The 139,558-nt window shown below is 41.2% G+C and overlaps 2 protein-coding genes and 2 long non-coding RNA genes across 11 annotated transcripts; 3 read left to right on the top strand and 1 right to left on the bottom strand.

Annotated features, from left to right (window-relative positions):
* Positions 1-317: 317 nt before the first annotated feature.
* On the top strand, positions 318-52,870 carry LOC121272763. Of its 4 annotated transcripts, XR_005941911.1 has the most exons (6): positions 318-454; positions 577-649; positions 19,986-20,125; positions 21,273-21,351; positions 48,063-48,110; positions 52,116-52,870. It is a non-coding gene; the product is annotated as an uncharacterized LOC121272763 (long non-coding RNA). The 4 variants fall into 4 exon arrangements; XR_005941910.1 differs by lacking the exon at positions 48,063-48,110; XR_005941909.1 differs by lacking the exons at positions 48,063-48,110; positions 52,116-52,870 and adding an exon at positions 14,568-14,748 and having other exon boundaries at positions 21,273-21,865.
* Positions 14,965-97,403, bottom strand: pccb (propionyl-CoA carboxylase subunit beta). 5 transcript variants are annotated; one of them, XM_041179536.1, is made up of 15 exons: positions 97,274-97,403; positions 73,952-74,071; positions 71,370-71,438; positions 61,953-62,009; positions 61,111-61,224; positions 56,941-57,051; positions 51,404-51,512; positions 47,574-47,694; positions 42,517-42,598; positions 36,623-36,746; positions 22,123-22,230; positions 20,306-20,406; positions 17,879-17,977; positions 16,696-16,795; positions 14,965-15,270 (listed from the first exon to the last, which is right to left on the bottom strand). In XM_041179536.1, the coding sequence occupies exons 2-15, from the start codon at positions 73,970-73,972 to the stop codon at positions 15,149-15,151; spliced, it is 1,338 nt and encodes a 445-aa protein (XP_041035470.1). In that variant the 5' UTR covers positions 73,973-74,071; positions 97,274-97,403; the 3' UTR covers positions 14,965-15,148. The 5 variants fall into 5 exon arrangements, with proteins under 5 accessions (XP_041035470.1, XP_041035447.1, XP_041035459.1 ...); XM_041179513.1 differs by lacking the exon at positions 97,274-97,403 and adding an exon at positions 96,421-97,205; XM_041179525.1 differs by lacking the exons at positions 16,696-16,795; positions 97,274-97,403 and adding an exon at positions 96,421-97,216.
* Positions 81,628-94,560, top strand: LOC121272781. Its single transcript, XR_005941912.1, has 2 exons — positions 81,628-81,737; positions 93,061-94,560. It is a non-coding gene; the product is annotated as an uncharacterized LOC121272781 (long non-coding RNA).
* A 564-nt stretch (positions 97,404-97,967) lies between the features above and the next one.
* On the top strand, positions 97,968-108,652 carry LOC121272724 (E3 ubiquitin-protein ligase MSL2-like). Its single transcript, XM_041179501.1, has 2 exons — positions 97,968-98,232; positions 105,250-108,652. Exons 1-2 carry the CDS (start codon positions 97,968-97,970, stop codon positions 106,878-106,880), a joined length of 1,896 nt encoding a protein of 631 aa, XP_041035435.1. The 3' UTR covers positions 106,881-108,652.
* Positions 108,653-139,558: the final 30,906 nt, after the last annotated feature.

Genomic DNA, 139,558 nt, shown 5'->3' on the forward strand with positions numbered 1-139,558 from the left:
CCGATGATCTATATGTAGGCAATGTAACAAAAAGTGTTTTTAATGTGCTAATTCCCACTCCTATCCAGAGTAGCCCTCGTATCTAATGATTACAGTTATTGTTATGCAGCATTATAAATATGGATTGGAATGGGGTTCCACAACTGGGTGATAATTTGAATGTTATAGCAGTTGGGAGCAGGTTGATGATCTGTCCTTCGGTGATAGTTGCATATATTTCTGGTCATCTGTTTACAAGCAAGCTGTCGAATTTGATAAGCTTCTTGAGTCAAGTTTTTGGGAAACTTGGTGTCATTTATTTTTGCCACCCTGTTAATATTTGTCAGCCTGACAGAATCAAGAGAAATTCATGTTTGAATAACTTTGTTCCGTTCTGAATGAAACTTCATAAGAGGTGAGGTTGGGGCACCAAGTTCCATGGATGGCGAGCAGCAAACCTTGACAGAAAATACATGTGAGGACCTTGTTTCAAGTGGAGAATACTTGACTGTTGTTTTCTATATTAGCTGTGTTTTGTGAATTAATATAAATCTGTTTTTGCTATGATTTGCTTATGTACCTGTTAATCTATTCTAGAGGTATGAAGGCACACTCCGGACCAATCCATAGGGCGGGGACTGCCATTGGTGCTGAGAAGGAGAAAAATGAGGTAAAAGTGAAAAAGCTTAACAGTCAAAGAAATTCGAACATTTTTGTCAGCTGAGGTGTTCCTCATGCAATACGCGACATCATTCCTGAACAGAAATAAATTTGCTCGTTGGGAGCCCCAGTTATGCCGGTCTTTTTGTGGGGGTATGTGGAAAGTTCTTTGTTCCAGTCCTACTCAGGCCCCCTCCCACAACTCTCTTTCCAGTACATGGGTGCCACTTGTTCTCATCTGGACCTCGAAAAATGTATTGATTTTGCTTCCAATTTCCACCTCTCTCACCTTCACATGGTCCCTCTCTGACACTTCCTTCCCCTTCATTGACTTCTCTGTGTCCTACCAATATTCATTTCAAGCTCACTAACTTCCACAGCTATGTCAACTATACCTTCTCACACCCTGCTTCCTGTAAGGACTCCATCCCATTCTTTCAGTTTCTCGGCTTCTGTTGCATCTGTTCTGATGATGCTACCTTCAACAATGGTGCATCTGACGTCTTCCTTTTTCCTGAGTTGAGGTTTCCCCCCTACTGTGATTGAAAGGGCCCTCAAATGTACCCAACCCACCTGCACTTCTGCCCTGACACCGCCCCCCCCCCCCCCCCCCCCCCCCAGAACTATGGTAGGGTTCCCCTCCTCCTCACTTTTCACCCCACCAGCCCCCATATTCAAAAGATCATCCTCTGTCATTTCCACCAACTCCAGCATAAAGCCACCACCAAATACATTTCCCCCTCACCTCCCTGTCAGCACTCTGTAGGGACCGTGACACCCTTGTCCACTTCTTTGTCACCCCAACACCTCATTCCCTGCCCACAGCACCTTCCCATGCAATGGCAGCTGTAACAACTGCCCCTTTCCTCCCTCTTCACCATCCAAGGCCCCAAACACTCCTTCCAGGTGAAGCAGCGATTCATTTGTCCTTATTTCAATTTAGCCTACTGCATTTGCTGCTCACTATGCGGTCTCCTCTACATTGGGGAGACTAAACGCAGACTGGGTGGCCGCTTTGCGGAACAGCCCCACTCAATTTTCAAGCATGACCCCGACCTTCCTGTCAATTGCTGTTTCAATTCACCATCCTGCTCTCATGCGCACATTTCTGTCATTGGCCTGCTACAATGTTCCAGTGAAGCCCAACGCAAGCTGGAGGAACAGCACCTCATCTTCCAATTAGACACTTTACAGCCTTCTGGACTCAACATTGAGTTCAACAACTTCAAACTATGAACTCTGTCCCCCATTTTGATTTTTTTCTCAACCCCTTCCCCCCGCAGGGCCACTCAGTAACTTGTTCTTGTGTTCTGCTTTCAGAGAGCACTAACCCTTGTCCTGCTATTAACACATTCTGCTTTCTGACCATTATGCCATTATTAACATCTGCCTTAGTCTTTAACGCCATCATTACCACTCCCTTTGCCTTGTGTCCATGACATCTTTGCCAAATCTCTCCTGAGCTCCCATCTATCCCTGACCCATTTTTGCTCCACCCCCTCTCTTCAACAGTATAAAACCCATCGCATTCCTACCTCTCTTCAGCTCTGAAGAAGAATCATATGGACTCGATGTTAAATCTGTTTCTCTGTCCACAGTGGAGCTTTTCCAGCATTTTCTGTTTTTATTTCAGATTTCCAGCATCTGCAGTATTTTGCTTTTACGTTTTATTTTTGACTCTCCAGCTTTGAAAGATTTCCACCCCTAATTTAAACGTAACAAGCTAACCCTACTGTGGATAATATTGTTCGTACCTGTAGATACTGCTGTATTCTCTCACTCAATCAGCCCTTTCCTAATTTTTGACACCAATTGGCTACTTTTTTTACACTCATATATGGGAGACACCAGTTAATTACATTGGGTGAACAAGAGAAATATTTTGAACTTTCATACTTAGTTTTTATAGTCACTGATGTGGAAAAATTGGAAAATAATCAAAGAAAGCTGGTGAGTGTTTTCTTTGTTGTTAATGCCTAATCAGTGTGACCAGACTGGGACCAGAGTGTCTAACTAACACACATTTTGTATTTCATTAGGTGCTTTACAGCTTAACATGGTTCTAATGACTGGACATAAGTTACCACACTACTTAAATGGTTTATGAACAATTTCTAGTGATCATCACCAGGCTGTGATTATATCTCTCAAACTTATCAGCATGCTAACCAAGGTATCTGTGTCTTTCCTTAATCTCTGCACCAACTGAGTTCTTGCCATTTGATTTCAACATACACTTAAACCCCTTTTAACCCTTTCACATCTGCCTTGTGGCCTTTTCTGCACTTCTATCTTCATTAGCTTTTCCTTTGCATATAAACCCCGCTACCTAAATTCACAGCCAAGTCCTTGATCCTTTTGTGGCCCAACCTTGTGAGTTCTTGATCACTGAGGCTACCTCTGACAATTTTGTCATCTCGCGGCCAGATCCCTTTACCTGCCCTATGACTACTTCTATGTTGTCAGATTGCCTGTGCCGACATTGTCACGATGAGTCAAAATTCTCACCATTGAGAGAGAGAGAGATAGTGGCTAGTTCAGCTAGCCTTTGGGAAATTGGAAGTCATATTGACTATTATTTTATTTTTTCATGGCATGCGAGTAATGTTGGCTAAGCCAGCATTTGTTGCCCATCCCCAATTGCCCTTGGGAAGGTGGTGGTGAGTTGCTGCCTTGAAACGCAGTAATCCATCTGGTGCAGGTACACCCACCGTGCTGTTAGGGAATTGAATTTCAAGATTTTGATATGGTGATAGAGTTCCATGTCAGGATCAATGTTCCCTTTAATTTTCCTTTGTACCAGGCAGATTACTTACTAAGATAAAAGCAAAAAGACTGCAGATGCTGGAAATCCAAAACAAAAACAAAAATACCTGGAAAAACTCAGCAGGTCTGGCAGCATCTGCAGAGAGGAGCACAGTTAATGTTTCGAGTCCGCATGACTCTTCAACGGAACTAAGGAAAAATAGAAAAGGGGTTAAATATAAGCTGGTTTAAGAGGGGGGGCGGCGGTGTTGGGACAAGAGGAGCTGGATAGAGGGCCAGTGATAGGTGGAGATAACCAAAAGATGTCACAGACAAAAGGACAAAGAGGTGTTGATCACCACCTTCATCTCTACTCTCACATCTCTCCTTGGTTGCATTCTCCCTCTCTTCACACATCTCATTCTATTCCTTCTCATTTTACCTGCCCCCTCACATCCCACATCTGGATTTGTTAGCTTGCCTTTCCCAACACAAGTGTTTGCACTTTCAGGAACGCAAATGAAATGCAAAAGGAACAAGAAGGATGCATAAATCTTGGAAGTCTGGGCTTAGATCATGATGAATTTTAAAAATCCATTAACCTTGCTGAAGTGAAATAAATCTCAGTCAAATGATCTCTCATCCATTAACTTAGAAACCTTGAATTAACCTGTGGTTTCCAGACTGGATGTGGCTCAGTCATTGCTAAAGGTAGATCTTCATTGGCCATGTTCCCTAGACATGATCAGTAGTTAAATCTGCATCCTAAATCTACCCATCAGAAAGCATTAGCTACTCGGTTGTACAGAACTTGAGTGTTGTTGAAAAAGAGACATGTCTAAGCTTTTTGCCTTGCACTCATCAGGACGCTTGCAAGAATACCAATATAAGGGGAAACAACTGTTTATATTGTATGTGAAGGAAATGCTGATTGGTTGGCAAGTGACATTGCCATGGAGAATGCACCACTGATGATCCCTGACAGTTAACTGCCAAGCATTGTTTGAAATTTAACCCAGGTAGCTTGACCCTGAATGGTCAAGGCATTGCCCTGAGGAATGAGCCAGCGAATAGCTGTCACTTATTTTGTTTAGCTGAAATAGGCGCAACGTATGTACATGTTCTTTCTGTCTGCAAAGAACAAGGCCCTGTATATCAATATATGTAGTTTTCACTACACGCAAATGCAATACATTGCGAGCCCAACTGCCAATCTTAAATTGGTAGTCAGCATATTCTTAGCACACTGAGGATTATTTAGCAAATGTTGTCCAATCACAGAATCACATCTAATGTTGGACACTGTGTTTTGAGTTTTGCAAGCATGAGCTGGTTGGGTACGGTCTGTACCCTGCCCATTGCGAACAGCGGCTGAGACAAAAGTCAATTGATCAACTTCAATCCTGGCTCTTATTTTTAATCCGGCCATGATAGGCTGTACTGACTGGCTTTGTTTCCTTAAGTTGCTGTGAGCCTTTCTGCCCCTCCTCACCCTGCCATTCAGCTCCAGCTTGAGCTTTAGGTCATTGAGAGCTGCTGAATGGTGAGCACTCTAGAATCGGAGCATACAAACTTAAGAGTGTACCCTGCAGATTAGGCCAGAGTTTGCAATAATGGTAAAAATACAGAATTAAAAGCCCCGTAACTGAATGCTCGCAGCATTCATCATAAGACAGATGAATTGATAGCACAAATAGAAATAACCTGATAGCCATTTCGGAGAGTGGGTGCAAAGTGACCAAGCCTGGGACCTAAATATTCAAGGGTATTTGACATTTCATAAGGACAGGAAGCTAGGAAAACATAGTGGGGTAGTTCTTTTAATTAAGAATGACACTAGTGAGAGATGACTTTACTTCAGAAGATCAAGATGTAAAATCAAGTAGAGATAAGAACTGGCAAAGATAAGAAGTCACTTGTGGCAGAAGTTTATAGTTCCCTTAACAGGAGCTGCACTGTTGGATGGGGTATATAAGAATAAATAATGGGGTCTTGAAGGAAAGGTACTGAAATAATCATGGGTGATTTTAATCTTCATATAGATTGGACAAATCAGCTTAGCAAAGGTAGCCTGAAAAATGAGTTCATAATGTGTGTTCAGAACAGTTTCTTGGAACAGTGTGTTCCAGTGCCAACCAGGAAGCAGACTATTTTAGACCTTGGAATGTGCAATGAAACAGGTTAATTAAAGACCTCATAGCAAAAAGCCTTGAGGCAGCAGTGATCATAAAATAGAATTTCACATTTTAAGGGTGAGAAGTGTAGGTCTAAGAATAGTGTCTTAAATTTAAATAAACACAATGAAAACCGAGTTGGGTAAAGTAAACTGGAAAAATAGGTGAAAAGTAGAGGGACAGTGGCAGATGTTTAAGGAAAAATTCAGTAACTCAGCAAAGATATATTCCATCAAGAAATGAAGATTCTATAAGAAGGATGTACCATCTGTGGCTAACTAAGAAAGTTAAGGATAGTATCAAATTGAAAGAAAAAGCATACAGTACTGCGAAGATTCGTGGTAGGTCAGAAGATTGGACAGATTGTAGAAATCAGCAAAGAATGACTAAAGAATAACGAGGAAGAAATTATAGTATGAGAGAATGCCAGCTAGGAATATAAAAACAGATAAATATTTCTACAAGTATTTAAAAAAGGAAGATTAACTAAAAAGATTATTGGTTTCTTAGAGGGGTGAGACTGGGGATTGAATAATGAGAAACAAGGAAATGGCAGAAGCGTTGAACAGATATTTTGTGTCTGCCTTCATTGTAGAACAGGGATTCCTAAACTATGGGTATGCCCCCAGTGGGCTTGCAGGACAAGCAATTGAGGTTGCTTGTTCTGAGGCAGCAATGATGGCTGTGGAGCAAAGATTCAGATTTGACGTTCCTGGGATCAGCTTCAAGGTTCCTTTAAATGTACGAGACTTTCTGCCTGTAGGCATGGCTTAATCCAATGAGCTCTGAGACCTGATCACTGACACCAGTAGAGCCTGCAAAATGGTAGATGCCTTTGCTGTTTATGTGCCTGTATCCATGCTGTTTGTACCCCAGCCTCGCTCAGCACCTCTCCTCCTGGCCCCTCCTCCCATGCCACCCATCCCGCCCAATTTTCATTCTGGGGTCACAACTAGTGTGAAACATTAAAATGGAGTCACAGCAGAAAATAGTTTGGGAAGCACTGTTGTAGAAGGCACAAAATATTCCATGAGTACTTGAAAATCAAAAGGTGAAAGGGACGGATGAACTTAAAACAATCACAATCATATGGGAAAAGCTACTAAAAACTATATGAAGTATAGTCTGACAAGTCCCCTGCTCCTGATGGCCTGTGTCCTAAGGTCTTAAAAGAAGTGGCTGCAGAGTTAGTAAGTGCATTGGTCGTGATCTTCCTAAATTCCCTAGATTCTGGAAACGTCCCAGCAGATTGCAAAATCATAAATGTAACACCTCTATTCTATAAAGGGATACAGAAGGGAGTAAACTATAAGCCAGTTAATCTAACATCTGTCATAGAGAAAATGCTAGAACCCATTAATAAGGAGGTAATAACCGGTTATTTGGAAAATTATAATACAATCGGGCACAGTCAGCATGGTTTTGTGAAAGGGAAATTATGTTTGATTTATTAGAGGTTTTTTGAAGACATAATAAGCAAGGTGGATAAAAGGGAACCTGTAGATATGGTGTACTTGGATTTCCAAAAGGCATTCGATAAGGGGAAGGTCATGGTGTAGTGGTATTGTCGCTGGACTAGTAATCCAGACACCAAAGTAATGCTCAGGAGTGCTGGGTTCAAACCCAAGGCAGATGGTGGAATTTGAATTTGAATCCTATAAAATATCTGGAATTAAAAGTCTAATGACGACCATGAAACCATGTAAATTGTCATAAAAACCCCTCTGGTTCACTGATGACCTTTAGAGAAGGAAATCTGCTGGCCTACATGTGGCTCCAAGCCTACAGCAATATGGTTGACTCTTAAATGCCCTCTGAAATTGTCTAGCAAGCCACTCAGTTGCTGCTATGAAGTCTATAACTATGATTTGGACTATTGACTTAGGCACCGGAAGTGATAATGGCAAACTCAGTCCTGTCAACCCTGCAAAGTTCTCCTTACTAACATATGGGGGTTATTGCTAAAATTGGGAGAGCTGTCCCACAGACTAGACACATAACAGCCTGTCATAATCATACTCATGAAATCATAACCTTACAGATAATGTTCCAGACGTCACCATCCCTGAATATGTCCTGTCCCACTGGGGGCGGGGGGAGAGTTGTTCTGGGAGTTATCCGTGGACCCTGTGAAGTCTGACCTCCTACTGATTACTACGTACCGCCCCTGCCCCTGCCCCCTCTCAGCTGATGAATCAGTGCTCCTCCATGTTGAACACCACTTGGAGGAAACACTGAGGGTGGCAAGGGCACAGAATGTACTCTGGGTGAGAGACTTCAATGTCCAACACCAAGAATGGCTCAGTAACACCATTACTGACCAAGCTAGCTGAGTCCTAAAGGACATAGCTGCTAGACTGGATATGCGGCAGGTGGTGAGGGAACCAGCAAGAGGGAAAAACATACTTGACCTCATCCTCACCAATTTGCATGTTGCAGATACATCTGTCCACAACAGTAGCAGTAAGAGTGACTACCGCACAGTCCTTGGGGAGAGGATACCATATTGAGGATATCTTCCATCATGTTGAGTGGCATTATCATCATGCTAAATGGGATAGATTTTGAACGGATCTAGCAACTCAAGACTGGGCATCCATGAAGCACTGAGGGCCATCAGCAGCAACAGGATTGTATTTAACCACAATTTGTCACCTCATGGCCCGGCATATCCCCACTCTGTCATTACCACCAAGCCAGGGGTTCAACCCTGGTTGAATGAAGAGTGCAGGAGGACATTCCAGGAGCAGCACCAGGCATACCTAAAAAATGAGGTGACAAACCTGGTGAAGCTATAACACAGGACTACTTGTGTGCTAAGCAGTATAAGCAGCAAGCGAGAGACAGAGCTAAGCAATCACACAAACAACAGATCAGATCTAAGCCCTGCAGTCCTGCAACATCCAGTTGTGAGTGGTGGTGGACAATTAAACAACTCACTGGAGGAGGAGGCTCCACAAATGTCCTCATCCTCTCTGATGGAGAAGCCCAGCACATACGTACAAAAGATAAGGCTGATGCATTTGCAACAACTTTGAGCCAGAGGGGTGAGTGGATGATCCATCTCGGCCTCCTCCTCCGGAGGACCTCAGCATCACAAATTCCAGCCTTCAGCAAACTTGATTCACTCCACGTGATATGAAGAAATGGCTGAAGGCACTGGATACTGCAAAAGCTATGGCTCCGGAAAATTTTCTGACAGTAGTACTGAAGACTTGTGCTCCAGAAAGTGCTGCACCTCTAGCCCAGTTGTTCCAGTACAGCTACAACACTGGCATCTACTTGGTAATGTGGAAATTGCATGTCCTGCACACAAAAAGCAGGATAAATCCAACCCGGCCAATTACAGCCCCATCAGTCTACTCTCAATCATCAGTAAAGTAATGGAAGGGGTCATCAGCAGTGCTATCAAGCAGTACTTGCTTAGCAATAACCTGCTCACTGACACCAAGTTTGGGTTCTGCCAGGATTACTCAGCTTCTGACCTCATTATAGCCTTGGTTCAAACATGGACAAATGAGCTGAACTCCAAAGGTGAGCTGAGAGTGACTGCCTTTGACATCAAGGCAGCATTTGACAGAGTGTGGCTTCGAGGAGCCCTAGCAAAACTGGAGTCAATGGGAATCGGGGAAAACTCTCCACTGGTTGGAGTCATACCTAGCACAAAGGAAGATAGTTGTGGTTGTTGGAAGTCAATCATCTCAGTCCCAAGACATCACTGCAGGAGTTCCTCAGGGTAGTGTTCTACCCCAACCATCTTCAGCTGCTTCTTCAATGACCTTCCTTCCATCATAAGGTGGGGATGTTTGCTGATAATTGCACAATGTTCAGCATTTGTGACTCCTCAGATACTGAACCAGTCCATGTCCAAATGCAGCAAGACCTGGACAATATCCAAGCTTGTGCTGACAAGTGGCAAGTAACATTCGTGCCACACAAGTGCCAGACAATGACCATCTCCAACAAGAGAGAATCTAACCATCGCCCCTTGATGTTCAATGGCATTACCATCACTGAATCCCCCTCTATCAACCTCCTGGGGGTTATCATTGACCAGAAACTGAACTGGACCAGCCAGATAAATACTGTGGCTACAAGAGCAAGGCAGAGGCTAGGAACGCTGAATCAAGTAACTCACCTCATGACTCCCCAAAGCCTGTCCAGCATCTACAGGGCACAAGCCAGAAGTATGATGGAATCCTCTCCTCTTGCCTGGCTGAGTCCAGCTCCAACAACACTCAAGAAGCTTGACACCATCCAGGACAAAGAAGTCCGCTTGATTGGCAGCCCATCCACAAACATCCACTTCCTCTATCACTGATGCACAGTAGCAGCAAGTGTGTACCATCTACAAGACGCATTGCAGGAACTCACCAAGGCTCCTTAGGCGGCACCTTAGGCAGCACCTTCCAAATCCATGACTGCTACCATCTAGAAGGTCAAGGGCAGCAGATGCATTGGAGCAGCACAATTTGGAAGTTCCCCTCCAAGTCACTCACCATCCTGACGTGGAAATATATTGCTGTTCCTTCACTGCCACTGGGTCAAAATCCTGGAACTTCCTCCCTAACAACACTGTGGATGCTCCTACACCACGTGGACTGCAGCGGTTCAAGAAGGGAGCTCACCACTACCTTCTCAAGGGCAATTAGGGATGGGCAATAAATGCTGGCCTAGCCAGCGATACCTAGATCCCTTGAATGAATTTTTAAAAAGTGCTCCATCAAAGGTTACTACACAAACTAAGTGCTCATGGAAAGAAGATTGGTTAGCTAATAGGAAGCAGAGTGTAGGGTTAAATGAGTCATTTTTGGGTTGACAGTCTATAACTAGTGGAGTGCAACAGGGATCGTGCTGGGACCTCAACTATTTACAATCTATATCAATGACTTGGATAAAGGGACTGACTGTATGGTTGCTAAATTTGCTGATGACAAAATAAGTAGAAAAGTAATTGTCAAATGGATATAAAGAGTCTAAAAAAGGGTATAGATAGGTTAAGTGAGTGGGTAAAAAAAATTTGGCGGATGTCGTATAATATGGGAAAATGTGAACTTGTCAACTTTGGCAAGAAAATAGAAAAGCAGTATATTATTTAAATGGACAGAAACTGCAGAACTCTATGGTACAGAGGGACCTGCTTATCCTGGTAGCTGAATCACAATAAGATGGCTTTCGGTGCAGCAAGTGATTAGGAAGGCAATGGGAGTACTTGCGTTTATTGCAAGGGGAATCGAGTATAAACGTAAGGAAGTGTTTGTTCAGCTAGACAGGGCCTTAGTGAGACCGCATCTAGAGTACTGTGTACAGTTTTGGTTTCCTTACTTAAGAAAGGCTACAATTGCAGTGGAAGTAGTTCAGAGGAGGTTCACTTGACTGATTCCTGGGATGAAGATGTTAGCTTATGAGGAAATATCGGGCAGGTTGGGCCTATCCCACTGGTGTTTGGAAGTAAAAGTGGTTTTAGTGAAACATATAAGATCCTGAGGGGACTTGACAGAACTAGGGTACACGGTTTAAAAATTAGAGATCTCCCATTTAAATCAGACGAGAATTATTTTCTTTCAGACAGCGGTTTGTGGAATTCTCTTCCCCAGAGAGCATTGGAGTCATCAGAGATCATTGAATGTATTCAAGGCTGAGTTAGATAGATTCTTGATCAACAAGCAAGTTAAGGCTTAATGGGAGCAGACAGGAACGTGATTTTGAAGCCACAATCAGATCAGCCATGATCTTATTGAATGGCAGAGTAGACTCGAGGGGCCAAATGGCCTACTCCTGCTCCTAATTCTTGTGTTCTTGTAATCTCTGTGGGTGTACTCCCATTATCATCATTTGGTTCAAGCCTGTCCTTCCCTGTCTCCTTATAGGCTGACCTGGGTATTTTCCTGTCTCCACGCTTCCTACAACCTTTGACCTGTGAATGTGGAGCGCTCTCACCTTATGAAGTTCAGTCCATCGTGAGGGTTCTGAGACCTTGCCTGCCCCCTCACTTTGCAGCCTTCTCACTTCAGGACACACCTAATCCTCCCTTCAGTTCGACCTTGTGGCTCATCCAATCAAAGCTACACTTTTGCACTCTTACTTTTCCTCCTATCAAATACCCTCCCGTACTCGAAGATCCTCATCTGCACTTTTTCCACATCTCTCTCCAGCTTCTTGCGCTTTTGCTCTGCCTCTCCCCTCTTCTCAATCTTGCTGTTGTGCACAGCCTGTTTATTAGAATGCACAGGGCATTCCAGATAGCTGTGCAGCCACACACATGCACACCTTAGAGGGAACAATGGTAGGATGGTGTGTGCATTAGAGGGTAACTTATAGGTGGTGGTGTTCCTATGCATCTGCTGCCTTTGTCCTTCTCAGTGGTAGAGGCTGGGGGTTTGGAAGGCGCTGTCAAAGGAGACTTGGTAAGTTGCTGCAATGCATCTTGTATATGGTACAAATTGCCACTATACGTCGGGTTGGAGGGAGTAAATGTTTTAGATGGTGGATGGGGTGCCAATCAAGTGCGCTGCCTTGTCCTTGATGGTGTCAAACTTCTTGAGTGTTATTGGAGCTGAACAAATGGAGTATTCCACCACACTCCTGACATATGCCTTGAAGATGGTGGACGTGGTTAGTAAACAGAATTAGGGCGCATGGGATTGGGCAGGATATACTGACATGGATTGAGAACTGGTTAATGGAAGAAAACAGAGAATAGGAATTAATGGGTGATTTTCAGGTTAGCAGGCTGTGCCTTGTGGGGTACCACCCCAAGGATCAGTGCTTAGGCCCCAGCTGTTCACAATCTATATCAACGACTTGGATGTGGGGACCAAATGTAATATTTCTAAGTTTGCAGATGACACAAAGCTAGGCGGAAGTGTGAGTTGTGAGGATGCACGCTTTGAGGAGATTTGGTGAGGCTAAGTGAATGGGCAAAAATTTGGCAGATGGGATACAAATGTAGAGAAATGTGAGGTTATCCACTTTGGTAGGAAAAACAGAAGATAGAGTATTTCTTAAATGGTGAAAGGCAGGAAGTGTTGAACTTCGAAGGGACTTGGGTGTCCTTGTTCATGAGGCACTGAAAACTAACATGCAGGTGCATTAAGGAGGCAAATGGCATGTTGGCCTTTATTACAAGAGCATTTGAGCACAAGAATAAAGATGACTTACTGTAATTACATAGAGCCTTAGTGAGGCCACACCTGGAGTATTGTGTGTGGTTTTGGTCTCCTTTCTTAAGGAAATATATACTGCCATAGAGAAAGTTTGGTGAACCTTATCGCACTAATTCCTGGGATTGTCCTATGAGGAAAGATTAAATAGACTGGATTTTTATTCTCTGGAGTTTAGAAGAATGAGAGGTGATCTAATTCAAACATACAAAATTCTTACAGGAAGGGTAGATGCAGGAAGGACGTTACCTGTGGCTGGGTTGGGATGCAAAAACAGGGACCCAGGCTCAGAATAAGAGGCAGTCCATTTAGGACTGCAATGAGGAGGAATTCCTTCACGTAGGAGTGGTGAATCTTTGGAATTCTCACCCCAGAGGGCTGTGGAGGCTCAGTGGTTAAATATGTTCAAGACTGAGATTGATAGATTTCTACATACTTAAAACTTCAAGGAACACAGGATGGTATTGATGAGCTGAATGGCCTATTCCTCCTATTTCTTGATAATCTTTAATGATTAGCATGAAATTATAAGATACTAGCTTTTGTCATGAATGATAGGCTTTACATTATGGTTATGTTTTAAAATGTCCCCTTTAACTTAAGGTGAAACAGAACATTTTGAAGTAGTCATGATAAACACCTTGGTTTGAAGAAATGCTCACGTGATCCTGCTGCTACAGGGAGAAAGAAACTCGAACAGAAACCCATTGCAGGTTCAGGTGCCTGTTTTAACACCTTTTCACAGTATCTCTCAGTAAAAGGACAGCTGCTGCTTTAAACACAGAAGCAAAAAAGCTACTGCTGCGTGGAAGCAGGTGGGCTGCTTTGTGCTGCCGACCAAGCAGGATGCTGGTGAGAGTTTGGTTTCTGTACTGCAATAAAGGGAACAGAACAGACAGGGCTCTAGGAGATTTAAGGAAGGGAGAGTGTGCCTTGCTGGGGATAATCAGATCTGGAAAACTCTAATAGTGAGCGGAATCATTGTCAAAGGATACTAGAAGTTACAACTGGCCTGGCAGGGAGAAGTGGACCTGCTGGGGAACCTGGCATGACTATAGGGTGCTACATATCTGCCAGAGGCAAGACATTGCATCAAAGTGTTTCATAAGTACCACCTCGGTTGCAAGAGTTAATGTACAAATATTTTTTCTTTAGTTCGATGCATTAGTTGCCTGGTAAGTAATGTTTAATCTATGTTGATTTTAGTTTGTTGCAGTAAAATGTGAAATCTTGTCCTTCGGTTCTTTCCTTCACAGGGAAATTTATTTTATTTTTTAAATTATCAGTCCCTACGGGGATTGTAACAATTAACTAATTAACTTAAATCCCTCAGCTGTCGTGGTGGGATTTGAACTCATGCCTCTGCATGTTTACTCCAGGCTTCTGGATTACTCGTCCAGTAACATGATCACTATATCACCGTTATGTCACTGTATCGGAGCACCTTTTGTGAACTCAGGATGTCCCAAAGTGCTTTACAACCAAAGTAGGGAAATGCAACAGCTAAAGTGCACACGAGATCAGATAATCTGTTTTAGTGATGTTGATTAAGGGATAAATATTGGCCAGGAGAATTCCACTGCTCTTTGAATAGTGGTGTGGGGATCTTTTACATCCATGAGGACAAACAGGACCTGGGTTTGACGTCTCATCCTAAGGACGTCACTTCTGTAAGTAAAGCAGTTTCTTGAAGGGTCAGCCTGGATTATGTGCTCAAGTCTTTGAAGTGGGACTTGAACCTAATGACACAAATTTTCAACCATTTAAACAAGTTTATTAAAGAAAACGGTCAAATTCCCATTAACTGCATATTCATAGTGATAAAACTGATGCATGGATCTTTCAGGATGTTATGGTGTGCTGCTCTCAAAGACTTGAAATTTAACCTAGCCCACCCAACAGAATTCAGGTTAGGCATCCAATTTGCATCATGAGTGAAGCATTAAAACGGACGTATGACGTGCATCTACCTGGTTCCCGTCAGAGGAGTTAGGGTACAGTTGGAGCTCAACAATATCTGCATTCAGGTATCTATTCAAATTTACTAAAGTCTGTCCTTTTCACCATTCTTGGTATTTTTCTGTCTATCTGTCTGTTGATCCTGATTTATTTCCTGAAGGTAAAATGCTACCACTGAACTAAAATGGCTTTGACAATGATGAAATCAAATTCTTAATCTTGCAGATTATTTCAATACTGATTTAACACATAAATGCATTACCCACCAATTAAGACAAAGAAAATAAAGACTCACAAAAATAATTTATTTCCCAGTAATTCACAAATACAGCATTTATTTTCTAGTTAATTCTTGCTGAATGATGTGGGGATTCCAGACAGCATTATTTGTTAACAGTGAATCGACACTTTTTGTGGGTATAAAGAAAGTTCTATTTTTTAGCTTGTCATCTTTATAAGCTTTGTATTTTACAGGGGAATATTGCCATGTTTTTTCCAAGGGTTAGTCTGTTTCTTGTTTGCCAGCATCTCTAGGTCTCGACAAATACGCTTTCTAGTGGTTGCCGGTTCGATTATGTCATCAACAAAACCTGCATGGAACACACGAGCAGATTAGAGCAGTTTTTGCAGGCTGAATCCACCTCACTCAAGTATAAAAACAGCTGCCTGATGTATTAACTGTCCTAAACCTGGAGAAATGGTGAAATAGCAAAAACAAACCATAGTAATTCCTTAAGGTTCTAGTGGCATTCCTGAAAACTGTAACTTCAAATAAAACTGTCAAACAAATCAGATTTTCCCATTACAACCAATGTAAAAGTTATAGTTAGGTACAGGACCTTTCTTGTCAGAAAAAAACATTACAAGTTAAAATATTGTACATTCCTAAATTTGTAAATGAAATAACTAAACAAATTTTAAAGTATAAAAAATATGCTAACTCTTTCTATTTACCTCCTGAATCCTTACTGTGAGCAAGGACTCAGGAGAAGGGCAATGAGGGAGAGACCATTTCAAAGTGACGCTAATTGGCTCATGCATTCCTGATGCTAAAGCAGAAGTCCCAATGCTAACTGTGCATACCAGCCTCATTATATCCATAAGGTTAAAGCTAATAACTTAAAATGGGGAGTTACTGTATGGTAAATGTAATTAATGACAAAGATATAATGTGCTCAGATCAGTACTTTTTTCCTATAACCAAGAAACCAAATTCGAATTCAAAGCATTTATTTTTTCTTCGAAGCTGTGAAGCAGCACTAGATACAGCATCTTACCATTAAACAGAATGCCTGAAGAAAACGGAAACTTTTTCAAATGGAAGTTATTTATTTTGCACTAGCCAGACGTAAATGGCTTTTAATATTTTGACTCCTATTGGGCAGTGCTCAAGAAACGGGCTGGGTTCAGGCCAATGCTCGAATTCCCATTTACCTTGCCTTGAATTAGCTTTTTGGTTTTGTTCTACAGCAGGGCAAAGCTTATCTAAGTGCTCATGCATTGAGAAAAGTACTCTGATTCATTGTAGCACTCTAAGGATAATTGAACATTTTCTACCATTAAGGTAAAAGCAAAAAAGTACTGAGGATGCTGGAAATACTCAGCATCTACAGAGAGAAAAACAGAGTTAATGTTTCAATTTGAATATGGCTCTTTGAAACTGAAGACTCTCCAGACCTGCTGAGTATTACCAACACTTTTTGTTTTTAATTTCCTATCATTATTGGATTTCAAAAATCTCCCCCAATCAATGGAGCTCTGCCTCTGCTGTAAAAGGTGAAGGTGGGATGGACACACCAGTACTGCCTTCTTTGCCCCATGTCTTGTAACGTGGCTGAGCTTTGTTAACATATCCTATCTCACTGTATTGTGGCACATTACTGTGCTGCTTCTCACTATCTATTATGTTGGTTTTAAATCTTGAATTTTAAATAAAATTGGCAGCTTTGCAGCACTCAACAGAATATTTAAAATATTTTAGAAAGTGCACTACATATCCTTCTTCTGGCACTTGCCTCTTATAGCTGCTGGGAATGGATTTGCAAATGTCTCCACATATTCCGCCTCTGCCTTGACCTCATTCCCTTTCCCTTTAAAAATAATCTGCACAGCACCCTTTAAAAGAAAAATGTCAAACAATGAAAGACCCAAATTTACAATAACATTATTATCCTGTATGGTTGAATCTGATTTCACAGAGCAAACAAAATTAAATATAAATAACTTTTTTTTTTCCTGGGTAGCCATCCGGTTTTAATTTTAAAAGTCCCTTTATAACTCATTAATTCAGCTTGTTTGATCCCTCATTTTTGTGAAATCCTTTGGTATTCCCACTTTTTCCAATCAACTGTCAGCAGCTTTAAGACAGATGTAATCACTCCCATAACCCTTGCTGCAATACAGTAACTCCTAATTCTAGGAAAGTCACAGTAAAGATTTCTAGTTTCCTGGGATAAAAATTGCAAACTTCCTATCTTCCCTAGTGTAAAATGCACAAAGTATCTAAACAATTCATCCTTCTAAATATATTCTTTTATTTAACCCATGTTCCCTGGCTGATAATATATATGGTCACGTTGGCACTGCATGAGTCAAATCAGGCTCATGATGCCTTTAATAGAATTTAATAAAAGTAATCCAGAGAGCCAGCCATGCTGGGGATCAGACCTAGGCCTGCTGCACCACTGATAAGTCTCAAGAGACAGACAGAAGAAAAGGCAGGAGGGCAAGCTTTGAGCCGGGAGAGGCATCTTTTCCTACCCTTTCTTCAATGGCAAACTTATAGCTGCTTAGGCTGCAATAGAACTGATCAAACTAGCTGGAACTTCCACAAACCTTGCTCCATCTTGACTTTCACAGATTTTGGAGAAGGGACCTGAATTCATATTTAAATTGATCAAATACTGATTTACCTTCCAGAGAAGGATTATAGGGGAGGAAATCTACAATCTTGATTAAGTGGTTCATTTGACTATCATGATTGTCCTAAATTCAATAAATTTAAATTTTGTGCCATTAAACTGCAGTCTCTGCAAATTGCCCCAACCCTCATCTCTCAACAGAGGCTTGTTTGTAAGTATTAGTGAACTGGCTAACCTCATGTAGAGAAAGGCCAGCCAGTCATATGACTTCCAGGACACACAATCTATCTACAGCTGCAAGTATGAATATGATCAGAAATACAGAAGTGTCACTTGCCTTAGCGCCCATAACTGCAACTTCAGCTGTTGGCCAAGCATAATTCAAATCACCTCTTAAGTGTTTGGAGCTCATTACATCATATGCACCACCATAGGCCTACCAAGAAAAGTACATTACGGCATTTCATACGCAACAATGAAAGAGTCAGAAATTTTCTTCATTATGTAATAGGACCATTTTGGATGGTCTACTCAATTATGTGCAGAGCTTAGTGCTTTGTTAATGTGTTACTTCACCACTGGCTTCAAAAGGACCAGGTGACAGAAAAACCAAATAGGTTCATCATGAATATTATCCACAAGTTTCAGTTGCAATCTCCAGCTGAGATAGTCAGACAATAACTCATCTGATATACAATATATGTTAGAGATAATGAGTTAGATTATTTACACCATTTGTTTGGAGTTTTACATATTTTCAGGTTGAGGATAATGCTGATGAAGGCAAGTTATAGGTTAAATCTACACCTACTCTGTTTCAGCAATGTGGATTAGCCAAAAGCAGAGTTAAACGACATACTAAACAAGGGTTCGAGTAGAACATTTTTTACACTTATTGGAGGAGCCTTTTCTTGCAATAGCGAAACTATCTTCTCACAATCCATTTTTGCAACCAGCATACAGTTAAGAAATCCTCGATCATGGCAATTAAAATGTAAAATTATAACATGGAACCAATCTTTCTCCTCTCTCATCAAGGCCCCAAGCATTCCTTCCAGGTGAAACAGCAATTTTGGTATCTTTCAATTTGGTATTTTGTATTCGCTACTCACAATGTGGGGAGAGTAACTAACTAATGAGAGACTAAAGGCAGATTGGGTGACAGCTGTGCGGAATACCTCCGTTCAGTCCGCAAGCATGACTCTGAGCTTCCTATTGCTTGCCATTTTAATTCTCCACTTTGTGCTCACGCTGGCATCTGTCTTTGGCCTGTTGCACTGTTTCAGTGAAGCTTAATGCAAGCTTGAGGAACAATACATCTTTCCATTCGGCATGGACAGCCTTACGGAATCATTGAGTTCAACAATTTCAGACCATAAACTCTGTTCCCACCCACCACCGCCACCCTTACTAATTTTGTTTCCTTTTCTTGGCATGTTTTGGGTTTTTTCTTTTTGCTTTCAGACAGCAGCACACTTGCTTCTTGTATATCTTCTGTTTCTTTTCTTGCCCTTTCAAAATTCCTTTTGGCTCTGTAAGACCTAGGCCTGTCATTCAATCTTTCCTGTCTTCCTTCCTTTGCCCTTGTCCCATCCACCCCTTGCTCAAAACTTAACCCTAGGTTTTAAAACAACAATTTAGGTTACTCATCTCTAACTTATCCCAGTTCTGATGAAAGATCATGAACCTGAAATGTTAACTCTTTTCTCTCTCCACAGATGTTGCCTGACTTGCTGAGTATTTCTAGCATTTTCTGTTTTAATTTCATAAAATCACAGACTTGTATAGAAAACTAGGCGACTATATTCGCATTACCTAATAAATTCAGTGTTACTTTAGTCGTTAAAGTTTTTCCAGCCAATGTGGGTGCATGCAGCATACCCCAATTTGATCCATTCCATGCACTCACTCCAGTTAAATATACCACATTTTAAATTACTTATAAAGTTAGTTTGCCATAATCTCTGAAAGCAGTAATGGAACCATAGCCTTAAGCTGCTTTGGTTTTTCTCCCCATGGAAAGTACAAACTGTTCATCGGTGAGTAAACATCTCAAAGGACAAGGGAACACCACCACTTGCAAGTTCCACTCTAAGCCAAACATCATCCTGACTTGAAACTGTTTACCCATTCCTTCACTGTTGCTGGGTCAAAATCCTGGAATTCCCTTCCTAACAGCAGTATGGGTAGTACCTACATCACATGGTTCAAGGTGGTGGTTCACCACCACCTTCAAGAGCAACTAGGGATGGATAATAAATGGTGGCCTAGCCAGCAACACCCACATTCCATGAAAGAATAAAAAAGAGGGTGTAGAACTAATAAAACCAGAAGTTGCTCTTTAGATCATATACCATAAAGGCATTGAGGACCGAATAAAATTGAGATACAGGCATCCCAGATCTACTAAACCAATGTGAACTTCTTCCTTTTCTTCCAAATAGGCTAGTTTGTGTTTGGGGACCTTTGTGTACTAAGATGACACCCATTACATTCACCAGAGTTTCATCTCATCAGTCAGGACAAGGCTTGAACCTCCGTCCCTGACGCAAGGAGGGCAAGGTTTAACTCACTGCGCCATCAGGTACATCTTACTGCATTCCTGTACATATTAAGTTAGTATGCATAATAAAGTCATAGGTTCAGAAACGGCATTCTTTTAGACTTCACTTAAAACTTGTGGGCTTGGAGTAGCAACTGCAGCCTAGACTGATCAGGCAGAGTTTATTTCAGATAGAAGTTCAGCAGTCACATCTCCTCTTACCTTTCGTGTGATCACTGTAATTTTGGGCACTGTAGCCTCAGCGAATGCATAGAGCAACTTTGCACCATGTCTAATGATTCCACCGTATTCCTGGCTAGTTCCTGTGTAGTCACATGAAATACATCAGAATAAGGAACTATAATGGTTATAAATCCAGAAGAAATAAGACAATTTCAGTCAGTATCATGAAGAAAAAGGATAATGGCCCAAATTTTGTACTCAGTGACAAATGAACGGTATTCTGCTAACTCACAATTTATTTTACATTGGCACCTGTGGTTATTAGGGAGCCATTTCAGTGCATCAGCCGCTATAGGGAATTCAGGACCTGTGTAAACAGCAAATACAGCTGGGCAACTCCCTAACCAATAAGATTGAAGGATTCCTACTGAGGCACAGATAGTCTCAACCAGGAACTGTAAGTTAGAATGTGTAATATATATATAAAAATAAATAATGCACATACAGTAAAGAGAGAAAGAAAGATAGGACTAAGAGAGATGAGAGAGAAAGACATTTTTTTTCAAATCTCCAATAATAATAAAAATTTGAAGGAATGAAACTCAACACCTACAAAAATAATTTTCAATCCGAGAGGTTGTCAGTAATCAAGACTTGTCACAGCACTAAAATGCACAAGCCTTAACATTTTCTTGTGAATTTAACGTGTACCTAGTGGGTAAGTACAGCAACTTTGCGCATTCCATGTGTTTCAATGGTGTGACTCTCAGCAAGATACTGTTATACTGAAGATTCTGGAGGAGTAGTGCAACACAGACAGGAACTTCCTGATTTCCATATTTAACTGTGCATGTGTGGTCACTAGGTGTTGCTGTGCGATTTACTATTTAATGAGCATCAATAGCCTTACTGTTATTTTTAGTGCAAAATCCAGGCCAATGTTTCATTTGGAGAACCTTATTTAGAATTGCTCAAAAGTGTTCATTCTTAACTCTCTTGCATTCAGGTGCTAATGATGTGGCTGTACATTTCCACTTTATTATGACAAAATGCGCCAGGCAAGTGGGGGAAGAAAAATTCCAAAGGTAAGCACTTCTCCATGTGAATCAGCTACAAAGTGGATCTCTGTACGTAGACTGGCTGCTACATTTTGGACAGCAGTGTGCACCAAGTACTGACGTCATGACAGGGACTAAGCTGCCATGTGAACAGCAGAGGCACAGCATCCAAGAAGACCCAGTTTACAAAAAGAGCGTTCCTGGTCAATAGTCGAAAAAAAACATCCAAGCTGTTTAGTTTGCAGGTGCCAATGGCAGAGAAGACCTGGCACAATTTCAGCTCATCTAGTACAATGGAATAGTAATGTAGTTCTTTACTGGTATTTTGGGTCATGAGTTCACATATTCATTCTACAGATATTGAGTTATGCCTGGCTGTTGCGACACTTCAGGTAAGCAACCTATGGTTAGTACAATACTGGTTAGCCTGGAGCCTAGGAAGAAAGTTATCTTTGAATAAAAATGCATTGAACAAGCTGTCCACAATTCTTCAAGACTATATGTCAATAAGCAGAATAAAATAATTATTATTGAAACAACACTCAAAGTAAAAGTTACTTGGCGTCCAAATTCTCTCTAACTTTCTGAAAAGTAAAGCATTTGTTACCTACTCAAGTACTACAAGCAAGGGAGTTGCTGTCAAATTTGTACATTACAACTAGTGCATGCATGTGAACAAATTAGAATTTAAATAGTGTAACATATTATGACTTTGGCACTAACAAAATGGAGTGTGATTATTTGGAATCATTGTCGAACATGGACATTGTTCGTGCTGGCATTGTTCTTAGGTCCTACCTGGCAAGAATCCAGGTACATCCACAAATGTAATGATGGGGATGTTGAATGCATCACAGAATCTGACAAAACGAGCTCCTTTTACTGAAGCATTGATGTCCAGACAACCTAAAAACGAAATGAAGTTACAACTCAGTCTTAAGTGAATCAGATTAATCTCATTACTCCCAATCCTTGTTAAAATTAAAAATCTTGATGAGGGGCAGGATACCAGAAAGGAGTTAAGTAAAAATAAAAGTAGAAGAAAGAGACTTCAGAGACACAGCGGGGCATAAAGGAGCGAGAGAGAGCGCAAGAGACTTCGGAGATACAGTGAGGCTGTTGCCATCAGAAGCCTATCAGAGTTCCAAAGCAAAGATCAAGATGTGACACATAAGGAAGCAGATAGGTGACTGGCTGGTGAGTATTTTCTATTTATCTAATCTAAACTAGGGAATTTCAATTGGGATAATTAGAAAATTTATTGAATTAAGAAGAATAGAAGCACAAACGAGACTTGATGGATTAATTAAAATAAATAATTAGTTAAACAAAACACAATAAAGATGGCAGGGCAAGTGATATGCTGCAGCTGCAGTACATAGAAGCTTGTAGACACTAGTGTAATCCAAGGCAACCACATCTGTAGTGTCTGCAGCTCAAGGAACTTTGGTTCAGAGACATTGAGCTTGAGGCAAGCTACAGATACTGCGATGCATTAGGAAGTGGGAAAGTTACCTGGATACTTTGTTCCAAAAAGCAGTCACACCCCTGAGACTTGGGTCACCTGAGTTGTTCCATGGTCAGGGATTTGATGATATGACTGCAAGTGAGGCAGTTACTGGGACCCAGAAAATAGAAGTGGAGGAGCCTTAGCTTTTGCAATTGTCCAACAGGATTGAGGTTCTTGCAGCTTATATGGATGAGAGTTGGAGCTGCAGGGTGGATGAGCAAACTGACTCTATAGCACCATAGTACGGGAAGTCATTCAAGCAGGGGCAAGTTAAGAGGTAGTAGTAGACAGTATAACAAGAGGGATAGACATGGTTCTCTGCAGCTGAGAGCGAGACTCCAGACAGCAGTGTTGCTTGCCCAGTGCCAGGATTTGGCACATCTGCTCAGCTGGAGAGGAAATTGCCAGGAGGAGGGGAGGGGGAGATCCAATTATTGTGGTCCACTGATGTACCAAAGATATTGATAGGACTGGGAAAGAGGTTCTGCATGAGGAGTAAGAGCAGCTCTAGGGGCTAAATTAAAAAGTAGAACCTCAAAGGTAATAATTGCTGGATTATTACCTGAGCCACATGCAAATTGGCAAAGGGTAAATAAGATTAGGGAATTGAATATATGGCTCAAAGATTGGTGTGGGAGGAATGGGTTTTAATTCATGGGAGACTGGCGCCAGTACTGGGGAAAGTGGGAGCCATACTGTTGGGACAGTCTTCACTTAAACCATGCTGGGACCAGTGTTCTGGCGAGTTTTATAACAAGGACAGTACAAAGGACTTTAAACTAAATAGGTGGGGCGAGGGATCACATGAGGGAGGATGTGGAAAATTAAAAGAAAAGGACAAGGCAATACAGCAAGGTAGCAATAAGTGTAACGATAATCAGAGCATGGCAGGAAGGGACAGAGCACACAAACTTAAGACAGTAGATAAGGCCAGAGTTTGCAAATAGTAAAAAGACAGAACTACAGGCTCTATATCTGAATGCCCATAGCATTCATAACAAAACAGATGAATCATCAGCTCAAATAGAAACAAATATGTTTAACCTGATAGCCATTACAGAGATGTAGCTACAAGGTGACCAGTGCTGCTACCTGAACATTCAAGAATATATGACATGAATGCATGACATTTCAGAAGGACAAAATGCTAGGAAAGAGTAGTGGAGTTGCTCTGTTAATTAAGGATGACACTAATACAATAGTGAGAGATGACCTCAGTTCTAAACATTCAAGATGTAGGATCAGTTTGTGTAGAGATAAGAAATTGCAAAGGGAAGAAGTCAATTGTGGGAGTAGTTTATAGGCCCCCAAACAGTAACAACACTGGAATTTGCATTTTTTAGATAAATGAAGGAATATTTGGATTTCAAAGGGATCTTACTCTGTTTACAACTAGCCAGCTAAGCAAGGTTAAGGAAAGTGTTTATTTTTCCCAAACGTTAGATAATATTGGCAATATTATAAGGAGGACACAATTTCACAGACATATGGAACAATAGAATTTATATTTTAAAAAGAGGGAAACATATATAAAGGAGAATGAAAGGTTGTGTGTCAGAAGGCCACGTAAGGCCTAATAGGAATGTGTGATATAGCCTTAATGAAGCCTCCGGCATTTGTGCATAAGTCAGCTATCTTACAAAATTGAAGTCGGAGAAAAGCCATTTGGAATGCCACAGACCTGGGTATTGTGTTAACTTGTTGAGTTTGTAAAATCTAAAATCTATTTTTGGACCGTTGCCTTAAAGGGGGTGTAGCTGGGGGTTACATTAATTAGGAATTTTAGGAGTTATTATAGTAGCAATTGCAGTCTTATGTATGTGTTTGAAACCTTTTATTTTGATAACTATTTTAATTTAATTTTTAAAATCCCTAAAGGTCTTGGTGGACTTATTACTTCTGAATTCAGTGCACACCTCTCGGAATAAATACAAATTGCAAAACCATTGTGATAGCATGACCAAGTTTCCCTCATGGATTTGGTCTGCCTGGCACGCATCATTTGCCATGTCATAACACACTGTAGGACAGGGTATACAGGAAGAGAAATAAGGGAGGCTTCTAAGAAAGGCACTGCATTTATCATGGATGATTTTAATCTACTTGTAGATTGGGCATATCAGGTCAGCAAAGGTAGCCTGAAAGATGAGTTTAAAGAATGTTTTCAGCACAGTTCTTAGAGCAGCACATTCTACAGCCAACTAGTGAGTAGGTTATTTGGGACTTGGTTGTGTACAATGAGGTAGGAAGATTGGGTCTAATATTAGTGTTTTAAACTTGAATAAACACAATTACAAGATGGAGCTGGCTAAAGTGAACTGGGAAAAGGGAAGGTTAAAGGGTAGGTCAGGAGAAATACAGTGGCAGATTTTAAAGGAGATATTTCATAATGTTCAGCAAACTTAAATTTCAGTGGGAAAGAAAGAGCTAGGAGATAAATGTACCATTCATGGCTAATTAAGGAAGTTAAAAAAAATAGTATCAAATTGAAAGAAAAAGCATACAATTCTGTGAAGTTAGTGCTAGGTCAAAAGTTTGGACAGAATTTTTAAAAAACAAGGAATAACTAAAGTATTAAGGAGGCAGAAATTAGAGTATGAGAGAAAGCTAGCTAGAAATATAAAAACAGATAGTAAGTATTTCTACAAGTATTTAAAAAGGATAAGGGTAACTCTAGAGAGTCTGGGGAATTAATAGTTGAACAGATATTTTGTTTGGAAGACACATCCCAGAAATACTTGTACATCAAGAGGTGATAGGGCGGGAGGAACTTAAAATAATTACAATCACCAGGGAAAGGATACTGAGAAAACTAAATAGAACTAAAAGCTGAAAAGTCACCAGAACCTGGTGGACTTCATCTCACATCAGTTCCACAACATATACTGGTGTCCTTTCTGCCGAAGTTAGCAGAAAGATATTTTAAAACAAATCCATTTTTAAAGAATAAAAACAAAAAACTGCGGATGCTGGAAATCCAAAACAAAAACAGAAATACCTGGAAAAACTCAGTAGGTCTGGCAGCATCAGCGGAGAAGAACAAAGTTGACCTTTCGAGTCCTCATGACCCTTCAACAGAACTGTTGAAGGGTCATGAGGACTCGAAACGTCAACTTTGTTCCTCTCCACCGATGCTGCCAGACCTGCTGAGTTTTTTCAGGTATTTCTGTTTTTGTTTTCCATTTTTAAAGAACTGGTATCATACTGCAAAAAACAACAAAACAGCCAAAGCTCATTAGAAAAGGTGGAGATAGCTACAGTAGCAATTGTAAAATTCTTGTTAGCTATGTTTAGAGTCAGAGGCGATGATGAACTTAATTGATCCATTGAAGGATTCCTTAGGACAAATTCAGGTCTACTCCCAGGACCAAGTTGAAGTTTTCAGTGGCTATTTTGCATCAGTCTTCATTGAAGTAGATTATGCTTACTTATCATTAATACAATATAAAATTAACACTAAAGTTTCAAATGTCAAAGTAAATGCGGATGTAATCTTGGAAAGAATGAGGCTGAAAATCAGATCTGGTTCTGATGACATTCAACTGAGAGTTACTTAAGAATTGGGGGCTGTGCTAAGTGCTTATATATTTAACAGCTTGTTAGAGTCAGGGATTGTTGCCATGGACTGTGCCAATATTTAAAACAAGCTAAAAATGGGAATTTCAGGGTCTGTTAGTTTAAACATCAAAATTTAGTCAAGCTGCTAGAATGGATCATTAGAAATACTCTGTATGACCACAAAGGCAGAGAAGATATTAGAGCCTCTCAGCATTGTTTCCGAAAAAGGTCATGTCTTGCTGCATTTTATGTACAGTAGGAGCTTTGTCTTAATGTACTTGAATTTTCAGAAGATGCAACATAATAGGCTGCCTTTTCCTGAGACTGGAGTGTAGATTGTGGGTAAGAAAAGGAATTGGTTGCATTCTCACAGGCATAGGGCTGTTATTAATGTTAGTGGTTCTGAGTAGAGACGAGCTACTAATTCAGTCTCACAGGGATGAGTGTTAGCGCAGTTGCTGTTCATGATCTACAAAGATGGTGGTGGGGAAACTGTCTACAAGTTTTGCGGAAGACAGGTTTATGCCAACATTAGAATTTTTAAATAATTACTATATCAGATCTAGATGCAATGGGGGAATAGGCCTGCATTTGGTAAATGGCATTCAATGTAAATAAATGTAGTGTATTACGCACATGTAGGGATAATGCCAACCATATGTGTATCATGCAGGACTCCAAACTAAAGGGTGTTGGGTGGGAGAAACATACTGGTGTTACAGTATACAATTCTCCAAAGATCCATGTTCAGTGTCACAAGGCTACAACAAAAACAGAGTATTAGAATGTAGACAATGCAAAATAAAAAAGCACTATAATTTCTTGAAGTTTAACCACTGTCTTGCATAATCAAGAATTCTGTGTCCAGCTTTGGTTCCTCCCCCCACATGGTGGGTGATATAGGCCTTGGAAGAGGTTCAGAGAAGAACCAACAACAATATTCCTTCTAACCATTAGGGTGTGCATCCATACTGGAATCTGGATTGTGCCGCACAGGAATCAAACAGGCTGTGCACAAGCAACACTCCCTTTAAGATGCATGCACGCACTTCAATCTTAGGGACCACAGAGTGCAACAAGCTAGCCACGCACAGCAAACAGAAATTAGAAGGAACATTAGCTACTAGATGGATACTTGTTTTAAAAGATATTTATTACCACAAAAGGCTTAAGAGAGCTGGTCTTTTTACTCTGGAAACATTGACTTCAAGGAGATTTTTTTGATAAGGAAAGTGCAAGAAGGGGGCGAGACTGAGAGCAGAGCTGGAGAGTTTAAAAGAGTGCAAGAAGGAGTGAGACTGAGATAAACACAATTGTAGTATACATAGGAATTATTCTAAATTAAGATAATTAAAATAAGTTAGTAAATACTGTAGTAAACGCTTCATATAAAGTATAATGTATGTCAGTGCAGCTCGGCCATGTAAAATGTGCATCTTGCGTGATGTGGGAAGTTGTGCAGGCACAAAGTGCCCTTGATAGCTACTTCTGCAGGAATTATCATCAGCTGCAGAAATTTGAGCTCAGAGTTTCAGAGCTTGAGTGGCTGCTGGAGTCACTGGTGCATCCACAAGGCTGAGGATTACGTGGATAGCATGTTTAGAGAGGTGATCACACCTCATCTAAGAAGTACACAGGCAGAGTGGGAATGGGTGACTGCCAGAGTATCTAAGAGAAACAGATAGGTACTGCAGAAATCCCCTGAGGCTCTCTCGCTCTCTAACCACTTTTCCATTTTGGAGTCTGGTGAGAAAGATGGTCAGAGGACTGTGGCAAAAGCCAAGTCCGTGGCACCACAGGTGGCTCAGCTACACAATAGGGGTGCAAGTACATTGGAAGTGCTATAGCAGTAGGGGATTCCATAGTTCAGGGAGTAGACAGCTATTTCTGTGGCTGTAGACATGACTCCAGGATGGTATAAAAGCAAAATACTGCGGATGCTGGAAATCTGAAACAAAAACAGAAAACGCTGGAAAAACTCAGCAGGTCTGGCAGCATTTGTGGAGAGAGAAACAGAGTTAATGTTTTGAATCCGTATGACCCCTCTTCAGAGCTGAAGGGAAGTGGGAATGTGATGAAGTTTATACTGTTTAAGGGGAGCAGGTGAAGCTGGATAGAAGGCCAGCAATAGGTAGGGACAAAGGAGAGATTGACAAAGATGCCATGAGGACAAAAGGAGTGTTAATGGTGGTGGTAAGGGCTAAAAAAGGTGCTGATAGTGGTGTAAAGGTAAGAAGGCAGAATGTGATAACAGCAGAACAACATGGAATAATTAACAGATGGCCCTTTTGGGGATGGGGTGGGGGCAGTGGTGGGGAAAAAAGATAGAAAACAGGATAGAAGGGGATACAAAGGGAATAAAACCACAAATAAATGAAAAAAAATAAATGGATAAAAAATAAAAATGAATGTAGAAAAAAAAGTGGATTAAAAAAGGGGTGAGGATAGAGGAAAGGATTCAAGGTCTGAAGTTGTTGAACTAAATGTTAAGTCCAGAAGGCTTTAAAGTGCATAATCAGATGATGAGGTGCTGTTCCTCCAGTTTGCGCTGGGCTTCACTGGAACAGTGCAGCAGGCCAAGGACGGACATGTGGGCATGAGAGCAGGATGGTCTTTCAGACAGACCGGTGTTGTTCCGCAAAGTGGTCACACAGTCTGCATTTGGTCTCCACAAATTAGAGGAGACCGTATTGGGAGCGGTGAATGCAACAGACCAAATTGAAGGAGGTGCAAATGAAGCCCTGCTTCACCTGAAAGAAGTGTTTGGGTCCTTGGACGGTGAGGGGGGAGGAGATAAAGGAGCAGGCATTGCATCTTCTGTGATTGCATGGGAAAATGCCGTGGAAAGGGGATAAGATGTTGGGGGTGATGGAAGAGTGGACCAGGGTGTCCTGGAAGGAATGTCCCCACGGAATGCTGATTGGGGGAGGAGGTGAGGGGGAGATGTGTTTGGTGGTGGCGGAAATGGCAGAAGATGATCCTTTCAATGTGGAGGCTGGTGAGGTGAAAAGTGAGGACGAGGGGGACCCTATCATGGTTCTGGGAGGGAGGAGAAGGTGTGAGAGCATAGGCATGGGAGCTGGGTTGGACACAGTTGAGGGCCTTGTCAACCACAGTGGGTAGGGGGGGATCCTTGGTTAAGGAAGAAGGGAGACGTCAGAAGTGCCGTTTTGGAAAGTGACATCATCAGAACAAATGCGACGGAGGCGAAGGAACTGAGAGAATGGGATGGAGTCCTCACAGGAAGCAGCATATAAGGAGCTGTAGTTGAGTTATGGGAGTCTGTGGGCTTGTAATGAATATTGGTGGACAGTCTTATCACCAGAAATGGAGGCAGAGAGGTCAAAGAAGGGAAGGGAAGTGTCAGAGATGGACCAGGTGATGGTGATAGAGGGAGAGAGGTCAAAGAAGGGAAGGGAAGTGTCAGAGATGGACCAGGTGATGGTGATAGAGGGGTGGAAATTGGAAGCAAAATTAATAAATTTTTCCAGGTCCAGATGAGAGCATGAAGTGGCACCGAAACAGTCATCAGAATGGTATGTTGCCTCCATGGTGCCAGGGAGGAGCTGCAGGACATTCTTCTGGGGGAGGGTGAACAGCCAGAGGTTGCAGTACACATCGGGACCAAGACATCCCTTTTCCTACCTATGAGGTCCTGAAAGCAGATTTTAGGAAATTAGGTAGGGAATTAAAAAGAAGTACCTCAGAAACAGTAATCTCAGGATTACTCCCAGTGCCACATGCTAGTGTATATAAGCATAGGAAGATTGAGCAGTTCAACAAGTGGCTGAAGAAATGGAGTAGGAGGGAGGGCTTTAGATTTCTGAGGCATAGGGATCGGCTCTGGGACAGGTGGGACCTGGACAAGAAGGACGGGTTACACCTTTACAGGACTGGGACTAGTGTCCTCACAGGGAGGTTTGCTAGTGCTGTTGGGGAGGTCTTAAATTAGATTGGCTGGGGGGTGGGAACCTGGGGGGAAATTCAGAGTGCAGAGTAGAAAAACTACCAGTGGGAAGTAGTAAAGTATCAACTGATAACGAGGATATATCAGAGTTGCATCAAGGTAGATAGAATACTTGGAGATAAAAACAAAAAACTGCGGATGCTGGAAATCCAAAACAAAAACAGAATTACCTGGAAAGACTCAGCAGGTCTGGCAGCATCGGCGGAGAAGAAAAGAGTTGACGTTTTGAGTCCTCATGACCCTTCGACAAAACTAGGTGAATCTAAGGAAGGGGTGAAATATAAGCTGGTCTAAGGTGTGTGTGTGTGTGTGTGTCGGGGGGGGGGGGGGGGGGGGGGGGGGGGGGGGGAAGGTGGGTTGGGGGGGCGTAGAGAAGTGGAGGGGGGGGTGTGTGGTTGTAGGGACAAACAAGCAGTGATAGAAGCAGATCATCAAAAGATGTCACAGACAACAGAACAAAAGAACACATAGGTGTTGAAGTTGGTGATATTATCTAAACAAATATGCTAATTAAGAATGGATGGTAGGGCATTCAAGGTATAGCTCTAGTGGGGGTGGGGGAGCATAAAAGATTTAAAAATATTTAAAAATAATGGAAATAGGTGGGAAAAAGAAAAGGAAGAGGGAAGAAACAGAAAGGGGGTGGGGATGGAGGAGGGAGGTCAAGACCTAAAGTTGTTGAATTCAATATTCAGTCTGGAAGGCTGTAAAGTGCCTAGTCGGAAGATGAGGTGTTGTTCCTCCAGTTTGCGTTGGGCTTCACTGGAACAATGCAGCAAGCCAAGGACAGACATGTGAGCAAGAGAGCAGGGTGGAGTGTTAAAATGGCAAGCGACAGGGAGGTTTGGGTCATTCTTGCGGACAGACCGCAGGTGTTCTGCAAAGCGGTCGCCCAGTTTACGTTTGGTCTCTCCAATGTAGAGGAGACCACATTGGGAGCAACGAATGCTGTAGGCTAAATTGGGGGAAATGCAAGTGAAATGTTGCTTCACTTGAAAGGAGTGTTTGGGCCCTGGGACGGTGAGGAGAGAGGAAGTGATGGGGCAGGTGTTACATCTTTTGCATGGGCATGGGGTGGTGCCATAGGTGGGGGTTGAGGAGAAGGGGGTGATGGAGGAGTGGACCAAGGTGTCCCGGAGGGAACGATCCCTACGGAATGCCAACGGGGGGGGCGGGGGTGAAGGGAAGATGTGTTTGGTAGTGGCATCATGCTGGAGTTGGCGGAAATGGCGGAGGATGATCCTTTGAATGCGGAGGCTGGTGGGGTGATAAGTGAGGACAAGGGGGACCCTATCATGTTTCTGGGAGGGAGGAAAAGGCGTGAGGGCATATGCGCGGGAGATGGGCCGGACACGGTTGAGGGCCCTGTCAACGACCATGGGTGGAAAACCTCGGTTAAGGAAGAAGGAGGACATTTCAGAGGAACTGTTTTTGAAGGTAGCATCATCGGAACAGATGCGACGGAGGCGAAGGAACTGAGAGAATGGGATGGAGTCCTTACAGGAAGCAGGGTGTGAGGAGCTGTAGTCAAGGTAGCTGTGGCAGTCGGTAGGCTTGTAATGGATATTGGTGGATAGTCTATCTCCAGAGATTGAGACAGCGAGGTCAAGGAAGGGAAGGGAAGGGAAGTGTCAGAGATGGACCACGTGAAAATGATAGAGGGGTGGAGATTGGAAGCAAAATTAATAAATTTTTCCAAGTCCCGACGAGAGCGTGAAGCAGCACCGAAGTAATCATCAATGTACCGGAGAAAGAGTTGTGGGAGGGGGCCAGAGTAGGACTGGAACAAGGAATGTTCCACATACCCAATGAAGAGACAGGCATAGCTGGGGCCCATGCGGGAATACTTGGAGAGTTTGATTGAATTAGAGTAGGCAATAGTAAGTCATTAGATGGGGTCAGAATAATAGGTTCAGTAAAAAAGCCTAAATCAAGGCTAATGTGCATGTATATGAATGCATGGAATGTTATTAATAAGATTGGTGAACTGCAGGCACAGGTTGACAAATGTAATCATGATATCATTGCTATAACAGAGACCTGGCTCAAAGAGCAGGAATGGACGTTCAATATTCCTGGGTACAAGGTGTTTAGGAGAGACAGGAAATGAAGAAAGTGGGGTGGGGTGGGGTAGGGAGTGGCAATATTGGTTAAAGATGGTCTTACTGTACTGGAGAGAGAGAGGATGTTCCAGAGGGGTCCAAGGGCAGAATTGCTCTGGCTAGAGGTAAGGAATGGGAAAGATGCAATAACATTGACTGGTGTAGTTTATACAGCACCAACTAGTGGAAGGGATGTGGAGAAACAAATTTGCAAAGAAATTACAGAGAGGTGCAAGGGTTATAGAGTAATCATAATGGGGCACTTCAGTTATCCAAATATAGACTGGGATAGGAATAGTACAAAAGATCAAGTGGGTTCCTGAAATATGTTCAAGATAATTTTCTACAGCAGTATGTTTCTGGTCCAACAAGAGGACATGCGCTTTTGGACCTGTTTCTGGGGAATGGGTTGGCCCAAGTGGATCAAATATCAGTGGGAGAGCCTCTAAGGGACAGTGACCATTGTATCATAAGGTTTAGGTTAATCATGGAAAAGGGCAGAGAACAATCTAGAACAGGGATAATTAACTAGGGGAAAGCCAACTTCGATGGGATGAGAATGCATGAGTCGAGTGAGTTGGAATCAAATGTTGGCAGAAAAGTGGGCCACCTTCAAAGAAAAAGTATTGCAGGCAATGTCAAGACATATTCCCTTGAAGGGAATAGGTAGGACAAATAAATCCAGAGCATGCTGGATGACAAGAGCGATAGAGGCAAAGATGAAAAAGAAGAACTGCATATATGGCAGTCAATGGAAAATCAAGCTGAATATAGAAGGACCAGAGGGTAAATGATAAAACTAATGAGAAAAGCAAAGAGAGAGCAAGAAATGAGGCTCGCAGTGAAGATAAAAGGGAATCCCAAGGAATTCTCTAAGAATGTAAACAATAAAACGGTGGTAAAAGGTAGAGTAGGACTGATTAGGGACAAAAAAGAGGACTTGCATGTGGAGGCTGGAGAAATAGCGGAGGTATTAAACGAGTACTTTGCATGTCTTTACAAAGGAAGAACTTGCTACCCAGGCTGAGGTGAAAGAGGAGGTAACTGGTACATCAGAAGAACTTACAATCGAGAGGAAGGTGTTGGAAAGGCCATCTTTACTTAAAATAAATAAGGAACCAGGACCGGATAAGATGCATGCAAGGGTACTGAAGGAAGTGACAGTGGAAATTGCAAAGATACAAGTGATAATCTTCCAGTCTTCGTTAGACATAGTGGTGGTGCCAGAGGACTGGAGAACTGTGAATGTTAGACCCTTGTTCAAAAAGGGGTGCCAGAATGAAGCTCACAACTACAGGCCAGTCAGTTTGACCTCAATGGTAGGGAAACTTCTGGAAACTTTAGTATGGGATAAAATCAATAATCACTTAGACAAGTGCAGGATAATTAAGGAAAGCCAGCATGGGTTCATCAAGAGAAAATCATGTTTAACTAACTTGCTGGAGTTTTTTAAGGAGGTAACAGAAGAGGTTGATGTGGTGCATATGGATTTTCAAAAGGCATTTGATACAGTGCCATACAACAGACTTGTGAACAAAATTCTAGGTCATGGAATAAAATGGAAAGTAGGTACTTGGATAAGAAAGTGGCAGGCTGACGGGAAAAAAATGGTTGATTTTCAGATTGGAGGGAGGTTTGTAGTGGAGTTCCTCAGGGATCAGTGTTGAGACCCTTGCTCTTCCTGATATATATTAATGACCTAAACTGTGGTGTGCCAGAGGACTGGAGAACTGTGAATGTTAGACCCTTGTTCAAAAAGGGGTGCCAGAATGAAGCTCACAACTACAGGCCAGTCAGTTTGACCTCAATGGTAGGGAAACTTCTGGAAACTTTAGTATGGGATAAAATCAATAATCACTTAGACAAGTGCAGGATAATTAAGGAAAGCCAGCATGGGTTCATCAAGAGAAAATCATGTTTAACTAACTTGCTGGAGTTTTTTAAGGAGGTAACAGAAGAGGTTGATGTGGTGCATATGGATTTTCAAAAGGCATTTGATACAGTGCCATACAACAGACTTGTGAACAAAATTCTAGGTCATGGAATAAAATGGAAAGTAGGTACTTGGATAAGAAAGTGGCAGGCTGACGGGAAAAAAATGGTTGATTTTCAGATTGGAGGGAGGTTTGTAGTGGAGTTCCTCAGGGATCAGTGTTGAGACCCTTGCTCTTCCTGATATATATTAATGACCTAAACTGTGGTGTGCCAGAGGACTGGAGAACTGTGAATGTTAGACCCTTGTTCAAAAAGGGGTGCCAGAATGAAGCTCACAACTACAGGCCAGTCAGTTTGACCTCAATGGTAGGGAAACTTCTGGAAACTTTAGTATGGGATAAAATCAATAATCACTTAGACAAGTGCAGGATAATTAAGGAAAGCCAGCATGGGTTCATCAAGAGAAAATCATGTTTAACTAACTTGCTGGAGTTTTTTAAGGAGTGACTTCAAAATTTGTAGATGATATGACAATCAGAAATGTTGTCAGCTGGGATGGGGATAGTCCTGAAGTTCAAAAGGACATAGATAGGTGGATTGGGCAGACAAGTGGCAGATGAAGTTCAATGTAGCGAAGTGTGAGATGATTTGTTTTGGTAGGAACAATATGGTGAGACAGTATAAAACAAAGGGAGAGCCTCTAAAGGAGGTGCAAGAACAGAGGGACCTCGGTGTATACGTACATAAGTCATTGAAGATGGCAGGGCATGTTGAGAGAGCAGTTAATAAAGCATACAGAAACTTGGGCTTAATTACTAGGGGCATTGAATACAGGAGTAAGGAGGTCATGTTGAACTTATGTAAGACACTAGTCAGGCCTCATCTGGAGTGTTGTGTCCAGTACTGGCTGCCATACTTGAGGAAGGGTGTGAAGGCATTGAAAGTGTACAGAGGAGATTGGCAAGAAAGATTCCCGGGATGAAGAACTATAGCTATGAGGGTGGATTGGAGAAGTTGGGACTATTTTCCTTGGAGAAAAGTAGGCTGAGGGGGGACTTGGTAGAGATATTCAAGATTCTGAGGGGTATGGGCAGGGTAAATAGTGAGAAACTGTTCCACTCAAGAGAACATCAAGAACTAGAGGGCACAGATTCTAAATAATTGGCAAAAGGAGTAAATGTGATGTGAGGAAAAAAAAATTTCATCCAGGGGGTGGTTGGAGTCTGGAACAAACTTCCTGAAAGGGTGGTGGAGGCAGGTTTGATCAAGCTATTCAAAAGGGAATTGGACTGCTATATGAAAAGAGAGCATATGCAAGGTTATGGGGATAAGGCAGGGGAATGGTACTAGGTGGAATGCCCTTTCAGAGAGCCAGTGCAGATGAGATGGGTCGAATGGCCTCCTTCTGCACTACAAAGATACTGTGATATGTTTAAAATAATGATGGGACATATAGACTGTCTCCATTTGGATAGATTATTTGAATTAGTTGAAGAGAATCACGGAACACACATACAAGAAAAGAACTAAGTTAGACATGGGGGTGGTTTCTTGGCAGAGAGGATCAACAACCGTTGGAAGTTCATGCCGTAAATCTGGATTCACAACAATCATGTAAAGGGAACAAGATAATTTGCTGACTGTGACAGATATCTGTGTACAAAAGCTAGGTGAGATGTTGGGTCATGTGCCCCATGGTCATCGGTCTCTTGGAAATTATTTTGATCAGAGAAGAGTTTTCCTGAATGGTTTAGTTTCTTTTCAAACTACTCCGATTATAAAAGGACTGGTGGTGGGTAGGGAATATTGGATTCATGATACTTAGTTGGAACATGACTTTATGGGACAGGCTCGGTGGACCAGCTGATTTTGCCACCATCATTTTGTTACTTTCATGCATCTGTGGAAAGAGTCACTGAAATGGCTTTCTTTCTAAGATTACTCCCATTGCTGTGATTTGGTCAAATTTGGTGGGGTTGGATTAAGATGAAATGGGATTCTTCATATATTAGTAACAATAAAAAAAAACACGGCCATAAATGATATAGAGAGACAAGGGCAAGAAGCATATCACAACATAGATGGCAATGAACTTAATCAATGGAGGGTGTTACGGGGGTGGGGCAGAGGTGAGGACAGGGGGAAGTTGAACAACTCTCATCAAGTCTCTTTAACATTGCTCTGACTAAGATAGGGGATTTTTTGGAACACAAATTAAACACTCACCCGAAGCAACTTTAGGTTGATTACCAACAATTCCCACTGTGTATCCATTCATCCTGGCAAATCCGATAATGATGTTCTTTGCATAATTAGGCATGAGCTCAAAAAATTCCCTTTCATCTGCAATCTAAACCAGAGGTTCGTTAGGTTTTTGAAATTTGCTGTATAAATGTTGAATAGTTGGTGCTGTGGAAAGAGCCTCAAACTACAACTGAATCCTAAAACAAGGCCATGTGTTCAGAACAGAATGGCTCAACATGGGGATCACTAATCACACTAGGGATAATTCCACAAGAGTGGCAGCCTGGAAATCATTGACCCATAGAGCCTGATTACAAGACCATTTAAATTAATGTCCTATGTTCAGCCAAAATTCTAAAAGGACTACCCAATGTGAAGAAAACATTATATACTTCTAATTAACCATTGTCTGAAAAATAATGATTTAGAAATATTTATTTTCTAAATGGCAAGAAGGCAGGAACAATGGATGAATTGAAAGATTTAGGGATATATGTGCTAAAATCAGTAAAAGCTAGTGGACAGACACAAGAAATAAGTACAAAACCTTATGTAATGTTGACCTTTATCTCAAGAGGGCCGGAAGTTATATTACAATTGCACAGAGCTCCGGTTAGAGTGCATCTGGAGTACTGCTTGCAGTTCTGGGTATCATACCTTAGGAAGGATACATTGGCTTTGGAAAGGACACAGGAGATTGACCAGAATGATAGGTAGGTTTAATGAGTTCGCACAATGATGCATCACAGAAGGAGGCCATTCAGCCCATCATGTTGGCTCTATGAAAGAGCTATCCAATTAGTGCCATTCCTATGCTCTTTTCCTATAGCCCTGCAATTTTTTTCAAAGTATTTATACGATGCCTTCTTGAAAATTATTATTGATCTGCTTCCACCACTGTCAGTGTATTCCAGGTCACCATAACTCACTGCACAATTCAAAAATCTCATGCTGTCTCATTCTTTTGTCAATTACCTTTAATCTATGCTCTCTGGTTACTGACCTTTTGCCACTGGAAACATTTTCACCTTATTTACTCTACCAAAATCTCATGATTTGGAGCACCTCTAGCAAATTTCCCCTAACCGTTACCTCCCTTGTAGATCAAAAATCTGTCTCAGTGTAGAATACCTCATCCTTGATGCCATTCTAGTATTTCTTCAACATTCGGTCTCAGGCCTCAACTTCTTCCTAATCAATGGTGCCCAGAATTGGACAGAATACTCCAGCTAGGCCTAACCAAGATTTAATGTGATTTCTTGCTTTTATATTCAACGTCTTTTTAACAGCCTTCTCAACTTGGCCTGCCACATTCAAAGACTTGTTGTGTACGTCCACACCCAGGTCCTCTATTCCTTCCCCTGCTTTAACGTTGCACCATTTAGCTTATCCTGCCTCTTCTCATTCATCCTACCAAATGAATCACCTCACATTTCTCTGCTAACTTTCATCTGCCACGTGTTTGCCTTTTTCACTGGTATGCATATGCCTGTATGTGAGGTGAGAAATTTTTTTTCACACAGCGAGTAGTTAGGGTTTGGAATGCACTGCCTGGAATATGATAGAGGCAGGTTCAATTGAGGCATTCAAGAGGGCATCGGATGATTATTTAAATAGAAACAATGTGCAGGGTTACAGGGAAAAGGCAGGAGATTGGCACTAAGTTAAAATGCTCAGAGAGCTGGTGCAGACATGATGGGCCGAATGGTCTCCTTCTACACCAAAACAGTTCTGTGATTCTGTCTTCCTGAAAGCTGTTACTATCCTCCTCATGGTTTACTACATTTCTGGATTTCATGTTATCTGAAAACTTCCTAAAATTATGCCCAGGTCTTTAATAAACATCAAAATGAGCAGAGGTCCCAATACTGACCCTGAGGTAACACAAGTGCACACACACTTCCCTTCAGTCTGAAAAACAACCATTCACCACTACTCTGCTTTCTGTCCCTTGGCCAATTTCATTTCCACTCAGCAACTGCTCCTTTAATCCAATTGGCTTCAATTTTGTCAACAAGTCTATTATGTGGTACTTTGTCAAAATTTTTGGAAGTTTGCACGTCGCCAATCGCATGACAGTTAATCAAGTCATTAAAAAATTAAATATGATTTGCCTTTAACAAACCTGTGATAGCGTTCACTTATACTTTTCCAAGTGTCAAGTAATTTTCTCCCACATAATTGCCTCTAAAAGCTTCCCCATTTTAGGCTGACTGGCCTGTAGTTGTTAAGTTTATCTCTCCCTTTTTTGAACAGAGGTGTAGATTCCCCAATCCTTCAAACTTCTGGCACCACTCCCATATCCAAGGTGGACTGGAAGATGATGACCAGTGCTCCTGCAATTGAACAACCTCAGATGCATCCTAAGCAACTTTTATACTTGAGCTCTGCCAACCTTTTAAGTACTTCCTCTATCAATTTTTATCCAATTCAATTTCCCTACTTACCATGACATTGGCAGAATCCTCTTCTCTAGTGAAGACAGGTGCAAAGTACTTCGTACTTCAGCTGCATTCTCTGCCTTCACAAGATGATCTTTTTGGCCCCATTCTTTTAATTATCCTTTTACTATCTATAGGTTTGTAATTTATTTCGCTAAACTATTCTTACACCCATTGTCCCTTTCATTTCTTTTTTTCAATTTTCCCCTATACTTTTTGTTATTAGCTTGGTTCTCTGGTGAATTACAAATTCCATACTTATCATAAGCTTCCTTTTTCCATCTCATTTTAATCTTTATATCTTCAGTCATCGAAGGAACTCTATCTTTGGATGCCCTTCCTTTGCTCATCTAGTCTGTGCCTGAACTATCTCCTCTTTGAAGACTGCCCATTGTTCATTTACTGTTCTACTTACCAATTTTTGATTCCAATCTACCTGGGCAGATTCCTTTTGAACTCATTGAAATTAGCCTTCCTCTCTTTAAGTATTTTCATATTGAATTTTCCTGGTCCTTATCCACACTTACTCGAAATCTAGTGATATTGCCCGGAATTTGTTATAACGGTGAGGGTATCAGAATTCACTGATATTCCAGGGTAAAAATGACAACAACCTTTGCTGTCTGCACATGCAGAGTTAAACTGGGAAACTTGGAAGTTCCTGTCAGTGATACTCTGCTCTTCCACAGGCTGCACTGTTGCAGTCTGGAAGAGTGCAGCTCCGACAATACTCAAGAAGCTCGACACCATCCGGGACAAAGCAACCTGCTTGATCGGCACCCCACATTATTGACATTAAACATTCATTCCCTTCACCACCAACATACAGTGGCAGCAATGTATATTATCCATAGGATTCACAGCAGCAACTCACTAATGCTCCTTAGAGGTTGCTGGCATGGAAGGTGCTGTCAATCTTCCAGAAGGACAAGGGCAGCAGATGGATGGCAATGCCACCACCTACAAGTTCCCATCCAGGTCTCACAGCATCCTAACTTAGAACCATATCACCATTCCTTTACGGTACCCAATCAAAACCCTGAAACACCCTTCCTAACAGCACTGGGTACACCTACACTACATGAAAGGCAGCAGTTCAAGAAGTTAGCTCCACCACCACCCTCTCAAGAGCAATTAGGGTTGGGCAATAAATGCTGGGTTTGCCAGTGGTATCCATATTCCATGAAAGAGTTAAAAAAGGTATTTGCCAATGGAATCTACACATAAATAACTGTAACAGCATAAACTCAGGGCAATTACCCACAAGTCTCATCTTAATAATGGATGAAAAAGTTAGGGCTAGTGCATTCAGCAATAATTGAGTTTTTAACAATGTAATAGGTGATAATTGCTGCTTAAGAACCTCTCCCTTGCCCTGAAAAATTTAAGTGTGGAGTCTCATTCTCTCAGTAGAAAACCAATGTTGCAGATTTCATTTTTTGAACTTTTTCTCTTAAGTCTTTCCTCTAATCCCATATGTATTTGCCAATTTTTATTCTGCTTCCTCTACAATGATTTAAACGTAATTTATAATTCATGTTTTTTTTAAATTCCTGATTTGCAATGTGTCTCAGCGAAGATTATTCCATCTGATTGGTTGAAGTGTCCTTGCTACTTCTTTTCTCAAATACCACAGATGCCCTGTAGAGTGTGTTGCATCAGATCGGACAGCAGATTGCTGGAAAGCCCACTGACAAGCCCACAAAACGTCTCGGGACAACTACACTAGTCAAACGGAGAAAACTATACCTTCGCCACTCACAGCAAAATTTAGGCTGTTGCAATGACCAAATGCTCTTCGAGCTCCGCTTGTCCTTCATTCTCACTGGGCTGGAAACACACTGATCAAAAGGTTCTCCTGTACAAATTTCAGGGATTCCTCCCTCTCTTTGCCCTTTCCACTGCTATTTTCTCAGTCTATATTAGGAATAACAAAGTCCCCATTATCACTATAATAAAGTTATTGCATTTTCTGCAGTTTGTCTGCAATTTGTCCCTATCTCCTTCCTATTACCTGGTGGCCGATAATATACACCTAGCAGCATAACAGCTCCTCTATTGTTCATTAATTATAACCAAATCGAGTCTTTGAACCATCAAATACACAATACCTTTCTACCGCTGTATTTTTGATCAAAAGCCACTCCCGCCCCACCCCAGCTCTTCTTTTAACCTTTCCCTGTATTGCCAGAATACATTGTTGCCAGGAATTTAAGTGTCCATTCCTCTCTTTGCTTGAGTCACTATATCTTAGCTCCATATGATAACTTGTGCCTGCAGCCCACCAATATTATTTACTGCGCTTTGTGCATTTACACGTGAGGTTAAATTATGAGGACAGGTTGCTCAGTCTAGGATTGTATTTTCTTGAATATAGAAGATTAAAGGTTTAATCAAATTGATGTGCTTAAAATGACTAAAGAATTTAAAAATTTGATCTTGGGATGTGAGCATCGCAGCAAGGCCAGCATTTATTGCCCAATCCTTAATGCCTTTCAGAAGGTGATGGTGAGATACTTTATTGAACTGCTACAATCCATCTGGTATAGGTGTGCCTACAGTGCTATTAGGGAGTTCTAGAATTTTGACCCAGTGACAGTGAAGGAACAGCGATATAGTTCTAAGTCAGGATGATGTATGACTTGGAGGGGAACTTGCAAGTACTGGTGTTCCCTGCACTTGCTGCCCTTGATCTTCTAGGTGGTAGAGGTAGTGGGTTTGGAAGGTACTGTCAAAGGAACCTTTGAATTACTGCAGTGCATCTTGTAGATGACACACACATTGCTGCCATTGTGCACCATTGGTAGAGGGAACAAATGTTTACGGTGGTGGATGGGATACTGATCAGGTGGTACTGATCAAGTGGGCTGCTTTGAAAGATTATCTCTATTTAACCTATTTCCTCCGGTGGGGGACTCCAGAACTAGGGGCATTATCTTAAAATCAAAGCTAGGCTGTTCAGGAATGATGTCAGGAAGCACATCTTCACATTAAGGGTAGTAGAAAAACTGTCCCTCAAAAATCTGTTGAGGCTAGATCATTGAAAATTTCAGAAATGAGTGTGACATATTTTCATTAGGCTAAAAGTGATTAAGGTTTACGCAACCAAGGCAGGTAGATGGAGTTAAGATACAGGTCAGCCATGATCCATGAATAGCAGAACAGGCTTGAGGGGCCGACCGGCCCACAGCTGTTATAGATCAAATCTGCACCTGTTCTACAAAGTGCATCCTCTATAATACCAAATTTGAAAGTTTTCTGTAATAAGTTAGAATTTGCTAATGTGCAGAAAAGGTAATAATATGGAACTCCTCTCCCTTGGTATGGAGACTATCTGACAACACATAATCCCTTCACCAAACAACCCTGCATACTGTTTTTTAGGTGTAGATTTTATGTCCGGGAATACTGAGAAATTAAAATCAAACATCTTACCGCACTGACGATTTCTGACATATCATATGCTTTTGTAGATTCCAAAGGAACCACTGTATCCAGGCTCGGCACCAACCGGTCACTTTATGAACAGCAGAAGGACAGAATTTTACTTTCTTACTATTTGTCAACCATCTATGTACACAGTGAAATATTAATTACTCGTGCTTCAACGATTCACCTTCCCAATTATCCACCATGATCTTCACAAGGACAAAATATTGCACAAGGGTTTTCCTCAATGCACAGCATGCCAACAGCAATTTTGTCTAAGAGTCAAAGAATTACAGCATGGGAGGCCATTCAACCATCATGGCAGTTCTAGCTCTTTGCTACTAAAATCCAAAATTAATCACACTGCCCACTTAGCCTCCCACCAACCTTGCCACCCCACCCCCATCCAAACAGTATCATCTGTTTCAAATATTTTTGCAATTTTCCCTCAAAAGGTACACTGGTCACTGATTCAATTACTCCCTGTGCAATCGCATTCCATTTTCCAACAATCCTGTAAATAGCTCTTTTCTAATTCCTCTTCTCACCTCTCAGGGGCCATTTTGTTCATAACTTTTTTTTTTATAAAGTCTACAGAGTTTCCTCATTAACTTTACTGCTTCAATGGAAATAGTCCCAGTGTCTCTTTTTGTAATTAGTTTCCCATCCTGGTGGATTTACTTTGTACACTCTATAGCATTAATTTCCTTTTGAGAAGGAGACAGGCAAAACTGCACACAGTGCTCTTACTGTGGCCTAGCCAATGTTTTGTACAAATTTGGCATTACATTTGTACTTTTTAAAAAAAAAATATCATTTTGGGTTTTATATTAAGGCTTCATCTAAATGTACTTCCATTTCAGAGAATTAAATACTTCAACCCTAGGTCTTTCACGTCCATTCCCAGCCTTGTTTTGCCTTGCACTTAACTACATTAAATACATTATTAAATTCCTTCTGAACATCCAAAATCTTTATCAAATTGGTTGCTGCTTTGGAAAATTCTATTAAAGTTGCTAATACAACTTACCTTTAACATTTCCATGTTGGCTGTCCTTGATTTGACTCACGCATTTCTAAGTATTCACTATTGTGATTTACATTGAATTATAGATTCAAGAGATTGCAAACAACTGGCCTCTCCTTTCAACAACAATCTTTAACAAGAAAATTCAGGTCTTTAAAAAGTGATCCAAGATAATGAATTTTTTGCTAATTCCGTTTTAATTTGTTACTCGATCTTCCCTTCCTAATCAACTTATTAGACTTAACTTTAAAAGAGAATGTTCCAATTTGACACTCTTCAGTTCATTAAAAAGCAAGGGAAGCACTGCCACCTGAGAAGCACAGCATGAGCAAACAGTGGTTTGTGTATCACCCTGAATGAATGCTTTTGGATTACAATTTAGAATGATTCTGGACCACATCATGGTTAGTGCTGACAATACATTTGAACATACGAATTAGGAGCAGGAATAGCCCATTCAACTCCTCTAGCCTGCTCCCATTTGATAAGATCATGGCTGATCTAATTGTGGCCCCTACTTTCCTGTCTACCCCCTATAACCTTGTCAGTCAAGAATCTATCTAACTCAGCCTTAAAAATATTCAATGACCCTGCTTTCGCTGCTCTCTGGGGAAGAGAATTCCGCAGACTACCCTCACAGAAAAATAAAAATTCTCATCTCCACCTTAAATGGGAGATACCTTATTTTTAAACTGTGTCCCTAGTTCTAGTTTCTCCCACAAGGGGAAACATCCTTTCAGCATCCACCCTGTTAAGTCCACTCAGGATCTACACGTTTCAATAAGATCACCACTCATTCTTCTAAACTCGATGAATACAGCCCAACTCGTCTAACCTTTTCATATCTTGTAGATGGTATGCACTGATGTCACTGTGCATCGGTGATGGAGGGAGCAACTGTGATATTTGTTATTTGCACAAGAACATATTTAAAAGAATACAATAAGTTACATTTATATAGCACCTTCAATATAATAAAACATCCCACGCAAGGCACTTTACAGGGGCATTACAAAACAAAGCGTGACACCAAACCACATAAGGAGGTATTCGGTCAAATGACTAAAAAATTGGCCAAAGAGTTAGGTTTTAAGGTGAGTCTTAAGGGAGGAAAGCCAAGTGGAGAGATACAGGGAGGGTATCCCTGAGCTTGGGAACCAAGCAACTGAAGGCACGGTCATCAATGTGGGAAAAGTATCATTACCCCTCGGCCAAGTTTCCATTAAGGGCATGATGTCGATGCAATCGTCCAGAATAAGTTCATAGATGATAAGGGCCTTGCTCACAAGTGAACAGACACACTGGAGGAAGATACGTAGAGGAATGCTGAGAGCTGATCTGCTGGCAGATGCCACAGGGTCAGCAGTGGGAGAGGTGAGTTAGACAGGAAGAAGATTGGCAAGGTTAGTCCTCAGCAGGCACACAGGACAGGAATATCAATGAGAGAGTGCTTAATGGGAATTTGGGTTGCTGTTCACAACGTGGCACTGCCAAATGCCTTGGTGAGCCCGCAGAGAACGCTTAGAAAGGCAAAGGGAAGCTGCAACTCTTTTGTCTTCATTACAATGCCACCATCTTAGTTGCTTGGCACTTTAGTACCACAACATTTGCAGTAATGGAAAAAAGAATAAAGCAGGTTATGGGCTTTGCAAATTTTTTTTCAAAGTGACTGTTACTCTGTGGGATGAATTTCATATTCTCCATTCGGTGGATTTGAAACGGGGGCGGCATGCGAAGTTCGGTGGGTGGCCATCCTGCATCCTACCCAATCTGTTTAAAATTTTACAGGAGTGGGCAGGCATTGGGCGATCCACCAATCCTTAAGCCAATTACTGGCCACTTCTGGGCCACATTTTGCCCGCATCAGTATTTTACCTGTAGCAGGGGTAGACCCACAACACGGAGGAAGCCTGGCAGCTTTAGCTGTACAGCGGGGCAGGGCGGGTGGGGTGGAGGGAGGAAGAGAACTTCCTTTGTTAATCCTCTGAGCCCACCAGAGGCACTCTGCTCCACCACCCCCCAACAACCAAAGTTATCCCTCCATTTAACCCACACCCTGGTCTCTTGAATCCAGGCCCCCTCCCTCTTATCTCCCATCACTAAGAACCCCTATCCCTGACTTACCTGGGCTTCTTGGCAGGGTGGGACTGCCTGTATTCCCAACCATAGCCACTGCTAATAGCTGGCACTGCCTGGACTACAAAGCTGCTGGTCATCTGAAAGGCTGGCAGCTCTCTAAGGCAGGGCTTCCTCCTGAATTAGAGGGCAGAAATCTTGCCTTCAAGCAATTAACGCTGCTCCCAGCTTTAAATTGCTGCAGGTCAACCACTGGAATCATAGGCAGGTTCCACCTGTGAGCAATAGCAAATTTCCACCAAGATATTTATTCCTTTCCTGTGAACAATCAGTATGCATCCATAGAAATTCAAGGTTACAAAAAAATTTCTTTGTGTTTCAAAGACAATTAAAAAGGGTCGTCTCTACAAAAATTCCAGCCACAACCTGGTGAAAGTGTACAACTCAAATGACCACTAGATGACATCCTTTCCCTTGTAACTGGTGGGAAAGCACCATGCCTTCAGACACCAGAGAAATATTTTTCCCAGCAGCCACTAGAGGGCAACCTTTTACCATGGGCCAGTCAGTTCCTAAAAAAAAAGCTACCCGTGAACTCAATTACAAGGCTTTCAACATGTTAATATGAGTAAACAGCAAACCCTCCATGTTCTAGACAGATCAATTTCTTAATGTGCTATAAATAATCAAAATGAAATGAATTAAAAATAAAAGCTAGCACTTAAGACATTTTACTTGTAGCTGACAGTGGAACTTAAAAACTTAAGTACAGGCTACATTTAACAAGCTGCCTTCCTAAAAGCACAGGTGTAGTAACTTTAATAGTTTTCAAAATATTAACATTTTTCATACACCATCAGCAACATACTGCTTCAAAATTCAATTCTTTTAGTTGCAGCACTGTTTAGCATTCAGGAATTAAAAGCTTGCACACACACCACAATGAGGAGGCAAAACTAAAAGTATATGAAAGGTGACTATGAGTAAAGCAAAATGTATTGACATATCGTCAAATGAGAAATGTAGAACACTTGGCCAGATGTGGAATGATTAGAACCATTGAGGCAGGTTTGTCCAAGGGCTCAGCAGGTAAACTATACAGACCAGAAATTCCCCCTGGGCAGAGTTAGTAATCCCAGCCAGCGCAGTAGAAAGGCAGCTAAAATGTGTCTCAGGTGTCCCTGGCTAAAAGTCAGGGGACAGAATCAGACAACTAGCCTCAGTTCCCAGTTTTACTCGAATCATACAATTACATAGAACAGGAGTAGACCGCTCAGCCCTTCAGGCCTGTTTTGCCATTCTATTAGATCATGGCTAATCTGTACTTCAACACCATTTACCTGACATTCCTTGGTGAGTGAATATTAAAGTCCTGGCAGAATTGCTGTGCATTTAGTGATCTCTGGAAGCAGCCAAGCCAACTCAGCATTTTTATTTTCCGTAACTTACTAGAAATCTATTTTCTCTTTGGTTAGTCACATAATTTACACCCTGGGTAAAATGCGACATATCTGGCATTTCAAACCATATTTGCCAGACCACTATTGATGCTCCCTTGCATCATCTTGTGCATCTCTGAACATTTATATAGTGGCATATTTTCCCATGGCTCACAGAGGAATTGAACAATATGCAATTTTATAAGGATATGAGCATTATACAATGCAATGAACTATTTCACTGCTAAAGGGTCACAGCTCCACCTTAAGGCCAATTGTTGTTTATATGTGGAATGTGGCAGCTGTAATCTAGGTGCAAAACTATTTAACTTATGCAAATCATACATATTCTCCATCAGGAAATTAATCATAATTCATATTCAAGATATCAGAGGATTGTGTGTGGGATCACAGTAATTAAATGCTGGGAAATCAGTTTGACAAACCAATGTTGTGTACTAAATCTTCCATGACGTTATACTGAAGTGTAGGGTCGTGTGAAACTTGATTCTTTTACTTACCATGGATCCTGACATTCCCTGATGGGAGCAGGATCTTTATTATTCAGAGGTATAAAATTAAAAAACTCCCTCAAATTCAATAAGGCATCAACATCATTTTCAAAAGCCTTGTGTGCAACACCTGCAGCAAAAACACACTAATATTACTAAAAACCTGGTGCTTAAATCTTAATAAAGAAAGTTACTATTACTAAAAAGACAATTGCTACATTGCTACGTAAGTAAAATTGTATGTCATTGTCTTTGTAATACTTCATAAGGGTTATTATTGCACTATCAAGACATTGTAGCATAAAGGCAATAATGCCATCACTTTATCTGTAACTGATCATTTTATCTATTAATAATAGGACCAACCTAATCAATGACATCAAACCAGAATAAAATTGATGCTACATCAATCCCATTGATCAAGATTCTTTGGGAACTAGCATCTGTTAATATTGAGAGCCACATGGATGTCCATTCTATATTGTTTCTCTATTACAGAATGAGCTATGATCAGCACATGTGATTTTTAAAAGAATGATTCATCAGGTTAGTGCACCTTCTGGCTTAGCTGGTAGCAATCTCAAGTGCAGGTGTTTATGATCATTATTAAGTTTTCTTAATCCCAAAAAAATACCAAAGAACCACAGGAATGGTCCTGGGTCCAATTGGAAACTGTCTTAAAGTGAGGTGAGGAAGCATCAGAAAAAGCAATAAAAGTGCTGGAACATCTCCACAATGTTTCATCAATTTTATGGTATATGTATTATTTAGAGGAAGGTTTTCATACGCAATAACAGAATAAGAGACATCAATCGAGTGGTCCGATCTGAACTCAGCCCTGGGTGCCTCAGCTTTATGACAATAATTTAACATTTTATGCTCAAACATCCAGACAACTGATTTAAAATTAACAAAATAATCAAAATCTCGTCATTCTGCAGTGTCTTTGTGATTGATTATGAGGCGATAATTAAACCAATTTTAATGTAAGGAACTCTGAAAGTAAAGCTATTTTCAATTTTTAATGCCTTGTGCAATCTCACATTAAAGGTTTTCTTTCCAAGAAAACAAAGTTTACATAAAATCATACACCTCTCGCCCAGGTTTTTTCTTCCCTCTCTTTAGAATAGTGCTGCTTGATAGATTAGACATGAGCCACATGTGACTAACTTGAATCCAAATTGCATTTTGATTAGTAAACAGATGGATCATGTACAGAGACAGATGTGACTTAAACAATAATATTTTCATCACCGATAATTCCCAAATAAACAAGGACATGCACCATGTGCAATGATAGGAAACAAAAGAGAATGGTGGACAATTCTGGTAGCAGTGGGAAAAGCCTTTTTCTCTATCTTAGAAGTCAATACCTTCAAAGACTTTTGGTCCATTGAAAGATTACCCAGCACAGATTAGAAAGGACTGTCAAGAGTATGACAGAGATACTGAACAAGCACTGCACATCAAGTCTTTACTCATGAAAATGATACTCAATTGACAGCAGTTAACAGTACAACTGTTAATATGAAAATAGATGAGAATGCCTTCTTAGATAGAATAAGGAACATTAAATAGATCCGACTACCAGCCTAGGTGAAAAATACAAATGGATGTGTTATGTACCTTGCCCATACCTTTAACAGCTTCGTGGAATCAGGAACTGGTTCCCTGGCTGGGAGGATATCAATATAGAGTTCCAATTTTGAATAAGTGTGATAAGGCAGTACCAGGTAACTACAGGTCATTAGTTTGACTTCAGTAATAGCTAAGGTGCTCAAAGACATCATAAGAAATAACCTATATGGCCACTTAGAGAGGGCATAAATAGAGGCAGCTAATTTGGTTTCTGGAAAAGGTCTAATGCTAAATAATGTATCCTACAGGGAACGGAATTGAAAGTGGTGAAATATATACGAATTGATATAAAATTATACAGTTATTGACCACCGCTGAGAAGCTAAATCTCTGTCAAACAAGGTTGCATTCAGAGAACAATTCATCACTAAATAAACATGCCATTTTGTTCTTGTACAAGAGCTTGCTTAGGCCTTATTTAGAATAGTGTCCAGTCTTGGTGCCCCCACGAGGTAGGGGGCTCAGAGGCTTTGAAAATGGCATAGAAGAGGGCCACAAGATTCCCAGTTTAAACCATCTTAGCTACCCAGATAGGCTTAAAGAGCTGGTACTCTATATTTTAGACCTAAGACTTGGGTGATCTGAAAGAGGTTCATGAAACAATGGACGAATTAGGCTGCATCAGTGTGGAAAAATTATTTCAACTGGATAGGTTGTTTCCAAGTTAGACAAGGGCAGCAATAGGTTGGATGTTAATCAAACATTTTCCCAGAGAATAGTACTGTAGACCTTTGGAACAGGTTGTCTGCTCATGCATTGTATATGTTCAAGAGAGCTACACATATTTCTGGCTGGAGTGGAGCTGATATCAAGGAACAGGCAGTTATGAGTCAGGGTCAATGGAGTTTCAAAGAATTTTGATCGCTTGAGAGAGAGGAATTATCCAGATTTTTTCCCTCAGAAATTTTTCATTTTGGTTTTTTCCCTTTCTCTAGAGGTTATACAGCTCCTGGTAGGTCAGAAATGACTGAATTGAGTTGCATTAGGCATTATGACTGTATGATATAGGTCTAACAGACATGTTTGTAAATCAATAATGAGTAACAGACGCAGTCATTGGGCATGCGATCTCAAAACTCAGATCAGGAATCTGTACAAATGCTGGCACGCTCCTGTGGATCCTCACCCTAAGTTTCAAAAGACAATAACAGCTAATCACGTGAAAACTGTGCTTTTAGTGTAGAAAAGATTACTAGCTTACAGCACCATGCTAATAAGACAACAAAGGATAGAAACCTGACATTCTTGTGAATCTCCATAACCTCCTCATGAGTGCCAGGTTATATTATCTCAAAGTGCAGGTTATATTATCTCAAAGTGCAAGGTCTCTGAGAATAGGAGAATCCCTGTCTAAAAACCTATTACATGTTGCAATCAGCAGCTGAGTTTCCCCTTTTCTACCTCCCTGAAATTCAGTGACTAAGGGTGATTGTTTCATTGCCACCATCATCTCCGGAGACCAATGTGACCTGCTTGTTCTGTATCTCTGCCATACCCTGACTGTCATTTCTAATCTGTCACTGATACAGTGGTATGACATAGCTTCCCAAACTGTGGGTTGCAACCCCCAGTGAGATTGCAATACGAGATTTTGGAGTCGCAAGCTCAGAGGCAACAATGCCCTGGTGCTTAGACTGATTTCTGACAGCTGAGAGGCCCCTTTAAATTCTCATGATTTTTTTCTATTGGTGGGCATGGGCTTATGGACTACTCTGAGGCCAAATTGCTGCTGCAAAAGGAAGATTTCTGAAAAGGTAGGTGTTTTTTTGGAGAAACCCTCATTAACTGAAGCCTTCTCTCTCCCCCACCCCAAAGTAACTGAAGCCTTTCTCCCTGCTCAACAGCTCTCGTACACCTTACCAAATTTTCACTCTGGTGTCATGGAAGTCTGAGGCATTAATTGGGGTCATACCAGGGAAAAATTTAGGAAACACTGTCGTATGGTATTGAGTCACACAAATCACAGCTCATTATCCACTGAACAAATTTATATTATATAAAATTAAAACCAGAATCTATATCCAACTGAAATAAGATTTGAATTTAAGAGAATGAGATAACCCCAATACCCGAGTAAAGTAAATGGCAACCAAAAATTCTGTTTTTTTCAGGCCCAAAATACAGATCACCCAATGTCAGGTTGACACTTTAAAGTATATGCCTAGTAAAAAGATTTCCTCTATAAATGAATGCAATCTAACCTGAGACTGCAGTGTGTGTTTTAGCACCACCGAGATCTTCCTGAGTCACATCCTCATTTGTAACAGATTTCACCACATCAGGGCCAGTGATGAACAAGTAAGAGGTATCCTGCAACATGAAACAAAACTAAAATACTAATCTAATTATTGTCAACTCTTGATAAAAAGAAAATGCTGTATAAATATACTAAGTGTCTTTAAAATAGAGGCTAGGGAATAACAGCATCTTCCACTCATACTGTATTATCACACATCTTACTTTGTTTAAAAAAAAATGTACTTCTGGTTCAGCATCACAGAGCAATCCTGGACAATGGACTCAAAATTGTAAAGTAAAAACTTGCACCACAGACAGTCATTGCAGTGGTCCCATGTTAACATTTATGAGCAAGTCAGCATCGCAAGTCTGGAGTGTAAAAATAAAGAGCTGGAGAAGAACTTCAATAATGCACGTCAGTGGAACCAGGAATAATCCCAGATACTGCTTTTGCAATCAAATGTTAAGCTAATGCTCAAATGCAGATTGCAATTTACCCTGCATTTTCACAAAGCACTGCTGGTTCCTAAATCTCTCGACCTGACCTGTCATTTAAATTAAATTCCTGCTATTTTGCGCAGTAATTAGATTATGCAAAAGTAGTAAAACCAGTACATTACGCAAGAATGTTTTGCAAACGAAATCAGACACTTGCTTTCCTTCTACGCTCTACAGAATCTCAAGAATCCAAGGACTAACAGAACATAAAGGCAAAATACTGCAGATGCTGGAAATCTGAAACAAGAACAAAGAATGCTGGAAAAACTCAGCAGGTCTGACAGCATCTGTGAAGAGAAAGACAGAGTTAACGTTTCGAGTCTGTATGACTCTGAAGAGTCAGCATTTTTTGTTTCTGTTTGTGACTAACACAGCACATTTGTTATGCATAAGTAACCAATGTTGACGAATTGCAATGCTCGAAAAGATACAGGGCCAATGACTAGTATGAAAGAGCTTCCATCCATGCTAACCCATATTCCAACACCCAGAAATAGAAGGTGTCGGCCATTTGGAACTTTGATCTTGCTCCATCATTCACTAAGATCATGGCTGATCTTCTACCTCAAAACCATCTTCTTGTATTATTTGATTGCACTTGATTCCCTTCATATCCAAGAGTCTATCAATCTTTATCTTGAATAAACTGAACATCCACAGAACTCTGGGATAGAGAATCCCAAATATACACACCCTTTAAGTGAAAGCAATTCTCATCTCAGGCCTAAATGGTTGACGCCTTATTCTGAGACTGGAATCCTTAATTTTGACTCCCGAGCCAGGGAAAACAGTCTCCCAGCATCTACTAAAGATTTTTTGTTTTAATGAGATCACTTCTCATTCTTCTACACTTTTTAAAATTCATTTTCAGGATGTGGGTGTCGCTGGCTAGGCCATCCTTAATTGCCCTTGAGAAAGTTGTGGTGAGCTGCCTTCTTGAACTGCTGCAGTCCATGTGGTGTAGGTTCACACACAGTGCTGTTAGGAAGGGCCATCCAGGATTTTGATCCAGTGGCAGTGAAGGAACTGGGATATATTTCCAAGTCAGGATGGTGAGTGTCTTGGAGGGGAACTTCCATGTGGTAGTGTTCCCATGTGTCTGCTACTCTTATCCTTCTAGATGGTAGCGGTCGTGGGTTTGGTAGGTACGGTCTAAGGAGGCTTGGTGAATTCCTGCAGTGCATCTTGTAGATGGTAAACATTGCTGCTACTGTTTGTCGCTGGTGGAGGGAGTGAACGTTTGTGGGTGGGGTGCCAATCAAGCGGGCAGCATTATCCTGGATGGTGTCAAGCTTCTTGAGTGCTTTTGGAGCTGCACTCATCCAGGCATGTGGGCAGTATTCCATCACACTCCTGACTTGTGCCTTGTAGATGGTGGACAGGCTTTAGGGAGTCACTCTCTGCAGGATTCCTAGCCTCTGACCTGCTCTTGTCGTCACAGTATTTATATGGCTAGTCCAGTTCAGTTTCCAGTCAATGGTAACCCCCAAAATGTTGACAGTGGGGGATTTAGTGATGGTAATGCCACTGTATGTCATGAGGTGATGGTTAGATTCTCCCACTTGTGTGGCATGAATATTAATTGCCACTTGTCAGCCCAAGCCTGGATATTGTCAAGGTCTTGCTGCATTTGGACATGGACTGTTTCAGTATCTGAGGAGTCATGAATGGTGCTGAACATTATGCAATCATCAGTGAACATCCCCGCTTCTCACCTTATGATGGAAGGAAGGTCATTGGTAAAGCAGCTGAAGATGGTTGGGCCTAGGACACTGCCCTGAGGAACTCTGCAGTGATGTCCTGGAACTGAAAGGATTGACCTCCAACAACCACAACCATCTTCCTTTGTGCTAGGTATGACTCCAACAAGTGGAGAGTTTTCCCCCTGATTTCCACTGACTCCAGTTTTGCTACAGTTCCTTAATGCCACACTTGGCCACCTGCTGCATCGTTGTCAAGGTCAGTCACTCTCACCTCACCTAGGAAATACAGGGCTAGGCTACTCAACTTCTTCTCATAGAGAGTCCCCTCACCCCAGGAATCAGTCTAGTGAATGCTTTTTTGCATTCCCTCCAAGGCAAGTATACCCTTCCTTAGCTGAGGAGACCAAAACTGTAGTATTCCTGGTCTCACACAGTTTCTATATAATGGCACTGATGCTTCTTTATTCTTGTACTCAATTTTTTTTAAATAAAGAACATAGCACTCACTTCCATAATTGCTTGCTGTATGTGGATGTTAATTTTCTATGATTTGTGTACAAGGATATGGAGGTCCCTCCCAATAACAACATTTCCAAGTTTCCCACCTTTTACACATTATTCTGCTTCTCTTTTTCCTTCCAAAGTGGATAAATTCACAATTCTTCACAGTATTTTTAACCTGCCACGTTCTTGCACACTCACTTAAGCCATCTATATCCCTTTGTATCCTCCTCACAGCTATTTTTCCTCCTAGCTTTGTGCTATCAGCAAACGTGGATTGGTTACACTCAGTTCCTCATCTTAGTCATTGATATAACTGACTTCCAAGTAGTAATCCTATATAACCCAACTAATTACAGCCCTTAAACCCGAAAATAACCAGTTCATTCCTATTCACTGTTTTCAATTCTCAATCCGTGGTCTTGTATCATCTCCAATCCCATGAGACCTAATTTTGTGTAATAACTCTTATTGAAGGCCTTTTGAAAATCCAAATACACTATATTCATTGGTTCCCGCTCATCTAACCAGCTAGTTACAACCTCAAAAAACTCCAATAGATTTAACAAGCTAGATTTTATTTTCATAAATCCGTAATCACATCGCTAACAATGAATTCTAGCATTTTCCCTACTATTGATGTTTCCCATTTTTTCTTCTCCCTTTTTTGGAAGGGTTACATTTGCTACCTGCCAATGCGCAGGGTCCATCTAGAGAATTTTGGAAGATCAAAACCAGTGTATTGACCATTTCTGTAGTCATCTCCTTTAAAACCTTACAATGCAGACTGTTGGGATTAAAGTATTTGTTGGCATTTAGTCCCATTAATTTCTCCAGTATTAAATCCTTACCAATACTAATTTCTCTAAGTCCTTCCATCTCAATACTCCTGGGTCCCCAATATTTCTGGAATGTTTTCTGTGTATCTGTCTTCACGGTAGAAGTATTTGTTTCATTTCTCTGATATTCCATATTCACCATTATAATTTTGCCAAACGCTGTCTCTATGGGAACAACGCTTGCTTTCACCAATCTCCTTTTTACATACCAATAGAAGCTTGCTAGTTTGCTTTCATGTTCTTTTTCCTTTTTTAAATTTCTTGGTCTATTGGTACTGTCAAAATCATTAAAAAGCTATTTATAAATCTCAGGCTGGGAAAATGCAAGTGATTTATTTATATTAGCATTTGATGCTCTTATTTCATAAGAGTTGAGGTTGGAGCTGAGGCAATTTTATCTATGACCCTTAATTTCCCACTTTTCCAATTTTCATCCCTTTTCAACTGAAGACAGTGATTCTTGCTGGGGTACAGCAGCATGGGCATCAGCAGCTTGTCACCTAGCCCCATAGTAACTATTCTTCATGTGTTAATGTGGATGGTGTCTAAGGTTGTGCTTGCTGATTTAATTCAGCTCCTTCACCAACATACCCTGCACAGACCCAACCTTGTGAAAAGTTGGTACAAATAAATTATTTGTATTTTCTCAGGTATCAAAGATTGGCAAATGAGTTTTGAGTTTTAACAAATACAAACAATACTGTTTAAAATAAGTCGTTCACCCATCTGAAAGCAGGAGTTTTTGGGCGGTGGGGGGGGGGCGGCAAGGGCAGGAAAAATGGAGAAGTCAACCGAAATGCTGAAATTTTCTTCAAATTGGCTCTTTTTGACTTTTCATTAATTCTTTTCTCTCCTGCTCCTACATTAGCATCCACCAATTCAAACAACTTAGACACCCTAGCAAAACCATGGTTGCCTTTCAAAAGGGAACGGGCCAGGATTTCCCAGTCAGTGAGCGGGGGGGGGCGGGGTCTGCTCACCGATGCGTTAAATGACACGGGATGACGTCAGGCCGAACTCCCGATGTCACCCCGCCCCATTTAAATTTTCAGGTAGGCGGGGGTTCAGCAGGATCAGCTCCCAGAATCATTAAACTAACTAACGGACCTGCCCATCCAGCCTTAATGTTGGTGGGCAGGCCAGGAGCCCTGGCAGGCAATAGAAAAAGCATGAAACCTCATCCACGGGTGGGGTGAGGTTTCATGTAGGTTTTTAAAAATGTAATTAAAGTGTATTTGAAAGTGATGGATGTGTCCCAACTCATGTGACAGTGTCACATGAGGGGACATGTCAGGGAAATTTCTTTTTTCTATTTTTCCAATTTTTTATTGTACAGCTGATCTCCGAGGCAGCACTTAGCCTCAGGGAGATGAATGGGCTCTTTCAGGCACATGCCCGAAAGAGCGCTCTCTTGACTCAAGGAATACCACCGCCCCCCCCCCCCCAAAACCCTGCCTGCACAGGGAGCGCATAGCGCTTCCTGGTAGATGTCACGCTGGACATCCACGCGCCCGCTCTTAAGCTTCCCCAATGGGGGGAAAATTCTGCCCATGAAATTGTGGGCTACTTCATTTCAAAAGAAAAACTTACAAATCTTCAGATAATTACTTGCTCTAAAGCACATTTATTCAATGATCCTTCTTTTGAACCGCTTAGCACATTCTAATATTCACAAAGGAGCCAGAACAGTTTACAGGAAAATAAAATCAGTGACTACCCCAGATAACACAATTTCCTGTCAGAATGCTAAGCTGCTATGCCAGTACCACTATGTTGTGCATAAAATGGCACAGAAAACAAATTTGTTTCACAAACCCCAAAATGACTTTATGTAATCATCTTGGTATTCCAAGAAAAAATATTGCATCTAGAAACATTTGATATGATGTCCTAGCTACTAAAGGCACAAAAAACAGCAAAGGGATTTTTTTTGTTGAATCACGAACTAACGTACATTACCTTCACCATAAATGTAAAGTCTGTTAAAGCAGGCGAGTAGACAGCACCACCAGCACAAGGGCCCATAATAAGGGATATCTGAGGAATGACTCCCGAGGTCAGTACGTTTCTCTGTAACATATTAAAAACATCTCCTTTACTATTGTGTTGGCAAAGCTGTCCAAAAATAAGCCAAGTCATCTATCCTGCAGGAAGATAAATTAAGCACAATCCATGCAACAGTCTAACACTCTGGAAAGATTATTTCATTATGGTAGTTGATAAAATCAGTTTTATCTATCCATAAATTGAGTGCATCACCAGGACATGAAAGTTAGCTAATCAGAATTTCTGTAATTTTTATATATTTAAAAATGGTTGCAAGTTTTGAAGTGACTTTTTTAATATATAAATTGCATAACAAAACCAAAAAGTATATTCATTTCATAGACACAGCTATGATGAGGTGAGCAGGGATGAAATGACTCTCCTATTCTCCCACTCCTCCTTTGATGGTAACAGGGTTTGTTTTCTTGAGAGGACGTACTTTTCCAATTCTGCAAGTGTCCCGCTATTTGCGTGTCAAGATTGTACAGAATTACTCAGACAGGTTTTCTTAGGTTAAACAAAGAAAGAGCTAAGTTTATTGAAACTATTCCCAAGCTTAAAAAAAAACGCTACACCATTCATGCAGTCACACACATTCATGTGGGCCCATGCACAAACAGGTACAGATGGCAGATTAAGAGGATAGGCTTATAAGGATTTTACAGTCCATGAAAGAAAAAAATAAAGTATACGGTTAGCTGTTCCTTGATTGATCTCAATGCAGTGATTTAAAAGTTGTGGCTGTTTAACTTAGCTGTTCTCCTGGAGCAGATTTCTACATTTTAAAAGATCTTGGTTTGCAGCCATTTTCTTCTCAGGGTGGTCATTTACAAACTAGTGCAGTACTTCCAGAGAGTGAAAGAGAGAGAAGGCACAAATAGCCTGTTTCAGTACACCATTGTCCTTTTCACTCCTTCTCTCCTGCTTGACAGGGATTCCCTTGAAATACCTTGCTGGTTGTATATTCCAGAGGGGCTTGATTAGTTCATGTATGCTGCAGTTATTGTTTCAGAACGGGTAACTGAATGTTGATGTCTCATCTCAGAAAGGTTTGCAGAGTCTCAATGTGGTGTGAATTGTCAGGAGATGGGGTCTTTCGTGCTCCCTTGGGGGTTGATTGTCTGTCTTCATTCCACCTTTGTGGAATATGAAATTGTGCTTTGTATCAGCTCAGCTTATTTGGGCTATTTCTTTCAAGAAAACATAATTGTCTATACAGGGTTCCAGTTTAAAATCCAGCCAGTGAAGAAAACAGAAATCATACCTTCAAAAAGCACATTCACATGACAACACCAAAGATGTTTTGATGTAGGTCAAAGCTCATCAAAACAAAAACGTGGTCAAAACATTATTCTAAATGGTTGGTTTGCCAGGCTGTCACTTGGCAGATGGAAAGAGAACAGTTACAAAGAAAATTCCTTCCTGCAAAAGCGAACCATACAGCAGCACTGACAATAGCCTCCACAGGCAGACTGCACCAACCCACTCTTAGAAATTTTGCTTTTTTTGGAAAGGGAAATTATTTATTAGCATTTATTCATTTTTGAAAGTGCTATGTCAACACACGTAGGCATCACATGATGTTTAAGGAAGACAATCCTGAAACACATTGCACTTCTCAAATGGAGCCTTTAAGTGACCAACACGTTTCAATGTTTTTTTCCCATTCATGAATGGATGTGGGTATCGCTGACAAAGTCAGCATTCATTGCCCATCCCTTGTTGCCCTTGAGAAGGTGGTGGTGAGCTGCCTCCTTGAATCGCTGCAGCTTTTGTTAGAGTTTGCAAAGTTCCTTGACCTATTAGACTGAATCACCCAAGGCTCTGCATTCAATTTGCAAAATTTCCCAACCAAATAATTAAATTCTAAAATCACCTGAAGCTCTGTTTATTTAACAAATGTATTTTGTAGCCGAAACAACACAACCACATTACTAGCAGAATACGTTCTATAGTACATTATGTAACATGTCTGTCCTTATTGAACCATGTATCATCTGACTAGGACAAACAATGCCATGGGACATCCGCTAGTATGTGCTAAATTTCATGCCTCAAAATAACTTTATTCTGGTAGCAGAGTATACATCATTACACTATTTGCAAAAAGGTTCTGATATTTTTGCATTTGTCATATTTTAAAAGTGGTAGTATTTCCACATCGCGATTCACAGTATGAGTGTGGTAATATAGTGATTATATTACTGGACTGGTAATCTAGAGATAACGTCAGAAGTAGGAATGTTCGCTGTTAATTGCACAATGTTCAACAGCATTCATGACTCCTCAGATACTGAAGCAGTCCATGTCCAAATGCAACAGACCTGGATGATCTCCAGGCTTGGACTGACAAGTGACAACTAACATTTGTGCCACATAAGTGTCAGGCAATGACCATCTCCAACAAGAGAGAATCTAACCATCGCCCCTTGATGTTCAATGGCATTACCATCACTGAAACCCCCACTATCAACATCCTGGGCGTTACCATTGACCAGAAACTGAACTGGACTAGCCATATAAATATTGTGGCTACAAGAGCAGATCAGGGGCTAGAAATCCTGTGACAAGTAACTCACCTTCTGAATCCCCAAAGCCTGTCCACCATCTACAAGGCACAAGTCAGGAGTGTGATGGAACTCCCCCCACTTGCCTGGATGAGTACAGCTCCCACATCACTCAAGTAGCTTGACACCATCCAGAACAAAACAGCCCACTTGACTGGCACCACATCCACAAACATTCAATCCCTCCACCACTGACACGCAGTAGCAGCAGTGTGTACCATCTACAAGTTGCACTGCAGGAATTCACCAAGGGTCCTTAGACAGCACCTTCCAAACCCACGACCACTACCATCTAGAAGGACAAGGACAGCAGCTAGGTGGGACACCATCACCTGGAAGTTCCCTTCCAAATCACACCATCCTGACTTGGAAAAATATCGCCGCTCCTCCACTATTGCTGGGTCAAAATCCTGAAACTCCCTTCCTAACAGCACTGTGGGTGTACCTACACCACATGGACTGCAGCGGTTCAAGAAGGCAGCTCACCACAACCTTCTCAAGGGCAATTAGGGATCGACATTAAATGCTGGCCCAGCCAGCAAAGCCCACCTCCTGTGAATGAATAAAGAAAAGAGCTAATAACCTGGAGAACAAGTTCAAATCCCACTACAGTAGTTAGGAATTTAAATTCAGTTAATTAAACAAATCTCGAATACAAAGCTGGTACTGGCTGTGGTGATCATGAAACTACCAGATTGTTGCATCCAACCAGTTCACTGATGTCCTTTAGGAAAATGATCTATCGCCCATACCCAGTTTGGTCTGTTTGTTATTTGTGACTCCACACCCTCTGCAATGTGGTTGTCTTTTAACTGCACTCTGAAATGACCTAGCAAGCCACTCAGTTGTTGTAATGAATAAAAAATGTTGGCCTTGTCAGCTACACCAACATCCCACGACTGAATAATAAATTTAAAAAAGGACAAAAAACTTTCCTCCTGTATTTCGTAAGTTTTAGCCTAGACCATTCAGGGTTGATTTGGTGTTAATTCAGAGGAACAAAAATGAAAGGTTACCCAGACCACTCGAGTGAGTGGTTGCAGAGCAGCACTAGCAGAAACCTGCAAGTACATCACCTAAATATCCCTAGAAGGAGCTTGAAGAAATGAGCAACAACATTTAAAAATGTCCACCACGACCTTCTCAAGGGAAACTAAGGTGGGTAAAAAGAACAGTCTTGCCAGTGACACTCAAATCCTGGGAATAAATATTTTAAAAATCTGAGCTCAGAGAATGGGTGAAAATAGGTAATTAGTTCTAAATAGAAGATAATATGACAATAATTTTTGTCTTTACAATTGACGAATCTGTCAGAACAGCAGGTAAGCAGAACCTGCATGCATATGCCTTCGATTGTACACTTAATATTGTTCAAAGTGTACTTTTGAAGGCGGAATAAAAATATAAATACAAGTTACTGTTTTCTTTCCCCCCCCCCACTCGAAATATAATCTAAAACCAAATTTAAAAACCCCTAAAAGTACTTTAGTAGTGTGAAAAATCCTTTCAGTCTTACCAAGAAAATGTCGGCATAACCAGCTAAGGACTCTACACCTTCCTGAATACGTGCTCCTCCGGAGTCATTCAGTCCTATGACAGGAGCTCCCACCAACAAAGCCTGGTCCATAATCTAGAAAGACACACAAGTAACATTTATTAAATCGATGCATTTAAAATTGGTAGCCAAAAATATTCCCATCCTCTTGTATTCAGTGGTTATACTAGGGCAATATATTTATTAAGTTAGACAAATAATGTCAGTGGTTCCGTCATACTGTATGGGACAACTTAACTACATTAAGCCTTTTAAAAACAAACCACAGAAACGTGCAGCAAATATATTAAGCAAGTGGGTGTGGGCTATCTTAGTAAATGGTGATTGGGAAGAGGAAGGAACTGTAAATAGGGCAACTAAAGAATGTGGCCCAAAAGATCATGTGTGATACACCACCCTTAATTTAAGGAGACTAAGTTCCGACTTCTGTGGAGAGAGAAACATTGTTAACTTTTCTGTTCAATGACCTTTCATCACTTCTGAAGGTAATTGGTCTGAAATGTTAACTGTTTTGCTTTCCACAAATGCTGCCAGATCTGCTGAGTATTTCCAGCATTTCTATTTTTATTTCAGATTTCCAGCATCTACATTATTTTGCTGTCACTATCCTAGTAAACCTATAAAAGAATTAAAATATTTTATTTTGACATGTCTAATATATCAGTTTAAAAGATAACCATCCTGTATGTCTTCTCTGAAGTTGAAGTCAGCCCTAAACATCTCCACCAACAAGGGCCCACTCAGGCATTATTGAATGACCTGCCCTCAAATTGAGTGTCGCTTCCATTCATTTATTCCTTTACCTTACAGATCTTCTGAGCATGAGCTCCTGACAAACTTCCTCCAAACACTGTAAAATCCTACCAAAAGAAAGAAAACAAAGATTATACTATGAGTAACACGCAATCTACATTTGTACAATAATGAAAAGTTGCTTTGTTCTTCCCACTGTATAACTAGCAAGTCTGGATACTGAAATACTCACTCAACATTTAAAAGAAAATCACTATTTAAAATAATCTCACCCTTATGCAGTAGTCTCAATAGCATACAAAATTTACCAAGGCACGTCATAAGTGCGGCTACACCCCAACAGGACACAGAAGAAAATAGGGCAAGGAGAAGTTACAGATAGATCAGTAAGACAGAGGGATTTAAAAGGCAAAACTTATCCATACAGGGGAAAAATGGGTATATGCATTTTGAAATAAACTGATTATCCTGGTAATATTTATTTTGGTTGGAAGCTGGCAACAGAAAAAATTCACTAGTGGAATAACTGAACAATTTTCAAGAATTCAGCAAAATGTACATTCAGTAATTTTGCATATCCTCTACTCTTATAACAACATCTCCTCATGCATTAGGTAATTTAATGAATTCTCAGAGAAGAATTTTCATTTATTTAGTATCTACGAGGTCCAGGATGTCAAAAAGGTCAAGCTCTATATCATTCAGGTCCAGGTTAGAGAAATTATCCTAAAATACTGGAAGACTATTCAGATTTTAACACCAAATGGACAGAATGTTTTCAATATCTCAATTCAAAGGGAATGGAGTCAGACAAAATGGAGAAATAGTGAGTTCATGCCCACATTGATTGTAAAAGGAAGCTCCCAACAACAAAGCCTGGTCCATAATCTAGAAAGACATACAAGTAACATTTTGCTTGCTAAGCTTTCCAATTGAGATACAATGGTAACACTGAGATTATTCATTTTAGATCTTCCTGTTGTCATTCTTCAAATTAAGTTACATGCCACACTTCATGTCACTGATGCAACCAAAAAAAACACCATAATTCCTTGCTTTGAGATTTAAAGCAAAACCTGTGGAGGTTCTCCATCTTGAACAGGTGTATGAAAAGAAAGACTCCTATGATGCCTTTCACGACCACTGAATGTCTCAAAATGCTTTACAGCCAATGAAATACATTTGAAGTGTAGTCGCTTTTCTAATGTAGGAAGTGCAGCAGTCAATTTGCGTACTGCAAGCTCCCACAAACAGCAACATGATATTGACCAGATAATATGTTTGTGTGTTGTTGATTGAGGGATAAATAATTGGCCAGGACACCAGGAATAAATTCCCTGCCCTTCTTCAATACAGTGCCATACGATCTGTTAAATTTACCCAAGACAGCAGAGTGGACTTTGGTTTAACTTCTCATTCAAAAGATGGCACCTCCAACACTGCAGCACTCCCTCATGGAAGAAATATGGGTTTTTATATATTTTCCTTGTACTATGAATTTTAGGTACTGTACTTAATAAATGTTTGCATGGCTTTTGGTAAGCAAAGAGTTAACAGCTAATGTGCAAAATGCTGTTTGCACATTAAGTTAAGCATAAATAAAGGAAGTCATACAATGATTAGGGATAACATTTTACATGAAACTAGACATTTATGGATACAAAGAGTCAGAAGTTAGAACACTTCAGAACGATTGAATGGAAATTAAAACAGTTTAGCATGATTGAGTCTCTCAGTGGAATGTTCAGTTCAACAATAAGAGACAAGAAAAGGGCAATCCGAAATGACTAATTTTTGACTGTATTGCTAAATTCTGATCGTAATTGGGCTGGATCTTCCAGGGAATGGCAATAATCGCCAGATTGCAGCTGCATCTACAAATTTACCTTACCCGATGCTGCTCCACATTTCTACCGGGGTTTTCTCAACCTGATTGTCGCAGATATGTAGATCACAGCGTTCCTTGGGGAACGCCACTGGATTGCAGTAGTATTGGGGGAAGATGAAATCAAGTCCCTTTGAAGGCGTTAGCTGCCATACCGTAAGTTTGAATGCGATTGAGAGTGAACGAATATGTGTGAGAATGAGAATGAGTGAGTTAAGGCAAATGAGAGTGAGTGAATGAATGTGAGTGAATAGGCGAGGGGAGGTGCGACTGGCCAAAGAGGGTGTGGTAGGGAGGTAAGGTGGGTTGGGTGGGGTTAGGTGGGCGAGTGGACAGTGAGATCAGGGGTGTGGTTGGGTGGGGGGGAACATGGGTTGTAGATGGGTGGTCAGGTGAGCATGCAGTCAGGCTGTCAGGGAAGGGTGTCCCGGGGGGTGGGGGGGCAGTTGGGTGGTTGCAGAATGGGGGGGTGGTGGGGTTGCAGTTGGGGTGGGTGGAGTTCCCCGGGAACTTGAGTGGCATGATTGGGAAATTTTCAGACGACACAAAGCTGTGTAGTTGATAGCAAAGAGGAAAGCTGTTACCTCCAAGATGATAACAATGGCTTGGTTTAGTGGGCGGAAAAGTGGCAGACGAAATTCAATCCAGAGAATTCTAAGGTAATGCATTTGGGGAAGGCAAACAAAGCTAGGGAATACACAATAAATGGGAAGATATTGGGAAGGGAGGAGGAAGTGAGAGACCTTGGAGTGCGTGTCCACAGGTCCCTGAAGGTGCCAGGACAGCTGGACAAGGTAGTAAAGAAAGCATATGGAATGCTTTCCTTTATTGGCCGAGGTATTGGATACAAAAGCAGGGATGTAATGATGAAAATGTATAAAACGCTGGTTAGGTCACAGCTGGAATTTTGTTTACAGTCTGGTTGCCACATTACAGGAAGGACATAGTTGCTCTGGAGAGAGTACAGGGGAGATTTACGAGAACATTGCCAGGGCTTGAAAGGTGCAGCTATGAGGAAAGATTGGATAGGCTGGGGTTGTTTCCTTGGAACTGAGGAGGCTGAGGGATGGACCTAATTGAGGTGTACAAGATTATAAGGGGCCTAGGTTGAGTAGACGGTGATGCCCTGTTTCCCCTAGTGGGGAGGCCAATTACCAGGGGCACAGATTTAAGGTGATTGGTAAAAGATCAGAGGGCACTTGAGGAAAGACTTCTTCACCCAGAGGGTGGTGGGTGTTTGGAATTCACTATCTGGTTTTGTGATGGAGGCAGAAATCTTCAACTCATTTAAAAGGTACCTGGATCTACACCTGAAGTGCTGTGACCTGTAAGGCTATGGGTGTAGGAAGGTGAAATCAGAACGGGCGGCTGGTTTTTAAAGTTTTTCTTTTTTGGCCAGTGCAGACACGGTCAGCTGAATGATCTCTTTCTATGCCTAACTTTTCTATGGTTCTTTGGGAAGGGACGGGGGTTAGTCGGGGGGCTGCTGTTTAGTTTGTGGTTCCTGGAAGGCAGGGGGGGGGGTAGTCAGGGGAGGTAGTCAGAAGGTCACTGTGAGTGATTCAGGGTTAGTTTTGTAGTTACCAAGGAGTTACACTAGGTTTTAATCTGTCTGACATTTCCTGGGTAACTATTCAGATAAATACATCGAATCTGTCCCAACTCTCCAGCTCTAACTCAAAATCAGAGACATTCATGAAGGCTCCAGGGTAGCAGGGGAGTTGCCCATCTGAAGTTGAAACTTCCCAGGCAATTCCCATGGAGTTCTACACTTCAGAACTGCCACAGGGTCCCAACATGCATCTCAGTCATACATCTATCTCCAACAATCTGGAGACTGGACGATTTGGCCCATTGTTTTATCAAAGGCATTACCAAAGAACAATTCAAACTCCAAATCGTTTGCATGCCTTAGAATTCTTGAACTGTAGGTCAGGGTGTAGCTATTGATTGTGTATCGATGGTTTATTGCTGCAACTGCAAATGGTGTATTGGTCTTATTGATTGTCCTGAGTCAATTGCTTTTACCAAATACGGTGGGAGAAATCCTGAATTCCAGAGCTAGTAGGATAAAAAAAGGCTCTCCTAAACAATCCAGTACACAGGTGTACAAGTTCACAGAAGAAGAGAGAAGAAAAGAAACAGAAGAGTCAGACCAAGCCAGAACTAGCACGACAGAATTACCTGGAAAAACTCAGGTCTGGCAGCATCGGGGGAGAAGAAAAGAGTTGACGTTTCGAGTCCTCATGACCCTTCAGCAGAACTAGGTGAATCCAAGGAGAGGGGTGAAATATAAGCTGGTTTAAGGTGGGTGGGTGGGGGGGGCGTAGAGAAGTGGAGGGGGGTGGTGTGGTTGTAGGGACAAGCAAGCAGTGATAGGAGCTGATAATCAAAAGATGTCACAGACAAAAGAACACAGAGTTGGTGATATTATCTAAACGAATGTGCTAATTAAGAATGGATGGTAGGGCACTCAAGGTATAGCTCTAGTGGGGGTGGGGGGGCATAAAAGATTTAAAAATAATGGAAATAGGTGGGAAAAGAAAATCTATATAAACTATTGGAAAAAACAAAAGGAAGGGGGAAGAAACTGAAAGGGGGTGGGGATGGAGGAGGAAGTTCAAGACCTAAAGTTGTTGAATTCAATATTCAGTCCGGAAGGCTGTAAAGTGCCTAGTCGGAAGATGAGGTGCTGTTCCTCCAGTTTGCGTTGGGCTTCACTGGAACAATGCAGCAAGCCAAGGACAGACATGTGAGCAAGAGAGCAGGGTGGAGTGTTAAAATGGCAAGCGACAGGGAGGTTTGGGTCATTCTTGCGGACAGACCGCAGGTGTTCTGCAAAGCGGTCGCCCAGTTTACGTTTGGTCTCTCCAATGTAGAGGAGACCGCGTTGGGAGCGACGAATGCAGTAGACTAAGTTGGTCCACTCCTCCATCACCCCCTACTCCTCAACCCCCACCTATGGCACCACCCCATGCCCACGCAAAAGATGTAACACCTGCCCCTTCATTTCCTCTCTCCTCACCGTCCAAGGGCCCAAACACTCCTTTCAAGTGAAGCAGCATTTCACTTGCATTTCCCCCAACTTAGTCTACTGCATTCGTTGCCCCCAATGCGGTCTCCTCTACATTGGAGAGACCAAGCGTAAACTGGGTGACCGCTTTGCAGAACACCTGCGGTCTGTCCACAAGAATGACCCAAACCTCCCTGTCGCTTGCCATTTTAACACTCCACCCTGCTCTCTTGCTCACATGTCTGTCCTTGGCTTGCTGCATTGTTCCAGTGAAGCCCAACGCAAACTGGAGGAACAGCACCTCATCTTCCGACTAGGCACTTTACAGCTTTCCGGACTGAATATTGAATTCAACAACTTTAGGTCTTGAACTTCCTCCTCCATCCCCACCCCCTTTCCGTTTCTTCCCCCTTCCTTTTGTTTTTTCCAATAATTTATATAGATTTTTCTTTTCCCACCTATTTCCATTATTTTTAAATTTTTTATGCCCCCCCCCCACCCCCACTAGAGCTATACCTTGAGTGCCCTACCATCCATTCTTAATTAGCACATTCGTTTAGATAATATCACAAACTTCAACACCTCTGTGTTCTTTTGTCTGTGACATCTTTTGATTATCAGCTCCTATCACTGCTTGCTTGTCCCTACAACCACACCAACCCCCTCCACTTCTCTCCCCCACCCTCCCCAACCCCCCACCTTAAACCAGCTTATATATCACCCCTCTCCTTGGATTCACCTAGTTCTGTTGAAGGGTCATGAGGACTCGAAACGTCAACTCTTTTCTTCTCCGCCGATGCTGCCAGACCTGCTGAGTTTTTCCAGGCAATTCTGTTTTTGTTTTGGATTTCCAGCATCTGCAGTTTTTTGTTTTTATTAGAACTAGCATCAACTTGTGTCTGAGCTGCTCCAGAGAGTAAAGGCTGTGTGACAAAACAAAACCTAATCCTGTATATTTTTTATAAAATATACCCTTATTGCTATTTCTTATTTTTAAACTGGACTTTTCAGCTGAACAAAGATCTTTGTGGTGTCTCCCAAACAGCTGTCAACACTTGTGTCAAGCAGGTTACAGACACTCTGTTCAGCCGTGCTTTGACCTTCATCCGCTTCCGCTGGGACCAGGCAAGCCAGACATAGTGAGCCAGAGGTTTCAGAGCCATTGCTGGCTTCCCCTATGCCCAGGGTGCTATAGACTGTACACATGTGGCCATCAAGGCGCCAGCAGGTGAGCATGGTGCCTTCGTCAGCAGGAAAGGGCTTCCACTCCATGAACGTGCAGATAGTGTGTAATCACAGGATGCTGATTTTACAAGTCTGTACAAGGTACCCAGGCAGCTCCCACGATGCCTACATCCTCAGGCACTCCCAGGTGCCGGGGTTTTCAGTGCTCCAGCCTGGCTTGATGGGTGGCTGCTGGGTGACAAGGGCTATCCCCCTCAGAAGGTGGCTCATGACGCCTCTCCGCTGTCCAAGAACAGAAGCTGAGCAGCGGTACAATAGGAGCCTGCATCCACAAGGGCTGTGGTGGAGAGAACCATCGGTCTTCTCAAGATGTGCTTTCGATGCCTGGACCGCTCAGGGTATGCACTCCGGTACCCCCCAGATCTTGGTGAAAGTGGTTGCATGCTGCACTCTCCAAAATTTTGCGCTGGAAAGTGGGGGGGACACAGTGGACGCTGAAGACGTTGATGCAGTGGCTGCAGCTGCACATGATGAGTCCAGCAGTGAGTCCGAGGATGAGCATGCACAGGGAAATTCTGAGGGGGTAGACACTCACCCAGGCATACTGTAGGGAGGCAGGGACACCCGGGAGGCTTTAATCCAATGAACCTTCAGCTAGCACATCACAGATGGACCTCCAGGGCAAAATCCAGGGTAGGCTCGATACTCAACACCTAAGTGCAAAATCTGCCAGGCTGGGAACAGTAACTAAGGGCCTTGTTAATAAAGCTGAATGTCCAACAAAGCACTCATTACATTTTTGGAAACCATCCACATGCAGAAGGAAAGAGACACCCTCAGCCATGGTGACATATCTGAATTTAATATGTCAAGCAAACAAAGTTATGCGAAAAAGACAGTAGTGCTACAAATCAGAACAAATCATAAGGACCGCATCTCGGGCCAACACAAAAGCACCAGTGAAAAACCCGTGGTGTGCCTAAGGTGTCTTATGTTTTCATTTCCGGTTGCTGCGTCTTGATGCCGCCCCTTGGTGCTGCCCCATCGCTCAGTGTGGCATCTGAGACAGCCTGCTGACACTGCTGTCCTGTTGGCCTCGATGACCTTGGTGGTCGTCCTCTGGCCCGTGGAGCCTGTGCTGGCCCTGCCTGAGAGGGAGCTGCCAGTTCCACAGCTGCCATCTCCCCAGTTGTCCCAGCCTCACTGGATCCTACAGTCACTGGATCCTACAGTCACTGGAAGAGAGGCAGAGGAGCTCCCATCCTCATCCGGAGTGCCTTGAAGGGTTCCCAAAGAGATGACAGGCAGCTGCTGCGCCAATGTGAGGTTGCTTCGGAACTCCCTGCTCACCCTGGATAGAAGGGCATCGAGCTGGGAAACTTGATGCCTAGACCATCTCCCACACTAGCAATGACCAGCTCAGGTCAATGCCGATGTGAGGGCTTGCTGGTCAGAGCGCATCCCCGGGAAGCCCCCGGCAGGTCTCCTAGAGGAGTCTCTTCACGAGAGTCGCCACTTTCTCCATGGAGGACACATGGCGCTCGGACATGTGGCTCATTGCTTCAGCGATTGTCCGCATTGACTCCTCCACCTCGGAGACCAAGCCAAGCATAGCCTTGTGTATCTCCCCCAGACGCTCCCGCACACTGATCGCATTTCCTGCCCCTGCTGCGTCGTGGATGACTCCAGAAGGCACAACATCAGGTACCTCGTCCCCTGACGTCCTCCGACTGCTGGCGCCATGGGCACACTCTGTCTCTGCCAGTTCCTCCAGCAACTGTGAAGTGCCCTCACCACTGTGCCTCGGGATGTCAGCCGATGTTCTAATTCCCACCGAGGTGCTAGTATCTGCGCTGGTGTCTGCCTGGCAGAGATGGTATGATGCTGGTGAGACTTCAGGCCCCTCAGGTGTGAGAAGGGGCCTCTGCTGCTCCCCCTCCCGGCCCACCCCAACCAGAGTGGGACATATAGGGCTCCAGTGGCTCCTCACCCCTTGGCTGCCGAGCACTCACATGAAGATGTTAGGCCTGTTCCCCACCCCCCCAAGCCCCACCTTGGACACAAGCTGCCTACGCCACATTAGGTACCACACGGTATATCCCTCAATAGCAAGGAGGCTCAAGCACGTGTTACGGTCTTTCTTCTCCAGAAAATGAGAGACAAGCACTGATTAGTGCAAAGAGCATGCGAGGACTGGAGGCAGGAAGGCGCAGATCACCACTCATAGCCGGTTCAAGCAGGAGGCCCTGGATTTGGAGAGGTGTCATGTGCCCAGGTCCACTGGTGTTGGTGAGGCTGGGGTGCCACAGCCAGGTATTTACGCCCAACAACGAGGTCAGCATTGTTCTCCCAATAGCCATAGCAATGCTGAATGTTAATTGGTTTAATTTTGCAACATGGCTTGACCATTGCTTATGGAAGGACGAGCGCATAATGATCCAGGTGACAGGGACACACTTTGTCATTGTCTCCACATTAACTGATCCACTGTCCTTGTTCTTCCTTTCAGCTGGGGGTAAGCTGACCTGCTGGGTTAAATGACCAATGCCAACATGATACTCACGCTGCCGGAGCGCAACAAATCGTTGAAGCGCTTGCGACACTGGGTCCAGGTGCGCCACACCACGTCGTGGGAGCTCACCACCTACGCCACCTCCTCCCAGGCACGTTTTGTCATGTAGGGGGGCCTCCTCCCCCCATCCTGGGGAACAAGCACCCCCCGCCGTGCTGCCACCTCCCCGAGGAGAGTAGCAAGGCAGTCATCTGAAAAACGAAGCGCACACTGCCCCCCGCGCGCGCGCACCCCCCCCACCACCACCACCACCATGCCCTCCGGCCTGGCCTGCCCCGAAGGGCTACCCTCCAGCCTGGCCTGCTCGATGGCCTACCCTCCGGACTTGCAGTAACTTCACTGCCCCTCTGCAGAGCCCTTCTTCCAGCCATTGAGAGCAGCCTTTCCAAGGCTGCCAGGGCCTTCCTTTATGCAATGGACCTGGCGGCCTGAGCATACCCACCGCTGCCGGCCCAAGCCCACTATGCACAGGAGCCGTGAAGTACGCTGGGCGGGCCATAATTGGCCTGCCCACATAAAATGGTGGCACAGACTGGATTGCGGGTGGCGATTGGGCCCGTGCCTGCTTCGTGCCCCCCCCCCACCCCAACCAGAAAATTCAGCCCCCCGTTTCCAGCCACAACACACAAACCCAATGCAAATGAGGCCCAATCCTTAAAACTGGAGCAGGCCGACCTTATAGGGCAGCTAAGAACCTGCTGATCTGGGGTGAAATCTATCCCACAGCATTTTGGCCCATAAAGGAGTAGTAACCCCTGTAATTCCTAACCTTTTCAAGAAGGGAAACTAAATTAAAACATGAAGCTTATTACCTGGCTGAAGACATAAACGAGTCGTCCATTAATTCGGCCCTGACCAGTCACCACGCTGTCACCAGGAAACTAAGAAATGGTTTAAAAACAAAGAAGGAACTAATAAAGAGTGAAGTGACATTCAAAACATTGTCATAACAGATGTAATGAAGTTAGAAGTTTGACAATAAGGCTACCTTGTAAAGGGTCATATGAATTTAGGATTGAGATAGTACCTGCTCTGATTATCATATCCTCCAGGACATGTTTCAGAACCTGGTTGAACATGGTAAAGAAGTATGAAAAACAAGTACACTTCATAAAGGTTTTTTGCAGAGTGATGGATTTATTAATCATTATGCGCTATACTACACCTCTCTGCACAGCAAGGTGAGGGAAATCATGGCTGTGAATGGAATGTTAACATGCTGACATCAGCAATAAGCAATCTGATTTCAGGAAAAGTTCTATTGGGTGCAGGAATAAAGCTTCCTCCTACATTACCCCAACAATGTGTCTTCAGCTCAGCTTAGGAGAGTACCCCGAGCAATGTCATTTTTTTCTTTTAAATATCTCACGCCAGCGATACATCTCAATGTTAATTTGTGGGCAAATTTGTACTTGAGGCCCCTGACGTTCAGATGCTGGATTGATCATGCCCAAATTGATTCCCCAGAAAAATCTAAAACACCAGCCACAGTTTGACAGGAATGAAACTATCAAAGAGAGGGCAGTATATAAACATACTATAACCTCTCCCCACCAAATTTTTACATATAAAATGCAGGTCTTCCTTCAAAGATACTGGCAGTTGGGAACACACTTAAGAAAGCTCTTTTATCAACTCAGTTGACAGAACTGAACAGCACTTTAAAATTTCCTACATTTACATAGAACAAATATTCTATTTTAATGATGGATATGTCAAAATATATTAATGTGTTGAGCCAGCATTAAATGATGATTTTAAACTTAAACTTTTGAAAATATTCAAACAAAGTTTCCACTTACTGGTGTGCAAGGAGAACCGTCAATGTAACCTTTAAATAACTGCTTTGAGTTATAATGTCTAGATGTGATAATTAAAATTAATTCATGTTGAATGTAGTTTTTCAGAATAGTCAAAAAATTTTGCAAATAATTACCCAAAGCACTAGATCTGAGAAAGCAAGATATTATGCAAGAATAAAAAAGATAAAGAATGGGGCTTTTAATTAAATGGCAAGATTACCACAGTATCATACACTGCTCTTGGTTTCTTTCCAAAATGATAAACCATAAATCTTGATAGAATTATTTTTGCATAGCTCTAAAATGCAGCTTTACAGAAGTTTAGTGAATTATTCAGTACTTGTAGTTTTTAGCAATTGATCCTTTATTTTCATTGATGATAAAGGAAATCAATGCAAATGTGATGAGAATTTCAAGAACCAATGCACCATACTTCTGAAAGGAACATCCAGCCATTCTGTTCTCAAATACTGCTTTGCACCAGTAGTGATAGCTTAAACTAACAGTGGTTTTACGAAAGGAAAAGGAAACAAGGAAGAACAAAAGATGTATTCTGTATCTTAAAGAAAACTTCTGCAAGCCTTTCAAGTATTTAAACTCTGAAGTTTGTTCCCAAATAAGCCACGGCTTAAAAACAAAAATGACATTAAGAATTAGCTACAATGTGAAATTGGGATCACTGGATAGGGAGCCAGGGGATAGGTTCCCATCCCTGAAGAGCTTTCATGAGCCAGCTGGATTCTGATAACGACTTATCAGCTTTCACAAACATGTTCTTTTCAGTTGAAACTAACCAGATTTACTGAATTTGTCTTCAAAGCATGGCTTCCAAGTTGCTCACTCAGTACAATGACTACTATACTACCAAAGTACATAATCATTGTTTAGCATTCAAATATACATAGAAATTTCCTCAAAGACTATCTGAAATGGTGTGGTCAGATTTCTAAGGCTTGTTTTCCTTCCAAACACATTCATAAAGTGGTAAACTGAAAGGAAGTGGTTTTCTAAAGTATGCCTGCAGAAGCACAAACACCATCCACTGCAAGTGGCAGCTCTAGTGCACAGAAAGAATTACCCATGTTTATTTGCCAAAGCAGCATTTTAGCAGGGAACTGTTTCAGCATCTTATACATTATTGCAATTCATCTGGTTCACCAAGAGGTAACAAATGAAAAAGTCTGAATCAACAAGTTTACATTAATAACTTAAAAGGGCAAGAAAGTCTAGGGTGGAGGGAACACTTTGTTTGAAGCATCCAATTGTTTTATGGAAGAAAATTATATTCCTCCCATGAATATGACTTTTTTAAAAATCCTCAGCATTACTGATGCCTGAAAGACAAGGATCTGAAAAGTCTGCATCTTCAAGCAGTATGTATTTTGAAGCCAGGCAGTTCCTCGACAATCTTCAGGCCAGTTCAAAGTTACAGCCACTGCCTCTCTGGAATACAATCTGCAATTGGAATCTACCTTGTGTCCAAGCAGGGAAAGGGACTAATGTTTTCAAAATCAAATTTATAGCTGGATATTTGTTTCTGTCATTAAAAAATGGGCATGTCACATTCACAACGGATACCTTGTTGCTGTTACCTTATTGTCTTCTGTGCCCATACCAAAATCTGAACACCTATGTTCCACAAACTTGTCATATTCTACAAAGGAGTCAGGATCCAGGAGCAGCTGGACACGTTCCCTGGCAGTCAGCTTTCCCTAGATAGATACAACCAAAAGCATCAATGACAGTCATGACTTTAATTAATCCATACAAATGACTTTCAAGGAATACAAAAAAAAGGGAAGGAGAAAGGGGAACAAGGAACTATTATATCCAAAGTGCTTTCATGAGAGCTGCTAAGTTACCAATGTGCTTGCTGTATATATTGAAATTACAAAGAATTTGACATGGCCTTAACATCCACTTTGAAGCCTTTTTTTGCCAAACTTCCTTAACAGAAAATAAAGGTGCTGTTTACCTGCTCAGGTACTACTAAATGCTACTCAAGTCCTACTTCCACAGAAGTTTCTGCAAGTTTCATGAACCTCTGTAACTTTCACATATTTATAAAACAATTCCACCTAATTTAACTAGACAACTGATCGTTAGTTCTTGCAAAATTGGGTATATTTTGTGAATACAGATAGTTATAACGTCCTATACAATAATTTGCATTCACATTGTGCTTTAGGAAAGCGCTTCAAGGCATAATCAGACAAAACTGGATGCCAAGATAAAGTGGGAGAAACTAGGAGGAATGGCCAGAAGCTTGGTAAAAAGTGAAGTTATAAGGAGGACTTTAAAGGAAAGATTTGTGGAAAGATGGAAGGATTTAGAGAGGGAATTCCAGAGATGGGAGTCTTAATAAGCTAAAGGCATAGCCATAAATGGATTGCGGTGGGAGAGGGAAGGGAAAAATGCACAAAGCCACAGTCACTGAAACGGTAAAGATATGTAACTATTTGAAGTGTGCGCATTCTGTTTTTCACACAAGTAACACACCCAATAAGCAATACTTTAGGCCCACACTCAACTGGTTTAAATTCAAATTCATAAAACAACAAATCATATCTGCATGAGGAAATACCAAAAATAGACAGTTAATAAAGGGCTAGCAATAGAAAGGGGCATAAAAGAAAACTAATGAAGTTGCTCCAAGTTCATTTTTAAATGCTTTCAATTGTTATCATTGCCTCACATGAAATCAACAACTTAGTGCTCAAAACAAGATTTGTAACACAATAAAGACATAGAAATGTACAAAAAAAATGAATGTAACTATACAGTTGTAATTTGTGTGAAATGATTTTACTTGTTTGTTCCCATATCAGAAATGAAACACTCAAGTTGAATTGACAGGATCCACAAGATAATGAACTCCTAAAACTCTCTACAGCCATCTGCACCTCGAGGGTAATTTTAATAATTTCACAGCAGAAGGGGCCATTTATAGCCAGGGCCTGGTATTTGCAAAACATGTCCATGCCCCAGAAATGGAAAACTATTAAAGATGGCATTAGCTGTGATTAGGAACATTTGATACTTCTTTGAATAAAAAATTATAAAATAACGAATCTTTGAACTTTATCTTAAGTAAGTGACAGGAAATCGAAATTTATTTACTATATTCAAGGGGCCGTTTATTTAGCAAATCAAGCATAGTACATGTGTAAAGTAAAACTTGCACTGTGAAATTTTGCCATTATTTAATTTTTGGTTACAGATTGTGTTGCGAATAGTCACAGCAGCTGCCTTTATTTACTAACTAATCTTTTATGGAGCACAACCAAAGTTAGAGGGGAGAGGACAACTGGACCACAGCATGTAGTTTTAATTCAACCTGTATTTTAAAGCCACACATTATAGACACAGCAAGTGCACGCAGGTGTAGGATTTTCACTTTATACTTTAGCTTTACAGTTGAACAAGAGTTCAAAAACAGAATCAACAGAGAATATAAATCAGGGTAATTCCAAAAGGACGACACCAATATAAGTTGGTGGGGTTGCTGTTCCAAACACAAATCCTGGATTTTAACTAGGAATATTTAGAAATAATCTCTTAGCAACATTAAGCAACTTTTGCAACTTATTTTGTAAGGAAGCAATAAGAAAATCTAGTTTAATCTTTCCTTCTGTTTTATATTTCTTGGTCCTCATAGTTTAAAAAAACAGATGGAGTTGTGTGTCTTTTCCCTATTCTAAGTAAGAAACTGATGAGATGTTGAGTCTCTCTCAAGGACACCTTTTAAAAGAAATTATAATTTGTATTGTTTTGGCTTAAAGCTTTGCATCTTATACCACATAGCAAGACCAAGGATGGAATAAACTGTAAGGCAAAATATTAATAAAATTCTGCTTAAAATTGAACAAGAGCTTAGTTTAAAAACAGGTGTCATTGGGATTAAGTACTGTGGATTATGTAAGAATAGATAAATATGCGTATTTTACTATGTACTTTTTGCCTTCCTGAGAAAAGGTCTGTTTTCTAAACAGTCTGAGCTTTTGATATTTCAGCTGATAGTGATGGACTGGTCGCAGTGATGCCACTTTTGTCACTAAATTGTTATTCTAACCACAGCTGGCTAACTTCTAAGCCTAAAAGAGTACATGATTGAGGTAACTAATGGCCGCCTGCTTATGAAAAAAAGTAAAAGCTGCAGAAATAGTGCAGAGAATCTTAATGGAAAGCTAAAATCCCAGTTTTATCATGAAGATTCAAAGTGCTACTCCTCCCTATGATTCATTTATATAACTATGTTATGCAAAGGAAGCAAATGTTTTATCTACCTTCAGTGGGCAAGGAAAGACTATATTTTCTTTCCAAGAACTAAGTCAAAAAATACTTACTTTCACCATCTCTCACGTACTTATTTCTAAATCTTTTAGAGATACGCATACCCCACCTCCTCTCCATACCAATATAACTTACAATTGACCATAAGCAATGTCACCAGGAATTTCCACATCTTAGACTTCATCAGATAATCTTCCATCAACAGGTTTACCTTCAAAATTCTTGTGCCTGAAGCATTATTCTGATGTTTAAGAGTTATCATGGAACCATGTTTAACTTGACCTGTCCCTTTAAGACCACTTTTCAGGGACTGACTTTGGGAAAATGGTCCAAACATCCTTTGAGATCAATGGAGGTTATTTTGCTGGGGCATTTCTGTAGATTGGAATTGTTGGTTACTGCAATTAGTTAGATCAGAGATCAGCAGGAAATAATTTTCTTTCTTTTCTCAAATATAATTTTGACTTCATATTTTAGATGCTGCACCTCGTTACAAATGCAAAAACCATCGTTAAAAATAGAAGAGAATGAACCACCCCATTTTAGCAACAGAACATCACAATCTTGCTCCAGATCACAAATTATTCAAAAGCAAAGGCTCAAGAGATCCAATGGTTAAAATAAAAGATGGTTCTTTGACCTTAAAGTGCTCTCAGGAAAAGAAAGCACCCCAAAGCAAAATCTGCCGCAAACCAGTAACCAGTGATTTTACAGCAGAATGTAAATTCACACACTCATCCCATACCAAAAAAAGATGGATGTGGTTTGGTTGGAATGAAGGTTGCATAAATTCAGTAATAGTGATCCATAAACATGCCTCCTTGCTCAAAATAAAAACCTACAGTGGTGCTGAAAAAGCACACAATGTTTGGGGTCTTAAAAATAGATACACCGCAGACAAACTGACAGCAGTGTTCCAGAAATTTCTTCAGCCATAAACATCCAGTAGGATCGACAACAGCATGGATGCAATAGCTCATATGGCCACTCATATGGTTCTGCATTTTTAAAAATGTATTCATTCAAGGGACATTGAGCATTGCTGTCAGTGCCTGCATTTATTGCCTATCCCTAGCTGCCTTTCAGAGAATGGTGCTACATCTTAGGTGCATCCACAATGCAGTTAGGGAAGGAGTTCTAGGATTTTGAGTCAGCAGCAGTAAAGGGATGGCGATATAGTTCCATGTCAGGCTGGCATGTGACTTGGGAGGGGGACTTGCAGGTTTGATGGCTGTGAAGATGGATTTTTTTAAAATATTTTGGGAATATGGTGATATTCTGTAAAGAAGGATGTATGTCTGTGTCCATGATTACTTAAACTGGGGGAAGGATCATTTGGACAGCTTGTCTGTGAAAGCTGAGAGATAAAAGGGTAAAGGTGCTAGATGCATGCATTTGCAATGAGAGGCTGTGGTCAAGTTGGATTTACAAGTAAATAGGTTGTGTTTTAAAAATTCCACTATGAGATAAGGACTTGCCTTTTCAGCTGCTAAATTTCAAAGTGGGGGGTTTAAGGGACTTCTACAACTTACAAAGGTTTCATAAGTAAACAAGGAAAGGTTATTACATTTTACTTGACCCGAAAGTGGAGGCAATAGGAAAACTGGAAAAATTTTTATATTTTTGGAAAAGTTGAGTTCAAAGAGGTGCTTAGGACAATAGCATCTAAGATGAAAGGGGAAAAGGATACGTAAGGAAAGATGTTGAGTTGAGTTGTGGTGGCTGTGTGGGGAAGATGTCCTGAGATTAGCTTTGTGCTGAAAAAAAGTGTGAAATCTGAAACATTCATCCAGTCAAACAAGAAAAATCTTTGTTTCAGAAAGCAGTTTTGTGTTCTGAACTTTCTTGGATTTCGACAGAAGAGTGGAAGTGTTTGTGGTTTACCTTTACTAAAGTAACAGCAGTTTTGCCTTGGAGTAATATTATTGGATTTTTATAGTTAAAAATCTATAAGGGAGTTGTCGTCCAGTAGTTTACTTGTGTGTTCTGACCAAGTGGGTTTTTTTGGGGTAAAAGCGGATGCTGGAAATCCAAAACAAAAATTAAAAATACATGGAAAAATTTAGCAGGTCTGGCAGCATCTGTGGAGAGGAACACAGTTAACGTTGAGTCCGTATGACTCTTCAACAGAACTAAGTAAAAATAGAAGAGGTGAAATATAAACTGGTTGGGGGGCGAAGGTGGGGGGGGAGACAAGTAGAGCTGGATAGAGGGCCAGTGATAGGTGGAGATAGCCAAAAGATGCCATGGACAAAAGGACAAAGAGGTGTTGAAGGTGGTGATATTATCTAAGGAATGTGCTAATTAAGGGTAGAAAGCAGGACAAGCAAGGTACAGATAGCCCAAGTGGGGGTGGGGTGAAGGAATCGAAATAGGCCAAAAGGTAGAGATAAAACAATGGATGGAAATACATTTAAAAATAATGGAAATAGGTGTGAAAAGAAAAATCTATATAAATTATTGGAAAAGGGGGGATCGGAAAGGGGGTGGAGATGGAGGAGAGAGTTGGTGATCAAAAATTGTTGAACTCAATATTCAGTCTGGAAGGCTGTAAAGTGCCTAGTCGGAAGATGAGGTGCTGTTCCTCCAGTTTTCCAAAGGCCCAAACACTCCTTTCAAGTGAAGCAGCATTTCGCTTGCACTTCCCTCAATTTAGTCTACTGCATTCGTTGCCCCCAATGCGGTTTCCTCTACATTAAAGAGACCAAACGCAGACTGGGTGACCGCTTTGCGAAACACCTTCAGTCTGTCCACAAGCATGACCCAGACCTCCCTGTCGCTTGTTATTTCAACACTCCGCTCTGCTCTCATGCCCACATGTCCGTCCTTGGCCTGCTGCAATGTTCCAGTGAAGCTCAACGCAAACTGGAGGAACAGCACCTCATCTTCCGACTAGGCACTTTACAGCCTTCCGGACTGAATATTGAGTTCAACAATTTTAGATGACAAACTCTCTCCTCCATCTCCACCCCCTTTCCCATCCCCCCTTTTTTCCCCAATAATTTATACAGATTTTTCTTTCCCCACCCATTTCCATTATTTTTAAATGTATTTCCATCCATTGTTTTACCTCTATCTTTTAGCCTATTTCGATTCCTTCACTCCACCCTCACTAGGGCTATCTGTACCGTGCTTGTCTTGCTTGCTACCCTTAATTAGCACATTCCTTAGATAATATCATCACCTTCAACACCTCTCTGTCCTTTTGGCTATCTCCACCTATCACTGGCCCTCTATCCAGCTCTACTTGTCCCACCACCTCCCCCCCTTAAACCAGCTTATATTTCACCTCTTCTATTTTTACTTAGTTCTGTTGAAGAGTCATACGGACTCAACGTTAACTGTGTTCCTCTCCACAGATGCTGCCAGACCTGCTGAGTTTTTCCATGTATTTTTATTTTTGTTTTGGGTTTTTTTGGGGGATGCTTTGTCAGATTGTTTCAACTGTGTAACTTTATTCTTATGTGCTTAAGTGTTTTGTTTCTTCTTGTTAATAAATCCTTTAACATTTTAAAATCCTAAAGGTGTTACCAGAGTTCTATGCTTCTGGGATCAGTAGCTTTTTTCTCCTCATTTTCAAAATACAAAGAAAAAGTTATGATCAGTAAGATAAGTTTCCCTCTGGGATTTGGCTTGGTCAGCAAATAACATCTGCTGTGGCCACAACACGGTGCTCCCATGCATTTGTTGCTATTGTCTTTCTAAAGGTTCGGGGTCACGGGTTTGAAAGATGGGGGAGGAATTTCTCCCCGTTGTGGGGGTTGGACAGGATTGGGCGCGCAGCCAATCTCCGCCTGCGATTGGCTGCACGCCGCCATTTTAAGTGGGTGGGCCAATTAAGGACCGCCCAGCATGACTCGCACCCGGAAACGCTGAGTGCTCCCTGTGCAGGCTAGGGGAGTAGGCTGAGTTGGGGCCTGCATGCACGCGCGAAAGAGTGCAAAAATCTCCCTGAGGCACAAGCTGCCTCAGGGAGATTAGTTTGATTTATAAAAATTTTAATAAAGAAAGAATTTTTTTTTAAGATATGATCCCCATGTGACACCGTCACATGAGCTGGGACACATCAATGAACTTTAATAAAAACTTTCATTCAATTTATAAACACTTCATGAAACCTCAACCCACCTGTGGATGAGGTTTCATGATAAATGCGAAGGCCGCCTGGTCTTAAGGTTGGACTGGCAGCTCAGCTAATCACTTTAATTAGTTTTTAAATGGCCTGAATAGGCCTTTGATAGTTCAGCGAGTGTGCAGCAGACTCCATTGTGTGCCTGCCAAACTGAGGATCAGAATGACGCGCAGTGATGTTGGGACACATGACCGATGTCACCGCTTGTCATTTTACAAGTTGGTACCCTGCTGGCTGACCCAAAGATTCTGGCCATGATGTCAAAGGAGTTGCTGGAGTTCTATCGGTAGATGATAAACACTGCTGCCACTGGTGAAGGGAGTGAATGTTTAAGATGGGGGCTGGCATGCCAATGAAATGGGCTGCTTTGTCCTGCATGGTGTGCAGCTTCTTGAGCATTGTAGGCGTCCCAGTCACCCAGGCAAGTGGAGAGTATTCCATCACACACCTGACTTATGCCTTGTAGATGGTTGACAGGCTTTGGGGAGTCAGGAGATGAATTACAAAACACTCAGACTCTGACCTGCTATTATAGCCACCAATTTTATATGGCTGGACCAGTTAATGGTAATCCCCTGGATAGTGGAGTATTCACTGATAGTAATGCCATTAAATGTCAAGAGGAGATAGTTAAATTCTCTCTTGTTGGAGTTGGTCTTTGCCGACCACTTGTATGGCAAGAATGCCACTTGTTACTTATCAGCCCAATCCTGAATGTTACCCAGGTCTTATTGTGTGTTGACACGGACTGCTTCACTATCTGAGGAATTGGAAATGATACTTGAAGAATATGCAATAATCAGTGAACATTGCCAATTCTGACCTTATGTTGCAGGAAAAGATCATCGAAGCAGCTGAAGATGTTTGGGCCTAGGACACTATCCTTAGAAACTCCTGCAGCAATATCCAGGATGAAATGATTGGCCCCCACCAACCAACTTCCTTTGTGCTAAGTATGATTCCAATCAGTGGAGTTTTCTTCCCGATACTGACTTCAACTTTCTAGGGCTCCTTTATGCCACATTCAAATCCCGTCTTGATGTCAAGGGCAGTCACTCTAACCACACAAATTCAGTTCTTTTGACCATGTTTGGACCAATGAGGTCAGGAGTCAAGCGGCAGAACCAAAATGGAGCATTGGTGATCAGGTTTTTGCCAAGTGCGTACTGTTTGATAGCACTGTCGACAGCAGCTTCTGACACTTTTGCTGATCATTGAGAGTAGATGGATGGGCAATAATTAGACAGATTGGATTTGTGCTGCTTTTTGGGGAAGGGACATACCTGGGCAATTTTCACATTGTCAAGCAGATGCCAGTGTTGTAGCTATACTGGAAAAGTTTGGCTAGGCGCTCAGCTAGTTCTGGAGCACAAGTCTTTAGTGCTACAGCTAGGATGTTATCAGGACCCATAGCCATAGCTGTATCCAGTGCCTTCAGCCAATTCTTGATATCATGTGAAGTGAATCAAATTGGCTGAAGACTGGCATCCGTAATGCTAGGGACCTCGGGCACAGTCACAGATAGATCATCCGCTCGGCACTTTTGGCTGAAGATGGTTATAAAAATGCTTTAGCCTTGCCTTTTGCACCGCTGTTCAGGGTTCTGCTAGCATTGAGGATGGGGATGTTTAAAGAGCCTTCTCATCCAGTTAGTTGTTTAATTGTCCACCACCATTCACGACTGGATTGCATGATTGCAGAGCTTTGATCTGACCTGTTGGTTGTGGGGTCACTTAGCTCTGCCTATAGCATGCTGCTTTCGCTGTCTATTATGCACATTAGTCCTGTGTTTTAGTTTCACTGGGTTGGCATCTTATTTTTAGGTATGCCTAGTGCTGCTCCTGGCATGCTCTCCTAAACTCCTAACTGAACCATGGTTGATCCCTTAGCTTGATGGTCATGGTAGAGTGAGGGAGATGCCAGGCCATGAGATTACAAATTTTGGTTGAATACAATTCTGCCCAGTTTTGCATTGCTAGATATGTTCTGAGTCCATCCCATTTAAGTGTGGTAGAGCCACACAACAAAATGCAGGGTGTCCTTTACCAGTGATCATTTAAATTAATTAGATAAAAACAAAAAACTGCGGATGCTGGAAATCCAAAACAAAAACAGAATTACCTGGAAAAACTCAGCAGGTCTGGCAGCATCGGCGGAGAAGAAAAGAGTTGACGTTTTGAGTCCTCATGAACCAGGGATTCACCTAGTTCTGTCGAAGGGTTATGAGGACTCGAAACGTCAACTCTTTTCTTCTCTGCCGATGCTGCCAGACCTGCTGAGTTTTTCCATTTAAGTTAATTAACCTGGGATACAGTCAAGTCAACAATTCTCAAGAATTCACCACCAAAGTATTCTAGGCTGTTAGCCTGGTTAAATTAGGCAGATGTCAGTTGGAGATCAGTTTTGGAAGATAGATGTTCTTACAAATACTTTCACACAACAGCTCCAATACCTCCACTTCTACAGAATGTGGCTACAATGCCTTGAAGAGTTCTGACATGGTTTGTCTTGAATATGCCAACAAGTAATCCCTCATCACTTGTTAATCATGGTTTTGTTTATTAGACCCATGGTAAATCTATAGCTCGTACCTTGGTATTACACAACAATTTTTCTATATACAATGCTCTCAAGAAAGACCAGTTCAAAGCTGCAAAGATAAAATATTTGTTATATTTGCCTGCAGATATATAAAAGTTCCCTGATCATAAAACATGCACTGGAGTGGAATGTGGTCTGAATCCAATGAGGCTCGACACAAAGTTAGAATAACAATTATGAAAATTTTCACCACCGTGTAAAACAAAATTCTAATACATCTGGATCTATTTAATTTCATTCCATGATCTGTGTGCTCAAGATAGTGGGCATGAAACATGCTGTGTCTTGCAAAACAGAAAACAAAAGACACAAGAACAACAATACCACACATAAAAGGAGATAAGGACTTCAACATGCAAGAATTAATGTCAGGACACAAAGTCAATGTAGGAAGAGATGATAAACTAAGTACACTAAGATTATCATGACCTAAAACACAGGAAAAAACTTGAGGAATTTAAAAAATGTTATTTAACAGAATCAGATTAGCTCGGAGACTTCCTTTGTAAAACGAAGCAACCAACAATAGCCAAGTGTCAGAATAACACCACGCTCAGACTTCTAGTTGCTGGTGAATATGTCAGGCATCATTTTGTACACTGTAGATTTCTAAAAACTATTTGCCAAATCATAAATAATACTGGACCTGTAAAGTCAAAGATGCAAGAAAGAACTTAATAGACCATTCCCCATGAGCACTTCTACAAACAATGCAAGAAACAGACCAACAGTGTAAAGTATCAGTGCACCCATGATGTGGGACAGTGGGGCAATGGTAAACACTCAGGTTCTTCACATCGAAGATACAAATTTAAGACCATAAGAAGTGGGAGTATGCTCACGTAAGAGTTAGTGGGTGAGTAGAGGGAAAGGGCAAAGCAAAAGCAGGACGGTGCTCATTTTGGAGACCTCTGGTTTCAGTCTACCCAACTCATTCTGTGTTGTCAACTCTCCATGATGTCCAACATGCCTCTTCAAAGGCAGCAAAGGACATAACATTTTGTAGCTTTTCTGCAGTTGGCCCTACTCCCTCTGGTTGTAAACCAGCTTATCCTGTAGGAATTGTTGTTCAGATGTTTAAGTTTCAAGAACACATGCAGCAATATCCAGTTCATCTTGCAGTTCATTCAATCTATTCAGTAAAAGATCATGTTTGTTGAAGATGAGTTTTGTTAGCAGGGTGAGAAACTATATTAAAATCTATGTGACATGAAGTTGAGTTATAAATTGCAGCTTGAATGGGTGCAATGCTTCCAGTGGGATTGTGCATGGCAAACACGGAAGAAGTTATCTAGCTATCTGAAGGAGGCAACTATAAAAAATAAGACTTTGTAACATGCATATAAGACAATAAGACGTAGGAGCAGAAGCAGACCATTCAGCCCCTCGAGTCTGCTCTGCCATTCAATGATAATCCTCAACTCCACTTTCCTGCCTTTTCCTCATAACCCTTGATTCCCTTACTATTAAAAATCTGTCTATCTCAGCCTTGCATATACTTAACGACGCAGCCGTTACAGGCCTCTGCGGTAAAGAATTCCACAGATTCACGACCCTCAGAGAAGAAATTCCTCCTCATCTGTCTTAAATGGGCAACCCCATACTATGATTATGCCAACTGGTCCTAGACTCTCCCACAAGGCCAACAACCTCTCAGCATCTATTCTGTCAAGCCCCCTAACAATCTTATATGTTTCAATAAGGCCGCCTCTCATTCTTCTAAACTCCAATGAGTACAGGCCCAACCTACTCAACCTCTCCTCATAAGAAAATCCCTCCCTACCTGGGATCAACCTGGTGAAACTTCTCTGGACTGCATCCAAGACGAGTACATCTTTCCTTAGGTAAGGTGACCAAAACTGTTCACAGTATTCTAGGTGTGGTCTAACTAGTGCCTTGTATAGTTTTAGCAAGACTTCCCTATTTTTATACTCCATTCGCTTTGAAATAAAGGCCAACATTCCATTTGCCTTTCCTATTACCTGCTGAACTTGTATGCTACCTTTTTGGGATTCATACACGAGGACCCTCTGTGCTGCAGCTTTCTTCAGTCTTTCTCCATTTAAGTAATATTCAGCTCCTTTATTCTTCCTGCCAAAATGCATAACCTCTCATTTTCCCACATTACATTCCATCTGTCACATTTTTGCACATTCACTTAACCTGTCTATTTCCCTCTGTAGACTCTGTGTCATCCTCACCACTTGCCTTCCCACCTATTTTTGTGTCATCTTCATTTCCCTCATCCAAGTCATTAATATATATTGTAAATAATTGATTGCAATATAGCTTTGTAAAACAGTTATATAAATATAACATACGAGCTCATACATAAGTAGTACACAATAATTATCTACTTAACGTATTAATTTTAATTCCCAGCCCTATTTCTACACTCATTGTCAACAGCCTGGATATATGCAACTTTCATTATCTAACTCTTTCATCATTTTAATCATGTATCTCTCTCTTTCTTCCTCTCCCCTTTTTCCCCCCAAAAGAAGAAAAGCCACAAAAACCTTATTTATAATAATATAGTGCAATTAAAGATTTAAAGCTGCAGCAGCAGTATTCAGCCAAACATACCAGCTTCCATCATCTTGTTACCCATGGCATCTTCATTTCTTAAATTCTAATTTCAAACCTTGCAGTGTGAAATTCCTTAGCTTAACCGTAGAACTATCACTTCTCAGTCCAAAGGTTGGGATTACAGGCCCACAACATAAAGACTGAACACAGGGCTTACACATCAGTACAGCACTAAGTGCACTGTCATGCACCCAGGTCACCAAGATGTCTTGATTTCTTTATTGTTTTTACATGACAACCAAACTGATACTTGCATTGTGGAATAGTTCCAGTGATGTCCCAGTACAGTCCAATCTCAATTGTACATTATCAAAATTGTTAGGGAATGGAGACAGTTTAAATAAATTATATTGGTATTTGTAGGTGTTAGGAATGACTTTAGCTTTAAAGTTTAACTTTGATTTGTATTTCTGTATGTGTGCTAAGAAAGGTCAAATTGAGTTTGTTTTACTTCAAAAGGAACTTGCATTTCTAATTAGTTATACAACCGTAAACTAAGTTAAGCAAACATGGGGAGAAGAATTGGGCTGTTGCCTAGCAACAGGGGTCCAGTGAGGCAGGTCCCTCCCACAGACTCACAGAAAAACTAAAGAAACAGCAGTTTTAAGTTTGGTTTGAAGTCAAATCCCCAGAGAGGTTGCAGCAAAGCCAGTTCCAAGCTGAAGTTGGTTGAAAGTAGCTGCCGGAGAGAGAATGGAGCCAGAGGGGCAGATAGCCAGTCCCAAGCAGACCGTCTAGCCAAAGGATGGACAGGAACCTGGAAAAGGTCCTGTTAAGTGAAATTAAGAGTGAGGGGCAGACAGAAAGGCTCTAAGCTTCAGATTTAAAGAGACAAAAGCTGCAAAAAGCAGATTTAAAAGTGAGAACAGCTTGCAAGTAGAAAGAAGGTCCAAAGGGATGGCTGAAGGTCTGTAACTCTTTTCAATGAGCACATGAAGCAGTGGTACTGTTGTTGACTGAGATAGTGAGAAAGAGTCGGTTTGGGAGACGATTCCAAGGCAAGATCTTGGAGAGTGAAAATTGGAAACCCTTGTGAAAAACGGAGTTCAGTGAGACTGGTTGGCTCACGGTGTGACAAGCCTCTGGAGAGAGCTGCGGAGAGATCCATAGCATCTGGTTGAGGTAGCATCTTTCACTTGGTTTCAGAGTGTGGTATGTCTGACCACAGGGTGCTTATTGGTACATGGACTGTGTACTTACTGTGGACATTAGCATATAAGATAGCTTTTGTAACTTGTCTTATCCTTACAAATCTGTATATAGCTGTAAAGGTATAGTTGTGGGTGAAGGAGTATTGTAACATAGTTCATCTTTTTTTGTCTAACAAATGTTTTATTCTTTTGTTAAAAGTTCATCAGCTGACTCCTGTGACTCTGTTGAGTAGTTATTCTCCATGTATCTAAACAAACAAATAAAAGTTAGGATCTATCAAGCTGGGTTCCACTCTGGGATCAGGCTTATCCGGGGGAAACCTCAGCTGGAATCATAACACCAAGGAACACATGAACGACTGGAACTTATATCAAATGGTCTTACACTGCTCATTTATAAACCCATTGTATTCACACACCATTGCTAGTCATTTTATTTGCTTCTATTACTGTGTGTTTATGAAGCAAACAGAGCAAGGTCATTAGGTGCAACCAATCAAACAGGAAAAGGCCAGTAAATCCATTAAATCTATCCATTCTTTCACTGATTTAAATGCCATTTACCCAAGCAATCAGATCCACGAAACTCTCTCTCTTCAGAAAAAATCTAATTCCCTCTTCAAACTTATCCACTTAAACTGTTGTATGTGTTTTCCCCATTTTTTATCAGAAACTTCATTTATCTTTGACTTTTTTTTTAATTCGTTCACGGGATGTGGGCTTCTCTGGCTGGGCCAGCATTTTTATTGCCTATCCCTTGTTGCCCTTGAGATGGTGTTGAACTGCCTTCTTGAACTGCTGCAGTCCATGTGGTGTAGGTACACCCTCAGTGCTGTGAGAGAGTTTCAGGATGTTGACCCAGCAACAGTGAAGGAACGGTGATATATTTCCAAGTCAGGATGATGAGTTACTTGGAGGGGAACCTCCAGGTGGTGATGTTCCCATCTACTTGCTGCCCTTGTCCTTCAAGGTGGTAGCAATCGTGGGTTTGAAAGGTGCTGTTTAAGGAGCCTTGGTGAATTTCTGCAGTGCATCTGGTAGATGGTGCACAGTGCTGCTACCATACATCAATGGTGGAGGGAGTGAATGTTTGTGGATGTGGTGCCAATCAAGCGGGCTGCTTTGTCCTGGACGGTGTCCAGCTTCTTCAGTGTTGTGGGAGCTGCACTCATCCAGGCAAGTGGGGAGTATTCCATCACACTCCTGACTTGTGCCTTGTAGATGGTGGACAGGCTTTGGGAGTCAGGAGGTGAGTACTAGACGCACGATTCCTAAACTCTGACCTGCTCGTGTAACCACAGTATTTATATGGCTAGTCCAGCTCAGTTTCTGGTCAATGGTAACCCCCCAGGATGTTGATAGTGGGGAATTCAGTGATGGTAATGCCATTGAACATCAAGGGGCGATGGCTGGATTTTCTCTTGTTGGAGATGGTCATTGCCTGACAGTTGTGTGGTGTGAATGTTAGTTGACACTTATCACCCCAAGCCTGGATACTGTCCAGGTCTTGCTGCATTTGGACATGGACTGCTTCAGTATCTGAGGAGTTGCGATGGTGCTGAACATTGTGCAATCATGAGCGAACATCCCCACTTCTGGCCTTATGATGGAAGCAAGGTCATTGATGAAGCAGCTGAATATGGTTGGGCCCAGGACACAACCCTGAGGAACTTCTGCAGTGATGTCCTGAAGCTGAGATGACTGACCTCCAACAACCACAACCATCTTCCTTTGTGTTTGGTATGACTCCAACCAGCGGAGTTTTCCCCGATTTCCTCCATTGACTCCGGTTTTGCTAGGGCTTCTTGATGTCACGCTCAGTCAAATGCTGCCTTGATATCAAGGGCAGACACTATCATCTCACCTTGGGAGTTCAGCTTTTCAGTCCATGTTTGAACCAAGGCTGTAGTGAGGTCAGGAGTTGAGTGGCCCTGGCAGAACCCAAACTGGACATCAGTGAGCAGATTATTGCTAAGCAAGTGCCACTTGATAGCACTGTCGATGATCCCTTCCATTACTTTACCGATGATCGAGCGTAGTCTGATGGGGTGGTAATTGGCCGAGTTGTATTTGTCCTGCTTTTTGTGTACAGGACATAACTGGGCAATTTCCCACATAGCTGGGTAGATGCCAGTGTTATAGCTGTACTGGAACAGCTTGGCTAGGGGCGCGGCAAGTTCTGCAGCACAAGTCTACAGTACTATTGCCGGAATACTGTCAGGGCCCACAGCCTATGCAATATCCAGTGCCTTCAGCCGTTTCTTGATATCATGTGGAGTGAATCAAATTGGCTGAAGACTGGCATCTGTGATGCTGGGGACCTCTGGAGGAAGCAGAGATGGATCATCCACTCCGCACTTCCGGCTGAAGATTGTTACGAATGCACTGCTGTGCTGGGCTGCTCCACCATTGAGGATGGGGATATTTGTGGAGCCTCTTCCTCCAGTTAGTTGTTTAATTGTCCACCACCATTCACGAAAGGATATGGCAGGACTGCAGAGCTTCGGTCTGATCCAGTTGTGGTATACCTTAGCTCTGTCTATCACTTGCTGCTTGTGCTGTTTGGCACGCAAGTAGTCCTGTGTTCATTGAACTAGGGTTGATCCCCTGGCTTGATGGTAATAGTAGAGTGGGGTATATGTCGGGTTAGATTGTGTTCCGAGTACAATTCTGCTGCTGCGGAAGGCCCACAGTGCCTCACGGATGCCCAGTCTTGAGTTGCTAGATCTGTTCGAAATCTATCCCATTTAGCATGGTGGTGGTGCTACACAACGCGATGGAGGATATCCTCAATGCGAAGGCAGGACTTCATCTCCACAATGACTGTGCGGTGGTCACTCCTACCGATACTGTCATGGGCAGATGCATCTGTGGCAGGCAAGTTGGTGAGGATAAGGTCAAGTATGTTTTTCCCTCTTGCTGGTTCCCTCACCACCTGCCGTAGACCCAGTCTACAGCTATGTCCTTTAGGACTCAGCCAGTGTTGGTGCTACTGAGCCACTTTTGGTGATGGACATTGAAGTCCCCCACCCAGAGTACATTCTGCACCCTTGCCACCTTCAGTGCTTCCTCCAAGTGACGTTCAACATGGAGGAGCACTGATTCATTAGCTGAGGGAGGGCAGTACCTGGTAATCAGCAGGTTTCCTTGCCCATGTCTGCCCTGATGCCATGAGACTTCATGGGGTCCGTAGTTGATGTTGAGGACTCCCAACTGTATACCACTGTGCCATCACCTCTGCTGGGTCTGTCCTGTTGGTGCTACAGGACATGCCCAGGGATGGTGATGATGGAGTCTGAGACATTATCTGTCAGTTATGATTCCGTGAGGATGACTATGTCAGGCTGTTGCCTGACTAGGCTTGAGTCAGCTCTCCCAATTTCGGTCAAATGCTGCCTTGATGTCAGGGGCAGTAACTTCATCCATCTCGGGAGTTCAGCTCTTTTGTTTATGTTTGAACCAAGGCTGTAATGAGGTCAGGAGCTGAGTGGCCCCAGCAGAATCCAAACTGAGCATTAGTTAGCAGTTTATTGATAACCATGTGCCACTTTATAGCACTGTTGATGACCCCTTCCATCACTTTACCGATGATCGACAGTAAACTGATGGGGTGATAATTGGCTGGCTTGGATTTGTCCTGCTTTGTGTGTACAAGACATATCTGAGCAATTTTCCACATTGCCGGATAGATACCAGTGTTGTAGTTGTACTGTAAAAGCTTGGCTAGGGACACGGCCTGTTCTGGAGCACAAGTCTTCGGTACTATTTCCAGGATATTGTCAGGGCCCATAGTCTTTGCAGTATCCCCTGCCTTCAGCCGTTTCTTCATATCACGTGGAGTGAATCGAATTGGCTGAAGACTGACATGTGTGACACTGGGGACCTCTGGAGGAGGCCAAGATGGATCATCTATTTGGCACTTCTGGCTCAAGATTGTTGCAAATGCTTCAGCCTTATCTTTTGCATTGATACGCTGGGCTCCACCATCATTGATGATGGAGATATTTGTGCAGCCTCTTCCTCCAATGAGTTGTTTAATTGTCCATCACCATTCACAATTGGATGAGGCAGATCTACAGAGCTTCGATCTGATCTGTTGGTTGTGGAATTGCTATCACATCTTCTTATGCTTGTTGGCATACAAGTAGTCCTGTGTTGCAGCTTCACCAGATTGACACCTCATTTTTAGGTACGCCTGGTGCTGTTCCTGGCATGCCCTCCTGCACTCTTCATTGAACTAGTATTGATCCTCTGGCTTGGTGGTAAGGTTGAGTGGGAGAAATGCCATGCCATGAGGTTACAGATGAGTACAATTCTGCTGCTGCAGATGGCCCACAGCACCTCAATGTTGCCCAATCGAGTTGCTAGATCTGTTTGAAATCAATCCCATTTAGCACGGTAGTAGTGCCACACAACACGATGGAGGGCATCATCAACGTGAAGGCAGGACTCCTACCGATACTGTCACAGACAGTTTCATCTGTGGCAGGCAGGTTTGAGAGGATGAAGTCATGTATGTTTTTCCCTCTTGCTGGTTCCCTCACACTTGCCGCAGACTCAGTCTAGCAGCTATGTCCTTTTGGGCTTGGTTAGCTCAGTCAGAAGCAGTGCTCCCAAGCCACACTTGGTCATGGACATTGAAGTCCCCCATCCAGAGTACATTCTGTGTTCTTGCGCCCTCGGTGCTTTCTCCATGTGGTGTGCAACATGGAAGGGTTCTGAGCCATCAACTGACAAGTTGTGGGTGGGAGTGGTGGTACATGGTAATCAGCAGGCGGTTTCCTTGCCCATGTTTGACCCGATGCCGTGAGGACTCCCAGGACAACATGCTCCCGACTATATATCACTGTGCCGCCACCTCTGCTGGGTCCATCCTGCCGATGGGACAGCACATACCCAGGGATGGTGATAGTGGTATCTAGGACATTATCTGTAAGGTATGATTCTGTGAGTATAACTATGTCAAGCTGTCTGTTGCTTCTTCAGCTCTGAAGAAGAGTCATATGGACTCAAAATGTTAACTCGTTTCCCTCTCCACAGATGCCAGACCTGCTGAGCTTTTCCAGCATTTTCTGTTTTTATGTTTGTTACATGACTAGTCTGAGAGACAGCTCTCCCAATTTTGGCACTAGCTCCCAGATGTTAGTAAGGAGGACTTTGCAGGGTCAACAGAGCAGCGTTTGCCATTGTCGTTTTGTGTGCCTAGGTCGATGCCGGCTGGTCTGTCCTGTTTCATTCCTTTTAGCAGTTTGAAAGTCAACCACATTGCTGTGGGCCTGGAGTCACATGTAGGTGAGGCCAGGTAAGGACAGCAAATTTCCTTTCCTAAGGGGCATTAGTGGACCAGATGGGTTTTTATGGTCAACCAGATTTTTATTGAATTTGAGTTTCACCATGGTGGGATTTGATCCTAGGACTCCCCAAGCTTTACTCTGGGTCTCTCAATTCCTTGTCCAGTGACAACATCACTATACCACTGCCTCCCCACAGGCTTAAGGAGGCAGAGCTCTAAAGCTGTGCACAAACTGAACTGTTTAACTCTCCAAGTACCGCATACGTACACAAGGCATACTTGTCTAAGGATTTAAGTAATTTTTTAGCATGGTTATATCCTTCAGATGTAGGTTTTCATTGGCTAGCAAACTACAGTTTAATTTTTACAGCCATTAAACATCTTATTAAAACAAAGTTGATCCTACCTCAAAGCAACAGAGACTCATCTAAATGTATGGAAATCTAAATGTATGGAAATCATTTTGAAGTTAAAAATTAAAAGTAAAAAGGGTTTTGAAATAGAAAGTGTATAGCCAATCTTATGAAAAAGGCAAGCATGGAATTACATTGATTTTGGAATTTAATTTAACAATTTAGTTTTAATATACTTAATGTACTGTTATTCTTGATGTTTGTAATTGTAATACTGTGTTTATTTCAGGCAATCTGAGCTGCTAACTTCAATGAACAAAACTGTGGCAAATGGATTTAAACGTGAGATTAGTTTGGACCTAAAAGAGGTTAAGCAGGGTACTTCCTAAATGGTGAAAAGCTAAAAACAGTGGGGGTTCAAGGAGACTTAGAGATCCTGGTACATGGATGATTAAAACGTCAATAGGTACAGAAAATAATCAGAGAGGCTAATGGGATGCTCGCCAATATATCTGGAAGACTAGAGTACAAAGGGGTAGAAATCATGCTTCATGTATACGAAGCCTTGGTTAGGTCACATCTGGAGCATTGAGCAATTCTTGACATCACTGCTCAGGAAGGATATATTAGCCTTGGAGGGAGTGAAGCATATATACCAGAATATTAACTGGGCTCCAAATGTTCAATTACAAAAGGAGAGATTACATAAACTAGGGTTGTATTCCCCGGAATTTAAATGATTAAGGGGCAATTTGATCAAACTTTTCAAGATATTATGAGGAACGGAAGGGTAGGTCAAGAGAAACTATTTCGACGAGTTGAAGAGCCCAGGAGCAGGGAAGATAGTCGAAATATTAGAAGCAGACCTACAGGAGTGAAATTAGTAAATACTCCTTCACACAGAGTGTATTAGAAGCTTGGAACTCCCCTCTTCAAATTGAATCTGATGTTAGATCAATGTTAATTTTACAATTGAGATTGATAGAGCGTTATTAACCAAAGGGATATTAAGAGAATGGTGGAACAGCTTGGGTGGCAAAATGGCGTACTTCTATTCCCTTGTATTTATTACATGCCAATATGAACACAGAAACTGAAAGGAAGAATATACAAGAGAGTTGTGAGACTGGCTTTGTTATATAGTGCAGAAACCGAGGCAACATCAGGGAGAGAGGAAAAACAACTGAATACAACTGAGATGTGGCGGCTGAGATGGATGTGTGGAGTAACGAGAAAGGACAAGATCAGTAACCAGTACATCAGCCAGTTAGTGAAGATTATGGGAGCATCAAAGAAAGCAACTAAGAAGAGATATAAAAGGTATGGCAAGTGCGAAAGAGGACATGTGGTGAGGGGAAGTGATGGAGATGGGACTGCTAGGAAGAACAGGAAGGCCTAAGACCAGATGGAATGATGCGGTGGCGAGAGGTTTATAAGCAGCAGGATCGGAAGAGGAATAGGTGACTGACACAAGGAGATGGAGAAGGATGATCAACTCGTATTGTGGTGACCCCAAGTAAAATGGGAGAATTCAAAAAAGAAAAAACATGGACACAGTAAAAAGGATTTTTTGTAGTGAAACTGCACTATAAAAAATGTGAAGTACCAAGAAACCAAATGTTCTCAATTGCAGAAGACGGCATCCTTACTTTTGCAAGGAATGCTGGTCTTGTATTAACATTACAGGTATTAGGAGCAACCAGAAGCAAATGAATGCTCAGTCCAATGGCATGTTCTCACATGTTACCCAACTATCTTTACAATTTGAAATAAAAGTGTGTTAATCTAATGTATGCACAAACGGTATCGCAGAGATTTTTTTCTAGTTTGTAATAAATATAATTAAAACCTCCTTGGGAATTAAATGTTAAAAACACAAACACAAAAAGAGTTTTATTAAAATCTGGTTTACACCATCATAAGAAAGCTCAAACAAACTGCCAACAAAATAATTGACGTTGGCTGAGTTTTTGAACACTTGTTACATAGATGTCCTTAAGAGCTGGGTAAACAAGGATAGGCTCCTCCCAGCACCCACAACAAACATCATTTGCCCCATGACATATCCTTTGTCTTATCAATTCCATCTCATTTCCTCAGTTCTTTTGTCTCCGGTGCATCTGCTCTGACGATGCCACCTTCCAAAACGGCGCTTCTGACATGTCTTCCTCCTTCCTTAACCGAGGTTCCCCACACCCACCCCCACTGTGTGGTTGCCAGGGCACTCAACTGTGTCCGATCCATCCCCCACACCTCTGCCCTCACCGCTTCCCCTCTCTCCCTCCCAGAACTATGATAGGGTCCCCCTTTTCCTCACTTTTCACCCACCCGCCTCCACATTGAAAGGATCATCCTCTGCTATTTCCGCCAACTCCAGCATGCTGGTCTCCCTCAGCCGTTCCCTCTGTGACACCCTGGTCCACTCTACCATCACTCCCAACACCTCATCCCCTTCCCACAGCACCTTCCCATGCAATCGCAGAAGGTGCAACACCTGCCTGTTTACCTCCTCCCTCCTCATCGTCCAAGGGCTCAAACACTCCTTTCAGGTGAAGCAGCACTTCACTTGCATCTCCTTCAATTTGGTCCACTGGACTCGCTGCTCCCAATTGGTCTCCTCTACATTGGGGAGACCAAATGCAGACTGGGTGACTGCTTTGCGGAACATTTTCGCTCAGTCTGCGAGCATGACCCATACCTTCCTGTCACTTGCCAATTCAACACATCATCCTGCTCTCATGCCCACAGGTCCATCCTTGGCCTGCTCCAGTGAAGCCCAACGCAAACTGGAGGAACGGCACCTCATCTTCCGATTACGCACTTTACAGCCTTCTGGGCTTAACACTGAATTCAACAACTTCAGACCATGAACTCTCTCCTCTACCTTTCCCACGTTTTAAATCTTTTTTTTTTCAAATTTAATTTTATTAAAATTATTTGTTTTTATTCATTCATTGAGTTATTTTTCATCCTTTTTCACCCCTCCAACACCCACCCCCACAAAACAAGGCCATCTGTCACTTATTTCTTTGTTGTTCTTTCAGAGTGCTGACCCTTGTCCTGCCATTAACACATTCTGCTTTACCTTTATACCACTGTCAGCACCTTCTATGCTCTTCACTACAACCATTAACACTCTTGTGTCCATGACAGATTTCCCCCCGCCTATCACTGATCTTCTATCTTGCTTCACCTGCTCCACCCTGCCGAAACAGTATAAATTCCATCACACTTGCACTCTTTAGCTCTTAAGAAGAGTCATACGGACTCGAAACGTTAACTCTGTTTCTCTCTCCACAGATGCTGCCAGACCAGCTGGGTTTTTCCAGCATTTTCTGTTTCTGTTTTCCAGCATCTGCAGCATTTTGCTTATATCTTTCGTGAAATATGGAATCTCCAAGACGGGTTATTGTTTAACTGAAATATTGGCGATTATTCATTACAACCAGGATTAGTGGCCCAGCTGCTCAGCCTGTGGAACCAGGATCTTCAGGCTTGGGGACCATAATCACATCTTTTTATGATGGCGAGCTTCACAGATTAAATAACAGCGAGATTACAGAGAAGAAATAGGCTTGAACGTGTGGTCATTATGATTTAATAACTTCCAGCCGGTAAAACACTGCCACGACTGATATGCCAAACATACCCGCTTGTGCTGGGCATCTATCCGGTGTTGACCTCCTCCCAGCATCGCCCTCTGAGACTTCTTCTCGATTCTCTCTTGCACGGTCAAGTGGCTGACTGAATACCATTGCTTCCGCTCCTCGGTAATTCTGATCGCTGCGACAGCGGGTGAGACGTTTTTACGAACTCGCAGTCCGCCTGCCAGCAGCCGAGAACAACACAACATCACCAAGCCAGTCGCCATGATCCGGACTGGGTTCTCGGTTTCTGGCTGACCAAACACACTCGAGGTCGGCGGTGCGTCAGTTGATTGGCAGAGCGAGAAACCAATGGGATTCCTCAGCTGCGACAGAGGATAGGATCTCAGCCAATGAATTGAGAGTAGGCGGGCTCATGACCTGCCAGCTCGTGTGAACCGAACGTGCGCAATGAGTCCTTCCTTCAGCTGCGCGCTTTGGATTCTGGGAGTTGTAGTCCAGAAGGGAGGGTTTTAGAAATGAACGCTCACACTATCATCGCCCACTGGAAACTGCAGATCCCGGTGTGCCTCACCAGCGAGCCCAACCCGTTAGCGCGAAGGACCTCAACAGGGCTCCGCTCCTATTGGCTGAGCAGCCGAGCAGCGCCCAGTTCCGACCTCCATATAAAAAGCCACTCCACTCGGCCTTGGCAACATGTAAAATCAAAAAAAGCGTTGCAGGCGCGGAAGACCGGTTTCTAAACATAGCTTTATTCCTACAAAAAGTAGGCGAATAAAACCGAAGGCAATTATTTTACACCACAGCCTACATTTAAAAAGGATATAATTAATATCGAGAGCGAGTCAATTTCTTTTTGAAAACAAATGAAGCCGATCAGGCATTTGGGAAGATTACCTTCGTCTTTCTACCAGTCACGTGACTGGCGCTCGAGCTCTTTCCGTTTTTTCCTCTTTAAACGAACGTTTCCACCATTTAAAAAAAAATCCACCCCCCCCGCATCTCCTCCAATAATCCAAACGCGCCGCTACCCTTGGCGTTTCCTTCCGAATCTGGGTAAAATTTAGACTTGGTGGGTGGAGGGGAAATATATCCCGTCAGCGGGCGTGAGAGGGAGGAAAGCCGCCAGCGGCGGGGGCTGAGGATGATGGTGTCGATGTCGGGCCCGGGGCGGCTTGTGAGGGATTGAGCTCTCATCTCGTTCGGGCGGTCTCTCTCTTCCTCTCCCTTCCGTCCATTTCGTCCGCAGATTCTGGGTGCCGCCGGGGCTCCGAGGAAGAAGGTGTGGGGGTGTGTGAGGGACGGAGGCGAGCTCTCGCGAATGGCGAGAGGTGCGCAGCCGGGGCCCGCTGCGCGCGCGTTATCCAGTAGGTGCCGCCGAGCCCGGAGCCCGCGCAGCGCGGATGGGGACAGGGCTCGCGGACTGTAGGCTCTCCGCCGCCCGCTCGCAGCGCCGCCGCCAGCAGCACCGTTAGTATCATGGCTCCGCGAGAGGAAGCGAGCCCTGGGAGACTACAGCCCGCCGAGCAGGACGACGACAACAACAACAGCAGCAGCAGCGGTGCCGCCGCTGACACCCCACTCTAATTAAATGGACGTTGGCACCGCCGCGGAAACTGGGCGTCGGAGAAAGAGGAATCGGAAATATCCCCGTCGGCGGCAGCCTCGGCATAACGGCCCGGCCCGCTCCGACTCCGCCGCCGTCGTCGCCGCCATGAATCCGGTCAACGCCACCAGCCTGTACGTGTCGACTTGTCGCTACATCATGCAGTGCGAGCCGCAGGAGCCGGGCTCCTTCTCTGAGCTCTACAAACTGCTCCCCTACCTGCGCCAGTCTCTCTCCTGCTGTGTCTGCGGTGAGTGTTTTAGACGCATTTTTTTTCTTTTCCTTAAAAAAATTAATGCAATGAAGCCCCTTCTAGGAAAATACAGGGAATGGAGCCACTCGCTGTCTTTATTTGTCTTACAAAAGGAGGGGGTGGATCAGTACAATTATATAACGAGCACTGTTATATTTTTAAGCTTGATTTTTTTCCCCTCCCCTGTCTCATTTCCAGTGCATGTGTTTTCTGTATGGAGGGGTTTGTGCATTGCACCAGAGGCCTGCTCTATTCACCAATAGAGCTACATCTGAATTTGAATTTTTAAATAGCCTTTCGATGGAAATTGCAGATTGTGCAAGTTCAATTTAAATTGTGTGTGTGTTGTTACGTTCTCTTCCCCCCCGGTGTAACTGGCGTGGTTTCCCTCCCTTCGCTTGAATTGAGATGTATCCTTTGCATTGCAGCAAGAGGCCTACATCGTTTACAGTATTCGAGGAGTAAAACTGGAATCCGCGATTCTTATCGCGGAAACCTGACTGAGTTTTGAATCTTTAAGTACGTCAAGTTAGAATAAGTTTATTGTCTAATTGCACACTGATATTTAGAAATATATATTTTTCCTTCCCTAGTTGGGTCAGATTTATCTTGCACTGCAGCAGAGGCCTTCACTGTTTACAGTGTTGTGCCATGCATGCGTTTTTATCTTTGCCAAAGACATTTTTTCTGCGATTAACTTAATACAGTTTAAAGTGACTATAATCGAGTCCTTTTCAACAGAATAACGAAAGCTGCATTATTCGTTTGTTTTCCTGTTTGCATTGCAGCAGAGGTCTATAGTGTTGTTAAAGCTGTGGAGCTCCGTTTGTATTTAACATTTTCACTCATAACTCGGATCACATTAAAACCTGCCTTTCTTAAATCAGTGCGCTAGAGTGCTTCAGTATGGCTAAAACAGTTACTGAACTGGTTCATTGATTTTCGTTGCAACAGGTCTCTGCTTTTTATAATATCGATCACAAACACAATTTGTAATTTTTATTCAAGCCTTTAAATACAAAGGTGACATTATTTGAATGTCTTTTATTCGTCTGAACACCCAAAGCGTTTGTACCCATTCTTTGCTCATTTCTCTGAGTAATCTGAGATCTGAAGCAATACATTTGTAGTCTTATAATTTGCAATTCTCTGGCTTGAAAATAAATTACCACGTGTTTTGAGAGATCGATGGTTTCATTACCATTTAATGGTATTTTTAGACAGATGACTTCAATTTCTCTATGATCCACTAAGTTTTTAATGTGGAGCAACCTTATTAATGAATTTAATCTGCAAGTAGTAACAGCTGTAAGAATTCCAAATAAACACTCGAAAAGGAAAAGTTTTTCTTTTCCTTATTTGGAATTGACCAGCTATTGTTTGTATAAATCTGAATGGGAAGCCTGGTTGTTTCAAATCCCCGCCCTCCCCGCCAATTGCGTCGGCGAGTGCAAACTCCTTTTATAATCTGGTTACAAATTGGGTAATCTTTTGAAGTAAATCACTGCCATTTGTTACCAAACCTGAATATATCTTGAGCTTGTTTGTTAAAGTTGCAATTCTGCGTTAGTTGACCTGAGTACAGGAATATGCATGCCCACAGTAACGGGACGTTCTTGTATTCTGCCCAAAAGTAAACATGCACACGTGTTTGCTGTGAAGCTTCGGTCTGGAGACGCAGCTAGTTCACCCAATGAGCAACTCGGTTCCTATAGCAATGCATTAATTTGTCATACCTCCTCTTTAGATTTTTATTCTTTTCATATATTCAATTTATTTCTGAAAATTACATCAAAACCTCTTGTCATCTTTGGTAATATTGCATCTAGTTGAATGACCTTGTGTGAAATGGTTAACCTGACAGTTTTATGGTTTTGACAAATGTCACACTCTTAATTGCATCTCAGGCTCTATAGGGCCCTGTATTTACTGATCGTTTGAAGTGATTAAGGTGTAGGAAATTTGTTCTTCAGTGCATAATGAGAGTAGTTTCAATTTTCTGCATTCTTTCGGAGTATTCTTTTTGTATTGGTGAGGAAGTGTTGCCCCCACCTCCATTTCTTTATATTTGGCCCTCCGGGTAACCTGTAGTTCATCTCCTGTGACTTAGGGTAGCCAAGGTTGAAAGGCCCCCTGCTTCAATATTTTTATTCGCTTATAGGGAATCCTCCACTAATAATACAAAAATTGGATTTGTTGTGTGGGAATTGTAGTATACACTTGAACCCTGACAATTAGTGGTTGTCTGTTGACTTGTTAACTTGCTGCACTCCCAAATGTTTACTGATTCCTTATTCTGTTAATTGGGTCTCATCTTTTAATGCATAAAAATGGGGAATTATTTTTAAAAGTGGATTTCAGTAAAAGCCATGCAGAGCAATGAAAACTGTTGATATCACCCATATAGAAAACTTGTTTTTTTTAATTGTGTAGCTCTTGCAGTTATTTCTAGAGAAATTTGGTACACTTGAGGTAAATAGTGCAAGTAGTGTTGAAGGTCACATTTAAGTTATATTTTAAATTTTATTTACATAGAATGTTTGATATGTAGACATTCAAATTTCAAATTGTAGTAAAACAACTTTTTAACATTTAAGTGTCCATGGTGATTTGTGCTGTCTAGTGTTTGCCATTTGTTTCTGCTAAATATAGATTGTTGTATGGCTTTATTGAAAGAAAGATGTAATATCATAACACAATTGCCATAATAGCAATTTTGATGAATGGTTAAGGTAAAACACAAATGATTGAACAAGGATAATGGGGCATTCCAATATATGCTTTAAATGTCTTTTACTTAAGGGCAGAAGGAAGGATGGAGATTAAAAGTAAATTAGAGAAATGATACTAGTCTTTAAATGTTTGTAATTATTCTGGGGCCCCAACTGTGTTTCCAGTGTTTGTATGTTTGTGTGTGAATAGTTTATTTTGGACAGTAGGTTCTAGGTTGCAAACTTGTTTGAAATTGAGTTTCAATGGAGCCATTCTTGATGGTCAGTTTTATTCCCTTTATCAGTGGATCAACTCTGATGCACAGTTATCTTGCTGCTAAATCCTCAGTGAGATCCTTGGCAATGTCTGATCTCTGGACCTGTACATATATAGTATCTGAAATAACACTGGATGACAGCTTCTGTTGCAATATGTCTGCTTTTTTGATTTTGTTTCATTCACTAACTTACTACATTCATGAAAACATTAAGTGGTTTTTATGGTGGATTTGGCAGGGTAATACAAGGTTCAGCTTTCAGGGGTTGCAGAAAAATTAGCTTAAGGCCTTATTTCTGTCTCTTCAACCACTTCACTTGGGGGATAAACAATGTTGGTTGGGAGAGAGACACAATTTTACATGGGCTTGGGACGAGAGCAAGACCTTCTTGCAATTTTAGGGAGATATTTATATTTCACTTTCCTTCCCTTCACAACCCACCTCCACCACCAATATTGGGGGAGGGGAGCCTTGAGGTGCCATGACTAAGTGTGAGGATGGTGAATGCAGCTTTTTACAGCTCAGGGGAATGGCTTCAACCCCAAATCAACCTGTGGAAAGTACAAGACTTCTGAATTAAGTACCATGAGGTGAGCAGATTGTGCCCTGAAGGGAGGAAGGAGAGCCTGGTAAGATCCTGTGTTCTTAGACCCTTTACATTTTGTCTATACTAATATCAGGACAGCGCTAGTTTTCCTTTATATACAATAAAGTAAGAAACTTCATCTCCTTGGTACAGGACCATGCTGCAGTCAATTGTTTTCAGAACTTAAGTTTAATTTTAAAAAAAGAGAATTTCCACCTTTTCTCTTTAGATTGGGTAAGTCGTTTTGTAAGAGGCGGCTAGTTGGTTAGTGCCTGATATGGTTTATATGTCTGCTTCGTTGTTTGGGCGCCGAGCTCCAGGCAGAGTGCCAAGAGTCAGGTCATTTAGTATGCATTAGGGAAAATAGCAAAGATAATCTGCAAAATGTGTACACAATTAGTCCAAATCAGAAATGACAAAGAAAATGTATCCACAATTACTCCCTGCAGTTGTAACAACTTTTTAAAGCAATGTTATTACACTTCTCTGTATTATATTCTGTAAAAGCAAAATTTACAGGGCTTTGGGGAAAGATCAGGGGATTGGGATTAATTGGATAGCTCACTTAAAGGGCTGACACAGGCACGATGGGCAGAACGTGCTATATCAACCCAATAATGTTGATACTAATTTTATGAACTTTGGCATGCAATAGGCAGTCTTGATTTTCATCCAAGTTAGGGCAATTTGAGTTCTTTAAGATTAGACACAAGTTTGAGATTTAAAAATGTGAAAATAAAGTAAAAGCTTCAATCCAGTTGGCATGGTGCCATAGTAACAGCTATTAGTACCCCCTTCACATTAATCTAGTACCGGAACAAATATGTTACATAAAACAATTGATTTAACAATCCTGTAAGATTGCAGTAAACATCCAGTAGATCAGCCTGTTGCATCTTATTTAGAGTGTGTAACATAAATATTTAATACCATATTAATGAGACTGCCTTGTATGCCACTGAAGAAAAGGTGCTTAGTTTTCATATTGAGATTTCCAACTATCATTTGCATGGACGAGTGCTTCCTGATTTCCCTCCCAGATGGCCTAGCCCTTAATTTAAGACTATGCCCTCTTGCTCTGGATTCACCAGCAGAAAAAATTGTTCTCTGTATCTACCGTATCGAACCCATTTATTGTTTTAAGCATGATTAGATCACCCTCAATTTTATAAGCTTAAGGAAATACAAACCAAGTTTATGCAACCTGTTCCCATTTTTGACCTGTGAAGCCCTGGTATCATTCTGGTGAATCTGCTGTAATCCCTCCAAGGCCAATATATTTTTCCTGAGTTTTATTGCCTAAAACTGAATGCACTATTCCTTTGTATCTTTGAGTTTCAATTGCTATTTTAGAATTTTAAAAAAATTTAGTCCAAAATTGGATGGTATTCCAGCAGTGTTCACTCGCACCAGAGAATTGCGTTGTAGTTTGTAGTTGTTGATTGTAATAAGAATTGGATTGATTTAGTTTATGGTGCACAGCCTACTGCTGCATTGTTAATGTTTCTTTACTTTTATTACTTGGTTCAGAGTTATTTGGAGGAACCTAGGGAGTTCTAAGGTTACATTGCCAGCTTTTACTGTGTACTGCCTACCACTGGTATTGCAAGAGAAAGGTGAAAGTAATTAAGGTGCGATTACATTGTTACAGTGGTTACCAGCATGTTCTGAAGACCCATTGCCAACCTTTTCACTGTGTGCAATAGTAGAATGTCATCAATGAGTTGACTGTTTGCTGTACATGTTTAACTTTCTTTAGTAGAAACTATGTACTTGTATTTCAGATGTATCTAGCTGTACCTGGGTTTGGAAAATGTTGCCTGTTGGTAAGGGAAATTGATATGAAGTTAGTAAAAGATGAGTATTTCTGGGGATTTTATCACTAAGGAAACAGATTTACTGATATGTTTTCTATGCTGTATGTTATGAGTGCTGCTTCAAAATAAAAATGCTTTAATTGTTGTAGCCAGCATAGTGTTTCTATCAACTGCAAAAATGCTTTAGCTTTTCACTAGCTGAGAAAAATATGGCTGTCCCATATTTCTGATTTTTTTTTGTTTGAACTAAAATTGCTTTATTAAATGTGCAAACACCAAACACTTTTGTTATGTTGTTAAGAAATGAATTTATCCAAACATTGCTTCACAAAGTTTGCCTGTAAGTCCAACAACATCAGTTTAGCATGTTAGTTTCAATATGTCAGCTTCCAAATATTCTTTACATTTTTAAGTTTGTCTGAATTCACATATTTTGTTCAGGCATTGATGAATGCCTCTGATATGTTTACTCGAGATTGATTTGAAAGTCTCAGGATGTTTTGGCTTATGCTTAATAGGGAGACAAGCAATAGCTTCTGTCCCTTATGAGGAGCATTGCAATTTAAGAACATGGATTTAAGTATCAAATTTAAAATTTTCCTTGTAAATTGGCTGGTGCACTGTTGGTTGAGTGTGTTATTACTGTTTAATTCTGCAGTTTGTGTTTTATTGGATAGCATGTTGCACTTGATTACACATGTTTAACAATTGTATTTTCTATAGTTCTGTTAAGTCCTTTATTAGATTAATTTTACAAATGCTATGTAAGCAATTGTTGAGAACTTAAAGCTGAAATGTAGATGATTTCCAGCCGTCTTGGTCATTTTAGAATGGCAGTAAGTTATGGACATGACACTAAAAGCAGTTGGTCTCTCTCTTGTTTAATTGAATTGTTCGTTTGAGCATCCTCATGAAAATCATCTGTGACTAAAGCTGTTGGGAGCATAGCTTTAAAATGTATGCATATACAGTGCATGCTAATTAAGTTCTTTTAAGCAGGTGACATTGAAAGGAAATGTACAAGGCTATCTTTAACATGGAAAAGGGAACGATTAACTGCTCGCTTTTAAGTTGCTTTCATTTACATAAGAATAGTTTATGTATTCAAATGGTCCATCTGTTTTCTCTTCCTTATTCTCTTTCTAAGTTGTAAATAGCCTAATGCTGCTAATATAGAAGTTCTCAGTTGATTTCATGGTTGTAGTATACAGATTGTGAAGTAAATGTTTGTAACCAGTTTTTTTTTTCGGTCATGTATTGGTATTAATTTCTTTCCTATGAATGGAGGGATGTTCCACACATTTCTCCCTACAACAGTTTATCTCTCCAGGTCCAAAGTGTCAGGTGCAAAATGCCAATTACTTTTATTACTCCAGTTACTCCTTTTCCCTCACCCTGGGAGAAAATATATTTATCAAATGGACAGAGACATAGCCATGGGAATTGTTTGAGCAGTAATGTATCAGCAGTTTGCTTAAAAAAATGCAAGAGATAAATTGTCTTGAAAATAGATGGGAAACAAAACTGAAGAAGATTAAAACTTTTAAATATGATACATTACTGAAGTTTCATATTTTATCAACAGTACTTTCCAGATAAATTAATACTTTTTTCTTTTACAGGAAACCTACTAAAAGAACCAATTGCTCCTACAAACTCCACTTGCCAGCACTATGTCTGCAAAATGTGCAAAGGTAAAAAGATGATGATGAAGCCCTCCTGTAGTTGGTGCAAAGATTATGAACAGTTTGAAGAAAATAAACAACTGAGCATCCTGGTGTGCTGCTACAAGAAACTATGTGAATATGTAGCAGAATCCCCAATTTCACAGCATCTAGCTACTGTTATGGACGGTGCTCCTGACATCTTAACCCTGCTGCAAGAGGGACTTTCGTTAGACGAAGAGAGGCAAGGAACTTCTGCTTTGACCAGTACTTTAAATTTGTCGAATTCCCCAACCCCATCAACCTCAGAATGCACCAGTGACCTGGAAATGGCAGCAACACCACGAATCATTGAAAATATTCAAAACAGTGAACGAGTTTCAAGCAATGCTGAACTGATCTGCTCTAGTTTCAATGGGTTGTCTGGTTGCAATGGACTTCCAGCTGGTGAATTTACTGTAAATATTATTTCTTCAGAAAATTCAGAAAGGCTTAATACATCCTGCACTGAGGAGGACTTCAAAAATAGAGACATTTCTGAAGGCTTGCAGGCAGTCAACGAAGTAGTTTCTTGTAGTAATGTCGATGTAGTGGGAGTTGACATTTGCAGTTATGGTGAAGACATAAAGCCGATTGGTTCTTTGTTATTTACTGGTGGACATGTATTTCAAGACTTAGAAACTGTTGCAAATAATCTTGAGGCCTGTAGCAATTACTCACAACCTATTTCTGAGGCAAGTACACCCAATGGACCTCTTATAGATGCCAAACCCATGTCCTTGCCTCCTAAAAGCAGTATTTTTGTTTCCAGCAATGCACCTCCTCATGGTATTCCCTGTGTAGCAGCAACACCTAAAATTGTACGAGGGAATCGGAAACGTTCTCGATCGGAGAGTGACAGTGAAAAAATTCAACCCCTACCTATTTCCAGCATTATACACGGCCCAACATTAGGGGCTGCTGCTCCTGTTCCTGCCAAACGAGAGACCAAGTTGTCCACAGAAACTGTAGTCACAGTGCCAAATGGGGGCACACTAAAAGTGGGCAAATCCTTGCTTGCGGCCAGTAAAAGTGTTAAAAAGCATGCAGAACATGGAGCAAAGAAATCACACTCAAAAGTAAAGCAGGGAACGACCAAATCTAAAACCAAGGAGAAAGTTCATAGCAGTACTGTTATGCCTGGTAGCCCATCAAAAATAGCGTACAAAAAGCCCCAAGAGAAGAAGGGGTGCAAGTGTGGACGTGCCACACAAAACCCAAGTGTTCTTACGTGTCGTGGGCAACGTTGCCCTTGTTACTCAAATCGCAAGGCCTGTTTGGACTGCATTTGCCGTGGTTGCCAGAACTCATACATGGCCAATGGCGAAAAAAAATTGGAGGCTTTTGCTGTGCCAGAAAAAGCCTTGGAGCAGACCAGGCTTACTGTGGGCATCAGCCTAACCAGCATCAGCAACGCAGTGCGTAATGCAAGCACGAGCGCAAGTGTCATCAATGTGACAACGGGGTCACCCATACCAACTTTCCTAGCTGCCAGTCCACATGACGACAAAAGCTTGGATGAAACTATTGACTATAGATATGACTGTTAGATTGGAATTGATCTGGTAGACCTTAGGCTTGTCCCTGTTCATGGGGACGGCTACATCTTTAAGGCAGCTATAGTTCTGTTTTTGGGGAAAATAGACTTAGTTGAACTTGCCGTAGTGCTTTGGGTATAGATCACTTGAAGTAAACGTAAATCATCAGGCCTGGCTCCAAAAAGGAGGAATAGGTTAATTTGTTGAATAAGATGTAATTAATGAACTGTTGCAAGTGACTTATACTGAACAATCTTTGGCAAGAGAAATTTGACCTCATTGTTGCTGCTTATGCATTGTGCATAATCGCAAAAGGTTAAGGTGTAATTTAAAAAAGCAGAAAATGGTGAACTACAGTACGAACAGTTTAAGAAAATTACATGTAGAATATAATGTCACTTTTTATATGCAGATTATTTTTGTGTTCTCTAAATCAAAAGAAACATTGGTTTTGTTTTATTTTGGTAATGTCATTAGATGACCCAAGAATATATTTAAAACAAAATGCCTCATTATTTTCTAATGACTGCATTAGCATGAATCAGTTGCACAAAGCAAAACACTCCCATTACACCTGTGTAGTTACACATTCAAGTAGAAATAAGGATGACACTTTATAGACGCACATGATATATATTTTCTTCCCTCAGGTCTGCTTGTTTCATTAGGAGAACCATCTGGTGCTCAATATGTAATTCTGTCATGAATGGTGGTTGCTGGAAGACCCCACCCCACCCTGCACATGCACTTAGATGCCTACAGTTGAAGAGGGTGTTGAAGCTATGTTAACGAAAGTGTGTACAGATGAAGCTTATTGAGTCAGCTAAGTTGTGCACAGGTGTCTGTTAATTTGGCCAGAAATATTTTGTGCAAGCATTTCTCTACAATATTTGAGGGGCTTATTCTGTTATGAATTCAGAGTTGCATAATAATCTGCTACTATGCTGGATGCAGGCTACAGTTCTCCACAGTCTCAGTGGTGATATGAAAAGCAGCGTGGTGAAGAATTGACATTGATTCACCCCAAATGTGCATATTATAGCAATGCCTCTGCATTACTGGCTATCTGCCATTGGGTAGCACAGCACTTATTTTGTACTATATTTACGAAGTGTACCCGTGGCTTCTGGTGCCAGATAGTTAGTACTGCAGCTGGCAGTAAATTGTTGGCATGTCTGACCACATTGGCAAATTCAGGTTTCACATTGGCACAAAGTCAGCTGCATAACAAAACAACCAATACCTGTGTAATTATGCAATTTGGTCCACTTGTTCATTAAAATTGAAAGGAATCAATACAATAAATTTTTCTAAGGCACTTCAAAAATGGGGACTAGTGCATGTGCTCTTCTCTTCCCCCTCACGCCCCTTTTAAAAAAGATCCAGTATTTCATCATTAATATCTCTTAATCCCGTTACATGTGTCAATGTGGCTGAACTGCTTGTACCACTGTCCACCATTGTAATGATGTATATGAAATTACTCCTCAGCCTCACTTCTGGTTTGGCACATAGCATGCACAACAATGGTTACTCACATAGTGTAAATGTGCAGGAAAACTTTCACATACAGAAGGAGATTGAATGGCACCTTTTTGTTTTTATAGTGTAGCTGGTGTCATATCCTGTGAATGTGGTCAAGTAGTGTTTTGAAGCCATAGGAATAATGTGATGTTTTGTGTCCAGTCTGTACTTTAATTTTTTGTTTTCTGTTTTTTCCTTTTTTTGTTTTGCGAGAAGAATTGAAAACTATTTTTGATAATGAGAGTAAATGGTGGAAAATGCTTCTTCAGTTTTCTTGTCTTTTTTAGCACCTAAGGCACCTACATTTTTTTTAAATATTTTATGTCCGTGGTAGATTAATGTCTTAGCAAAGCTATGTTTCTTTGTATTTGTGTAATGTGATTTCTGTATGCTGACCAAAAAAAATCCATTAATTGAGTAGGTGGTTGATCCTAACTCTCGCATGAACTCTGTGCTTGCTGTTCGAGCATTGAAAACAGAAATACTGATATATAACCACACGACAGTCCGTGGAACCATTTCGTGACATTTTTGCAAAGCTGTGAAGCTGTATTAACACTGTTGATTTCCTGTTACTCGTGGTAAAAGTTGGTGCAGATTCCATTGAGGAACCTAGAGAAAAAATTCCTTAATTTTTTTTAATGCTGGTATACTCACTGCCGCTTTTCCGGAACATGTATGAGAAAGTATTGAATAAATACATTAGTTTTATACTACTCTGGTTTAGCTATATTCAGGATGCAATGGCTAAATTACTGCTTTGGCCAAAAGATGCAAAATATGTGTATAATAGCACAACTGGTCAGTTTGGTTCTGTTATGAGCTTTGATAGAGGATTAAATAGTTGCTGGATTTGCAGTCTAGTACCTGCAAATTTTTTTATTTTGGATTGGCAGGAAGCATAATTGGCTGTTGACCAAAAAGAAATAAGGCAGAACAAAATGTTTTATTAAGGGGTTATCATCATCAGTGTTCCCAGCTTTTTCTGAAAATGAAATGTTTTTTTCTTCTTGGTAACCTTAAATAGTTATAAATTCTGAGTCTGGTGGTGTTGCCATGAATTCTGTGTTGATGGGGCTGAATTAATATTGACATGTTATTAATTGAGAGTCCTTTACTGTCATTTCAACAAGGCAACATTAATTCAGCTCATTTGTATTGTTAGATTGAGTAGTTCCTCAAAACAGCAGCCTATAGATATATTAGTTCTTAATGTTGATACAAAAACTATCTCAAAGTAAGAAAAGGACTATTTGGCGCACTAGTCTGCTACATCATGCTGATGCAGGAACAGTAGGTTAACAATCTTGACTGCCTCTTGGGGCTTAGGATGCAAAAATTAAATGCCAGTTTTTTACCCAAATGGAAGGGTGCTTCATTGAGTATCTCGTCCCAACCACCCTCCAATACAGTGGTGGCATCCCTGTGTTTGGTTCACCTGCTTTCTAGCCACAGATTATACTTGAATGTGAGATAATGAGATTTATGTCCTGGAAAAAAATTGAATTGATATTATCTTTTGTAAAGCTGCTGACCTTTTCTGGAATGCAATTCCGCAAGGACTGGACCCTCGAGCAATTGCTGTTGGCTATTTGACTGTGGTGAGCATCACAGCTGAATCTGATGTGCGTGCTCTGTTTTCCAGCAGAGGCCCATGGATTTTGATAGGAATGATGTTTTCTCCTTTGTCTAACACAGAGCATTGAGCTTTAATGGTGGCCTCCCATCTGCTGCCTCAGCTGAGGTCAATTAACATTGGCACTGACTGAGGATTAAAGTTGGGACCTTTTGGTATAGTGCCACAGAGTGGTCTTTTTTGCTCGCTAAACCATCAGAAGAGATTGAAGCCCCAAAATTCGTTGAGGTTCTATCCATGAGCATATGTAGCGGAATGAACCTCAGTCTCAGGCCAGAGATCCTAAGGATGGAGTCTTAAATGATTAGTGTGGGTACAACAAAGACATCAGGGCAGTGCTCAGCTATTCTGACAGATGCTGAAGCTGTTCCTGCGCCAAAGACAGGTTCCTTGTGAGTTTTTCCTCCCTATGGTACAACTTGCAGAAATTTTTAAAAGTTTTATAGACCAACTATGGGATTGTAAACTTTTTCTTGGGATCTTCTGGGGTCTCAGTAAGAAAACTGGTGTAAGTCCCCTTGAGCCTTTTATAGGGGTTGAATTTTTCCAGGGAAGCTTGAGAGTTATCAACGCTGCCTCTATATCACATTACATTGACCAGGAAGGATGGGGGAAGGGCAAGAATGAATGCAAACAGGGTGAAATCCCATTATCTGGTCTCAACTTAAATTGCTGCCTCCCCACCATGGTCAGGGGCAAGGAAGTTAAGCTTTCCACCATTTCTGCCACCGGTAATTTTGGGGCCAAGATTTTATCTTAATGCCTCATTTATAACAGGTAACAGTTATAAAATACACCCAGTATATCACAGTTGTTAGCTGTGTTCACTGCTGTTTTGTGAAGCTTTGACTGTTAGTGGAATACTAAATACTGAATTAGATCTGGAAGTCTTGGATGAAGTCCACATGTCATTTTGAATTTGAGTACAGTCTGATTCAGATGCAACTTTACCCATTTTATAAGTAGTTTGAAAAACTGCAACAGTTGGAGTGACAGTTTTAATTACTAGTGAAGTTCTGTTTAAAGCCCTACATTTAATTACAAAACTTGTAATATACTTTTGAATTTAAAGGAACCATGTGCTATAAATTTATGCAGTCTTCAAAAGGTAACTATTGAGATTGTTAGGCATAATTAACTGAAGTGTATGTAATGCTCTGAATATGTCAGTAGCTTTTCTGTTCTATACAGGAGAAGCTGCTAGGCATTGTTCACAGGTCATCCAGGATATACATCTTATCTGTGTTGGCAAATCTTTATGTACATGTATATCAGGGACTTTGCCATGTGCACATTGGCTGCCATGTTTGCCTAAAAGATCTTTAGCAACTATTTTTGCAAAAGTAGTTAATTGGCTATGAAGCTCTTAAGGATACCCTGTGGATTTGAAAGATGCCATATAAATGAAAGGTCTTTCCGAAGCACTATATTCTGTTTCAACTGTTCAGCTGTTGGCATTTTCATATGTATTTTACTCTCTCCTGCCCCCTCTTTTTGGAAAATACGCATGAATGGATCTGACCGTCAGCAACAATCATGATTGATCACTCACTTTAAATTGAAAAGCGGGATGGCACGACAACATTGAAGGTTTGTAAACTTCAGAAGTCAATAGAAATGGATACAATCAGTAACTCTAAGATTACAAGCTGTAAGTGAGCAGAATAGTTTTCTTGTGGCTTCATTTCGGGTGAATTAAAATTTGTCAGGTAAAAGCTGGTGATGAGGTTGTCACTATTCGGTTCAATTTCTCCACCAGAGGCATGGATGTGCATTTCATTGGCTATGGCATAGAAAGATGGCCATGATATAGTGGAGATGGAAATAGGTGGCCTTATTGATGGATTGGATTTTTGTTCTTTCACCAGTACTAAACAGTGAAGTAGGGAATTGGAAAGGGAAATGCAATGGGCGCTAGGGCCTGTGGTTTATTTTGCAATTAAACAAGGTTGATTTAGTTTTACCACCAGTTGGTGTCTGAAAAGAAACATTTGTAAATCTACAATGCCAGAGAAGGTCACATATTGCTCATCAGTGTTTCACATCAAAGGCATTTGGGAGGCTAGATAGTACTGTTTTAATTTCTAAAAGCATGAACTGGAACCCGATATCCCTACTTAGTGTTGTAGCACCCTTGATTGAACGAAGACCTACCCTGGCTACTACTACTCTTGCTGTTTCTGGCCAGAATAGAAGATTGTATTTGGCTCGAAGTTTTCCAGTTCTCTTGTTTATTATACATTTTGTCCAATCTGACGGGCTTTCATAATTTGGGTCAGTCTTCAGCATCTATCTGCTGAGCTTCTGACTAATAGTTCCTGCTATAACCATCTGCTGGATAGTTCTTCCTGTTTATATTGTCATTTTCTGTTGCAGCTAATTAGAAAATACTCACATGTTGAATGGTTATATTAGATGGCTAATCATTCCTGTTTTATGTAATGTTTTCCAAACTTTTACTATAAGTTTACTCAATACTGATACTTTACTGAGTCAGATTTGGTAAGTCATTTCAATTTTATATTCTATATAACATTTTTATTTCGACAATTATTTCCATCATTTTAGAATTACAGATAGCTAGGTATGTGATGTATAGTGCTACCTTAATTTTGGACAGGACACAATGCAGTGAAAACACCAACAGCAGGGCATCGGCTACATTTGAATGAGAGACTCAGCTTGGTAAGACCCTTAGGGATTGACTAATAAATGCAGCAGAAAGAAAAGTTCTACATGGGATGGATGCACACCTTCCTGTGCTACTGATAATGTCTGTTGCTTAAGTGTCCTGGGAGATGGAACAGTTGAAATTAGAACTACAATAACTAAGCACAAAAATCAATATTATCACAAGTTAGAGAAAAACTTTAGTTTAAAAAAACAAGAACTTTAACAAAGGAATACACCTGAACAAGAATTGTAGATCTGATACCTTATTTTTGTTGATTACTTGCCATTTCAGTTTTATAAAACTGCTGTTCCTTCAGGGCTGTCACAAGAGAGCCAACAAAGTATCAGTTCCTACTGCAAGTTCAGACTTTTTTAGAAAAACCATGAACATTTCCATATGTATATTTATTAGATTTCTTATATCTGCTCAGTTATATGATAAACCCATTTTTTAAGGATTTATGTACCAGTTTTGCTCCATTTTCTTTTCTTAACTTTGTATCCCCTGATTATATTTCCTGTTCTGATGAAGTTTTCAGATGTTAAATAGAAATGAGGTGCTTCATTCAATGTTAACAAGCCGCACAGTCCAGATAGGATGTGTGGCACTTTACTGAAGGAAGCTAGGATGGGGATAGCATAAATTCAATCCTTCAATTATAGGAGTGGTGCCAGAGGCCTGGAGGATGAAGGAGAGGGATAACTGCAAGGCAATCAGTCCAACATCAGTTTAGGAAACTACTAGATACCATTGCCGAGGACAACATTAATTCTCATTTGGGCAAACTCGGACTTGTTAAAGGCAAATCACGTTTGATTAACCCAATTTGAGTTCTTTGAAATAACAGTTGAATAACTGTGCAGTAAACATGTATATGGACTTTCAAAAGTCAATTTTGATAAAGTATCAGTTTCAAACTTATTCAAAAAACACATTTTATGAAGGGGGTGATGCTAACTTGTATAAGTAATTTAGGTAAGGGATGGGAGACAGAGTAGTGGTGAACAGATGTTATTTCTGACTAGAGGTATGCTGAGGGTTGGATATTATGACCACTGCTAATTATAAACAACCTGGACTTTGGTATGGGCAGTACAATTTTGAAGTTTGTGGATAATACAAAACTTGGACAGTATGGCAAGAATAATTGCAGACTTCATTAGGACATAAACTTGAAATAGCCAGATGTGAATCAATTTAGTGTGGTTAAGTGCAAGATGATGCACTTTGGAAGAAACAATGTGGACAGCCAGTAAAATCTAAATGGTACTATTTTGAAGGGGTGCAAAAGCAGAGGGATTTGGGGGTACATATTGACAAATCCAAAGACACGACAAGTTAATAAGTATAAGGGATTCTTGGCATTGTAAATAATGGCATTCAATAGAAAAGCAAGGAAATCATTACAGCAGGGAAGGTTACGGGGAGAGCTAATAGAGGTATTCAAAGTTATGAGAAATGTTAATAAGAGCAAACTGCATCCTTTGGAAAGTGGTTTGGTAATCAGATCAATTAGAGGGGAAATGAGATGTTTTCAGGGGGCTGTGAAGATTTGGAACACTATCTGAAAGAATGATGGAATAGATCCCAGAGAAGCTTTCAAAAGGCAATTGGCCTTGTGCTTGAAAATAACTAATTTGCAGGGTTATGGGGAAATGGATGAGACATAACTAAATTGGGCAGCTCTTTCAAAGAGCTAGTGCAGGCTCTGAGATTCTACGATTCTAACAGCAATTCTGTGTTCAATTCATGAATTAGAGTTTTTTAAGGTGCTTATTGAAAAAAAAACCTTAGGCCCTTACCCTTTACATTTCTGCGATATAAAATGATTTTGAATGCTTGTATAATTTCACTTGTAGAGCTTTCTGAAAGCAAAAACTAGCCTGAATGTTACGAAGACATAAGGCTTGTAATCAGAAGCACTCAGAACATTTTGGATGTACATTCCTGCAAAGATATTTACTTATCAGGAGAATCAGAGGGCTTCATGCAGACCATAATGATCACTCTACGAAAGAAGCCAAAAGCATAATCTTAAGTAATAAAGGATGAAAATAATGCCAATTGTGGTTATCAATTGTACCAGTACAAAAATAATGGAAGTAGTTCTGAGCCAAGGGTGTTTGCTTGCATTAACATCAGTCTGCCGTTTGCTTGCATTAACATCAGTCTGCCATCAGTGGCTTTTCTCATCTAGTTCCTTAATCCCTTTCTCTCGTGTCTCATTACCTTGTTGCCTCAGTCCTTTTATTATCTTTTAAATTCAGGGATATGGGGTGGCCAAGCTGGATTATGGCACTTAATGCTTGTTCCTGCATTCCAGAATCAGTTCTGATTTCGATGTTGAGCGGGTACTGGAAATATGAAATAATTTATTGTCCATCCCTAATTTCCCTTGTTCAGAGGGCATATAAGAGTCAACCATTTTGCTGTTGGTCTGGAGTCATATGTAGGCCAGACCAGATAAAAATGGCAGATTTCCTTCCCTAAAGGACATTAGTGAACCAGATGGGTTTTTACAACAACCAGCAATGGTTTTGTGGTAATCATCAGGCTTCTAATTCCAGACTTTTATTGAATTCAAACTTCACCATCTGGGATTCAAACCCAGGTCCTCAGAGTATTACAGTGCAGTGACAATACCACTATGCCACCACCTCCCCAATAGACTCCTTTGCCAATGTATACATGTTTGTTTCTAACTTCATCCCACCTTTGTAAACTCATTTTACAAGTTGGTGATCTTTGATCTAAAGTGAACCCACAAGTTCATTTTTCTAAGTTCCTAATAGAGCAATGACACATGAAACCACCATTTTTTGTTTTCTGTGCAACATTCAAGATTTGGACTATCCTCAACCAATTAAGGTGGTTAGCTGTGATACGTGGGATACATGGATCCTGTCATCCCAGATACCAATGGATTCTATTCTGTGGACTTCCCATTCAGTACCACCTTCTAAAACAGATAACCATAGTGTCACAGGTAATACAGTTCCATGATGATATTCCCAATCACCTGTCACTAGATAGGATAACCCAAGTTGTTGGGCTTTTTCCACACCATCTCCCTCTAAACCATGTTCTAAGCATGGTGTTGTTGACATGTTGGAATGTGGTTGTTTTCTGTGTCTTGCAGGATTTTTTTTGCCAAATAATCTAGCATGTGCCATGTATGGAAGCTACATGTGATGGCCCTAGCGGTTTCTTTCTCAGCTCCCTGTTTGTCCCAAATTATGCTGTTTATGGTAGCCTGACCTTTCCCATCACCATTAGCTTCTATTATGTACATGCTCTCAAACCTTTCTAAATCTGACTATTCTCCCCATCCACTCTGGGCATAGCTCTTGTTCATGAAATCCTTTATTATTTTTGGCATTAACTGATCATAACTTTCCTGGTATTCTTGGGAACACAGACCTTTAGGAAGGGGAATGTCTGAATTGTAGGAGGACAGGCATTATTTCATATTCTGTTATTGTACAGTTGCTTGTATGCTCAGGTAGCCACTAACCAATTGCCTGGCCCATCCTCTATTCTAGGGCACTCCGTTAGATTTCCTACCTCTCTCTGACCCCAGTGTAAACTGGATTATAGACTTTTAACATGGAGGTTACGTTTTAATGTATTTGTGCAGCATTGAATTGTTCCCTGATGTCTTTTACATAGTTTAAGCCAGTTTAGTGTCTTAAGATCTTTACTAGTATAAGGATTTCCCATTTTCTGCCCTGCTGATCCAGCGCATACTCCATTACCCAATATGAATGTCGGTATTATCATGCCTCCAAAACTCATGCAAGTGCATTAAATTCTCAGTGCTTCACCCTCTTCGAACGTAAATCATTCTTGATACCATCCATGGCCCAATCATATCTGTCACAAAAAAGTCAAGTTGCAGTAGTTACATTGACATCCAACAAAATTGCCAAAATTACTTTGTTCACATAGTTCCTCGGGGGGTGGTGCTGTTCCAGAGTTTCCATTCTTGTTCATAGGACATTGATCCTCAAGGAGAAGTTCAGCCAGGCCATGGATATCCAGAAGTGTAATATCACGATATGTATCTGTAAGAAATCAAAAGTGCAGTGTTTGCTCAATCCATGTTTTAACTGATTAATTTAGCACCGTTTTCTGTCTTTACCTTTTGCCTTTCACAGAAGTAACATCTTAGACCATTGAGTGAGGTAATCTGTACACAACTTTTTCACCATTGTTTTTAAAGCTGTTTCCTCTTTCCACCACTCCAGAGGAGCATGGATGATGACCGATATGCAATTTCTGTTTGGTTGCCAATAGTTTTTACATTTGGGTAAATATTTTTTCCCTAAAATGTGAATAGACAGTCAACAAGGCTCACATTCCTTTTGCAATGTCAGTCCCCGCTACAGATTACTTCACTCAATAACATTCTTTTACAATTGACAATAAGATCCCCCCAGCTCTCTTTTTGACTGTATCCAACTTGTGGATATTTCTAAGTATTATTACTCCCAATCGCTTCATTGTTCCAATTCAAATTTTTTCATTTTACTTTAATTTCCTTTTTGTTTTACTTTGTCAAGTATCATAGAATTATATCATAGAAAATAGAAGCAGGAGTAAGTCATTCAGCCCTTCGAGCCTGCTCTGCCATTTCATATGATCATGGCTGATTCTCTATCTCAACGCCACATTCTCACTCTCTCCCCATACCCCTTGATGCCTTTAGAGCCTAGAAATCCATCTATTTCCTACTTAAGCATGTTCAGTGACTTGGCCTCCACAGCCTTCTGTGGTAGATAATTCCATCAGTTCACCACTGAGTGAAGAGGCTTCTCATCTCAGCCCTAAATGGTCTACCCCGTATCCTGAGACTGACCCCTTGTTCTGGACCCCCTCAACCAGAGGAAACATCATCCCTGCATCCAGTCCATCCATCCCTGTCAGAATTTTATACGTTTCAGTGAGAGAATACAGGCCTAGTCAACCCAATCTCTCCTAATATGACAATCCTGCCATCCCAGGAATCAGACTGGTGCCTTCGCTGCGCTCCCTCCATGGCAAGTATATCCTTTCTTAGGTAAGGAAACCAGAACTGCACACAATACTCCAGGTGTGGGCTCACCAAGGCCCTGTACAGCTGCAGTAAGACATTACTCAAGGCAGTACTCAAGCACAGTTGCAATGAAGGTCAACATACCATTTGCCTCCTTAACTGCTTGTTGCACCTGCTGCTTGCTTTCACTGATTGGTATTCAAGGACACCCAGGTCCCTTTGTACATCAACATTTCCCAATCTATCATTTAAATAACACTCTGCCAATCTGTTTTTCCTACTGGACTGGATAACTTCACACTTATCCATGTTATACTACATCTGCCATGTATTTGCCCACTCACTCAACTTGTCTAAATTGCCTTGAAGTCCCTTAACACGATCCTCACCGTTCACATTCCACCCAAGTTTCGTGTTGTCAGCAAACTTGGAAATAATATATTTGGTTCCCTCATCCAAATTATTGATATATATTGTGATAGCTGGGGCCCAAGCACTGATCCCTGCGGTACCCCGTTTGTCACCGCCTGTCACTCTTTTTAAAAAAAAAACACAAATTTATTCTTACTCTGTTTCCTGTCCGTTAACTAATTTTCAATCCATGCCAATATATTATCCCCGATCCCATATGCTTTAATTTTATACACTAACCTCGTATGTGGGACTTTATCGAAAGGTTTCTGAAAATCCAAATACAGGACACCCACTGGTTCTCCCTCATCTATTCTGCTAGTTATGTCCTCAGAAAAATTCCAGTCAAACATGATTTCCCTTGCATTAATGCATGCTGACTTGTCTAATCCTGTTGATATTTTCTAAGTGTGCTGTTATCACACCCTCTACAGTTTCTAGCGTTTTCTCTATTACTGATGTTAGGCTAACTGGTCTGTAATTCGCTGTTTTCTCCCTCCTTTTGTAAATATGGGGTTACATTTGCCACTCTCCAATCTGCCAGGACTGTTCCAGAATCTACAGAACTTTGGAAGATGATGACCAATGCATCCACTATTTCCATGGCCACCTCCTTTAGTACCCTGGGATGTAGATTATCAGGTCCTGGAGATTTATCGGCTTTCAGTCCCATTAATTTCTCCAGTTATTAGTCTCCCAACTATTGTTTTAATAATAGTTTCCTTCAATTCCTCCTCAGTAGACTCTTGGTTCCCTCGTATTTCTGGGAAGTTATGTGTCGTCCTCTGTGAAGACAGAGCCAAAGTAGTTGTTTAATTGCTCTGCCATTTCCTTGTTCTCTATTATAAATTCTCCCCACATTTGTCTTCAATAATCTTTTTCTTTTTACATACTTATAGATGCTTTAACAGTCCGCTTTCATCTTCCTTACAAGTTTACTCTCGTACTCTATTTTTCTCCTTTTAATCAAATCTCTTGGTCTTCCTTTGCTGAATTCTAAACTGCTCCTAATCCTCAGGTTTGCTACTTTTTCTAGCAAATTTATATGATTTCTCTTTGGATCTAATACTATCTTTAATTCATTTTGTTAGCCATGGTTGGGCTTATTGTGTTTTAAAGTCAGTTTCTCTACAGAGCATGTCGGTACTTTCTTGTTCTACCGGCCACATTAACTATTTCATGCCATGATGTTTGTCAAGTAATTGCACATGTCTGAGACCCACCCATTCTTTAGTGAATTTCACCAAGTATTTCCCAACCTTTGATCCTTCCCATCTTTGAATGCATTTCCAGCATATTTCTCCATGTCACTTCACATGTAGCAAACCTGCATGCACACATGGTGTCCCAATATCATGTCATACACTCATTACTCATGTAAAGATCTTGAAGTCTTTGCTTATCTCTCCATGTATGGTCCCGATGCCTTGGGTGGTGGCCAGACTATCACATTCAGTTCTTTAAAAAAAATTCATAGACAAGGACGCAAACATTCCAAGGGAAGCTATCAATTTACTAGTCTCATGTATATTTTCCTTTCACTAAAATAAACATCATTATATTTATATAATTCAATTTATATATTCCAGTGAATTACATCCAAGATAGGTTATTCCAATTCACATCTGGTGCTGTGTTTTTCCTGTCTCTATCTTCTAAATGGGGTATCCCATTAATTAGCGTTCTATCTCATTCATGAGCTCTGGAGAAACTTTACAGTCAAAATATTCTCATACCTTTAAAATAGAAATTGAACATTTTTATTTGATTTCAGGCACTAACATTTTGCTTGCTTGTTCTTTGACATTTGATTTTCTAATTAACTTACAAAATTACACTGGACTTTTAGATCTCAAAATTATCCCAAATTCAAATAATGTTGTTGAGCTAACAGATTTCCTTTAATATTTAATTTATTTGTTCACTAAAAGAAACTTTATTTTTTATATCCACAGAAACCAGCCATTAGAAACTGTATTTTTGTTGTTTTTAAACCTCTTGTTCTTAACCATGGATTCCAGCTCAATGTGACTTATTTTAAAAGGAAAAACAAAACAAAAATACATAGTGGCTCTTCAGTTAATCAATATGTTCAATCATACTTTTTCATGAACTTTATATGTTGGCCATTATTCATTTGTAAGTTATGCTGAAAAATACAAAGGCTGTGTGGAGACTTAGGGGAAAGTGCTGTCACCAGAAAGGGTTAACTTTGCTCCTGGACCTCGGGGCGAAGTAAAACATTTAGATGCATGCAGTTGCATCACCTTGTTTGATTTTTTTTTTAAATTCCCTCAAGCAAAGAGATCTACATGTTTTTAAGCTCTGCTTCCTTGAATTCTTTTGTATTTTTTCTCTTCCATGCTAATCCCTATAAATTTTTCATTAGGAATTAAAAACAACACACAAGAAAACCTTCAGTAGCGTTAACTCTAAAAGAAAACATTTTGCATCTTGGATTCAAGTTTACTTGTTCCCAAAGCCATTTATAGCCCTGTGTAAGAGTTATTTCAAAATTTACTTTTTCTGGTACAACCATTAACCAGAGTTATTTTCCAATTTACATGATTGAATATTTAAAATTTAAAACTGCTATGTATTATATATGTGTGTCTTTTTCTGGAATTAAATCCTACATACACCTTGACATTATAACGAAAGCTTTCCCCATGGCCGGCAGCAAAATTTCTAGTTTGTAGCTTGCAGGTTAAATAACCTTAAACTTCTCAATTTAACTTTAAAATTGCACATATTCCAAATTAAGTTTTTAAAATAGTTCCACTTACATTTCTGCCAGTATAAAACTTATCTCTTATAAGGCAATATTTACAAAACTCTTTAAAAGGGCAGCACTCATATTTGGACGTCCAATCCCTCTGCACCTCCATCCCCCACCGGGATGATCTGAGGGCTCTCTGCTTCTTCCTTGAACAGAGGCCTGAACAATTCCCATCCACCACTACTTTCCTCTGTCTGGCTAAACTTGTTCTCTCACTGAACAATTTCTCCAAATAAAAGGTGCGGCTATGGTTACCCGCATGGGCCCCAGTTATGCCTGTCGCTTTATGGGGTATGTGGAACATTCCTTGTTCCAGTCCTACTCCGGCCCCCTCCCACAACTCTTTCTCCGGTACATGGATCACTGCTTTGGTGCTGCTTCATGCTCTTGTCTGGACCTGGAAAAATTTATTAATTCTGCTTCCAATTTCCACCCCTCCATCATTTTCACATGGTCCTTCTCTGACACTTCCCTTCCCTTCCTTGACCTCTCTTTCTCAATTTCTGGTGATAGACTGTCCACCAATATTCATTACAAACCTACCGACTCCCACAGCTACCTTGATTACAGCTCCTCACACCCCGTTTCCTGTAAGTACTCCATCCCATTCTCTCAGTTCCTTCGCCTCCGTTGCATCTGTTCTGATGATGCCACTTTCAAAAACAGTTCCTCTGACATGTCCTCCTTCTTCCTTAACTGAGGTTTTCCACCCACAGTGGTTGACAGGGCCCTCAACCGTGTCCAGCCCATCTCCCGCGCATCTGCCCTCACACCTTCTTCTCCCTCCCAGAACCATAATAGGGTTCCCCTTGTCCTCACTTATCACCCCACCAGCCTCTGCATTCAAAGGATCATCCTCCATCATTTCTACAAACTCCAGCATGATGCCACCACCAAATACATCTTCCCTTCACCCCCCCCCCCCCCCCCCCCCCCCCCCCCGCAGCATTCCGCAGGCAACGTTCCCTCCAGGACACCCTGGTCCACACCTCCATCACCCCCTACACCTCAACCCTCTCCCACTGCACCTTCCTATGCAACTGCAGAAAGTGCAACACCTGCCCCTTTACTTCCCCTCTCCTCACCGTCCAAGGGCCCAAACACTCCTTTCAAGTGAAGCAGCATTTCACTTGCACTTCCCTCAATTTAGTCTACTGCATTCGCTGCCCCCAATGCCGTTTCCTCTACAATGGAGAGACCAAACGTAGACTGGGTGACCGCTTTGCGGAACACCTTCGGTCTGTCCACAAGCATGACCCAGACCTCCCTGTTGCTTGCCATTTCAACACTCCACCCTGCTCTCATGCCCACATGTCCTTCCTTGGCCTGTTGCAATGTTCCAGTGAAGCTCAACGCAAACTGGAGGAACAGCACCTCATCTTCCGACTAGGCACTTTACAGCCTTCCAGACTGAATATTGAGTTCAACAATTTTAGATCATGAACTCTCTCCTCCATCCCCACCCCTTTCCCATTCCCCTTTTTTCCAATAATTTATATAGATTTTTCTTTTCCCACCTATTTCCATTATTTTTAAATGTATTTCCATCCGTTGTTTTATCTCTACCTTTTAACCTATTTCAATCCCTTTCCCCCCACCCCCACTAGGGCTATCTGTACCTTACTGTCCTGCTTTCTACCCTTAATGTTACCTATTAGCACATTTCTTAGCTAATATCACCACCATCAACACCTCTGTCCTTTTGTCTGACATATTTTGGCAATATCCACCTATCACTGGCCATCTATCCAGCTCTACTTGTCTCCCCCCACCCCCCCCCCCCCCCTCCTTTAAACCAGCTTATATTTCACCTCCTATTTTTCCTTGGTTCTGTTGAAGAGTCATACGGAGTCAAAACGTAAACTGTGTTCCTCTCCGCAGGTGCTGTCAGACCTGCTGAGTTTTTCCAGGTATTTTTATTTTTGTTTTACTCATATTGAACTATAGTGTAACTCAGTTTGTGAGTTTAAACAAACTAAGCAATCAAATTCATACTGTTTCCACAAATACATACACATTCATCGATAATGAGATAAAATTAGTAAAAAGCTTATGCTTTCAACATTAAACCGGACAACAAAGGGTTAAAGACCTTAATTTTTGCATACATACACATATGCAGGCAGGCTTTCTTACAGCAGTTCTAACATTTACCTATCTTAGCATTTCTCTCTCAATCTTTTTTTAACTCTTTGAGTAACCCCGTCAAGGTGTTCTCACCCGCTATTCACTTAAAGGGAATCATCCCTGTATTGTTCCTAACTCCCTGACACAAGGCCTGTACTTCAGTGTGGGAGAGAGGAATAGACTCTTTTTCCTCATTTACTACTCTTCCTTGTGCATCTCGGATAGTTGTTCGTGATACTACCGAGACGGGAGCTGATATATTCTCAAAGGGGAAGAAGGGATGTATGGCTGGGGGAGCTGGAAGGGCGACAAAAGTCGGTATAGAAAGGGAATCCCCCTCTCCCACCATTTCTATTGGTGGGGGGTGGACCTGTCTCTTGCAGGCGCGTTTCTGAGTTTGAAGGCAGAGCCAGCATGGATTCTCCCCTAGTAACTGCTGGAATGAATGTATGTTGGAGCTGACAAAGTGAGTGGTCTACCCATATCTTTTGCTCGTTAATATATTCGAAGTATTTCTTATTGCATCTCAGATTTCAACACATTGCTCTCTTTGCATTCGGTAAGCTTTTCATAACGATGTTGTACAAGCATCATCCCTCTCCCGAGAAGAAGTGTTGACGTTTCCAGTCCTCATGATGCTGCCAGACCTGCTGAGTTTTTCCAGGTAATTGTTTTTGTTTTGGATTTCCAGCATCCGCAGTTCTTTTGTTTTTATCCCCCTCCCGATCCTGGATTTGGAGATGGCGGATCTGCCACGTCCTTAGCGTGGAACTTTCTCTAGCAGTTGTTTTAACTCTAGGATCTCTTGATCCCTCTCTTGGAAGACCCCATCATCCCGCAGTTCACAAAAGTTTGCACTGCACACCTTGTTGTCCACGTTATCCTTGATAAAGGTGACGACATCTGAAAACAAAAATTGCTTACTTTTGCAAAACATTCAGCTTTTGATGTTTGACCATCTTCACCGGAGATCTGCCCAGGCCTACTTACATCTGATAGTGCTAAAAGACATTGGACTGGAGAGATACACCAATCATAAGAAATCTGCTTGTGACTAACAGCAATAGTGAGAGTAGACGAGGGCCAGTCGGAATCATGTGTAATTGGAAGAGGAATTTGACAAGGTTGTTGTTTATCACCAGCCCTCTTCAATGTTTATGCTGAAGCAGTGATCAAAAAGAAGAGTTTGAAGACACAGAATCTGGCATTAAGAGTGGGGGCAAATGATAGCATCAGTTAGATTTCCAGATGAAAAAGCACTTGTAGCAAACACAGAGGAAGGATTGCCAGAGCTCATAGACTAGTAACAGTGAAAGTGAAATTGGTGAAACCAAAGTGATGCTTATCTCAAAATGACCAAAGAATAGTCATAGGAAGAAAAGTAGAACTGGTGCAAGAATTGGAAGTATAATATCTGCAGATGGAAGATGCAACAAAGAAATAAGAACACAGATAGTAATGGGAAAGGCCATATTTTGTTGTGAGCCAGAAATTGAATAAACAAATGACTGTAAAATAACTTGATTTGGAGTGTTGTTTCTCTGGATGAGAGACTTGGACCTTATGGAAAGAAGAGACCAACTTGCTGAATACCTTTGAAATGTAGGCTTGTGGGAGAATGAAAAGGATCTGCTGGACAGAAAAAGTAACAAATAATGAGGTGGAGAGACTGAATGAGCAAAGAAATTTGTTGAACGTAATTAGGAATAGGCAGAAACACTGGGTAGGGCACATATTTTCAGAAGAAATGGACTTGTAAGAGACATTGTGGAGAGGAGATTTCAAGGAAAAAGAGGAAGGAAGAAATATCAAGGTTGGATGGCTCGAAAATTGAAGGCAGTAATTGGCAAATGAGAAGACTGACACAGAATAGCGAGATATAGAAAGACTACCATGAGCCAAGGACACTGCCTTTGGGCACATATGGTGATGACATCCTGCTCTGTTGTCTGACCTTTACCCAAAAATCCAATGGCAATATAGAAACCCAGCAAAAATTAATGAACAGCTCAAAGCCAATGCACAACAGAAAGAAAGAAAAAGCCTTAAATAATGACGTGATCAAAGTCACTACTTCAAGATGACTGAACAAGTTACATTCATTATGTTGGATTTTAGCGTTGTTATTAGCACTTGTCTTTCTGTGAAAACTGAAACAAAATCAGAAAAGAAACCATTATAGTGGGTGTGCAATGAGGCATGTATTGTCATGATTTGTGGTAGCTATAATTTATCTTCCCTCAGCTATATTACGGGGGGAAAATAGCAAAATACACAAATGCATTTTTGCAGAGGTGCATTTAGAAACTGTGACTAGTTCATTATATTTTATAGAGCATTGAAGTGCATTATAATTCAACATTTGGAATCAAAGCAAATGATACAATGTTTGGGGTTATATAAATTCCCCTACACAGTTCATTTTAAAGATGGACTATTCATCATTAAGGCAATTATTGAGTAAATTTGAAATGTAGAAATTTCAAAAGTTTACTCACCTGCCTGGGAGCAATTTTGATCAACTATAATACATTTGAGCTATCTATTTTTCACAAACACAATGTTTCAATGCTGCTACAGAAATGATGATATACAAGTATTTTGGAGCAATATTTGATGTCTGGTAAATCAGTCGGATTTGGGGACACTGCACAGGCAATTTAAACAGTGGTTAAAATGCTGAAGTTCAAAATGTGAGAAGTTAGCAATTTTGTGCAATGATCCAAATCTTCCACATGCCTCCGCTTCTTCAGAAAGCATTCTGCGAATTCGAAGTCAGCTGATATGTTACTAGGCCAACTTTCCATTTATTTTGCCTATTGCTAACTCACAATTGATGGCAATTGAAATTGATGGCAATGAATTTCTGACCATGTTGGAATTACTTTATTTCTACATTGAGAATTTTGTCAAAGTTTGTTTGCATAATTAATGTTTTTCAAAATGAATAGATATATGGGCCCAGAAATTGATTGATGTTGCACTCGGTTTACATGCATAAAAATGAGCGCCAAAGCATCCAACATGACGGGGTCTATATGCAAAGGCATAAAAAGAGATGTTGAGGGTAGATGCCTGAACAAGCATTAGACCATTGCGTAAGCCAACAAGTGAAGAAGGCACTCAATAGAGTGCATAGCTCCACGATGGCATGTTAATGTTGTAATAATTACGCAGCCCTCCCTTGATGCTTTTCCTTTATTGGTTGATGCTGTCTAACTACAAAGCTGAAAAAAGAAATCTTTATATTAAGTGCTTCAATCTCACTGAGGAGGCTTTAGGCCAATCCACCCTACAACCTGCTCAGAGAGGGAGAAGTGTGTGTTCAAGAGAATTTTCATGACCAGTCCATTTCCAGCCCAACAAGGAAGGAGGTGTTGCTGGCTCTTGTTCTGGGGAATAAGGTCAGTAAAGTGAATCTAGTGTCAGTAGGAGAACATTTAGGGAATCATAATATCATAGGTTTAATTTAGATCTGGAAAAGGATGAGGAGCAATCTAGAGTAAAAATACTTTGTTGAAGGAAGACCAATTTCAAGTGGTTGTGAATGAAACCGTCCGAGGTAAATAGGAATGAAAGATTGAAAGCCAAAAGCGTAATGGGAAAATAGGTTGCCTTTAAAAAAGGAGATGGTTTTGATGCAGTCGAGGTACATTCTCATGAGTGGAAAGGTAGGCAAATAAAGTCAGAACTCCTGGATGTGAAAGAGATCTAGAGTAAGAAGGGTCCCTGTGTGGCAGATTTAGATTGATAACACAAGTAAGAACTAGACTAAATATAGAAAGTTCAGGGTGCAGGTGAAAATGGAGGCGAGAGGCAAAGAGAGAGTGTGAGAAGAGAATAGCAGCTAACGTAGAAGGGAATCTCAAAGCTGTCTTTAGGCATAGCAATAGTAAAAGAGTAGTAAGAGGAGGGGCTTATTAGCGATCCAAAAGGACTCTACGGAGGGAGGCAGAGGGGTTGGCTGAGTACTAAATGAGTACTTTGCCTTTGTCGTTATCAAAGAAGTAGATGCCACTGTAGTCACAATAAATGCTGAGGTAGTTGAGACACTGGATGGGTAAAGAATTGATAAAGAGGAGGTATTAGAAAGGCTGGCTATACATAAAAATCGATGAATCAGTAGGATTAGATTGGATACATCTAAGGATGCTGAGGAAAGTAAAGGTAGAAATTGCAGAGGTACTGGCCATAATCTTCCAGTTCTCCTTAGATACAGACGTGGTTCCCAAGGACTAGGGAATTGCAAATGTTACACCCTTGTTTAATAAATAGTATGAGAATAAATTAGCATCAATAGGCTAGCCAGTTCAACCTCGGCATTGAGAAAGCTTTTAGAAATGATAATCCAGGCCAAAATTAACAGTCACTTGGACAAGTGTAGATTAATTATCGTAATCCAGCACTGATTTATTAAAGACCAAATTGTCTTTAATGAATTTGATTGAATTTTTTGTCAAGTTAACATAGGGATGATATAAACCACATCAAAAATATTAACCATTATAGATTTCCCAAAGGCTTTTGATGAAGTGCCACATTATAGATTCGCCAGCAAAGTTGAAGCCTATGGAATAAAAAATTCAGTGGCAGCATGGATATAAGGTTGACTGACTCCAACCAGCGGAGAGTTTTCCCCCGATTCCCATTGACTCCAGTTTTGCTAGGGCTCCTTGATGCCACGCTCAGTCAAATGCTGCCTTGATGACAAGGGCAGTTACTCTCACCTCACCTCCTGGAGTTCAGCTCTTTTGTCCATGTGTGAACTAAGGCTATAATAAGGTCAGGAGCTGAGTGGCCCTGGCGGAACCCAAACTGGGCATCAGTGAGCAGGTTATTGCTAAGCGAGTGCCACTTGATAGCACTGTTGATGATCCCTTCCATCACTTTTCTGACGATTGAGAGTAGATTGATGGGGCGGTAATTGGCCAGTTTGGATTTGTCCTCCTTTTTCTGCACAGGACATACCTAGGTAATTTTCCACATGACTGGGTAAATGCCAGTATTGTAGCTATACTGGAACAGCATGATTTGGGGCACGACAAGTTCTGGAGCCCAATTTTTCAGTACTGTTGCCACAATATTGTCAGGGTCCATAGTCTTTGCAGTATCCAGTGCCTTCAACCGTTTCTTTATCACATGGAGTGAATTGAATTGGCTAAAGACCGGCATTGTTGGGGACCTCCAGAACAGGTCAAGATGGATCATCCACTCGGCACTTCTGGCTGAAGATTGTTGCAAATGCTTCAGCCTTATCTTTTGCAACGATGTGCTGGGTTCACCCCGTCATTGAGAATGGGGATATTTTTGGAGCCTCCTCCTGCAGTGAGTTGTTTAATTTCCCATCACCATTCATGACTGGATGTGGCAGGACTGCAGAGCTGAGATCTGATCCATTGATGGTGGAATCGTGTAGTTCTGTTTATCACTTGTTGCTTATGCTGTTTGGCACACAAGTAGTCCTGTGTTGTAGCTTCACCAGATTGACACCTCATTGTTAGGTATGCCTGGTGCTGGTCCTGACAGGCTTTCCTGCACTCTTCATTGAACCAGGGTTGTTCCCCTGGCTTGGTAGTAATGGTAGAGTGGGGGATATGCTGGACCATGAGGTTACAGATTGTTTTCAAGTACAATTCTGCTGCTGATGATGATTCATAGTGCCTCATAGATGTCCAATCTTGAGTTGCTAGATCTTTTTGAAATCTTTCAGCACAGTGGTAGTGCCACACAACATGATGGAGGGTATCCTCAATGTGAAGATAGGACTTTGTCTCCCCAAGAACTGTGCAGTGGTCACTCCTACCAATGCTGTCATGGATAGATGCAACTGCGGCAGACAGGTTGATGAGGATGAGGTCAAGTATATTTTTCCTCTTGTTGTTTCCTCAGCATCTGCTGCAGACCCAGTCTAGCAGCTATGCCATTTAGGACTCAGCCAGCTTCAGGCATAAGGTTTCTCATAATTGGCTTCTTAACAATATTAACAACAATTTATTTACTTACCTGACAGATCCAGGGGCATTTCCTGCTCACCTTCAATGGTACCTGGGGGAATGCTAGAGGAAGGTGGGATCACATCCCGGCATCAATTTCTGGGACTTTTGCACTCCACTCATTCCCAAGCTAACCTCCAAAGGGTGGGAAAACCCAAGTGCTCCCAACATCCTTTGGAATCTGTGCGAAAATGCTGCAGATTTCACCCCCAACACTCAAAACCATAGACGAAACCTCTTTCTCATCCATACTGTGTAATAGCAAGGAAATCACATTAAACATTTATAAATCACTGGCTAGTTCTCAGCTGCAATATTGTGTCAAATTCTGGGAACCACACTTTAGGAAAGATGTCAAAGCCTTAGAAAAAGTGGAAAGAAGATTTACGAGAATGGCACCAGAAATGTGGACTTCAGTTACATTGAGAGACTCGGAAAGCTGGGATTGTTCTTCTTGAAGCAGAGAAGGTTAGTCAGAGCTTTAATAGAGTTGTTTAAAATCATGAAAAGTTTCGATGGAGTAAATAAGGAGAAACTTTTTCCAGTTGCAAAAGAGTTGATAACCAGAAGACACAGATTCAAGATTAATAACAAAGGAACTAGAGGTGACACAAATCTTTTTGTGCAACAAATTGTTATAATCTGAAATGCACTGCCTAAAGGAGTGGTGAAAGCAGATTCAATAATAATTTTTAAAAGTTATTATTGGATATTGGATAAATATTGAAAGGAAATAAACTGTAGGTTTGTGAGGAAAGGGCAGTGGAATGAGATTAATTGAATATCTCTTTCAAAGAGCCAGCAAATGCATATGGTTTGAATGGTCTCCTTATGTGTTGTATGATTGTATGATGGCACATGTATATACACACACACATGGACATTAAAAAACAAAATTGGGATTTAATATGTGATGTATAATTTGCAAGAAGGCTTGCCTCAGACTATCATATGTGGGTCAGGTCTGAAAAAATTTGATTGATTAACTAAACCAGATCAGTCAGTAGGATGACCACATTACAATTTAATTCTTATTTGCCAGAAGTATCAAAGATTGCTTTGGACGTAGCTATATTACTAATTGCTTTTTCAATTACCATCACAAAATTAAGTATTGGTGATGACAGTAAAGGTAATTTAATTCTTAACTTGAATCAACAGGATCCAAATTATCAGCAATATAACTAACTTTAATTATAAACTTTACAACATATCGGCATAAGCTGGATTTTATTTAGTCACAGTATGAAAGATATATTGGATATCCAAGCTTATTGCATGAAGTTAATGAATATAAGTTCAGTCTATATTCTGCCTACCACTAGTAAACCTCCAGCATAAGGGCATAAATTCTCCCAACTGCTTGAATAGCAGGTTAGCTGGAGTCTCTTCTTCATTGTATCTGTGGCAAGCATTTGTGATTTAAATACTTTTCCTTCAATTACTCCTGCATATAATGTAAATTTTTCAGTTAACAATTAACTGTTCAAACTTTACATTCTCTATTTTACTTCATTTAAGTTTCCTAGTTTTACATATAAGTGCAGTGCACAATGCCCTTTGCCATAACGCTTTTATCCAAGTCTCAAGGCTGTTGTCCCAGAGACATCTGCCTTTAGTTTGTTGACACCACACTATATTTAGTGAAATGCCATTTCATCTGAATACTGAAACCATGTAAGGAATTAAACCCTTGAACCAGACTGCCTATATCAAAATGTGCTCATGCCTGTATCACTTTGACAAATGATTAGCTGACTGGGGTGTTCCCTCCAAAGTCACATATTGTCACTGCCTCTGAGTTCAGCCAATGACTCCTCTCAAAGTGATGATTCCTTCAAAAGCATCTGCCAAGCCCACGACCTCTACCACCTAGAAGGACAAGGACAGCAGATGAATGGGAACACCTACGTCTGCAGGTTCCCCTCCAAACCCCACACCATCCTGACTTGGAACTATATTTCTGTTCCTTCACTGTCGCTGTGTCAAAATCCTAGAACTCCCTTCCTAACAGCGCTGAGTGTACCTACACCACATGGTCTGAGGCAGTTCAAATAGGTGGCTCACCACCACCTTCTCAAGGGCAAGTAGGGATGGGCAATAAATGCTAGCCTAGCCAGCGATGCCCATGTCCAGTGAAATAATCTTTTATTTAAAATTCTATACAAGACTTTTTAAATTGTTGTCTGGTCAAACTGTCCTATGAGCTTTGGAACAATTGACAGGAAAACGAGGGAGGAATGGTTAAGTGTCAGGAAATGGGCCCACTGTAACACAAGAATTAGTAATGCATTGAATAAATTAAGATTTAATTTATCTGTTTGAACTACCAGATTTTCCCTGGATGTGCACTGAGTCATTTAGTGTTTGCCCTTCCACTTCCCCTAAGATGTGTAAATTACAGGCATTGAATAAACAACACTTTTACATGATATAGTCAATGGAATACAGGCTTAATTTATAAACTGTTCACATTTCAATGGAGTAATAAAGGAATTGAGAATGTTTGTGTTAACCAAGGTTAAAATTATGTAAAAATCTCATCTAGCTGTTAATGCATAAAACATCTGCTAATATTGTGACTGCTCTGGCTACGTTTCACCTCTGTTACAAAGAAACATGCCAACTTTCTGTTTGCAGGCACATAGGGTAAACATCTATTCTCCCAATAGCCTCATTTTTTGCTTGCTGTGAATGGGGAGTAGGGATATAGATTCACAGCTAACATAAAAGGGAATTCAAAGGTCTTCTATAGGCATATCAACAGTAGAAGGATTGTCAAAGGAATGGTGAGGCTGATTAGAGCTTAACATGGAAATCTCTTGGTGGAGACACAAGGCATGGCTGTGATATTAAATAAGTATTTTGCCAAAGACATGGCAAATAATGATAAATGCTTTGAAGAAGGGTCATTCAGACTCAATGTCAACCCTGTTTCTCTCTCCACAGATGCTGTTAGACCTGCTGAGTTTTTCCAACATTTTCCGTTTTTATATTATATATTATAGTAAATAATGAGGTTACTGGATGAGACAAATATAGACGAAGAAGAGGAAATAAGAAGGCTAAGGTAGATTGGAAAACTAGATTAAAAGATGTGGTGCATAAGCATGATAGATAATTCATTTTATAGAATTAATTCATAATTTACAACGAATATACATTCCTGAAGGAATAAAAGCCCAACAAGAAAAATGGTCCTGCTGTGGTGAACAAGAGATAAGTTAATAATAGTATTGGAATAAAGGGCGAGGTTTATAAAACTTCCAAAAAGAGTAGTAAGCTGAAGTATTTTAAAATTCAGCAAAGGATGATCAAAATATTGATAAGAGAAAAGAGGCTATGAGACTAAACTAGCTCCAGACAAAAAAAGCAAATAAAAGCCAACAGTTCCCCTGGACTACACCCTAGGGTTTTGAAAGAGAATTTACTAGAATCTAGAGTGGTGCCATGGATTGGGAGGTAACAACCATAACCACAGTGTTCAAGAAAGGAAGGAGAGGGTAAACATCAGTTGTAGGGAAAATGCTATATCTATTATTAGGGATGTGATAGAAGGGCACTTAGGAAATTATATCATTGGGCACAGTCAACTCAAATTTATGAAAAAAGAATTGTGGTTGACAAACCTGCTAGCGTTTTTGAAGTTCTCACCAGAATGGATGAAGGCAACCAATAGATTTAGTGCATTTGGAGTTTCAAAAAGCATTGGATAAGTTACTGCACAAGAGATTCCAAACAAATTAGTGCTCACGGGATTGTGTGTGATATTTTAACATGGATGGAGGATTTGTTAACCAACAGAAAAAGTAGAAAGTTGGAATCAACAGTCATTTTCAGATTGGCAGGTTATAACTAGTGGGGCACCACAAGGATATTGTTTACAATCAAAATCAATGACTTAGAAGAGAAAGCCGAGTGTAACATATCCAAGCTTGCTGACAATACAAAGTTAGGTGGGAAAATAAGCTGTGCTGATGTCTCAAAGAGATGACATGTAATGTGGAGGAATGTTAAGTTTCCACTTTGGGAGAGTAAAATAGAAAAGCTGATTTCTTTTAAGTGATGGCAGACTGGGAAATACTGGTATTTAGTGGGACTTGGGTGTCTTTGTACACTGATCAAAAACAAATACAGTAAATAATTAGGAAAACAAATGGTATGTAAATCTTTATTATGAAAAGATTGGAGTGTAAGAATAAAGAAGTCTTATTGCAATTGTATAGGGCCTTGTTGAGTGTACACCTGGAGTACTGTGTACAGTTTTTGTCTCCTTGCCCAAGGAAGGTTATTACTAGCAATAGAGAGACTGCAATGAAGATTGATTCCTGAGGTGAAGGAATTGTCCTTTGAGAAGAAAGTGGGTAGATGAGGAGAATTCCTAAGGAGCTTCAGAGGGTAGATACTGGGAGGGTGCTTCACTGCATGGCAATTCTAATGCTTATAGCCACAGAATAAGGGGCCAGCCATTTAGAATTGAGTGAGGAGAAATTACTTCACTCAAAGGGTTGTGAAACTTTGCAATTTTCAATTGCAGAAAGCTGTGGTTGCTCAATTGTTTAGATACAAGCCAGAGATGAGTAGCTTTTTAGATACTAAGGGAATCAAAAAATATGGGGATGTTGTAGGAATGTGTAGCTGAAGTGAAAGATTAGCCATGATCTTATTGAATGGCAGAGCAGCCTCAAAGGGCTGAATGACATACTCCTTCTCCTACTTTTTATTTTCTGGTGTTCTTCACTTTAAGTGCCAGACATTCTAGTTAACAAGTCAGCCTGGTCTGGATGGGATGCATCCTATGTTGCCGAGGGAGGTAAGGGCAGAAATTGTGGAGGTGCTGAGCACAATCCCAATGCTACCTAAATACAGGGGTGGTACTAGAGGTCTGGAGGGTTGTGAATATGTGCACTCTTGTTCAACAAAAGGGAGAAGTTTAAAACAAAAACAGAATTACCTGGAAAAACTCAGCAGGTCTGGCAGCATCGGCGGAGAAGGAAAGAGTTGACGTTTCGAGACCTCATGACCCTAAGGGAATCCAGAAATATGGGGATGTTGTAGGAAGGTGTAGCTGAAGTGGAAGATTAGCCATGATCTTATTGAATGGCAGAGCAGCCTCAAAGGGCTGAATGACGTACTCCTGCTCCTACTTTTTATTTTCTGGTGTTCTTCACTTTAAGTGCCAGACATTCTAGTTAACAAGTCAGCAGGTCTGGCAGCATCAGCGGAGAAGAAAAGAGTTGACGTTTCGAGTCCTCATGACCCTAAGGGAATCAAGAAGTATGGGGATGTTGTAGGAAGGTGTAGCTGAAGTGGAAGATTAGCCATGGTCATGACCCCTAAGGATTATGAGGACTCGAAACGTCAACTCTTTTCTTCTCCGCCGATGTTGCCAGACCTGCTGAGTTTTTCCAGGTAATTCTGTTTTTGTTTTGGATTTCCAGCATCCGCAGTTTTCTGTTTTTATCTCTGGGAGAAGTTTAAACCTGCCAATTGCAGGCCAATTAGTTTAACGTCAGTAGTGGGAAGCTTTTAGAAACAATGACCTGGGAATTTGTTCAAGTATGGACAAATAAAGGAGAGCCAGCACCAATTTGTTAAGGATAAATCTTGTTTGACTAACTTGATTTTTAACAAGGTAACAGAGAGGATAAATGAGGGCAGCACAATTAATTGACATTGTGCAAATGGACTTTTGAAAGGCATTTGATGAAGTACCACATGATAGGCTTGTTAGCAAAAATGAAACCCATGTGGTAAAAACAGCAGTAGCAGCATGGATACAAAATTAACTAAAGGATAAAAAACATGGTTATTGTATGGCGAGTATTTTTTGGTCTGGAGGGTGGTGTACACTGCTATTTTCCAGGGTTCAGTATGAGGACCACTGGCTTTGATTTGCATTGATGATCTGGACTTGCGTTCGAAACTTGGAAGTGCAGTAAACAGCGAGGAAAATTGTAATGGAGTTGAAGAGGACAGAGGCTAATGGAATGGGCATATCCATTGCAAATGTAATTCAACTCAGAAGTGTGAGGTGGTACATTTTGCTAAGAAGAATGAGGGGAGACAATGCATGCTAAATAGTATGATATTAAAGCGGGTACAAGAACAAAGTGCACTTGGGTACCTTGAAAGTGGCTAGGCAGGTTTAAGAAGCATTTAACAATGCATACGGGATCCTGAGCTTATAAATGGAGGCATAGAATACAAAAGCCAGGAAGCTGTGCAAAATCTATGTAAAACATTGAGCCAGTGGGGTAGGAGGGGAGTTTGGGGGTGGATGTGTTGTTGAGTGGTTGGGGGAGGTTATGGGGGTGGTTCAGAGATGGGGGTGTGGTGGGGGGCGTAGTCAGGGGAGTTAGGGGTGGAGGGGTTGTCATATGATCAGGAGGTTGTAGTTGGGGGTGTAGTCAGGCAGTGGGGATGTAAATAGGTGGTCAGGCATGGGTAGGTTGTGGGAGTGTGGGGCATTTGTCATGTGATTGGGGGTGTTATGGGTAGAGGATAGTTGGGGGGGGGTGCTGAGTGGGTAGCCTTGGGGTAGGGGGGGTGATAGCTGGGGGGTCGGGGGGGTCCAGCGCGGGGGGTAGATTTGGGGGTAGATAATGGTATAGTTACCGAATAATTAGAACTAGTTTTAATCTTCCTAACTTTTCCTGGGTAACTATCCTGCTAAGTGAGTCGACACCATCCAATATCTTCAACTTTAAATCAGAGTTTTGGAGGGTTCCAGAGAAAGAGTAATTGCCCAATGGAAATTGAAACTTCCCAGGCATTTCCTGTGGAGTCAGCATGTGGGGACTTCTGAGAGATACCCTGAGAGATACCCCAGCGCATCTTCCAGGATTTGACCCAACTGGAGTACTGTGTCTAATTCTGGGAATCATACTTTAGGAAGGACGTAAAAGCTTTGTAGAATATACGGAAGAGATTTACTAGAATGATTCCAGGAATTAGGGATTACAGTTATGTGGAGAAATTAAAGAAGCAGTGGTTGTTCTCCTTAGAACACAGAAGGCTAAGAGATCTAATAGATGTATTTAAAATCATGAAGGATTAGAGTAAATAAAGAGAAACTGTTTCTAGTGGTCAGAGGCTTGCTGACTAGAGGACACAGATTTAAAGTGATTGGCTGAAGGACCAGAGGTGACATAAGGAAATACTTTTTTCACACCGAGTGGTTAGGATTTTTAATGCACGGCCTGAGAGAGTGGTGGAAACAGATTCAATAATATCTTTCAGAAGGGAATCAGATAAATACCTGAAGGAGAAAAACAATTGCAGGGATCTGAGGAAAGAGTCGGGGAGTGAGGCTAAGTGAGTTGCTGTTTGAAGGAACCAGCACAGATGCGATGGACTAAAGTGACTCCTTCTGTGCTGTATTGTTCCAGGAATTTAATTAGTTAGGATCAGATGCTGTCTTTAAATAACTAGCAAATTGGATTCATCATACACCCTGGGATTACATAGAAATTACAGCATAGAAACTGACAGTTCAGTCCAACTAATCTCTTTTTTTCCGTACAAGCAACAGTCCTAATCCCTAAACAGCATGTCACCAAGGCTCCAAGGGTCAAGACCATTGTGATTGCAGTGTGGCACATATCACCAGATCACACCTTGCCCTGAGCTCCTATTACACTTTCTCCTCCTTTGAGCATCTCACTTTGTTCTACCCCTATCCCCTCTTTCAAAATCATCATTTTGTACTGTTCTCCCAAACACCATAAAAATGTTCTTAATGAGATATCTTCACTACTTTTTTTTCTCACCCTCTGCACCAAACGACGGTGATTTCAACCCCCGTTTCAACTCTGTGTGAATGAAAGCAAGATTGACAAGGTGGATGAGCTGGCTGGCCATGGCACCGAGGTACAGGGAGCCCTTCAAGCAGGAGGAGCAAAAGGAATATAGGAGACAGGTATAATGAGGGGGATCAGCACTGTTCTCTGCAGCAAAGAGCGAGAGTCCAGAGGCTGTGTTGCCTGCCCGATGACAGAGTTCGGGACATTTGCTGAGGGCTGGAGAGGAACTTGGATTAGGAGGGGGAGGATCCAGTTGTCGTGTACCATGTATGTACTAACAATATAGGTAGGACAAGGAAAGAGCTTCTACATAATCAGTATGAGGAGCGAGGAACAAAATTAAGAAGCAGAACCTCAAAGGTAATAATCTCTGGATTATTACCTGAGCCATGTGCAAGTTGGCATAGGGCAAATAAGATTAGAGAGATGAATACATGGCTTAAAGACTGATGTGGGGGAAATGCATTCTAGTTCATGGGGCATTGGCACCAGTACCGGGGAAAGCAGGGGCTGTATGGTTGGGACGGTCTACACTTGAACTATGCTGGGACTGGTGTTCTTGGCAAGCCGCATAACTAGGGAGGTAGAGAAGTTTTTAAACTAAATAATGGGGGCATGGGATCAAATTTGGGAAGATGTGGTAAACCAAAGAGTAAAGACAAGGCAGGAGAGGAAGGTATTAATGTGGGAAATGATAAACAGACCAGGATAGGAAGGGACGAAATAATAAAAGGACAAAATTTAAGGCGCTACATCTGAATGCACATTTCATTTGAAACAAAACAGATGAAAAGTGCAAATTGAGATGAACAAATATGATCTAATAGCCATTACAGAGACATGACTGTAGGATGACATGGATTGGGACCTAAATATTGAAGGGTATGTGACATTTAGGAAGGACAGAAACTAAGGAAAAGGTGAAAAGGTGGCTCTATTAATTAAAGATGGTATTAACACAATAAAGAGGGATGATCTAAGTTCAGAAAACCAGGATATAGAAGTGCTTTGAGTAGAGATGAGGAATGATAAAGGCAAGAAGTAATTTGTGGGAGTGGTGTACAGGCCATCTAACAGTAATCACATGGTAGGATTGGGTATCAAAGAAGAAATAATGGGAACTTGTCAGAAGGGTGTGGCAATTATAATGGGGAATTTTGAACTACATATAGACTGGAAAAATCAGATGAGCAAAGCTAGCCTAGATGAGGAATTCATAGAATGTTTTTGGGATAGTTTGCTGGAACAGCATGTTCTAGCACCAACCAGAAATCAGGCCAAACTAGACCATGTATTGACCAAGGAGATAGGATTAATTAATGACCTCATAGTGAAGGTGCCCTTATGTAGCAGTGATCATAATAAGATTGAATTTTACATTCAGTTTGAGGGAGAGAAGAGTGGGCCCAATACTAATATTTTAAACTTAAATAAACTTAAACTATGAGGGCATGAAAGCAGAGCAAGTGAAAGTGAACTGGCAATTTAGGTTAAGGGATAGGCCAATAGAGATGCAGTGGCAGATATTTAAGGGGATATTTCAGAATGCACAGAATAGATACATTCCAATGAGAAATAAAAATTCCAAGGGGAGGATCCACCATCTGTGGTTAACTAAAAAAGTTAAAGATAGTATCAAACTTAAAGAAAAAGCATATAATTGCACACATATGGGTGGCAGGTCAGAAGATTGGACAGAATATAAAAACAGCAAAGAATGACTCAAAGATTTAAAAAGAGGGAAAAAAATTAGACTACGAGAGAAAGCTAGCTAGAAATATAAAGAAAGTAAGAGACAGGTATTTGAAAAAGAAAAGAGTTAACAAAGTGATTGTTGGTCCTAGGAAATTAATAATGGAAAATAAGGAAATAGCGGATGAATTAAACAGGTATTTTGCATCGGCCTTCACTATAGAGGATACAAGTAACACCCCAGAAATGGCTGTAAATCGGGAATTGGAGGGCGGGGGGAACACAAGAAAATTACAATCACCAGGAAGTTAGTAAGTTGTTGAAACTGCGGTTTGACAAGTCCCCAGATCCTAATAGATTTCATTCTTGGGTCTTAAAAGAAGTGACTAATGAGACTGTTGATGGGTTGGTTCTAATTTTCCAAAATTCACTAGATTTGGGGAAGGTTCCATTAGATTGGAAAATAGCTAATGTAACTTCTTTATTCAAAAGGGAGGGAGACAGAAAGCAGGAAACTATAGGCCAATTAGCTTAACATCTGTCATAGGGAAAATGTTAGAAGCTATTATTAAAGATGTTATAACAAGGCATTTAGACAAATTCAAGGAAATCAGCCAGAGTCAACATGTGTTTGTGAAAGGGAAGTCTGGTGTAACCAATTTATTGGAGTCATTTGAAGAAGCAACATGTGCCTTGGATAAAGGAAAAACAGTGGATGTACTATACTTAGATTTTCAGAAGACATTTGATAAGGTGTCATATCAAAGGTTATTGTGGAAAATAAAAGCTCATGCTGTAGGAGGTAACATATTGGCATGGATAGAAGATTGGCTAGCCAACAGGAAACAGTAGGCATAAATGGGTCATTTTCTGGTTAGCATGATGCAATGAGGGGTGTGTGACAGGGATCACTGCCGGGCCCTCAACATACAATTTATATAAATGGTTTGGATGAAGGGATCAAAGGTTTGGTTGCTAAATTTGCTGATGGCACAAAGATAGTTAGGAAAATAA

Source organism: Carcharodon carcharias, chromosome 2 (assembly GCF_017639515.1).
Source record: "Carcharodon carcharias isolate sCarCar2 chromosome 2, sCarCar2.pri, whole genome shotgun sequence".
In the NCBI taxonomy this organism is placed as follows: domain Eukaryota; kingdom Metazoa; phylum Chordata; class Chondrichthyes; order Lamniformes; family Lamnidae; genus Carcharodon; species Carcharodon carcharias.

Coding starts and splice junctions, on each gene's coding strand:
- pccb (XM_041179513.1), bottom strand. CDS start 96,642: ATGGCGACTGGCTTGGTGATGTTGTGTTGTTCTCGGCTGCTGGCAGGC. Junction 74,072..96,420: donor TAGATGCCCAGCACAAGCGG/GTATGTTTGGCA, acceptor GTATCTATCTAG/GGAAAGCTGACTGCCAGGGA. Junction 17,978..20,305: donor TTACAGTGATCACACGAAAG/GTAAGAGGAGAT, acceptor TTTTCTTGGTAG/GCCTATGGTGGTGCATATGA.
- LOC121272724 (XM_041179501.1), top strand. CDS start 97,968: ATGGACGTTGGCACCGCCGCGGAAACTGGGCGTCGGAGAAAGAGGAAT. Junction 98,233..105,249: donor TCTCTCCTGCTGTGTCTGCG/GTGAGTGTTTTA, acceptor TTTCTTTTACAG/GAAACCTACTAAAAGAACCA.